General features: G+C 44.6%; 1 long non-coding RNA gene and 5 other non-coding genes across 6 annotated transcripts; 2 read left to right on the top strand and 4 right to left on the bottom strand.

The window, feature by feature from the left end:
- Positions 1-6,002: 6,002 nt before the first annotated feature.
- Positions 6,003-51,645, bottom strand: LOC137350442 (uncharacterized). The gene is made up of 3 exons (XR_010969420.1): positions 51,582-51,645; positions 32,742-32,882; positions 6,003-7,828 (listed from the first exon to the last, which is right to left on the bottom strand). It is a non-coding gene; the product is annotated as an uncharacterized lncRNA (long non-coding RNA).
- trnam-cau (transfer RNA methionine (anticodon CAU)) lies at positions 51,379-51,450 on the bottom strand. Its single transcript has one exon. It is a non-coding gene; the product is annotated as a tRNA-Met (tRNA).
- Positions 51,646-62,004: 10,359 nt separating the features above from the next.
- Positions 62,005-62,093, bottom strand: trnar-ucg (transfer RNA arginine (anticodon UCG)). The gene is given in 2 exon segments: positions 62,005-62,040; positions 62,057-62,093. It is a non-coding gene; the product is annotated as a tRNA-Arg (tRNA).
- Positions 62,094-91,738: 29,645 nt separating this feature from the next.
- trnat-cgu (transfer RNA threonine (anticodon CGU)) lies at positions 91,739-91,810 on the bottom strand. Its single transcript has one exon. It is a non-coding gene; the product is annotated as a tRNA-Thr (tRNA).
- Positions 91,811-108,879: 17,069 nt separating this feature from the next.
- On the top strand, positions 108,880-108,952 carry trnaf-gaa (transfer RNA phenylalanine (anticodon GAA)). Its single transcript has one exon. It is a non-coding gene; the product is annotated as a tRNA-Phe (tRNA).
- A 4,526-nt stretch (positions 108,953-113,478) lies between these two features.
- trnaf-gaa (transfer RNA phenylalanine (anticodon GAA)) lies at positions 113,479-113,551 on the top strand. The gene has a single exon. It is a non-coding gene; the product is annotated as a tRNA-Phe (tRNA).
- The last annotated feature ends 30,628 nt before the right edge of the window (positions 113,552-144,179 follow it).

The raw sequence follows: 144,179 nt of genomic DNA on the forward strand, positions 1-144,179 counted from the left end.
ATTATCCTTTTTGTCCCGACTCAACCTCTTACTACCCACTTATCATTTACATGCTGCTCGAAGATTTTTGGGTTCCCTTTCATGTTGACTGCCAGTCCATTCTCATAGAAATAGAGAATAAGCAAATATAGAAGATGTAAGTATTTCCCATCCTTGATGAGGTGGAATGTTTTATGTTGTGGGTGGTAATGTCTTGGCCCACGAGTGTGGTGGAAGCAGAGACAATCAATGATTTGAAAAGGAAATTGGATGGATACTTGAAGGAAAGAAACTTGCAGGAGGAAAGGGATCGAGCTGGTGAGTGGAACTGACTAGATTGCTCCGGGGAGAGCCAGCATGGACGTGATAGGCCAAATGACCACATTCTATGTTGTAAATGATTCTGTGTTGTTTCTCAAATTCAATCCACTGGTGCTTGGTAAATAATCTCAAAGTAAATTGTGCAACTGGAAATTCAGAACCAAGGCAAGGGACACATAAGGAAGCAAAATTGCTGAAACCCGGGATTGAACCAGGAACCTTTAGATCTTCAATTTAACGCTCTCCCAACTGAGCTATTTAAGCCCTACGTTAACAGTGACTTGGTGTCCTTGTTTTGGAAGAAAATACATACATTCAAGTTTTCCAAAAAATTAAAGAACACAACATGTGAGTAATATTCCCCATTGCTTTCTCAGTACTGATGGATTGTGAAGCGGGAGACAGCCAGAAGTGCCACTGAGCCACACAGACCCCGAGCTGAGAATGAAATGAGATCAAATTCAATCTTTCATAGTGAGATGCTGCAGAGAGGTCAGAGTCCTGAATCAAAGCGAGACTCGCTCATTTCAAACACTCCCTGTACTCTCTGCTCATGAAGCCTTAAAAAAGGGAAAAACAGAATGGCACTCAAACTCACAACCCTGCCATTAAAAGTCTCATGTTCGACTGACAGAACTGTCACTTCTACTCGCTCTCTTATTGGATGGATGCAACTCCAACGCAGGGGTGGCATTCAAATCCTCCCATGGGTCCACATGTCAGACTGAGTTCCATGTTGTAGACTCAAGCAAAGGAAATCTGCTCAGTTCCAAAACTAACAGCGAATTGAAGCTGATTACGATCAACATCATCAGAGGTCAGAATTACCTGGTGAAAGAAGACACTCTGAAGAAGGATCCACAATTATTCAAAGGCATCGACAAAGTGAAAAACAAGAAAAACAAGAAAATCAATAAGCAAGATGCTGGAGAGAGTTAAGAATCACAGAATGATAGAAAGTGTAGCGCACAGAAAGAGGCCACTTGGCCCATTATGTCTGTGGCGGCTGAAAAATGATCCACCTGTTCTAATCCCACCTTCCAGCATTTGGTCCGTAGCCCTGCAGATTACAGCACTTGAGGTGATTATCCAGACTCCTTTTGGATGAGTTGAGGGTTTCTGTCTCAACCACCCTTTCAGGCAGTGAGTTCCACACCCACACCATCCTCTGGGTGAAAAGGCTTTTCCTCGTCTCCCCTCTAATTTTTCTACCAATCACTTTAAATCTATGCCCCCTCGTCACTTACCTCTCTGCTAAGGTGAATAGACCTTGCACTTCCACTCTATTTAGGCCGCTCAAAATTTTGTACATTTCAATCAGATCTCCTCTCAGCCTTCTCTGTTCCAAGGAGAACAGCCCCAGCCTATCCAGTCTTTCCTCATAGCTGCATTTTTCCAGTCCTGGCAACATCCTTGTAAATCTCCTCTGTATCTTCTCTGGTGCAATTGCATCCTTTCTGTAATGAGGTGTCCAGAACTGCACACAGAACTCAAGTTGTAGCCTAACCCATGAGTTATACAGTTGCAGCATAAGCTCGCTGCTCTTGTATTCTATACCTCGGCTAACAAAGGAAAGGATTCCATCTGCCTTCTTAACCACCTTATCGACCTGTCCTGCCATCTTCAGAGATCTGTGGACATTCAATCCAAGGTCTCTCACTTCCTCTATACCTCTCAGTATCGTGTATTCTGTTGCCTTGTTTGACCTCCCCAAATGCATCACCTCACACTTCTCCAGGTTGAATTCCATTTGCCACTTTTCTGCCCACTTGACCAAACCATCAATATCTTCCTGCAGCCTACAGCTATCCTCCTCATTATCTACCTCATGGCCAATCTTTGTGTCGTCTGCAAAGGTCTTGACCATGCCCCCTACTTCCAAATCGCTAATATGTACCACAAAAAGCAGGGGACCTGGTACTGAGCCCTGCAGAACACCACTGGAAACAGCCCTTCGGTCGCTAAAACACCCGTCAACAATTACCCTTTGTTTCCTGCCACTGAGCTAATTTTGTATCCACCTTACTGCATTTCCCTGTATCCCATAGGTTTTTATTTTTTTAACCAGTCTGCCATGTGGGACCTTGTCAAATGCCTTGCTAACATCCATGTGGGACACGTCAGTTGCACTACCCTCATTTATCTTCCTTGTTACTTCTTCAAAAAATTCCATCAAGTTGGTCAAACAAGATCTTCGCTTAAAAATCCATGCTGACTATCCTTGATTAACCTGTGCTTTTCGAACTGACAGTTTATTCTGTCTCTCAGAATAGGTTCCAGTTATTGGGCCATGACTGAGGTTAGTCTGACTGGCCTGTAATTACTCGGTCTTTCCTTCGCTCCCTTTTTCAACAGAGGTTCAACCTCTTTTGTAGCAGACTACTGTAAATTTCACAATTCGCATGGGAAAAAGTATTAAATACTTCACTTCCAAGTTCTAATGTTACTGGCGAAATGAGGGCTTATGTATGATTTGAACCCAGGACCTCACACAAATACACAGCAGGAATTCTGCTCCTTTACCAAAAAGCCATCTCCTTTATAGAGATGTAAATATGTAATATTGGAAGAGTGGAGGACTTGGGACCAGGACAGTGACTTTGACTTTTCTGCCTCTCTTCCAAATTCTGCAAGGTTCCATACAGACAATTAATGAACTGTCAGGGTGTTACTTTATTCCATTCTTCTTCTTCTTCTTCTTCTTCTGAGGCAGTCCCTCGGGAACGAGAATGATTTTCTTCCACTTCAGGGTTCTGGGTCCAGTGACTAGATGTCTACTTAAATCGCAGAGAAATTAAACACTTTTCAATTTGTCTCACGACATAAATAGCAACATTTGCAGATATTTCACAGCTGTATGATTGGATGCTGCTAACGTTGTTACACTCAGTACACATGGTACCTTAATGTTGCAATAAATATTATAATATCTATTCAGGTAACTGTCATCCCACAGCTGCAAAATTTCACTGGTTCAACATTCTCATCAAATACTAAAGCATTCCACAAAGCAAGGCTCACAAATTCAACACCAGTTTCTCTTTTGGAGTCTCTCTGGTGTAATCTGATCTCTGATAGATTACTGGTGATCATCCTCCACATGAGCAGTCGTCCTAATCCCATGTACCTGTCCTGTTCCCACCTCCCTTTCCTGTATACACTGCAGAATTCCATACTGCTGATATATGCTGGTAAACACTTTCCTTGTTGTATGAAACTGTGATTACAGTGGAAATCCGCAAGAGAGGAAGCTATTGTTGGCACCTTTAACTCTGCAGCCAGTGACCAGAAGAATTCTCACTCCTGAACGAGGACTGTTTCAATTTCCTTTTGGAAGATCACATCATCACATGAAAGAAGTGAAGTGTTTTTGTATCACAGTGACCACAGAGGAGTTTTAAAACAAACTATTAAATTATGAATTCATATTTTATTTTGAATGCTACATTGGAGGTTAATTTCACAGACAGTCCTGCAGTTTATGATTTGTGTGAAATCAGTGAGATTGTGAGTTGGGTCGACCCCTCCCTATCAGAGTCACCAGGACAAAGGGAGTGTTTAGTCATCGACATCTTGCTCAGTTCAGCATTTTGGTGGCTGGCTCTTGAACTCACACCGTCTCCTGACAGAGACAGGAGTAAACATGTCATCGCTGAGGATTTCAAGTGCTATTTAAAGATTAATCACCTTTTACTGTTCACTTACTGCTGGAGGTTTGAAGAGGACATTTGAAACACGTTGGGAGACTTTCTGGGAAACTTTGTCAAGACTTCACCAACACTCTGTCAGCATTTACTCGGGAAATACTCTGAGGATTTCACCTATAAAGAGTAAGTGCTGTGTTACTCCACCTTATTGGAAACTTTATAGGAATCAGCAGGAGAAAGGGAGCGTTTGGTCATTGACATCTTGCTCGGTCTGCAGGAGGAATGGGAGGAGGACACGAGGCCAGGCTGAGCAGCACCAGCCGCGGCAGGAGAGAAGGACAGGAGAGACAGGAGAGGGAGGTGGACTCCTTCTCCTCTAAGTACAGGACATTCCTCCTCCTTTGGACCTCCTCCATCAAGACCTCCAGTACTGTATCTGTGAACCTGTGCCTTCGTTCCCTCAGTCCCTGAGTGATCCTGAAACATGCTGCTGTGTGTCAGACAGCACACTTCACACCTTCAGTGGAAATGTGTGTGTGGAACCCACTTATACTGCACCAAGAACATTGCTTCAAATCAGCACTCGAATGATGAACTGCAGCTTTCTGTTTTCATGCCTCCAGGCAATTTCAAATTATGGTCATCAGAATGTTGTGTGAAAACCAGATTTCAAACAGGCGAGTCTTATTATCACAGCACCCGTATCCCAAAATCACCAGCTGGAATTTCCTTCTGAAAACCACCCACTTCTGGGAGCTGGTCTGGCAAGTGAAGTGGGACACGGCCCCCCAGCAAAACTCCACACCAGAAGTGACCACTGGGATTTCTGCCATGATTTCCCTCTCTGAGCCTCTGTAACTCTGATCATTTTGTGACAGTGCACCCACCAGAATCAAATGACTGGAGCGACGGGAGAGAAATGGCTAAATGTGAACACACAGTGGGCTAATTCTGGATCAGGGATTTACCAGGAGTTATGGCAATGATGATGAAACAGCAGTTTCTGAGCAGTCAAGGCTACGTTGTCAGAATGCCAGCTATGGAAGCAGTAACTGTTGTCACTGTAGAAGTGACCAGAGCTCTTCTACCCTCCTCCTAATGTCTGGTTGGCAGCTACATTGATCTCCCGGACGGCCAGTGCCCAGGGTCTTCCTCACTTCATGTGTTGCCTCCCTCATTGTGTTGTCGGTGTGAGTTCTGGACTCCTCCAATTGTCCCGTCATCTGCACCAGGAGAGAAGAGACTGTCTCCACAGCCTGTGTGTGAGACCAATGCTCATCAATCATTGATCTTTACCAGCCGAGGCCTCGGAGATCTTGCTCTTGGAATCCTCAGCTGAGACCTCCTGCTTCTGTCACTCCCGGGGGAGAGACAGATTTCTCCTCAATGTTATCCCCAGTTCCTCCTGCTCACTGCTGCTCTGTGTCAGGAATACTGCCTCCCTGAATGGGTTTGAAGATTCACCAATAGTTACAATAACACAACAGAATATTTATTTAATTACAATGCATACATTTACAAATGTGTAGGTCATGTTGAAAGAATGATCAGTTTGTTGTTCTGAAGAGGAGGAGGTGGAGGAGGATCGAGGTCTGTGTCTTTAGGTTTCATTCTGGTGGGGGACAGCAGCAGTTCATTACACAGCTCGTCCACCAGGTAACCCACCGGGCGGGTCAGACACGTTCCAGCTGCTGCAGGAGTAAAGTTGAAAAGGTCACGCGTGTTCTCGGAGCTGCTCCTGCTCATTATTGAAGAATAACTCACAATCCATGGTATAGGAATTGATCTTTCTCTGATCAATGGTTTTGTTTCTGAGAGTGAATCACAGCAGAGAGAATTCACAGCTAAATTTCAAACATCTATAAGTAGGGATTTGTGTGTCAATAGTGTGGAGACACTAAAGATCCCTTTGAATCAGACAATTATAGAGACGGAGCTGAATACATGGAAAGAAATGGAGGATGGGAACAGATGATGAACCTCTGCAAATTCAACAAGGGGGTTGTTCTGCTGCCAGAGCAATGGTGGAATATGCTGGTCCCAGTCTGCCTGGTATTGTGGAGCAGCTGGCTTCTCACATCCTTAAGATCCAACACTGTCAGGCAGTCACTGTGACTGTCTTCCTTGGAGAAGTGATAAAAGCTCCACAGGTTTCGAAGCATCTTAAACTAACTGCTGTGATAGGTATCTGAGGAAGTCCATGTAACTCCCATTGGGCTCCTCTAGATATCTATGAGGAAGCCTCGGCAGATCCAGTAAGTGGCAAGATCATCCACAGTGTTGACCTACAAGATCTGATGATCTCCTCACTCTTTCCATCCAAGTGCAACAATAAGTGAACCAGTTTGGAATGGACCTGTTGGTAGAAGAAAGATCTTCACCCTCAGATTCCACTTGGTCAAGTTTCCCAACACATTGGAACATTTCCACCTGTACTTTCTCACACCTTCCCTCAAAGAGTGACTGAATTCTGCTGAGGATTGTATCGACAAAGGGTGGATTAGTATTTTCTCTCAACTGAATCATGTATGACAGCACCTCAAGCATTAGCATCTCTTTGTTCTGCTTATTCCTCAACAGGTTAATGATTGAGTCCAGCACCCTCCAAAACCATCCAACATCTCCAAAGGTCATGTTCTCCAGGCCCCTGACACACTGCAATGAGAGAAGCAAACAGCAAATACCTCAACAATCTGCTCACCAGAGTGATTGTGAGTGGTTGCGAAGAGGATGGAAGGACAGCAAGTGACAATATTAGCTTGCCCAGCGGAGACAGAAATTGATGAAACCTGGTGGTGTTTGGTGGATCTCCCAGCTCCAAAACTTGAACAGAGACAGGGAATGAGGCCACCGTTCCCTTCTGCACCCCCTTTATCATCTCCGACTTCGGAGCACCAAACCTACATGGCTCAAGTGGTGACTAAGGTAACTGCAGCAGCCCCGACAGCGTCTCTAGTTGAAATTAGCTAACTCAATCAAGAGTGGGAATCAAGCCTGAGATCCTCTGGTTCATATGGTTGAATGTCAGGTGAACGGCAGTGCCTTTACCACTAGACCATTGGGAGAACTTGACAAAATGCATTTCTAAATTAAAACGTGCAATTTGTTTTCAGCAGCTTAAAAAACACAGATTTAGTTTATTTTCACAATTCCCTGTCTGGTTTTTACACAAATGCACTGAGTTCCCATTGAGCCTTGAGGATAGAGTGTAATTAGTCTACAAAAGCAGACAGGTCAAATGGCTACTGATTGGGACAATCCGATTAATGTCATTTGAGAATTATAATAACTTAAATCTCTGGGAAGGAGAGGAACTTATTACACTGGGTTTTTAAAAATCCACAATATATGTGATTATGTTTGTAAACAGTTTCAAAGCAGCTGTTTACAGAAGTTAAAGGAACTCGGTTATGAATTATAGTCATCTTTTTGATGAGGCATTATTAGAGGTCATGCTAGATTAACGCTGGTGTTTTGTAGAACCAATGCTTCTCTGGTCTCAAAATTCCTCGCGTTCGACCACAATGTTGCTCATCAACACATTTAGCCTTTAGATCCTTAACTATTTACAAACATCTCCCACTCCCCAAAAAATCTTATTCCCCGTGCTTGAATGGATCAGATTGTCGGACGGCTCTAATCTTGATTATCTCATGTTTTTTCATGCTTGTAGAGAAAGTGAATACATTTACAAAAGGTCAGGGATGAGTTCTGTTTGACTTGTGGGTTGTGGATTTCTTCGGTAAGTTGTATGGTCTGTTTAGTAGTGCAGTCTTCGGAAGGCAAGCCTGCTCTTGCTGCAGAGCCTCTGCTGGAAGCACAGCAGCTCAGTGAAGTGCTTGAAGACTCAATATCATCTGTCAAGCTGCTGTCTTCTAGATCTGGGGAGTAAAAAGCACAATCACATGAATAAAAAGTTACTGTGCTGAGAATGTTTCAGGTTATTGAAGTGTTCTGGCTCAGTCTGGGTTCAACAAAATCCATAAGACAAACAAGCAGTTTCTCAATTGTATAAAATCCGTCATTCTTCAACTCAACCTAAATCGAAACAAATGTTACATTCTGTAGAAAAAAATTATTCCCTTATTGCTCAGGCTGTCAACACAGGCCAAACCCATGCATACGAGGTAGTCAATGTGACTGCATGGTGTCACAAGTGTTTCTGCCCCGACCTTTGAGGCCAGACTCCTTTTCTTAAAGATGGCCTTTTTGCACCTTCCCCATGCCCCGCACCATAATTCACTCCTCGCCAAGTGCACAAGTGACCTTACACACTACAAATTAGCAGCACTAGAACAGAACCGTGTGGGGCACTGCTCCCCACTTCCATCCCCTCGGAGAAACTGCCCTTAACTCCTACTCTCCCCTCCCTCAGAACCAGTTTTTAATCCCATTTCATCCCCTTCCCCTAATTCCAAAAGTGTTAATCTTCTCCAATGGTCTCCTCTCTACTAACTTTTCCAAGGCATTCCGAATGTCCCTGTACACACGGCCACCATTATCTGTCACTTCGAAAGAACTCTATTGGGTTTTGTCGAGCACGATTTTCCTTTATGAAACCAGTGTTTCTGCTTCTAATTATTTTCTCACTTGGATATTTAGTAATTTTATCTTTAAAGATTCTAAACATTGACCTAGAAAATAAGAAATAGGAGCGGGTGTAGATTGTACGGCCCCTCGAGCCTCTCCACCATCCAATAAGATCATGGTTGATCTTCTACCTCAATCCATTTCCCACCCTATCCCCATTTCCCTTGTTTCCATTCGTGTCCAACACTCTACCAATCTCAGTCTTGAACAAACTCACTCAACTAACATAGATGTTAAATTAACTGGGCTGCAATTATTCGGCTTAGTTCTGTCACCCTTTTCGAAGATGGATCTTACATTACCTCTGAATGAACACAATAAAAGTGTCAGTGCAAAGCTGAAACCACTTCACACTGATCGAAAATGCAGTCTAAATACACCCAAAATGGAAGAGGGAACTTCAGGATTTTGACCACAAGGACTTCATAATGGCTCCAGTTGATGTGAGGATTAGTGAAATAGATTCAGCAACACATTTGTGAATAAGATCTAGGGTTTTACAAAGAGGTGATGTAAAATACATACAGGTTTGACAAATCTATTTTGGAGATCTGTTAGCTGTACCTTGAGCTCACAGTTCTGTGTCCTCACCGTGCTTATCGTAACCTTGTCACTCTGCATGAGAGGGAGTCTCATGTAGGTGAGTTATCTCTTTTCCATTGGTTGTTTTGCCAATGCAAGCCACTTCACTCAGACTACAAAGCAAACAGATAACATATCCCCAGACATGTAGCTATTCAGCCTTACAGGTTATAAACATTGGGATTCTGAGGAATGCCATCTGGCCTATTCACAGGAACAAAGAACAAAGAACAGTACAGCACAGGAACAGGCCATTCGGCCCTCCAAGCCTGCGCCGATCTTGATGCCTGGCTAAACTAAAACCTTCTGCACTTCCGGGGCCCATATCCCTCTATTCCCATCCTATTCATGTATTTGTCAAGATGCCTCTTAAACGTCTCGATGGTACCTGCTTCCACCACCTCCCCTGGCAGCAAGTTCCAGGCACTCACCACCCTCGCACATCCCCTCTAAACTTTGCCCATCTCATCTTAAACCTATGTCCCCTAGTAACTGACTCTTCCACCCTGGGAAAAAGCTTCTGACTATCCACTCTGTCCATGCCGTTTATAACTTTGTAAACCTCTATCATGTCGCCCCTCCACCTCCGTCGTTCCAGTGAAAACAATCCGAGTTTATCCAACCTCTCCTCATAGCTAATGCCCTCCAGACCAGGCAACATCCTGATAAACCTCTTCTGTACCCTCTCCAAAGCCTCCACATCCTTCTGGTAGTGTGGTGACCAGAATTGCATGCAATATTCTGTGGCCTAACTAAAGTTCTGTACAGCTGCAGCATGACTTGCCTATTTTTGTACTCTATGCCCCAACCGATGAAGGCAAGCATGCCATATGCCTTCTTGACTACCTTATCCACTTGCGTTGCCACTTTCAGTGACCTGTTGACCTGTACGCCCAGATCTCTCTGCCTGTCAATACTCCTAAGGGTTCTGCCATTTACTGTATACTTCCCACCTGCATTAGACCTTCCAAAATGCATTACCTCACATTTGTCTGAATTAAACTCCATCTGCATTTTCTCCGCCCAAGTCTCCAACCGATCTATATCCTGCTGTATCCTCTGACAATCCTCATCACTGTCCGCAGCTCCACCAATCTTTGTGTCGTCCGCAAACTTACTAATCAGACCAGCTACATTTTCCTCCAAATCATTTATATATACTGCAAACAGCAAAGGTCCCAGCACTGATCCCTGCGGAACACCACTAGTCACAGCCCTTCATTCAGAAAAGCACCCTTCCACTGCTACCGTCTGTCTTCTATGACCGAGCCAGTTCTGTATCCATCTTGCCAGCTCCCCTCTGATCCCGTGTGACTTCACCTGTTGTATCTGTCTGCCATGAGGGACCTTGTCAAAGGCTTTACTGAAGTCCATATAAATAACATCCACTGCCCTTCCTTCATCAATCATCTTTGTCACTTCCTCAAAAAACTCAATCAAATTAGTGAGACACGGCCTCCCCTTCACAAAACCATGCTGCCTCTCGCTAATAAGTTCGTTTGTTTCAAAATGGGAATAAATCTGTCCCGAAGAATCCTCTCTAATAATTTCCCTACCACTGACATAAGGCTCACCGGCCTATAATTTCCTGGATTATCCTTGCTACCCTTCTTAAACAAAGGAACAACATTGGCTATTCTCCAGTCCTCTGGGACCTCACCTGTAGCCAATGAGGATGCAAAGATTTCTGTCAAGGCCCCAGCAATTTCTTCCCTTGCCTCCCTCAGTATTCTGGGATAGATCCCATCAGGCCCTGGGGATTTATCTACCTTAATGCTTTGCAAGACACCCAACACCTCCTCCTTTTTGATAATGAGATGACTGAGACTATCTACACTCCCTTTCCTAGGCTCATCATCCACCAAGTCCTTCTCCTTGGTGAATACTGATGCAAAGTACCCATTTAGTACCTCGCCCATTTCCTCTGGCTCCACACATAGATTCCCTTCTCTGTCCTTGAATGGGCCAACCCTTTCCCTGGTTACCCTCTTGCTCTTTATATACGTGTAAAAAGCCTTGGGATTTTCCTTAATCCTGTTTGCCAATGACTTCTCATAACCCCTTTTAGCCCTCCTGACTCCTTGCTTAAGTTCCTTCCTACTGCATTTATATTCCTCAAGGGATTCGTCTGTTCCTTGCCTTCCAGCCCTTACAAATGCTTCCTTTTTCTTTTTGACGAGGCTCACAATATCCCGTGTTATCCAAGGTTCCCGAAACTTGCCAAACTTATCCTTCTTCCTCACAGGAACATGCTGGTCCTGGATTCTAATCAACTGACATTTGAAAGACTCCCACATGTCAGATGTTGATTTACCCTCAAACAGCCGCCCCCAATCTAAATTCTTCAGTTCTTGCCTAATATTGTTATAATTAGCCTTCCCTCAATTTAGCACCTTCACCCGAGGACTACTCTTATTCTTATCCATAAGTACCTTAAAACTTATGGAATTATGGTCACTGTTCCCGAAATGCGCCCCTACTGAAACTTTGATCACCTGGCCGGGCTCATTCCCCAATACCAGGTCCAGTACGGTCCCATCCCTAGTTGGACTATCTACATATTGTTTCAAGAAGCCCTCCTGGATGCTCCTTACAAATTCTGCCCCATCCAAACCCCTAGCACTAAGTGAGTCCCAGTCAATATAGGGGAAGTTAAAATCACCCACCACGACAACCCTGTTACCTTTACATCTTTCCAAAATCTGTCTACATATCTGCTGGCTGTTGGGAGGCCTGTCGTAAACCCCCAACATCGTGACTGCACCCTTCCTATTCCTGAGCTCCACCCATATTGCCTCGCTGCATGACCCCTCCGAGGTGTCCTCCCGCAGTACAGCTGTGATATTCTCCTTAATGTAATGCAACTCCCCCACCCCTTTTACATCCCCCTCTATCCCGCCTGAAGCTTCTAAATCCTGGAACATTTAGCTGCCAATCCTGTCCTTCCCTCAACCAAGTCTCTGTAAAAGCAACAACATCATCGTTCCAAGTACTAATCCAAGCTCTAAGTTCATCTGCCTTCTGTTATACTTCTGGCATTGAAACAAATGCACTTCAGACCACCAGTCCCGCTGTTCTCCGCAACATCTCCCTGCCTGCTCTTCCTCTTAGCCTTCCTGGCCTTATATACTAGTTCCTCTTCATTTATTTCACTTGCTGTCCTACTGCTCTGGTTCCCACCCCCATGCCACACTAGTGTAAACCCTCCCGAGTGACACTAGCAAACCTCGCAGCCAGCTCATTGATGCAGAAAGAACTGCATCCCTCACTCCCACACTCTCCAACTGTTTCTTCAATGTTGCCAAGCTTTTTTATCTTCACTGCCCTATCTGGAAGTCTTTTCCACATGGCGATCACTATTTGTGTACGGAACACCTGACATCAGTCCTAATTTTGCTTTCTACCAGTTGAACCTGTGTGTCTTGGTTTGCTAAAATAACTGGCACTAGCCTTCATGTCCTAGGCTGACACTCCAATTTCACTTTCACTGAGGAGCCTCCTAGTCTGTAGATGGAGAATATTACTGCTGGGCACTTACGGGTTCAAACCCACATCATGTTGTTTTGTTGCAGCATGAACTATTGCATTATATATAACTTTACAAATAGCATTTCAATTATTTTATCCAATCATTGTTTTTTTTAACTTTTTCTCCTCCTCTGGTTGTTGAGTCCTCACTGGGATTATGATCCATGGGTTCGGTCAGCCCTCTAGAACATTCTTCATGTGTGAGCTGAGAGAGCCATTGTTGACAGGCTGCTTGGAGCACATCACAAGTTGAGCTTAATCTCTCCCTTGCCTCAGGTCCATCCCTGTGTAATTGACATCAAGTCACTGAATTGCTATTAGGAGGAGGAATCCTGGCTACGTTTTCCCATTCTTAAACTAAGGACACTGAGACTAAATGTGGTACATCAGCTCAGCACAAATCTGGGCAAATCTACCTTGGGGTTTCCGAGTTTCCATCATTCCATTGCCACGCCACATACACCCATTAAATCTTTAGGGGAGGTGGAACAACAAACAGCGGCAAAGAATGTTGATCCAGTTTCTCCAGTTGAATGTGTCCAGTGCATTTCTTTCTTTGTTTTAAAGAACATTTTTTCCTCAAGCCCCAAGAGAGTGGGAAAAGGAACTGGATTGTTATCTCACAACATTCTGTGCAGTTCAGTTCAGTCAAAACTCCGAATGGATGTGTTCTTTGAGATTTATGTCTTCTGGGAAAGCCATTCCCCCTCCCTCCTACCCTAAATGAAGAGGGAGCCCCTCTTATCTGTGCAGGGATAGGCACTGACATGTTGATGTTGCACCATGGACATTTGACAAAATTATTGACTCAGCCACAGACATGGAGGCAATTAATCTGTATATAAATTGTATAGCCAATCTGATGCCTTCAAAACACAGTCTGATTTAAAACATATTTCTCCCTGTAAATAAAGTAGCATACAAACATCAATGGAGAGCAGCACAAATGCATTAGCTAGCAAGCAAGCAATATAGTATGTAATGCCAATGCGAATTACTTCCATTGACAGAATAGAGCCAGCTACACCATGTCACGAGGCAGTAGATGGACCTTATCGATGACTTCTGTGGATTCACACTGTGTCAGGACTGCAAATTCATTCAATAAACCATGAAACCCAAGGAGATGATTGTTATTGTTTTTATTGAGGTGAGGCAATAGAAATATCAGCAGGAAAATGGACCATTTCTCATACTGCTGATGTTCTTGTGTTCTTGTGTCTGTACAGAGTAGATAGGGAGAAACTGTTCCCATTGCTGGAAGGATCGACAACCAGAGGACACTGATTTAAGATGATTGACTAAAGAATCAATGGCAACATGAGGAAAAACTATTTTAAGCAGCGAGTAGTTAGGATCTGGAAGGCACTGCCTGAGAGTGCGGTGGAGGCAGGTTCAATCGAGGCCTTCAAAAGAGAATTGGATAATTACCTGAGGAGAAAAATTTGCAGGGCAATGGAGAAAAGGCAGGGGATTGAGACTAGGTGAGTTGCTCTTGCAGAGAGCTGGCATTGACACGATGGGCTGAATGGCCTCCTTCTGTGCTGTAACCAGTCACTGATTCGATGAGTTTATCATCTTAAAGCCCTGTTACATTTGCTCTTCCTTTTATCCATGTTAAAGACGAACATTTTTGATTTCTTTTGTTAAATACTGCTTACATGCTTACTTGCATGAATTTGTATTATTTATTCAGGTTGAATTGTCTTATTCAAAAAAATTATCTGTTTATTTATTTCTGTCTTATTTATTAATAACACCTAAGTACATTTATACACAATGATACACACAAATATATTCCAAAACCACACATACAGACACACACATTTATTCATAATGAGCCCATTGATGCACCCCCGGCTACAGTAAAATAGTGGTAATATTTACTGCACTAGTAATCCAGAGGCCTGGACTAATAATCTGGTGACAGTGATTTCAAATCCCAGTAATAATTTGGTGACAGTGATTTCAAGTCCTATCACCACATTTGCAGAATTTAAGTTCAGTTAATGAAATAAATCAGCAATAAATAGCTTGTATCAGTAATGGTGACAATGAAACAACTGGATTATTGGTTCACTGATGTTGTCAGGACAGGAAATCTGCTGTCCTCACCTGGTCTGGCCCATGTGTGACTTCAAACTCACAGCAATGTAGTTAACTCTTTACTGCTCTCTGAAATGCCTGAGCATACCGTTCATCTGTTTCAAATGAACAACAACAAGAAAAACTGCAAATCCACATGGGCTGCAGCTGTTCAGGAAGCCGGTTCAGCAACAGCAGCTCAAGGGCAAGTCGGGATGGGCAGTAAATGTTGGCCTTGTAAACGATGTCCATATCTAATGAATGATCAATAAAACTCATCATTTACAGGATCACAGTTTCAATCACAGACATGTATAACATGATGTAGATTAGAAACATAATGAAAATACATTTACAACTGATACCGTCATAACTTCAGCACTCATTTCGTATATAAATGTGATACCCACATACACACACTGACAGTTTATATTGTCACAAGGTACTATTTGCAGTTCTAGGAAAAGTCTACACACCAGAGCTTTCCAAAGCCAAATGCTGCAGTTGTAGAAAATGTGAAATTAGGAAGGGAAATGTTCATAGAATCATAGAATAGTGAACAAAGAGACCATTTGGCCCATCGTGCCAGTGCTGTATATTTGGCAGTGTTCTCCAATTAGTCTAAGTGCGCTGCTTTTTCCTAAAAACATCTCAAAATGATACTCCCCTGTCCTGGCAATATATCCACATGACATTCATTTTATGGAAACTTTGCATGTAAGTCAGCCAATGACCAGAAGAGGGCAGCATGAACCGCCATTGCAGCTGAACATATTGGGCTGAATTTTACCAGCCTCTCGATGTCATGGGTCACGGCAGGAGGGGGCCATAAAATTCTGCGGGAAGAGGCCCGCCTCGACCCCCGACTTCGGGAAAGGCCCGCCGCATATTACCAGCAGTGGGGGGACCTCGGTGCAGCCTCCCCCCTCCCCCCCTCCACCCACCCCCAGCCGCTTGGCAATGGGACCAAGTGTGAGATTCTGAAACCAGTTTTCAGGCTTCAAAATATGTTCAATGGGGAAGAAGAACAGTCAGAAGTCGTGGTCTATTTTGGAACCAATGACATGGGTAAGAAAAGGGTTGAGATCCTAGAATCAGAGTTTTAGGAGCTGGGAAGGAAGTTAAAGAGCAAGACCACAAAGGTTATAATATTTGGATTACTCCCATGTGTATTAGTGAGTATAGGAATAGTAGGATAATACAGGTTAATGCATGGCTGGAGAAATGGTGGATGAGGCAGGGCTACAGCTTCCAGGAACATTGTCACCACGTCTGGTGTTGATGTGACCTGCACAAGATGGACAGGACAAATGTCCTCGCAGTCACTTTAATTAATGCTTTGTGAAAGGATTTATACTAATTTGGCTGGGGGAGGGGCACAAGGATGAAGCATTAAAGAATAGATACAAGGTGCACCGAGGACTGAGAGAAACAAACAGCATTAGAATAAAGAATAGTTCAGAAACACAAGCCTCAAACAAGAGACAAATGCAAGTCAGACTGAGATAGGTTTAGAGTGCATGTTTGTAAATACTTGCAGCATGGTAAATAGGATTGGTGAGCTGCAGGTACAAGCAGTCACATGGGATTGTGATCCAGTGGCAATAACGGAGACATGGATCAAACAAGGGGAGGAATGGGAACTTAATATTCCTCACTGCGATGTATTCAAGAAAGATAGAGAAGAAAAATAGGCAGAGGATTGTGTGGGTGCAGCTGTATTGATCAAAGATACTGTTACAGCACTAGGAAGAGAAAATGTACTTGAGGGTTGAAAGGTAGAATCTATTTGTTTAGAATAATGCATCAACAGGGGAGTTATTCCACTGCTCAGTGTATATCCAGGCCACTAAATAGTAGGAAGTGGATAGAGGAGCAAATTTGTAGGCAAATTGTCGAAAGATGCAAGAACCTCTGAGTAATGCTAATGGGGATTTCAATTATCCGAATACAGGCTGGGAAAATAACTGTGTGAAGGGCAAAGAGGGAGAAGAATTCCTGGAATGTGTGTAAGAGAACTTTCTGAATCAGTATATTTCCATCCAATGGGGAAGGAGATGGTACTGGATCTAGATTTGGAGAATGAAGTCAGGTGAATGAAGTATGTTTCAGTCGGAGAGGATTGTGTGCAAGAATCATTAAAATATCATTCGTTTTAGAGTAGCTGTGAAAAAGGACTGTCTGTGTGGGTATAAGAACATAAGAAGTAGGAACAGCAGTAGGCCATTCAGCCCCTTGATCCTACTCCGCCATTCAATAAAATCATGGCTGATCTGATCGTGGTCTTAACTTCACTTTCCTGCCCCCTCATAACCCTTGGCTCCCTTGTCAATCAAAAATCTGTCGAACTCAGCCTTGAATATATTTATTGACCCAGCCTCCACTGCTCGCTGGGAAAGAGAATTCCAAACGCTAATGACCTACTGAGAGAAGAAATTCCTCCTCATCACCATCTTCAATTGGAATCACCTTAATTTGAAACTGTGTGCCCTATTTCTACATTCCCCCATGAGAGGAAACATCCTCTCAGCATCTAGCCTGTCGAGCCCCCTCAGGATCTGATATGTTTCAATAAGATCACCTCTCATTCTTCTAAACTCCAATGAGTACAGGCCCAACCTGCTCAACCTTTCCTCATAAGACAAACCCCTCATCCGAGGAATCAGCCTAGTGAACCTTTTCTGAACTTTTTCTCCCCCCAAAAATATGCTTTATTCATAAAAATCTGTAAAAAAAAATGCATGACAAAACAGTTCAAAACAGCACCAAGTTGACATTCCAGAGATGTAGAGGAAAGGATAGCGAAGATGATTCTCGACAGGGGCGAGAGTAACAGGGTAGTTGTTATGGGGGACTTTAACTTTCCAAATATTGACTGGAAATACTATAGTTCGAGTACTTTAGATGGGTCTGTTTTTGTCCAGTGTGTGCAGGAGGGTTTTCTGACACAGTATGTAGACAGGCCAACCAGGGGCGATGCCACATTGGATTTGGTACTGGGTAATGAACCCGGCCAGGTGTTAGATTTAAATGTAGGTGAGCACTTTGGTGATAGTGATCACAATTCGGTTAGGTTTACCTTAGCGATGGGCAGGGACAGGTATATACCGCAGGGCAAGAATTATAGCTGGGGGAAAGGAAATTATGATGCGATTAGGCAAGATTTAGGATGCGTAGGATGGGGAAGGAAACTGCAGGGGATGGGAACAATCGAAATGTGGAGCTTATTCAAGGAGCAGCTACTGAGTGTCCTTGATAAGTATGTACCTGTCAGGGAAGGAGGAAGTTGTCGAGCGAGGGAGCCGTGGTTTACTAAAGAAGTTGAAGCGCTTGTCAAAAGGAAGAAGAAGGCTTATGTTAGGATGAGACGTGAAGGCTCAGTTAGGGCGCTTGAGAGTTACAAGCTAGCCAGGAAGGATCTAAAGGGAGAGCTAAGAGGAGCAAGGAGAGGACACGAGAAGTCATTGGCGGATAGGATCAAGGAAAACCCTAAGGCTTTCTATAGGTATATCAGGAATAAAAGAATGACTAGAGTTAGATTAGTTTAGAGATACAGCACTGAAACAGGCCCTTCAGCCCACCGAGTCTGTGCCGACCATCAACCGCCCATTTATACTAATCCTACACTAATCCCATATTCCCACCTGTCCCTATATTTTCCCTACCACCTACCTATACTAGGGGCAATTTCTAATGGCCAATTTACCTATCAACCTGCAAGTCTTTGGCATGTGGGAGGAAACCCACGCAGACACAGGGAGAACTTGCAAACTCCACACAGGCAGTACCCGGAATTGAACCCAGGTCGCTGGAGTTGTGAGACTGCGGTGCTAACCACTGCGCCACTATTCCGCCCCAGATGAGGGACAATCAAGGATAGTAGTGGGAAGTTGTGTGTGGAATCAGAGGAGATAGGGGAAGTGTTAAATGAATATTTTTCGTCAGTATTTACAGTAGAGAAAGAAAATGTTGTCGAGGAGAATACTGAGATTCAGACGACTAGGCTAGATGGGATTGAGGTTCACAAGGAGGAGGTGTTATTTTGGAATTTTGGAAAGTGTGAAAATAGATAAGTCCCCTGGGCCAGATGGGATTTATCCTAGGATTCTCTGGGAAGCTAGGGAGGAGATTGCAGAGCCTTTGTCCTTGATCTTTATGTCATCATTGTCGACAGGAATAGTGCTGGAAGACTGGAGGATAGCAAATGTTGTCCCCTTGTTCAAGAAGGGGAGTAGAGACAGCCCTGGTAATTATAGACCTGTGAGCCTTACTTCGGTTGTGGGTAAAATGTTGGAAAAGGTTATAAGAGACAGGATTTATAATCATCTTGAAAAGAATAAGTTCATTAGCGATAGTCAGCACGGTTTTGTGAAGGTTAGGTCGTGCCTCACAAACCTTATTGAGTTTTTCGAGAAGGTGACCAAACAGGTAGATAAGGGTAAAGCAGTGGATGTGGTGTATATGGATTTCAGTAAGGCGTTTGATAAGGTTCCCCACGGTAGGCTATTGCAGAAAATACGGAAGTATGGGGTTGAAGGTGATTTAGAGCTTTGGATCAGAAATTGGCTAGCTGAAAGAAGACAGAGGGTGGTGGTTGATGGCAAATGTTCATCCTGGAGTTCAGTTACTAGTGGTGTACCGCAAGGATCTGTTTTGGGGCCACTGCTGTTTGTCATTTTTATAAATGACCTGGAAGAGGGTGTAGAAGGGTGGGTTAGTAAATTTGCGAGTGACACGAAGGTCGGTGGAGTTGTGGATAGTGCCGAAGGATGTTGTAGGGTACAGAGGGACATAGATAGGCTGCAGAGCTGGGCTGAGAGATGGCAAATGGAGTTTAATGTGGAAAAGTGTGAGGTGATTCACTTTGGAAGGAGTAACAGGAATGCAGAGTACTGGGCTAATGGGAAGATTCTTGGTAGTGTAGATGAACAGAGAGATCTTGGTGTCCAGGTACATAAATCCCTGAAAATTGCTACCCAGGTTAATAGGGCTGTTAAGAAGGCATATGGTGTGTTAGCTTTTATTAGTCGGGGGATCGGGTTTCGGAGCCACGAGGTCATGCTGCAGCTGTACAAAACTCTGGTGAGACTGCACCTGGAGTATTGCGTGCAGTTCTGGTCACCGCATTATAGGAAGGATGTGGAAGCTTTGGAAAGGGTGCAGAGGAGATTTACTAGGATGTTGCCTGGTATGGAGGGAAGGTCTTACGAGGAAAGGCTGAGGGACTTGAGGTTGTTTTCGTTGGAGAGAAGGAGGAGGAGAGGTGACTTAATAGAGACATATAAGATAATCAGAGGGTTAGATAGGGTGGATAGTGAGAGTCCTTTTCCTCGGATGGTGATGGCAAACACGAGGGGACATAGCTTTAAGTTGAGGGGTGATAGATATAGGACAGATGTTAGAGGTAGTTTCTTTACTCAGAGAGTAGTAGGGGCGTGGAACGCCCTGCCTGCAACAGTAGTAGACTCGCCAACTTTAAGGGCATTTAAGTGGTCATTGGATAGACATATGGATGAAAATGGAATAGTGTAGGTCAGATGGTTTCACAGGTCGGCGCAACATCGAGGGCCGAAGGGCCTGTACTGCGCTGTAATGTTCTAATTCTAATTCTAAAAAAAAGGTGCAAAAGAAATCAGTTTTCTTCAAAGCAGGAGTGAGTTGCCACACAACCCTTCCATTCCTTTTTTCATGTCGTGTACATTTTACAGCAAACCCACATTTGGTGTATACAGCCTGAGGGGTTTCCCATGGGTCCAGCCCCTCAGTTCACTATGGTGGGAGGACTTTACACTGTGGTCTTTCCCCATTGAGCCTTTGTGACGGCAGCCCCAAGCTTGAGTGCATCCCTCAGCCTGTAGTCCTGGACCTTGGAATGTGCCAGTTTGCAACACTCGGTGGTGGACAACTCTTTGCGCTGGAAGACCAGCAAGTTTCGTACAGACCAAAGAGCGTCTTTCACCAGATTGATAGTCCTCCAGCAGCAGTTGATGTTTATCTCAGTGTGTGTCCCTGGGATCAGCCCACAGAGCACAGACTCCTGTGTTACAGAGCTGCTTGGGATGAACCTCGACAAATGCTTTTCCACACATGCTTTGCAAATACACATTCCAGAAGGAGTCTCTTCCCCACTGCAGCCACCTCAAGGGCAGCGTGTGGAGGGGGATAGACTCCGGGTGTGCAAGAGGGATCTGACGGGGAGGGCCCTTCTCACCAGCAGCCAAGCTACATCCTGGTGCTTGTTTGATAGTTCTGGTGATGAGGCATTCCGTCAAAGGACTTTGACGGTCTGCTTGGGGAACCATCCGACCGGATCCACCATCTCCTTTTCCCAAAGGGCCTTGAGGACATTCTGTGCAGACCACTGCCTGATGGATTGGTGGTCAAAGGTGTTTTCCCGCAGAAACATTCCCACATAGGATAGTTGGTACGACATGGTCCAACTGGATGGAGCGTTCCGCGGCAATGTGACCAGGCCCATCCTTCACAACAACGGGGACAGATAGAACCTCAGCACGTAGTGACACTTGGAGTTTGCATACTGGGGGTCTACACACAGCTTGATGCAGCCGCACAAGAAGGTGGTCATCAGGATGAGGGCGATGTTGGATACATTCTTCTCGCCCTTATCCAGAGGTTAGAACATCGTGTCCCTCCGGACCTGGTCCATTTTAGACCTCCAGATAAAGCGGAAAATGGCTCGGGTGACCACCACAGCGCAGGAGTGGAGAATGGGCGACTTGCGCCACGTACAGCAACAACGTGAGCACCTCGCACCTGATGACCAGGTTCTTACCCACAATGGAGAGATTGTTGCTCCCACATGCTCAGTTTATGGTGGACCCTGGCTTCCCTGAACTTTTTTTTAATTTCCAAAATATACTTTATTCATAAAAATCTGTAAAAAAATTACATGACAAAACAGTTCTAAACAGCACCAAGTCAAAAATTACAAATAGTGCAAAGGAGGTCAGTTTCCTTCAATACAGGAGTGAGTTGTCTCACAACCCTTCCATTTCATTTTTCATGCCATGTACATTTTACAGCAAACGGAAATTTCCCAAAACAGTTCGAGGGGTTTTCCATGGAGCCAGCCCCTCAGTTCAGCTTGGTGGGGGGACCTTACACTGTGGTCTTTCCCCATTGAGCCTTTGCTGCAGCTGCCCCAAGCTTTAATGCGTCCCTCAGCACGTAGTGCTGGACCTTGGAATGTACCAGTCTGCAACATTCGGTCGTGGACAACTCTTTGCGCTGCAAGACCAGCAGGTTTCGGGCAGACCAAAGGGCGTCTTTCACCGAATTGATAGTCCTCCAGCAGCAGTTGATGTTTGTCTCGGTGTGCGTCCCTGGGAACAGCCCGCAGAGCACAGACTCCTGTGTTACGGAGCTGCTAGGGATGAACCTCAACAAAAACCACTTCATCTCTTCCACACCTGCTTTGCAAAGACACATTCCAGGAGGAGGTGGGCAATCATCTCTTCCCCACCACAGCCACCGCGGGGGGAATTGCGCGGAGGGGACGAGACTTCGGGCGTGCAGGAAGGATCTGACGGGGAGGGCCCTTCTCACCACCAGCCAAGCTACATCTTGGTGCTTGCTTGAAAGTTCTGGTGATGAGGCCTTCCACCAAATGACTTTGACGGTCTGCTCAGGGAACCATCCGACAGGATCCCCCGTCTCCTTTTCCCGTAGGGCCTTGGGGACATTCCGTGCAGACCACTGCCTGATGGATCGGCGGTCAAAGGTGTTTTCCCGCAGAAACTGCTCCACGAAGGATAGGCAGTACGGCACGGTCCAACTGCATGGAGCGTTCCGCGGCAATGTGACCAGGCCCATCCTTTGCAACACCGGGGACAGATAGAACCTCAGCACGTAGTGACACTTGGAGTTTGCGTACTGGAGATCTACACACAGCTTGATGCAGCCGCACACGAAGGTGGTCATCAGGATGAGGGCCACGTTGGGTACATTTTTCCCACCGTTGTCCAGAGATTTGAACATCGTGTCCCTCCGGATCCGGTCCATTTTAGATCTCCAGATGAAGCGGAAAATGGCTCGGGTGACCGCCACAGCGCAGGAGTGGGGTATGGGCCAGACCTGCACCACATACAGCAACAAAGTGAGCGCCTCGCACCTGATGACCAGGTTCTTACCCACAATGGAGAGAGATCGCTGCCCCTCCCTTCCGAACCATATCCCCAGCACCTTCAGGTAGTCTGACCTGACGGTGAAGGGGACAAAGGATCGGTCAGCCCAGTTCCCAAAGAACATGGCCTTGCTCTTGCCATGGTTAACTTTGGCTCCCGAGGCCAGTTCAAACTGGTCGCAGATACTCATCAGTCTGCGCACGGACAGTGGATCCGAGCAGAAGACGGCGACGTCATCCATGTACAGGGAGGTTTTCACCTGAGTGCCTCCACTGCCTGGGATTGTCACCCCTCTTACGCTCGCATCCTTCCTAATAGACTCAGCAAAGGGTGCAATACAGCAAACAAACAAGACCGGGGAGAGAGGACAGCCCTGTCTGACTCCAGATTTGATCGGGAAACTTTCCGATTCCCACCCGTTGATTGAGACTGCGCTACTGATGTTTGTGTAGAGCAGTTGGATCCAATTGCAGATTCCCTCCCCAAACCCCATTTTGGAAAGCACGTCCATCATGTCGGTGTGCGATATCCTGTCAAAAGCCTTCTCCTGGTCCAGGCTGATGAGGCAGGTGTCCACCCTCCTGTCCATACATAGGCGATCGTATCCCTGGGTAGTGCGAGACTATCAGAGTTCTTCCTGTCGGGTACAGTACAGGTCTGATCAGGGTGAATCACCAACTCCAGAGCAGACTTGACTCGACTGGTGATGACTTTGGACAGAATCTTGTAATCAACATTAAGCAGTGAGATGGGCCGCCAATTTCTGATTTTTGCCCTCTCCCCCTTCCGCTTGTAAATGAGGGTGATGATGCCTTTCCTCATGGATTCTGACATGCTGCCGGCCAGGAGCATACTCTCGTATACTTCCAGCAGGTCCGGGCCGACCCAGTTCCACAGGGCCGAGTACAACTCAACCGGTAAGCCGTCGCTCCCGGGAGTTTTACTCGTCTCGAAGGACTCAACGGCCTTTGTCAGCGTGTCCAGAGTTAGTGGCTTGTCCAGTCTCTCCCTCCTGCTGTTATCTAAGACCTTTGTGATAGATGACAGGAAGGACTGGGAGGCTCTGCTGTCTGTGGGCTTCGCGTCATACAGCCCAGCATTAAAGTATTTGCTAATCCTTAGTATGTCGGACTGTGAAGACGTGACTGAGCCATCCTCTTCCTTCAGGCTGCTGATAACAGAGCTCTCTGTGTGTACCTTTTGGAAGAAGTAATGCGAGCACATCTCATCCTGCTCAATGGAGCGAAATCTGGACCGGAAGATGATCTTGGAGGCCTCCGCGGCAAAGAACGAGGCCTGCTGGCTCTTCACCTCTTGGAGATCCTCCTTGACCTCGACCCCCATTGATTGCAGCCGGAGCAGATTTTGCATACTTTTCTGGAGTCGGGACATTTCCCTCTGTCTCTCTCTCGCCCTCTGAACACCTTTGTGGATGAAGAACCTCTTGATGTTCTCCTTGATCGCTTCCCACCACTGAACTGGAGACTCAAAGAGAGGTTTCACGGTCCTCCAACCTTTGTTATCCCTTTTGAGTTCCTCAACGTTCTCTGGGGTCAGCAGTGTAGCATTGAGCTTCTACCTCCCTCTGCCAACCCGCTGGACGTCCTGTAAGTGACAGTCGGCCAGTAAGAGGCAGTGGTCGGAGAAGAACACCGGCTTGACATCGGTGGATCTGACCGTGACAGCACGGGACACAAACAGGAAGTCAATCCTGGAACGGGCAGACCCGTTCGATCTTGACCATGTGTATCTGCGCTGCGCTCCGTCTGCAGGTTTGCTGAAGACGTCGTGCAGTTTGGCATCTTTAACTGTTTCTATTAGGAATCTGGACGTAGCGTCCAGTTTGCTGTCGTCACTGCTGGATCGTCCAGCCGCATTGATGATGCAGTTGAAGTCACCGCCTAGGATGACCGGCCTGGATGTCGCCAGCAGCAGTGGGAGCTGCTGGAAGACGGTCAGCCGCTCGCTGCGTTGTACCGGGGCGTACACGTTGATCAACCGGAGCGGAGCGTTGTTGTCCATTACGTCTGCTACGAGGAGGCGACCGCCCACCACCTCCTTAACTTCGGAGATGGTGAAGTTACCTCCCCGCAGCAGAATACCCAGGCCGGAGGAATGGCAGTCATTACCCCCCGACCAGATCGATGGCCCATGGGACCACCATCGTGACCACTGCCTGTAGGTGCTGAGATGTGGTATTCCACACTCCTGCTGAAACAGGAGGTCGGCTTTGACCTTGGCAAGGTAATCCAAGGTTGAAACATATCGCGTAGTGGATTTAATGCTACGCACATTTATGGAAGCAATCCTTATACCCATTTTTTAAAAGTTGGTTGTTGCTTCCCATACCATTTGTCCTTGCTAGTCCCAGTCCTTCGGGATGTTCCTGCATACCCATAGTGTACGCAAGCTGTTTCACATTCGTTGGGCTCAGAAACCCCTCCTGGTTTTTCATGCAGGGTTTGTTCCGCTGGGTTGACATCGGGGGGGTCTTGTAGGCAGTAAGGATAGGGTTGTCCTCTGCTGTTCCCCTCTGTTCCTCCTCGAAAACATCACTGCTCCCTGCTTCCCGGAGCTGAGGTGCGCCAGACGTGTCTTTGCTCTCAGTGTCCCGGAGCTGGGATGCGCTGGCCATTTCGTTAGGTGTGGCGCTTTGGGGTTGGGGCTCGCCAGGCCCATCACATCTTCCTGTGTCCGGGGGCTGGGGGGCGTTATCTTCCAGCTCCTTGGAGTTCTGCCGCTTCTTTTGAAGGGGCCGTCGTTCCAGCACTTCCTCATCCAGTGAAGAGGAGCTGTTGTAGTCTGTCTCAGAAGGTAGTCTCCTCTTGCCACTGGTTTGGGTGGTGACCTGTTCTGCTTTTGGAGGTCTTTTCTTTGTGTTTTTCCTTTGTACCACTTTCCACTGACCGGTTTGTCCATCTGCTGCCTCCTCCTCCATTGATTCTGTCTGTGGAGGAGGGGTTTCCGGGTGCAGGGGAGGTGCTGGGTCGCTGGTTTCAGCTGCCTCCCCTTTGTTCTCCTTCTCAGGTAGAAGTTCCTCACTGCGGAGAAGGTTGCTTGTCTTCTTTCCAGCACCTGACGCCTTCGTCGAACCTTCTCCCGGCCTTTCCTTGGACCTTGCTGCCTGAGCATAACTGAGGCAGCGTTTGGGGCAGGTTTTGTAGAGATGGCCTGCCGCACCGCACAAGTTGCAACACTTAGTCTGCTTACAGTCCTTGGTCTGATGGCCTTCCTCCTTGCAGTTCTTGCAAACAACCATGCTGCAGCTAGCTGCCGCGTGACCAGATTTGCCACAGGTGCAGCAAAATCTGGGCTGCCCAGCGTAGACCAAGAAGCCTCGACTTCCCCCGATAGCGAAGCTGGAGGGAGGGTGGATAATGGTTCCACTGGCATCGACCTTCAAGGTCACCTTGACCTGCCGCTTGCTGGTCCAAATCTCAAAGGGGTTCTTGACATCAGTGCTGCTGCCGGCCACCTCGACGTACTTGGCGAGAAAGGTGAGTACATCCACCACCGGAACATGGGGGTTGTAGAGGTGAATCGTCACCACCTGGTCACGTTGTGAAGAGTGCCTTCACTGTGAGGATCGACAACGGCGCCTGGTCCCCTTTCTCCTTGAACGCCTTCAGGAACTTGATGCATCCTGCCACATTCTTGAACATCATGTCGAAATACCCACTGTTGGGGAAATCCTGCAGGCAGAAGATGTCCGAAGCTCGAAATCCACAGCAATTGATGAGGATTTTCTTGATGAAGAAGGTGCGATCGACCAGTGCATCTCCTTCCTTGTCCTTCACCACCACCCGAACGGTGTTCCGCACTCCCTGGCCTGAAGCGCGAAGATTGGTTATAGCCATTTTACTCAAAGCCTACCCAGGATCAAAAGCCAATGATCATGCTTTCTTCTCTTCCAAATAAGCACCGATAAGAACAGATACTACACTTGATCTTAGCCAAAAGGCCCTTATTTATGTTTAAAATACTAGTCTGGGACCCACTCTTCTCTCCCTCAAACTGAATGTAAAATTCAATCATATTATGATTGCTACTACCTAGGGGCACCTGAACTATGAGGTAATTAATTAATCCTATCTCGTTGCACAATGCCAGGTCTAGTATAGCCTGCTCTCTGGTTGGCTCCAGAATGTATTGTTCCAAGAAGTTATCCCAAAAACATTCTATGTATTCCTCATCTAGGCAACCTCTGCCCATCTGAATTTTCCAGTCTATATGTAGATTAAAACCCCCCATAATTATCGCTGTACCTTTCTGACAAGCTGCCATTATTTCTTCCTTTATACCCCATCCTACAGTGTGGTTAATGTTAGGTGGCCTATACACTGCTCCCACAAGTGACTTCTTGCCTTCATGATTTCTCATCTCTACCCAAACTGCTTCTACATCCTGATCTCCTAAACTTAGGTCATCCCTCTCTATTGTGCTAATACCATCATTAATTAACAGAGCTACCCCATCACCTTTTCCAAGCTTCCTGTCCTTCCTAAATGCCATGTCACCTCCAATATTCACATTCCAATCTATGTCGCCCTGCAGCCATGTCTCTGTAATGACTATCAGATCGAGATCGTACTTATTTATGCTATTTGTGCTCTCAGTTCATTTGTTTTGTTTCGAATGCTCCATGCATTCAGATACAGAGCATTTAGTTTTGTCCTTTTATTATTTTTGTCACCTCTAGCCTTATCTGTTGATTTACTCTTTGATTTGTATGCTTTGTCTCTTCCTGTCTCGGTCTCTTTATCATTTCCCCTATTTATACCTTTCTCTCTTGCCTTGTCTCTCCTCCTTGATTCACCATATCTTCCCAAATTTGATCCCTTGCCCCCACTATTCAGTTTAAAACCGTCTCTACTTCCCTAGTTATGTGGCTCGCTAGAACACCGGCCCCAGCATGGTTCAGGTGCAGACTGTCCCAACGGTACAGCCACCTCTTTCCCCAGTACTGGTGCCAATGCCCCACGAACCAGAACCCACTACTACCACACCAGACTTTGAGCTGTGCATATGTTTCTCTAATCTTATTTGTCCTATGCCAATTTGCACGTGGCTCAGGTAATAATCCAGAGATGATTACCTTTGAGGTTCTGCTTCTTAATTTGCTGCCTAGTTCCTCATTCTGACGATGCAGAACCTCTATCCTTGTCCTGCCTATGTCGTTGGTACCGACATGTACCACGACAACTGGATCCTCCCCCTCCCATTGTATGTTTCACTCCAGCCCTGAGCAGATGTCCTTAATCCGAACACCGGCAGGCAACACAGCCGTCTGGACTCTTGCTCTTTGCTGCAGAGAACAGAGTCAATCCACCTTACTATACTGTCTCCTACTACCACTACATTCCTTTTTTCTCACTCTTTGAGCCGCAAACACTTACTGCAGACGTGTTTGCCCTGGATCACACTGGCATCCAGGAGCTCCCACATGCTGCAGCTGTGACACATCACCTGTCCTGTCATCCTTAAAGTGTTCTAATTAACTACTTAATTATTTTATTCAATTATTTATTTTATTGTATATTTTATTAAGCTTACCACTAGTTTGTTTACTATTTTAAACGTTAGGACTAAAATGGACCTTAATCACTTACCAGATAGTCATCAAACATGCAGCTTCTTCCAAATCAATGAACTACCTGCTTGCCTGTGATGTCACAGCTTACCAGATCCTCACCAAACAGCTCCTTCCACTGCACCGAAGCAAGAACCAAATCCTGCAAACTCACCCCAGCGGCTCTCTGTTTCCCTGCTCTCACTCTCCATTGTGATGTCACTCCTGCCTTGCTCTGTCTCCAAGTCTGTGCTTTTGACGCACTTCTTATCTCTCTGTTCCGTCGTGCTCCTGTGTCTCTGGTCCAAAATTAGACTTTGATGAGACTCGAACCCACACCTTTGAACATTTTCTCTATCATTATTTATCAGGTCCAACACGCTATCCATTGCACCACAGAGCCACATATGGTTTAAGAAACATCACCAGGGCCTTTGATCTTGTCAGCAGAGATGGTCTCTTCTTCTTTCCACAAGAACATGCACAGTTCCATCAGTTACAATGGAGCAACATCAGACACTTTCAAGATCAGCAGTGGGGTAAAGCAGGGCTGCGCGCTGGCGCCAACTCTCTTAGGAACAGAGGAACATAGGACTAGGCCATTCAGCCCGTCGAGCCTGCTCGACCATTCAATTTGATCATGGCTGATTATCTCCCTCTATGCCCCTTTCCCCTGCTATCCCCATATCCCTTGATATCATGAGTATCAAGATTTCTATCAATTTCTGTCTTGAACATGCTCAATGATTGAGCTGCCACAGCCCTCTGGGGTACAGAATTCCAATGATTCACCACCATCTGAGTGAAGAAATTCAACCTTTTCTCAGTTTTAAATGGCCTACTCCTTATTCTGAGACTATGTCCCCTGGTTTTAGACTCACCAACCAGGGCAAACATCCTGTCGACACCCACACTATCACGCCCTGTAAGAATTTTGTCAGTTTCAATGAGATCACCTCTCATTCTTCGAAACTTTAAGGAATACAGGCCCAGTTTCCTCATCAGACAATCCCACCATCCCAGGGATTAGTCTGGTGACCCTCTGTTTCACTCCCTCTATGGCAAGTATATCCGTCCTTAGATGAGGAGACTAAACTGTACACAATACTCCAGTGCGGATTCACCAAGGCTCTATACAATTGCAGCAAGACATCTTTACTCCTGTACTCATGACCCCTCGTGTGAAGGCCAACATACCATTTGCCTTCCTAATTGATTGCTGCACCTGCACAAGAGCTTTTAGTGTCTCAGGAACAAGGACACCCAGGTCCCTTTGGACATCAACACTTCCCAGCCTCTCACCATTTAAGAAATACTCTGTCTTTCTGTTTATTCTACCAAAGTGAATAACTTCACACTTATTCACATTATATTCCATGTTCTTGCCCATTCACTTAGCCTCTCCAGGTCCCCTGGAAGCCTCTCTGCATCCTCCTCACAACTCACACTTCACCGAGCTTTGTGTCATCTGCAAACTTGGAAATATTACATTTAATCCCCACATCCAAATCATTTATATAGGTTGTTAACAGCTGTGGCTCCAACACTGATCCTTGCAGTACCCCAATAGTAACAGCCTGCCATCCTGAGGAGGACCCGTTATTCCTGCTCTCTGTTTTCGGTCTGTTAACCAATTCTCAATCCATATCAGTATATTATCCCCAATCCTATGTGCTCTAATATTGTTTACTCACCTCCTGTGTGGGATCTTACCAAAGGAAAATGCAAATACCACACATCCACTGGTTCTCCTTTATCTGTTCTATATGTAACAACCTCAAAAATCTCAACGGGTTTTTTCAAACCTGTTTTCCTTTTCATAAATCTATGTTGACTCTGCCCAATCATATCATTATTTTCTAACTGTCTAGTTATCACATCCTTTATAATTGGTGTATTCTTCTCCATGCTGCTATTGTACGCTTTCAGTGACTCAGATGGGGGTGTTCACCTGCACATCAGAGCTGACGACAAGCTGTTCAACTTGGCAAGACTGTGCGCCAAGACCAAAGTGGGTAAATTCCTAGTCTGTGAGTTGCTGTTTGCTGATGATGCTGCGCTGACATCCCATAATGAAGTTCACTGACAGCAGCTTGTAGATCGGTTCTCCCTGGCCTGCAAGGAATTTGGACTGACGATCAGCCTCAGGAAGATCAAAGTTATGGGCCAGGACGTAGAGACTCCACCTTCCATCAACATCGACAACCTCACTTTGGAGGTTGTCAACAGCTTCACATACCTTGGATCAACAATCACCAGCAATCTGTCCCTTGATACTGAAATCAGCACCAGGATTGTCAATGCTGCAGCTGTCATGTCAAAGTTGAGAAGATGAGTGTGAACCGACAGCAAACTGAACGATACAAAGCTCCACGTGTAACAGGCTTGTGATCTCAGCACCCTCCTTTGTAGTAGAGAAGCATCAACAACTTATATAAGCCAAGGAAAGCAGCTGAACAGCTTCCACCTCCGCTGTCTCAGATGGATATTGGACATCTCCTGGCAGGACAGAGTGCCGAATGCGGAAGTACACCAGCGTGCAGTGATCCGCAGCATGTTTGCCCTCTTGAGTCAGCGGTGACTCTGTTGACTGGGCCAAATGAATGACGGTCACATTGCCAAATACATGCTCTATGGTGAGCTTGCTATCAGCATGAGACCAACAGGTCAGGAAGAAAATTGAAGTCATTTGGGTGGCACAGTGGCGCAGTGGTTAGCACTGTAGCCTCACAGCTCCAGGGACCCAGGTTCGATTCTGGGTACTGCTTGTGTGGAGTTTGCAAGTTCTCCCTGTGTCTATGTGGGTTTCCTCCCACAAGCCAAAAGACTTGCAGGTTGATAGGTAAATTGGCCATTATAAATTGTCACTAGTATAGGTAGGTGGTCGGGAAATATAGGGACAGGTGGGGATGTTTGGTCGGAATATGGGATTAGTGTAAATGGGTGGTTGATGTTCGGCACAGACTCGGTGGGTCGAAGGGCCTGTTTTAGTGCTGTATCTCTAATCTAATCAAATTTGGAGAGGTTTGAGTGAACGGAGGTGAGTGGGCATGGATTTATAAATGGGAGTTCATGCTTGACAAATCTAACTGCATTTTTTGATAAACTATCTGAGAAAGTTGATGAAGGGAATGCAGTGGGTGTTGTTTATTTGATAAAGTACCACTTGCAAATTCCACACAAGCAGTACTCAGAACTAAACCTGGGTCATTGGAGTTGTGAGATTGCAGTGCTCACCACTGCACCACCTTCAGAATGTGGATAGAATAAAAAGTGAGATTGGATGGACAGAAGCAGTCTGAAAAGATGGTTCAAACAAAAGGTGAAAACCCTGAAATGTTAATTCTGATTCTCTCTCCACAGATGCTGCCCGAGGTGCTGAGTATTTCCAGCACTTTCTGTTTTTATTTCAGCTTTGCAGGATGTTGCTTTGATCAGAAAAAAATGGATGATCGGCTGTGGGCGCCAGTGAAATTCCACAGGAGCAAATAAAAAGTTCACCAATAGTGGCTCGTTGGTCTAGGGGTATGATTCTCGCTTTGGGTATGTAAGTGATTAATATGTGAGAGGTCCTGGGTTTAAATCCCAGACGAGCCCTTCTCTGTTGCTATTTTTAGTTTCAGGTCATCGATTGGTTTCAGCCTTCCAGAAAGCGGAATCGATTTCCAAACTGAGCCTGCTTGAGGACCGGGGAACTGGATTCAAAGAGCTTGTCGACAAAATTGAAATGAACAAAATATACAGATTGTCAAGTGGGAATATAAGGTTGCAACAGTAACTAAAGGCCTGCTCGGGTCAGCAAATGTAACCCGACCCAAGCCTGACAGCACCACATCCGACCTGGTCCGAGTCCTTTCATTTTTTCCCGTGCCCGAACTGACCACCAGAATGTTCAGTTAAACTTGCTTCCGTTTTTCACTTTTTAAGCTTGTGCAGGTAAGCAACAAAAACTGTAACTGGACTTGAAAGGTTGTTTAAATGTACATTAAGATTAGAGCTACGTACCGGAGGTGATGAGCTGAAGATTGTTATCATAGAAGTTAGTGATTGTTAGGTCACTAGTTAAAGAGAAAGTCATGGAGTTGTGCCCAGACAGGTTGTCCCACACTGTATTGATTAAAATATTGCCCGAAGGCTAGAAAATATCATTATACATTCCCTAGACTCCTGCTTTACAGGTTGAAATACTTGCTGCAAGTTTATCAAGAGAGCAGCTGAGATGCAGAGACCAGGAAGGTCTTGAGTGATTAATTATTATAAAATATACATTCTTATATTAAAGAGATTGTGCTCTACCTTCGATGGAATCGCTCACTGCAGACTAGTGCAGAGTGTTTCCCGCCTTAACGTCCTGGCTGTCACTGGATCTTGAGTCTAGGCCTCTGGATTACTGGTTCAGTAATCTTTGAAATGTCTCCCGTGATTTAATATTTTAATCTGGTAATCAGATTTTACAAAAAAAAAAATTAACTTATTTAAGACTGCTTCGTATTTAGCCGTGTCAAATGAATAAAGAAATTAAAATATATTCAAAATTATATATCAACTATTAAATACTAATGCCCAGCTTTGTATATAAAAAATGCCTCTTAATTTCATTAATTATCCATAAACACTGAGGCCACATTAAACTAAAAGCAGCGATTTATCAAGTCTGACACTTAATTAATTAAATATATTCCAAATTTAGAGCATAATTCATTGTCTTTCCCCTTTCAATCTCTTAATTTGCATTACAAGCCTCCTTTACTTTACAATCTTTATTCAATACAATATGTTTTGAGGCAGGCACAAGAAGTCTTGCCAACCCCTAACGGGATGCAGTCAATTCATTTGCAAACTGTGCAATTAAAGAAAAGGGTGAAGTTGCTATTCATGCAGATTGTAGCTGTTCAACTGCTTTTGTCACCAAGAATACAAAGCACGAAGGAAAACCAAGAGAGAAACCAAAACACAAAAAGGTTAAATTTGTGTCAATGAAAAATAGAACTCATTAAAAACATCATATTACACAACAGTGCAGCAACTGATTACATTGTAAATATTTCATTAAGATTAAAATGGCAAAGACCTTCAACACCCCTAGAATCAGGAAAGGGCAAGAAAGAGCTAACCGGATAATTATGTGCCTGGGGCTGAGTTCTGCTACAATGTACACAAAAACTGTTTATTGATTAGTACACAGCAAGTTGAAATACCAAGCAGAGTAGGCAGTACACTTCAAAAGATCTGCGGTTTCCAGTGTTTCACTAACACAATTATAACACAAGGTATTTAGAGTATTCGAGTGTGTCTGACCCAGCCCGCCCTGACCTGAGCCCGAATGCTGAACCCAAATGCTGAACCCGGAGGAGCGACCCAAACCCGACACATGTCATCGGGACCCGTCGGGTTAGGGTCAGGCAGGTAGCCATGTTCTAGCATTAACTGAGACCTGGCTCCAAAAGCAACAAAATTGTGTTCTGGTCTGGAATGGAATTCTTCAATTGTTTCTGTTTGGCTTGGATTGACTCATCGATTTTCTTGTTTTTCACTTTGTCAATGCCTTTGAATAATTGTGGCTCCTTCTTCAGGGTGTCTTCTTTCACCAGGTAGTTCTGACCTCTGATGATGTTGATCGTAATCAGCTTCAATTTGCTGATAATTTTGGAAGTGAGCAGATTTCCTTTGCTTGAGTCTACAACATGGAACTCAGTCTGACATGTGGACCCATGGGAGGATTTGAAAGCTGCCCTTGCATTGGAGCATACAGTTGCATCCATCCAAACAGAGGTAGAGTAGAAGTGACAGTTCAGTCTGTCAATCATGGGACGTTTAATCTCAGGGTTGTGAGTTTGAGCGCCATTTAGATTTTCCCTATTTTTCGGCTTCAGTAGCAGAGATGACAAGGAGTGTTTGAAATGAAATTCAACAACAGTATGAGAAAGTCTCACTTTCATTCGGGAATCTTAACTCTCTGCAGCATCTCGCTGTGAAAGATTGAACTTTATCTCATTTCTTTTTCAGCTGGGAGTCAGTGCAGCTCAGTGGGACTTCTGGCTGTCTCCCACCTCACAATCCATCAGTACTGAGAAAGCAATGGGAAATATTACGCATGGCTGAGTAAGCAGAGGACACCGATTTAAGGTGAATGGGAAAAGAACCAAAGGCAACATGAGGAAAAACCTTTTTTTACGCAGCGAGTGGTTAAGATCTGATATGTACTGCCTGAGAGTGTGACGGAGGAAGGTTCAACCATAGCTTTCAAAAGGATATATGATAATTATCTGAAGAGAAAAAAAAAATCAGGTTTTCATGGAATACATGAGGATGTGGCATGAGCTGAGTTGCTTGTGCAGAGAGGCAGCACAAGCACGATGAGCTGAAACCTCCTTTTGTGCTGTAAGTATTCTGTGATCTATGATTCTATACAAAGTGAAACCAACACTCACATCTGAGAAACTGACAGGTACAGTGTAAACCCCACACTAACAAACCAGCAAATGCCAGGGACAGATTAAAACAACAGGCCTAGACAGGAAACTGACAGATACTGTGTGAAACCCAAAAATCATTTCGCAGGATTTGGCAGGTAATGTGTAAAAACCGCTCTTCCATATCCATACTGCAAGGTACAAAGAAAATTAGGTACAAAACCAGGCTCATACTTGGAAGACTGAGAGATAAAAAGCAAAACACAGACTCACCTACAAGAGACTGACCATTACAGAGAATAAAACACACTCACCTAGAGGAGGTGCAGATTAAAAACACATGCATGTAACAGAAATTGATAGGGATAGAATCAAACCCTTTCTCACACATGACACGAAAATTGGTGGCGTCGTAAATATTAGATTACAGGACGATATAGATCATCTGAGGCATAGAATATAAGAGCAGGGCATTATGATGGAGCTGTATAAAATGCTAGTTAGGCCACAGATGGAGTACTGTGTACTGTTCTGGGCACCACATGATAGGAAGGATGTGATTGCCCTGGAGAGGGTGCAGAGGAGATTCACCAGGATGTTGCCTGGACTGGGGAATTTCAGCCATGAAGAGAGACTGAAAAGGCGAGGGTTGTTTTCCTTAGAGCAGAGAAGGCTGAGGGGAGAGCTATACAGAATTATGAAGGGCATTGATAGTTTAGATAGGAAGAAAGTATTTCCATTAGCAAAGGGGTTAATAACCAGGGGGCGTAGATTTAAGGTAAGGGGCAGGAGGTTTAGAGGGGATTTGAGGAAAAATTTTTACCCAGAGGGTGGTTGGAATCTGGAACGCACTGCCTGAAGGGGTGGTAGAGGCAGGAACCCTCACAACATTTCAGAAGTATTTAGATGAGCAATTGAAATGCCATAGCATACAAGGCTACAGGCCAAGTACTGGAAAATGGGAAATGGAATAGTTAGGTGCTTGATGGCCGGCACAGACACGATGGGCCGAAGGGCCTGTTTCTGTGCTGTATAACTCTATGACTCTATATCAGAAACTGATAGATCTGGACAAAAGCTGATGCTCACATACAAGTTGTTGAAAGATAGGTGGTGAAACTCACATCGCAATAGCAGAAACAAACAGTCACAGACCAAAAATTGAAACATACAGAGTAAAAACCCACATTCTCACACCCGAAATTCACGGTTACGAAGTGAAGCTGACTCTCTCCTCCCAGGCACTGACGGGTACAAAAGAAAACACGCACGAACATACCAGGAAATGAAAGGCTGCATTTGCTGACAACGCCACCACTAGGTGGCGCTGCATCAGCACATGTGCAAAAGCAGCCTGTTCAAATAAAACGTCCCAGTCAGCGACGTTCTGGCAGCTGCCAGGGCTAAAGATGGCGCTGCTCAAATAATCACACAAAGGCAATGTAAAGCAAAACAAAGGCCATGTGTTTACATGGCAGCAGGGAATGGCCGGAGAGATCAGGCGGGGGAGAATGTCCGGAGAGAGCGGGGAGGAGGAGGAGAGCACACCCACCGCCACCAAGGTCTTCGGCCGCTCCCTCCCCACTTCCCCCACGCTCTCTACTTGCTTCCCCCACACTCTCTCCCCGCTTCCCCCACGCTCTCTACTCGCTTCCCACCCCTCTCCCCGCCCTCTCCCCTCACTTCCCCCGCTATGTCCCCCCACCCTCTCCATCCCCCACTTCCCCCGCCCTCTCCTTCTGTTAAGCTATTCCGTGACCTTGTCCTATCAATACCTTCTCCTTTGTTATCTCTTGCCCCACCCCCACTTTACTTGCTTAAAATCTTTTACATTTCTTATATCTGCCAGTTCTGAAGAAGGGTCACTGACCTGAAATGTTAACTCTGTTTCTCTCTCCACAGATGCTGCCAGATCCGCTCTGTTTTTCCAGCACTTTCTGTTTTTATCATCGATTTTCTTCTTTTTTACTTTGCTGATGTCTTTGAATATATTGTGGATCCTTCTTCAGGGTGTCTTCTTTCACCAGGTCGTTCTGACCTCTGATGATGTTGATCGTAATCAGCTTCAATTTGCTGATAGTTTTGGAACTGAGCAGATTTCCTTTGCTTGAGTCTACAACATGGAACTCAGTCTGACATGTGGACCCATGGGAGGATTTAAAAGTAACTTGGATGATCCCTAGTGGATCCCTAGTGGAGGAGTATCTGATCCATGGGAACCCAGGTTCAATCCTGGGTTTCAGCAATTCTGCTTCCTTATGCGTCCCTTGCCTTGGTTCTGATTTTCCAGTTGCACAATTTACTTTGAAATTATTTACCAAGCACCAGTAGATTGAATTTGAGAAACAACACAGAGTCATTTACAGCATAGAAGGTGGTCGTTTGGCCCATCATGTCCATGCTGGCTCTCCCCATAGCAGTAGAGTCAGTTCCACTCACCAGCTCGATCCCTTTCCTCCTGCAAGTTTCTTTCCTTCAAGTATCCATCCAATTTCCTTTTCAAATCATTGATTGTCTCTGCTTCCACCTCACTCGTGGGCCGAGACATTACCACCCACAACATAAAAAAGTTCCACCTCATCAAGGATGGGAAATACTTACATCTTCTATATTTGCTTATTCTATATTTCTATGAGAATAGACTGACAGTCAACATGAAAGGGAACCCAAAAATCTTTGAGCAGCATGTAAATGATAAGTGGGTAGTAAGAGGTAGAGTGCGGCCTATTAGGGACAAAGAGGGTAATATATGCTTGGAAGTGCAGGGCAATGTTAATCTACTTAATGAGTACTTTGTATCAGTGATCACTAAGGAAGTGGAATTGGACAAAATATCAGTGGAAGTGAAGAGAGTAGAGTCAATGGAGAGGGTACAAATTGAGAGAGGGAGGTACTAAAAAGGCGGAGCAAAGCGGCACCGTAAAGTGCTTCGTGATAATATCCAGGGCATCACTAAACCAGCAATCCGCCGACAGGCTCGCCATGGCGGGGTCAAGCGGTTCTCGGATTTGATCTATGAGGGGACTCGCGGGGTGTTGAAGGTTTTCCTGGAGAATGTGATCAGGGATGCGGTCACCTACACTGAGCACGCCAAGCGCAAGACGGTCATTGCCGTGGATGTGGTGTACGTTCTGAAACGGCAGGGCCGCACTCCACGGATTTGGCGGCTGAACAACTCGACCCTTTCCAGCAAACACACAACAAAGGCTCTTCTAAGAGCCACCCACCGCCTCACACAGAGAGAGCAGTGACCTGGAAACGGGAGCTGGGATTGGCTGTTCAGAACTGACTGGAATAAATCTGTGCTGCATTCGGGAATAAAACTGGAATCCCCAAATTTGACATTTCACTTGCAGCAAGGATGTGCAGTGGATTTGATTTTCTAAACGGGCTGTGTAAACAGTGCCCGAGGTTCTACAGTTAGTTATTTCCCCAGTCGACACATGCCCTCAGTGAAAAGCCACACCTTCTTCTTTGGCCTCCTTGTCTCGAGAGACAATGGGTAAGCGCCTGGAGCTGGTCAGTGGTTTGTGGAGCTGTGCCTGGAGTGGCTATAAAGACCAATTCGAGAGTGACAGACTCTTCCACAGGTGCTGCAGATAAAATTGGTTGTCAGGGCTGTTACGCAGTTGGCTCTCCCCTTGCGCTTCTGTCTTTTTTCCTGCCAACTGCTAAGTCTCTTCGACTCGCCGCACTATAGCCCCGCCTTTATGGCTGCCCGCCAGCTCTGGCGATCACTGGCAACTGACTCCCATGACTTGTGATCAATGTCACAGAACTTCATGTCGCATTTGCAGACGTCTTTAAAGTGGAGACATGGATGGCCGGTGGGTCTGATACCAGTGGCGAGCTCACTGTACAATGTGTCCTTGGGGATCCTGCCATCTTCCATGCGGCTCACATGGCCAAGCCATCTCAGGCGCCACTGGCTCAGTAGGGTCTATAAGCTGGGGATGTTGGTCACCTCGAGGACTTCTGTGTTAGAGATACGGTCCTGCCACCTGATGCCAAGGATTCTCCGGAAGCAGCGAAAATGGAATGAATTGAGGCGTCGCTCTTGGCTGACGTATGTTGTCCAGGCCTCGCTGCTGTAGAGCAAGATACTGAGGACACAGGCTTGATACACTCGGACCTTTGTGTTCTGTGTCAGTGTGCCATTTTCCCACACTCACTTGGCCAGTCTGGACATAGCAGTGGAAGTCTTTCCCATGCGCTTGTTGATTTCTGCATCGAGAGACAGGTTACTGGTGATAGTTGAGCCTAGGTAGGTGAACTCTTGAACCACTTCCAGAGTGTGGTTGCTGATATTGATGGATGGAGCATTTCTGACGTCCTGTCCCATGATGTTCGTTTTCTTGAGGCTAATGGTTGGGCCACATTCGTTGCAGGCAGTCGCAAACCTGTCGATGAGACTCTGCAGACACTCTTCAGTGTGAGATGTTAATGCAGCATTGTCAGCAAAGAGGAGTTCCCTGATGAGGACTTTCCGTACTTTGGTCTTCGCTCTTAGACAGGCAAGGTTGATCAACCTGCCACCTGATCATGTGTGGAGGAAAATTCCTTCTTCTGAAGACTTGAATGCATATGAGAGCAGCAGGGAAAAGATGATCCCAAACAGTGTGGGTGCGAACAGTTCCGGATCCAAAACGTTAACTCTGCTTCTCGTTCCACAGATGCTGCCAGACCTGCTGAGTGGTTCCAGCATTTCTTGTTTTTATTACATTGGTTTAAATTGTCGACCTGGCAGAAAGTTTGAATTCGCAAAAGGCGCCAACTTCAGTGTCGGAACGAAGCGATTACTGGAAAATCTATTTAAAGTTGTTCGTAAAATATTTTCCACCAACCTTTAAAAACCTTTGTTTATTCCGCTATTTTCGCCACAAATTCCTGGCGCTATTTTACGCACAATTTTAACCTGTCATTTTTTTCCCACTTCTTATCTGTAACTGACGGTAAAAGACTCCATTCAGCAATCCTTAAGGGACCAATAACTCAAACTTGGTGTGGAAAGGAATAAATTAGACTATTGGTAATTCCCTTCACACAGGGATCAGGGGGACAGTGAGAAGCCACTGAAATAGTTGCTTAAACATTTTAAATAGTTCCTATTCTGTCCTGTTACTGACATGCTGGAATTAGACAGTAATCAGCCCTTTCACAGAGACTGTGGGTGGCTCTGAAAAGAGCCTTTGGGTTATTAGATGACATTTTGGCCGCTTTCCTTTTTCTGGAAGCTCTGAGCGCTGGTTTTCTTGGGCAGCAGCACGGCCTAGATATTAGGCAGCACCCCGCCCTGTGTGATGATCACTCCTCCCAGCAGCTTGTTGAGCTCCTCGTCGTTGCGGACGGCCAGCTGCAGGTGTCTGGGGATGATGCGGGTCTTCTTGTTGTCCCGGGCCGCGTTACCGGCCAGCTCTAGGATTTCAGCGGTCAGATACTCGAGCACAGCAGCCAGATAGACCGGGGCTCCCGCACCCACACGCTCTTCATAGTTACCCTTTCTCAGGAGCCTGTGAACACGGCCCACCGGGAACTGCAGTCCAGCCCGGGAGGAGTGAGACTTGGCCTTGGACCGAGCTTTTCCGCTGGTCTTTCCTCTTCCAGACATTTCCACAATCTCACAAATATTTTCACAAAGAATGGATAACTACCTCAGCATTAAGCATCCACATGGGGTAGACAGGATGGTCAAGCAGTCTGAAATGGTGCATTCAGATCACAACGCTCTCTGGAGGGGTGGGTTTAAATCCCACTTCTGACAAGTTGTGCTTTGACATGACTACAGGCATTTGGGAGCAGTGGTGAAAAACACAGAGCATGAAAGAATTTTGACAAGCAAAATCAAAACGAATTCAAAGATATTTCTTCAATACATGGGAGTAAGAGGCAACAGAGGAAAAAGTAAGGCCCATCAAAGAACTAAAAAGTAACCCATGTGTCAGGGTTGAAGATGTTGGTATGTTTGTTAATGAATACTTTACTGTCTTCACAAATGAGGGGGTGATGCAGACATTATAATTAAGGAGAAGGAGTGTGAAGCATTGGACATGATAAACTGAGGGGGAGAAGAAGTATAAATGGGATGAGCATCCTTGAAAGTGGATAAATCATCAGGGCCGGATGAAATGTACCCCAGGCTGTTAAAAGAAGCCAGTGAGGAAATAGTGGAAGGTCTGACCATCAGTTTCCAATCCCTCACTGGATACAGGTGTGATGTCAGAGGATTGGAGGTCTCTGCAATAAAAGCAAAATTCTGCAGATGCTGGAAATCTGAAATAAAAACTATTAGTGCTGGAAATACACAGCAGGTCTGGCAGCATCTGTGGAGAGAGAAGCAAAGTTAACATATCTGTTCTGATGAAAAGTCACTGACCTGAAATGTTAACTTTGCTTCTCTCTCCACAGATGCTGCCAGATCTGCTGTGTATTTGCAGTACATTTTGTTTTTATTGCTAACATTGCACCATTGTTGAAAAAGGAAGCAAGACCGAATAATTAAAGACCAGTCAGCCTAACCTCAATAGTGGGTGAATTATTGGAATTAATTCTGAGAGACAGGATAAACTGTCACTTAGAAAGGCTCAGATTAATCAAGTATCGTCAGCATGGATTTGTTCAGGGAAGCTCCTGTCTGACTATCTTGATTGAATTTTTTGAAGAAGTAACAATGAGGATAGTGCAGTTGATGTGGTCTACATGGATTTTAGCAAGGCTTTTGACAAGGTCCCACATGGCAAACTAGTTAAAAAAAATAAAAGCACATGGGATCCAGGGGAATGTAGCAAGCTGGACATAAAATAGACTCAGTGGCAGGAAGCAAAAAGGAATTGGGTACGGATGTTTGTGCAACTCGAGGTCTGTTTCAAGTGGTGTTCCACAGGGCTCAGAACTAGGTTCCCTGCTTTTTGTGGTATATATTAATGATTTGGACATGAATGTAGAGGGCACAATCAAGACGATTGCAGATGACATGAAAATTGTCCGTGTTGCTGATAGCGAGGAGGATAGCTGTACACTGCAGGAAGATATCAATAGACTGGTCAGGTGGGCAGAGTAGTGGTAAATGGAATTCAAATTGGACAAGGGTGAGGTGATGCATTTGGGAGGTCAAAAAAGGCAAAGGAATACACAATTAATGGGAGAACACTGAACGGTGTAGAGGAAGTGAGGGACGTTGGAGCGAATGTCCACAGATCCCTGAAGGTAGCAGGACAGGTCAATAAGGTGGTTCAGCAGGTATGTGGAATCCTTTCCTTTATTAGCTGAGGTATAGAATATAAGGGTGACCTGGGTGTCCATGTCAATAAGTCACTGACAGCTAACATGCAGGTGCAGCAAGCAATTAGGAAAGCTAATAGTATGTTAGCCTTTATCACAAGAGGATTTGAGTACGAGAGTCGTGAATTCTTGCTTCAATTGTATAGAAACTTGGTTAGACCGCACTTGGAATGCAGTTTTGGTCTCCTGACCTTAGGAAGGATATTATTGCCACAGAGGGAGTTCAACGAAGGTTCATCAGACTTGTTCCAGGGATGGTGGGACTGTTCTATGAAGAAAGGTTGGAGAAACTGGGGCAGTATTCTCTAGAGTTTCGAAGAATGGGAGGTGATCTCATTGAAACCTACAAAATACTTAAATGACAGTCAGGGTAGATGCAGCTAAGATGTTTCCCCTGATTGGGGAGTCAAGAACCAAGGGAAGGAATTTCAAAATAAGGGAGTAGCCGCTTAGGACAGAGATGAGGAGAAATGCTGTTCCTCAGAGGGTTGTGAATCTTTGGAATTCTCTACCCCAGAGGGCTGTGGAAGCTCAGTCATTGAGTATGTTTAAAGCAGAGATTGACAGATTTCTAAATACAAATGACAGAAGGGAATATGAGGAAAGTGTGGGGAAAAGGGCATTGAAGTGGATGATCAGCCATGATCATATTGAATGACGGGGCAGGCTCGATGGGCTGAATGGTCGACTCCTGTTCTTATGTTCCTAACTCCACATGATCGGCGAGGCACAGCCTCAGGCCGACTTGATGGGTGGTGCAAAAAGATATCACTGCTTCTGATCTTCACCAGAAAAGAGAGTGAGATGTAACATTGATCATCAAACAGAATGTGAGCAAATAGAACAGAATAAAACACATGGAGAGACACTGTGGAATAACAAATAGATTTGATTGGAATGTTGAATTTTAATTGGAATGGATAAAACACCAGAAACAGCAGATTAAATTGGGATTCTCATCATTATATTGATCTGGGACAGAAAAGAGAACCTGATGGAAAGAAGGGAAGAAGAAAGAAAAGAAAGGATGGAACTGTTCACTTTTTTCAGTTTTTTCACTCACCCATCAAAGCTGGATAAAAAAGTTTCAAATAACAGAGAATTTCACCAAAAAGGGAGATTAAATGCTGTCGAACCCTTGGATTGAAGGATGCCTCAACAGATCACCTGTTTAACTGGGGGATTTCAAGCAGTGAGTAATATTATTCTCTACTTTTGTTAAATGAACCCAGAACTGTCACTTGGAATTAATATCTGTGTTCCGACTCCTGAATTATAAAATTGTGACTTTATCAATATTTTCTGGACACATTTCCTGCTGAAAGAACTAAGACCTCTTTTCTAATTTACACAATACTATATACACACTCATCAAGCCTCCGAAACTAGCATCCTTGGTGCTGCTCTCTCTTCTCCCAAACCTCATCTCATGTGACTGTTTCATCATTACTCTGACAGTGGGAGGGGTTGATCCCACTGTTTTCAGCATTAACCCTTCACATCCTTATCCTACACTGTCAGAAAAAAATGGTTGGAGGGAACTTCCTTCATTTATCGAAAAACCAGCTGCTCCCAGTTGAAAATCAACTCAAACCCATCGGCAAGAGAGAGAGACTGTCAGAGAACTTCCTGCATCCAGTCCTGACCCTGTCACACTCAGCATCTGCTCACCCAGACCCCACTCTCCTCAACACTGAACATTGTTACCGAGACACTTCAAATACTGTTGAGAAAAGGCAGGAAAGGTCAAAGTTCACACAGCTGTTTTGAATAGAACAAAGTTTAATATCTCCTCACCGTTTCTCGGTAACCACATGAGACATAGGTTTTCTTATTTGGTTCCTTTGATTTTTCTTGTTCCTGACTGAGAAATATTCCAAACCTCAGATCAACCCTCCCACTTGCGTCGTGTCTCAGTCTCAGTTACAAGCAACACATAATGACACACACACTTTGAAACATACAACACGGTCACACTTTCCTTCAGTGAGATTAAGGTCGAGCTTTTTTTCCAGGTTGAATGCAACTGTGAACAAATTTGTATCAAAGAGGTTGCCTTTGAAATATCAGCACTGAATTTCTGTGCAAGGAGGAACAGCCATTCCAAACTCACATCCTTCACAAAGGCTGTTTTCTCCTGTGAATGAAATTCTTCATGTAATTTGAATTCTAAGTTAAAGTTCACAAGACACAGACATAAATGTTTACACCCAAACTTCTCAAGCATATTGCAAATATGAAATAAGGCTCCGCTGGGAATTGAACACAGAATTTCCTGTTCACAAGACAGGTGCTTTAACCAACTAAGCTACAGAGTCAGATCACAGGTGCTGTTGCAATTGAAATCTGAGGTGGTTACTATTTAGTCTCATCCCACTTCTCCACAGGTCACAACAAAAATTTTAAATTTTCCCACTTACTGATACAGTCAATCATATGCTCTATTTTTCCCAGAATAGAAGACACTTAATGAACAACAAACTTTAAATCTGTGCCCTCCCGTTCTCGATCCTTTCACAAGTGGGAACAGTTTCTCCCTATCCACTCTGTCCACACCCCTCATCATTTTGAATACCACTATGAAATCTCCTCTTAGCCTTCTTTTCTCCAAGGAAAACAGTCCTAACTTCTCCAATCTATCTTCATAACTGAAGTTCCTCATCCCTGGAACCATTCTCATGAATCTTTTCCATAATCTCTGCAATGCCTTCACATCTTTCCTAAAGTGTGGCACCCAGAACTGGACTCAGTACTTCAGCTGAGGCTAGTGTCTTATACAAGTTCAACATGACCTCCTTGTTCTTGTATTCTATGCCTCTATCACTAAAGCCGAGGATACTGTATGCTTTATTAACCACTCTCTCAACCAATGACTTATACCCCCAGGACCCTCTGCTCCTGCACCCCCTTTAGAATTGTACCCTTTATTCTATATTGTCACTCCATGTTCTTCCTACCAAAATGAATCAATTCACATTTCTCTGCATTGAACTTCACCTGTCATCTGTCCTCCCATTCCACCAACTTGTCTATGTCCTTTTGAAGTTCTACACGATCATCCTTACAGTTCACAATGCTTCCAATTTTCATATCATCCATAAACTTTGAAATTCTGCCCTGTACACCAAGGTCTAGGTCATTAATATATATCAGGAAAGGCAAGGGTCCCAACACTGACTTCTGGGGAACTCCACTACAAACCTTCCTCTAGCCCGAAGAACATCCATTGCTCACTACTCTTTGTTTCCTGTCACTCAGCCAATTCCATATCCATGTTACTACAGTCCCTTTTATTCCATGAGTTATAATTTTGCTCACAAGTCTGTTGTGTTGCATTGTATCAAACTCCTTTTGAAAGTCAATAAAAGCAAAATACTGCAGATGCTAGAAAGCTGAAATATAACTAAAAAGTGCTGGAAATACTCAGCAGGTCTGGCTGCATCTGTGGAGAGAGAAACAGAGTTAATGTTTCAGGTCAGTGACCATTCAGATGCTGCCAGACCTTTAGAAAGTCCATGTAGACCACATCAACAGCATTGCCCTCATCATCCCTCTCTGTTACCTCATCAAAAAACTCCAGCAGGACAGTTAAACATGAATTTCCCTTAAGAAATCCATGCTGTCTTTCCTGAATTAACCCACATTTGTCCATGGGACTATTAATTTTGTCCCGAATTATTCTTTCGAGAAGTTTTCCCACCACCGAAATTGAACTGACTGGGGAGTGAGACGAGGTGAGTTGCTTCAGCAGAGAGCCAGCATGGGTTCGTCAGGCCGAATGGCCTCCTTCTGTGCTTTAGCCATTCTATGATTGTATGATTCTAGCAGCAACTGTTGGTGGAGAGGCAGTGATGCAGGAATGGGTTGACAGAAAGGGAAAAGTCTGGGCTGGTGTGTGTTTGCAGCATTTGCAGCTTGTGTTCGGGTTTGTGAATAAAGGTGATTTGGAAGCTGTGTTCCAAATTGAAGTGTTTACTGGAAGGAAGAAGTTGATGTAAATAAAGAGTAAAACGTGTTAAGATGAAGCGTGGTGTGAATGTGGATAGCAGTAAATATTGTGCTGGTGAATTATTTGTGTTAATAAACTTCCACTGCACCCTCTGCTGCAGGCTGCTGTTTATATCCAGCTGTGTATTAGTGCTGTGTGTTAACTAGATAAATGTTTGTTTCAACGCTGTTTATAAAGCAATAGCATTGCACTCAAACAGTCCCAGACATAGCAACACACGTACAAAAGCAAAATACTGCGGATGCTGGAAATCTGAAACATAAACAGAAAATGCTTGAAATAGTCGGCAGGTCTGGCAGCATCTGTGGAGAGAGAAACAAAGTTAATGTGAGCTGAGGAAACAGATCTGAACTGTTAACTGTTTCTCTCTGCACAGATGCTGCCAGACCTACTGAGCATTTCCAGCATTTTCTGTTTTTATTACAGCAACACCTTTGATCAGCAGTAGCAGTGATAGTGCGAGCCAGGGGGCAGCTGGGAAGGTACGTTTCACTATAAAGTACTTACCTGGCGATTCGGCGGACGCGGACACGGGGACTGCTGGGTAAGTGAACTTATATATTCGGGCAGTGGCTAAACCCGAAACACTACACGTGTAGTGTCTCCCACCCATCCTCCTCCTCCAACCAAAAAAAAGGACTCTTGTGTGGAGGGTTTGGTAAGGTAAGGTTTTACTTTATATTTTTTTATTCTCTGTTGTCAATTTAGAGCAGAGGGGATGGAAGCTAGGGCAGTTGCATGCTCCTCTTGCAGGATGTGGGAGGTAAGGGTCACCACTTGTGTCCCTGCTGACTTCACCTGTGAGAAGTGCACCCAACTCCAGCTCCTCACAGACCGCGTTAGGGAACCGGAGCTGGAGCTGGATGAACTTCGGATCATGCGGGAGGCAGAGGGGATGATAGGGAGCAGTTATAGGGAAGTACTGACACCTCAGTCACAGGATAAAGGTAGCTGGGTGACCGTCAGGGGAGGGAAAGGGAATAGGCACACAGTGCAGGGATCCCCTGTGGCCGTTCCCCTCAATAATAAGTATACCGTTTTGGATACGGTTGTGGGGGGGGACCTACCAGGGGAAAGCCACAGCGGCCAGGTCTCTGGCACTGAGCCTGGCTCTGCGGCTCAGAAGGGAAGGGTGGAGAATAGGAGAGCGATAGTGATAGGAGATTCAATGGTTAGAGGAACAGACAGGAGATTCTGTGGTCGCGAATGAGACTCCCAGATGGTATGTTGCCTCCTGGGTGCCAGGATCAGGGATGTCTCAGATCGAGTCTACAGGATTCTTAAGGGGGAGGGGGAGCAGCCAGAAGTCGTGGTACATATCGGTACCAATGACATAGCTAGGAAAAGGGATGAGGACCTGAAAAGCGAATATAGGAGTTAGGTTGGAAGCTAAAAGGCAAGACGAGCAGAGTAGTAATCTCAGGATTGATACCGGTGCCACGTGCTAGTGAGGCTAGAAACAGAGAGCGAGTGCAGCTGAACACGTGGCTACAGAGCTGGTGTAGCAGGGAGGGCTTCAGTTATGTGGATCATTGGGATACCTTCTGGGGAAGGTGGGACCTGTACAAGAAGGACGGGTTGCATCTGAACTGGAGGGGCACCAATATCCTGGGCGGGAGGTTTGCTAGAGCTCTTCGGGAGGGTTTAAACTAGTTTGGCAGGGGGATGGGAACCGGAGCTATGGATCAGTGGATGGGGTAGCTGTTGAACAGGCAGATACCGAGTGCAGAGAGTCTGTGAGGAAGGTTAGACAGTTGACAGGGCAAAGTTTCAGCCAGTATGATGGGTTGAAGTGTGTCTATTTTAATGCAAGAAGTGTCAGGAATAAGGGTGATGAACTTAGAGCATGGATCAGTACTTCGAGCTACGATGTTGTGACCATTACGGACACTTGGAGATCACAGGGGCAGGAATGGATGTTGGATGTTCCGGGGTTTAGATGTTTCAAAAGGAATAGGGAGGGAGGTAAAAGAAGTGGGGGAGTTGCATTATTAATCAGGGATAGTATCACAGCTGCAGAAAGGGAGGTCATCGAGGAGGGTTTGTCTACTGAGTCATTATGGGTGGAAGTCAGAAACAGGAAAGGAGCAGTCACTTTATTGGGAGTTTTCTATAGACCCCCCAATAGCAACAGAGACACGGAGGAACAGATTGGGAGGCAGATTTTGGAAAGGTGCAGAAGTAACAGGGTTGTTGTCATGGGTGACTTCAACTTCCCTAATATTGATTGGAACCTCCTTAGTGCAAATAGTTTGGATGGAGCAGTTTTTGTCAGGTGTGTCCAGGAAGGTTTCCTGACTCAATATGTAGATAGGCCGACTAGAGGGGAGGCGATGTTGGATTTGATGCTTGGCAACGAACCAGGCCAGGTGGCAGATCTCTCGGTGGGAGAGCATTTCGATGATAGTGATCACAACTCCCTGACCTTTACTATCGTCATGGAGAGGGACAGGAGCGGACGGGATGGGAAAATATTTAATTGGGGGAGGGGGAATTACAATGCTATTAGGCAGGAACTGGGGTGCATAAATTAGGAACAGATGTTCTCAGGGAAATGCACGACAGAAATGTGGAGGTTGTTTAGGGAGCACTTGCTGCGACTGCTGGATAGGTTTGTCCCGATGAGGCAAGGAAGGGATGGTAGAGTGAAGGAACCTTGGATGACAAGAAATGTGGAACAGCTAGTCAAGAGGAAGAAGGAAGCTTACTTAAGGTTGAGGAAGCAAGGATCAGACAGGACTCTAGAGGGTTACAAGGTAGCCAGGAAGGAACTGAAGAATGGACTTAGGAGAGCTAGAAGGGGACATGAAAAAGTCTTGGCGGGTAGGATTAAGGAAAATCCCAATGCGTTCTACACTTATGTGAGGAACAAGAGGATGGCCAGAGTGAGGGTAGGGCCGATCAGGGATAGTGGAGGGAACTTGTGCCTGGAGTCGGAGGAGGTAGGGGGGTCCTAAATGAATACTTTGCTTCAGTATTCACTAGTGAGAGGGACCTGGTCGTTTGTGAGGACAGTGTGAAACAGGCTGATATGCTCAAACAGGTTGATGTTAAGAGGGAGGATGTGCTGGAAATTTTGAAAGACATGAGGACAGATAAGTCCCTGGGGCCAGACGGGATATACCCAAGGATATTACGGGAAGCGAGGGAAGAGATTGCCGCGCCTTTGGCGATGATCTTTGCGTCCTCACTGTCCACTGGAGTAGTACCAGATGATTGGAGGGTGGCAAATGTTATTCCCTTGTTCAAGAAAGGGAATAGGGATAACCCTGGGAATTACAGACCAGTCAGTCTTACGTAGGTAGTGGGCAAATTATTGGAGAGGATTCTGAGAGACAGGATTTATGATTAGTTGGAAAAGCAGAGTTTGATTAGAGACAGTCAGCATGGCTTTGTGAGGGGCAGGTCATGCCGCACAAGGCTTATTGAATTCTTTGAAGATGTGACAAAACACATTGATGAAGGAAGAGCAGTGGATGTGGTGTATATGGATTTCAGCAAGGAGTTTGATAAGGTTCCCCATGGTAGGCTCATTCAGAAAGTAAGGAGGCATGGGATACAGGGAAAGTTGGCTGTCTGGATACAGAATTGGCTGGCCCATAGAAGACAGAGGGTGGTAGTAGATGGAAAGTATTCAGCCTGGAGCTCGGTGACCAGTGGTGTTCCGCAGGGATCTGTTCTGGGACCTCTGCTCTTTGTGATTTTTATAAATGACTTGGATGAGGAAGTGGAAGTCTGGGTTAGCAAGTTTGCCGATGACACGAAGGTTGCTGGAGTTGTGGATAGTGTGGAAGGCTGTTGTAGGTTGCAACAGGACATTGACAGGATGCAGAGCTGGGCTGAGAAGTGGCAGATGGAGTTCAACCTGGAAAAGTGTGAAGTGATTCATTTTGGAAGGTCGAATTTGAATGCAGAATACAGGCGCAAAGACAGGATTCTTGGTCATGTGGAGGAACAGAGGGATCTTGGGGCCCATGTCCATAGATCGCTCAAAGTTGCCACCCAAGTTGATAGGGTTGTTAAGAAGGCGTATGGTGTGTTGGCTTTCATTAACAGGGGGATTGAGTTTAAGAGCCGCGAGGTTATGCTGCAGCTCTATAAAGCCCTGGTTAGACCACACTTGCAATATTGTGTTCAGTTCTGGTCGTCTCATTATAGGAAGGATGAGGTAGCTTTAGAGAGGGTGCAGAGGAGATTTACCAGGATGCTGCCTGGACTGGAGGGCATGTCTTACGAAGAAAGATTGAGGGAGCTGGGGCTTTTCTCATTGGAACGAAGAAGGATGAGAGGTGACTTGATAGAGGGGTACAAGATGATGAGAGGAATAGATAGAGTGGATAGCCAGAGACTTTTTCCCAGGGTGGAAAGAGCTATCACCAGGGGGCATAATTTTAAGGTGATGGAGGAAGGTTTCGGGGAGATGTCAGAGGTAGGTTCTTTACACAGAGAGTGGTGGGTGCGTGGAATGCACTGCCAGTGGTGGTAGTAGAAGCAGATACATTAGGGACATTTAAGCATCTCTTAGATAGGTACATGGATGATAGTAGAATGAAGGGTATGTAGGTAGTTTTGATCTTCGAGTAGATTAAAGGTTCGGCACAACATCGTGGTCCGAAGGGCCTGTACTGTGCTGTACTGTTCTATGTTCTATAACACAGGTGTTGGGAGGCTCAGCCTGGCTACGCAATGTTACAAGGACGCTGAGTGACACCATCGACAACGGGACAGAGAGAAAAACACACAGGAAACTAATAGACTGTGAGGAAGCAAAAGTGAGGAACGGAGAGAGAGAGACAGACAACGAAACTGAGATGGAGAAACAAGGCATTTGTATGATTGTGTTCTCCCTGTTGTGTAAAGGTATTTCCTGGTGTGTAAATATGTTTTCTGTTGTATAAAGATGTACCCTGTTGTTGTGTAAAGGTTTTCCCTGTTCTTGTTGTATTTTCTGTTCCTGACCGTCTCCTCACTGCGACCATTTGTCCTGGTTTTCTTGTGGCCAACATCACCATCTGGTGGTGGAGAGGAGACTCTGCAGGAAGGGGTTGACAAAGTGGGAGAGACTCGGCTGGTCCGTGTTTGCAGCTTGTGTTCGTGTGAGCAAAAGTGATTTGTTGCTGATTGATGTGTTCACTAGAAGGAAAAAGCTGATTGCAATCGAGCACATCTTGTTATGATGGGGAAACACTTGATATTTTGAAAGTGAACGGTTTGTGTCCCTACCAAACATAAATAGCAGAGAATGGTTTCGATCCATCGACCTCTGGGTTATGGGCCCAGCACGCTTCCGCTGCGCCACTCTGCTAACTGCTGGTTTAAATTTTAGCTGCCCGTTAGTGAAATATGTTCATTTCCCCAATGTTTTTATAAAAATAGGATTGCGGTCGGATTTCTCAAGAATCCCGGACTCAGCAACACACGTGCTGACGGACTCACCCTCACTGCACAATGACACAAGGACACAGAGTAACAGCACCGACAATGAGGCAGGCAGAGAAAGACACACAGAAAACCAGGAAGAGATTATAAGGACCCAGAAAGGAACAGACAGAGAAAGACACACAGAAAACCAGGAAGAGATTATCAGGACCCAGAAAAGGAACAGACAGAGAAAGACACACAGAAAACCAGGAAGAGATTATCAGGACTCAGAAAGGAACAGACAGAGAAAGACACAGAAAACCAGGAAGATATTATCAGGACCCAGAAAGGAACAGACAGAGAAAGGTACTGAGCAAACCAGCAAGAGACAGCGAAAGACTGATGATTTATGTAATTGTGTTCTCTGTTGTGTAAAGATGTTCCCTGTGTTCTTTTAAAGATATTTCCTGCTGTGTAATATGTTCTCTGTTGTGTAACTATATTCGCTGTTGTGTAAAGATGTTCTCTGTTATTGTGTAAAATGGTTCCCTGTTGGGTAAAGATCTTCTCAGTTGTGTAAATATGATCCGTCTTGTGTAAAAGTGTTCCCGGTTGTTTAAATATGTTCCCTGCTCTGTAATGTAGAGCTGAGTCTGCACTAATGGAATTGCTACAGTATCTTCCAGTCTGATACTGGATGAGGGCTGGAATGTGATCCAACGCACAGTCTATACAAATTAAATTGCTATTGTATCTTTTAGTTTCACAATCCGGGGGAGTTTTAAACTGAATTCTCAGTTTGTATCTCAGGTTATACTATCTTTCAGATTCTCTCAATCTGATATCGCACTTGAGATTTAGACTTAAGAAAGGATGTACTGGCATTGGAGGAGTTCAAAAGAGATTCACTCAGCTGATTCTTGGGATGAAGGGGTTGACTTATCAAGAACGGCTAAACAGGTTATTCATTCGTGTTTAGAAGAATGAGGGGTGATCTTTTTGAAACTTACAAGATTCTGAGGGGGCTTAACAGGGTGAAGAAGGGTCTCTGACCTGAAACATTAACTCTGCTTCTCTCTTCACAGATGCTGCCAGACCTGCTGAGTATTTCCAGCATTTCTTGTTTTTATTAACAGGGTAGATGTTGAGAAAATGTTTCCACTAGTGGGGGAATCTCAAACTAGGCGACATAGTTACAGAATAAGGGGACACTCATTTAAACTGAGATGCAAAGGAATTTCTTCTCTCAGAGGATAGTGAATGTCTGGAATTCTCTACCCCAGACAGTATTGGAGGCTAAATCACTGAAAGTATTTAAAGAGGATGTAAATAGATTTTTGAAATATTGTAGAGTTGAGGGCTATGAAGAGCTGGCATGAAAGAGGAGTTGAGGTCTGGGGCAGATCAGCCATGATCTTACTGAATGGCGAGGCAGGCTTGAGGGGCCGAATGGCCTACTCCTGCTCCTATTTCTTCTGTTCTTATGTTATGTTATATCTAATGTATATGTCAGGATGCACTAATGGGAATTAATACTGAAACTTATAAACTCATAATGTGTGTAAATATTGGGATGATATTTAACTTGAATCTCAGAGTACATTATTGTGGTTAATTCTGTAAGTTTGAAAAGGGAACTCTGTGCCATAATGAAAACAAGAAATGCTGGAAATACTCAGCAGGTCAGGCAACATCTGTACAGAGAGAAGCAAAGTTAACGTTTCAGGTCAGTGACCTTTCAGATGCTGCCAGACCTTTTGAAAGTCCATGTACACCACATCAACAGCATTGCCCTCATCAACCCTCTCTGTTACCTCATCAAAAAACTACAGCAGGACAGTTAAACATGATTTTCCGTTAAGAAATCCATGCTGGCTTTCTTGAATTAACCCACATTTGTCCATGGGACTATTAATTTTGTCCCAAATTATTCTTTCGAGAAGTTTTCCCACCTCCAAAATTGAACTGACTGGGGAGTGAAATGAGGTGAGTTGCTCTAACAGAGAGCCAGCACGGGTTCGACAGGCCGAATGGCCTCCTTCTGTGCTGCAGCCATTCTATGATTGCATGATGCTCGCAACAACTGTTGGTGGAGAGGCAGTGATGCAGGAATGGGTTGACAGAAAGGGGAAAGTCTGGGCTGATGTGTGTTCGGGTTTGTGAATAAAGGTGATTTGGAAGCTGTGTTCCAAATTGAAGTGTTTACTGGAAGGAAGAAGTTGATGTAAATAAAGAGTAAAACGTGTTAAGATGAAGCGTGGTGTGATTGTGGATAGCAGTAAATATAATGTTGGTGAATTATTTGTGTTAATAAACTTCCACTGCGCCCTCTGCTGCAGGCTGCTGTTTATATCCAGCTGTGTATTAGTGCTGTGTGTTAGCGAGATAAATGTTTGTTTCAACGCTGTTTATGAAGCAATAGCATTGCACTCAAACAGTCCCAGACATAGCAACACACGTACAAAAGCAAAATACTGCGGATGCTGGAAATCTGAAACATAAACAGAAAATGCTTGAAATAGTCAGCAGGTCTGGCAGCATCTGTGGAGAGAGAACAAAGTTAATGTGAACTAACGAAACAGACATGAACTGTTAACTGTTTCTCTCTGCACAGATGCTGCCAGACCTACTGAGCATTTCCAGCATTTTCTGTTTTTATTACAGCAACACAGGTGTTGGGAGGCTCAGCCTGGCTACACAATGTTACAAGGACGCTGAGTAACACCATCGACAATGGGACAGAGAGAAAAACACATAGAAAACGAAGAATAGACTGTGAGGAAGCAAAAGTGAGGGACAGAGAGAGAGACAACGAGACTGAGATGGAGAAACAAGGCATTTGTATGATTGTATTCTCCCTGTTGTCTAAAGGTATTTCGTGGTGTGTAAATATGTTTTCTGTTGTGTAAAGATGTACCCTGTTGTTGTGTAAAGGTTTTCCCTGTTATTGTTTTATTTTCTGTTACTGACCGTCTCCTCACTGTGACCATTTGTCCTGGTTTTATTGTGGCCAACATCACCATCTGGTGGTGGAAAGGAGGCTCTGCAGGAAGGGGTTGACAAAGTGGGAGAGACTCGGCTGGTCCGTGTTTGCAGCTTGTGTTCGTGTGAGCAAAAGTGATTTGTTACTGATTGATGTGTTCACGAGAAGGAAGAAGCTGATTACAATCGAGTGCCTTCGGAAGCATCTTGTTATTATGGGTAAATACTTGATGTTTTGAAAGTGAACTGTTCGTGTTATTTCCCCAATGTTTTTATAAAAATAGGATTGCAGTCGGATTTCTCAAGAATCCCGGACTCAGCAACACACGTGCTGACGGACTCACCCTCACTGCGCAATGACACAAGGACACGGAGTAACAGCACTGACAATGAGGCAGGCAGAGAAAGACACACAGAAAACCAGGAAGATATTATCAGGACTCAGAAAGGAACAGACAGAGAAAGGTACTGAGCAAACCAGCAAGAGACAGCGAGAGACTGATGAACACCACTTGGAAGGAGCACTGAGGGTGGCAAGGGCACAGAATGTAGTCTGGCTGGGGGATTTCAATGTCCATCACCATGAGTGGCTCGGTAGCACCGCTACTGACCATGCTGGCCAAGTCCCAATGGACACAGCTGCTCGATTGGGTCTGCAGTAGGTGGTGAGGGAACTAACAAGAGGGAAATACATACTTGACCTCATCCTCACCAATCTGCCTGCCGCAGATGCATCAGTCCATGACAGTATTGGTAGGAGTGACCACTGCACAGTCCTTGTGGAGATGATGTCCCGTCTTCACATTGAGGATACCCTCTATCGTGTTGTGTGCCACTACCACTGTGCTAAATGGGATAGATTTTGAACAGAACTAGCAATGTATAACTGGGCATCCATGAGGTGCTGTGGACCATTAGCAGCAGCAGAATTGCAGTCAACCATATTCTATAACCTCATGGCCCGGCATATTCCCCCACTCTAACATTACCAACAAGCTGGGGATCAACCCTAATTCAATGAAGAGTGCAGGAGGGCATGCCAGGAGCAGCACCAGGCATACCTTGAAATGAGGCGTCAGCCTGATGAAGCTACAGCCCAGGACTACTTTCATGCCAAACAGCAGAAGCAGCATGTAATAGACAGGGCTAAGTGATCCCACAACCAACGGATCAGATCTACACCCTGACACATCCAATGATGAATGGTGGTGGACAATTAAACAACCAACAGGAGGAGGTGGCTCCACAAATATCCCCAACCTCAATGATGGGGGAGCCCAGCACATCAGTGCAAAAGACAAGGATGGAGAATTTGCGACAATCTTCAACCAGAAGTGCCGGGTTGATGATCCATCTCGGCCTCCTTCTCAAGTCCCCAGCATCACAGACGCCAGTCTTCAGCTAATTCGATTCACTCAACGTGATATCAAGAAACGACTGAAGGCTCTGGATACAGCAAAGGCTACGGGCCCTGACAATATTCCAGCAATAGTACTGAAGACCTGTGCTCCAGAACTTGCCGCGCCCCTAGCCAAGCTGTTCCAGTACAGGTACAATACTGGCATCTACCCGGCAATGTGGAAAATTGCCCAGGTATGTCCTGTACACAAAAAGCAGGACAATTCCAACCCAGCCAATTACTGCCTCATCAGTCTACTCTCAATCATCAGTATAGTGATGGAAGATGTCATCGACGGGGCACTTGCTTTGCAATAACCTGATCAGTGACGCTCAGTTGGGTTCCGCCAGGGCCATTCAGCTCCTGACCTCATTACAGCCTTGGTTCGAACAAGGACAAAAGAGCTGAACTCAAGAGGTGAGGTGAGAGTGTCTGCCCTTGACATCAAGGTAGCAGTTGACTGAGTATGGCATCAAGGAGCCAGAGCAAAACTGGAGTCAATGGGAATCAAGAGGAAAACTCTCCACTGGTTGGAATCGTACCGAGCACAAAGGAAAATGGTTGTGATTGTTGGAGGTCAATCATCTCAGCTCCAGGACATTACTGCTGGAGTTCCTCAGGGTAGTATCCTCGGCCCAACCTTCTTCACTCCTTCATCAGTGACCTTCCTTCAATCATAAGGTCAGAAGTGGGGATGTTCACTGATGATTGCAAAATTTAGCACCATTCGCGACTCCTCAGATACTGAAGAGGTCCATGTAGAAATGCAGCAAGACCTGGACAATATCCAGGCTTGGGCTGATAAGTGGCAAGTAACATTTGCGCCACACAAGTGCCAGGCAATGACCATCTCGAACAAGAGAGAATCTAACGATCTCCCATTGACATTCAACGGCATTACGATCGCTGAATCCCCCACTATCAACTTCCTGGGGGTTCCCATTGACCAGAAACTGAACTGGAGTAGCCTTATAAATAGTGTGACTACATGAGCTGGTCAGAGGGTAGGAAGCATGCGGTGAGTAACTCACCTCCTGACTCCCCAAGCCTGTCCACCATTTACAAGGCACAAGTCTGGAGTGTGATGGAATGCTATCCACTTGCCTGGATGGGTGCAGCTCCAACAACATTCAAGAAGCTCGACACCATCCAGGACAAAGCAACATGCTTGATTGGCACCCCGTCCACAACATTCACTCCCTCCACCACTGACGTACAGTGGCAGCAGTGTGTACCATCTACAAGATGCACTGCAACAATGCACCAAGGCTACTCAGGCAGCACCTTCCAAACCTGCATCCTCTGCTGCCTAGAAGGACAAGGGCAGCAGATGCATGGGAACACCACCACCTGAAAGTTCTCCTCCAAGCTACACATCATCCTGGCTTGGAACTATATCGCCATTCCTTCACTGTCGCTGGGTAAAAATCCTGGAACTCCCTTCCTAATAGCACTGTGGGTGTACCTACCCCACATGGACTGCAGTGGTTCAAGAAGGAAGCTCACCACCACCTTCTCATGGGCAATTAGGGATGGACTATAAATGCTGGCCTGGCTGGCGACGTCCACATCCCATGAAACAAATAATTAAATACAATAACAGCTCATCTCAATTCCTAGTATTTCTAAATCCCACCAGTCCAACATAAGCTGAACAATTATTGCATGTTGTGATTGACGGTCTGGTCTGTAAACTGCACTGTATCACAGATTGCTGACATTTGCTAACTGGAAGTGAGAACTGCAAAATCGGGACAGTAGTTCACACAGTCTGTCAGTGTGAAAGAATCAGGCAATGTGAAGTAATAGAATTTGTCTGTAAATGTTACACTCATATTGCTTTATATTTTTATATTGAAAATAAAAGTAATCATTTCGTGAAAATAGTGACATGTTGTCCAAACTTTGGTAGCCAGTTGTTTTCGTCTTGCACTCAGCAGGGCAATCCGCAAGAATACCAATTTAAGGGAAAACAACAACTTTCTTCTGTATGAGAAGAGAGTGCTGATTGGTTGGCAAGTGAACTCTGATTGGTAGAGGCATTGCCATTCAGAATGCACCAGTTTATGGTAACTGACAGATAACTGCCCAGCTTTGTTTGTAATTTAAACCAGGCAGCTTGACTCTGATTGGTCAAGGCATTGCCCTGTGGAATGAGCCAGTGAATGGCTGTCACTTATTTTGTTCAGCTGAAACTGGCACAACATGTGTGCATGTTCTTTCTGTCTGCAAAGAACAGGGCCCTGTGTATTAATACATGTAGTTTACAGTACACACCAATGCACCACACTGCGAGCCCTACTGACAGTCTTAAATCGGTTGTCAACGTAATTCTTAGCACACTGAGAATTATTTAGCAAATGTTGTCCGATTGTGGAATCACATCTCATGTTGGATACTGTGTTTTGAGTTTTGCAAGCACGGGTTGGTTGGGTAGGGCCCATTGCGAACAGCGGAAGGGACATGTTATTTGATACAATCCGCCAGTTTTGGGATGTACGGTCTAGAAACCTAGCATCACACTGGTATTAAAATTCATATACCACGTTACTTATTTGTGTGATAGGCAGGACGTCTCTTTTGCTTGACAGCAGCATCCTGTTAGTGGTGAACACCACACTTGTTGCTCCTGCATAGTAACAGCAGGAAACAGCTCGCTTCACCTGTTACTCAAATACTGGGGATATATTACCCTTCCAGGGTAATTTGAGGGAGACTGGTCACTTTTCAGGGCTCAAAACGACGGCCTTCAGCCCGTTTATAAGTTTGTGTGATATACAGTGAGAAATGATCTGATCAGTGTAGCCATTGTAATGCAGGATGTCTTTGATTCGCCCTATTTCAGCATCAAGCTTGCATGGTGAGCAAATGGCTCAGCCCTATTTATGAGATTGTCGATAAGACCAATCTTATAGCGCGTGGAACTGTAAGAATCCCAACGCGTGTAATGACCAGTGAAGGTAGGTTTGCGGTAGACCGTTGTAGAAAACCACTTAGCAGATTTCTCAACTAGTACATCAAGGAAAGGGAACTCATTTGACTGCTCCATTCCAAAGGTGAATTTGAGTGTAGGATGGAGCCCATGAAGACGTGCAAGGAAATTATTTCATGCAGCTGCGGATTCAAATATAGCAAACGTATCATCTACATATTGGAAATAGTCAAGAGGTAGGCGGTTAGGTGTCATTCCCTTAAAAACAGGCTTGTCATGGAATCCAACAAAGATGTTTGTGAGAGCTGGGCCTAGAGGGGATCCCATGGCAACACCAGCGATACATGGTGTCAATAAAACTGAACTCAACTGTGCAAGTTGCCGAGTTCATAAGTTCAATGAATACGGATTCACACAATGGTGACGGGTCTAGATCGCCATGATATAGCACTGCAGTGCAAATATCTATGGCTTCCTGAAGTGGTACATTGGTGAATAGGCTAGCAATGTCAAATGAACACATGGACACGGCATTGCTATCGATATGCAAGTCCTGTATGGTCTTCACAAATGTGAAGGAATCCTTCACCGTGTATGTGGAGAACTTGCTCAAAAACTGGTTGTAACAATTTGCCCAATCATTTGGCAAATTCATTTCAGGATACTATTTACATTACTTCAAATAAAGAAAACACAACGACACAAAGAATTGAGCACAACGCTGAAAGTTTCACAGCAAATCGACAAATGGGAAATGGATGAAATACAGAAAGAAAAAGTCTAAAATACTGAAAACACTCAGCCAGTCCGGAAACAACTGTGGAGAAGAGAAGCTCGGGTTAGTGGTCCAGTTCTGTGACCCTTCTATAGACCTGAAACATTGCTCCTACCTTCCTCTCTCCACAGATACTGCTGGAACTGCTGAGTGTTTCCAGAATCTTCTGTTATTATTCAGGTTTCCAGTGTGTGCAGTATTTCTCTTTTTGAAAATTAAATATTCCCTGAGAGAATGGAACTTTACATAAAAAATAGGAGTAGGCCATTCGGCCCATCGAAATAGCTCTGCCATTCAATAAGATCACAGCTGATCTCCTACATCAACTCCATCTTACCACATGAGCACAGATCCCTTGATTCCCTTCGTATCCAAAAACCTATCGATCTCTCTCTTGGATATACCCAATGATTGAGCATCCACATCTCTAGAGTCACAGAGAGATACAGCACTGAAAAAGGCCCTTCGGCCCACCGAGTCTGTGCCGACCAACAACCACCCATTTATACTAATCCTCCATTCATCCCATATTCCCTACCACATTCCCACCATTCTCCTACGACCTATCTCCACTAGGGGCAATTTACAATGGTCAATTTACCTATCAACCTGCAAGTCTTTGGCTGTGGGAGGAAACTGGAGCACCCGGCGGAAACCCACGCGGTCACAGAGAAAACTTGCAAACTCCGCACAGGCAATACCCTGGACGGAACCGAGGTCACTGGAGCTGTGAGGCTGCGGTGCTAACCACTGCGCGTAGAGAATTCCAAAGATTCACAATACTTTGAGTGAAAAAAAATTCTCCTCTTCTCAGTCCTAAATGATGGAGCCATTTATACTGAGACTGTGATTCCTAGTTCTAGATTCCCCAGCCAGAGGAAACATCCTCCCAGCATTTACCCTGTTAAATCCCTTAAGATTTTTAGGTGCCAGTAAGATTACCTCTCACTCTTCTAAATTCTGAGGAATATCGGCCTCGTCTACTCAATCTCTTCTCATAGGACAATCCCCTCATCCCAGGAAGCAATCGAGTGACACTTTGATACACTTCCTTTAAGGCAAGTATATCCTTCCTTAGATAAGGGGAACCAAAACTGTACACACTGCTCCAGGTGTGATCTCACCAAGGCTCTGCCTAATTGTAGTCAAACTTCTTTCTTCTTATAAAAACTCTTCACAATGTTGAACACAACTATTAACTGCCCCATTAACATCTCTGCTCTAAGAAGAAGGACCCCAGCTTCACACACCCCAGACCCCTATTCTTTCCACATTAGCTGAATTCCTGCATCTCTGATACATTCTAGTAAATCTCCTCTGCACCCTCTCTAAGGCCTTGCCATTCCTGCTAAAGTGTGGAGCATGGAATTAGACACAATGCTCTAGCTGAGGCCTATAACCAGTGAGATTTAGAAAGGTTCAGCCTCAATTCCTTGTCTGTGTCCCGTACTCCCATTTCTGGTTTCTGACTCAATGTCGGCTCTGAGCTGTTGAAACTGCCTGAAGAAACATTTCCACCCAACAAAGCGCTCGGAATGTGAGAAGGGACAAAGTGAGTGACCAAGTACATCAACTCCAAGTAAAACTCCACCGTGTAGTGAAAACACTCGAAACACAACGGCTCTTTTAAGAGCCACCCACAATCTCTCTGAAAAAGCTGCACCAACATCTCTCTAGAATTGGTTTATTTCATTGGTTTTAATGCTCAGTAACTCTCTGGAACTTTCTCACTGTCTTTGTGTTTTCTGTTTCAATCTGGTATGGAGATTCTGGGAAGATGAGTTTCACTGCCTGGGAGGATCTTTGTGGTTTTCCTGCAGAAACACAAAACAAAGTCTCTTTTCAGAGTCACCCACCGCCTCATAGGGACAGCAGTGACATGGGAACGGGAGCTGGGGTGTGTTTTATGCCGGAAATATCAGTTAATGATTTATGTTGTGCTCTCGTTATAGTCCAATCTCTGAATTGAGCCTTTCCACCGCACCAGGGTTATGGGGAGAGTTTTCATCGTTTCTTTTCTAAACGTACAGACGATGTTATAAAGTTGCTGATTTACCCAGATGGTGGATTCTCCCCTCACAGTGAAAAGTAACATCACACCTTCACATCTGCCCATTGTTTTATAATTGAATAATTAGCAAAATGGAATTATTTGTGATGTTATTTCCCCCGAGACGGTGTTTCCTGCAGTGAAACTGATCAGTTTCAGCTCAGTCATTCAGGGACCTGGAATTCCTGCAGTTTGAGCCCGCTGTAACCCCAGCCCACTTCTGATTGGTCACCCTCTTCTCATAAAGTCAGTGACAGCACATGAGGAGGCCATTCGCCCTATCAAGTCCATGTCGGGTTTCCAATCTGTTCAGTCCCCGACTTGATCCCCAAAGCCCTGCATAATCCCTTTGGGTCAAAATGACCGTGGCAGGACTCGAACCTGCAATCTTCTGATAACATCATAGAATACACCGAAGTCAGACGCCTTATCCATTAGGCCACACAGCCATTAGTTCTCAGGAATGATTCAATCAGAGAACCTCGAAGCACAAAATACAAAAAATCATTGGTTGAACCTGTCAACCTGGCAGAATATTTGAATTTGTGAAAGCCGCCAATTTCACTTTGGAAAAGAAGTGATCGACTGGAAAAGTACATAAAAATCTATTTTCCCGTAGCGGTTTAAATAAACTTTTAAAACACAATTTTGCTTTTACCGACTCAAATTTCTGGTGCTATTTTATGAACAGCTTTATCTTGCCAATTTTTGTCAACTTCTCATCCGTAACTGACAGTAAAAGACTCCGTTCAGCAATCTTTCACACGACAAATAACTCAAACTTGGTGTGGAAGTAATAAATTACAGACTATTGGTAATTCCCCTTCACACAGGCTTCAGGGGGACAGTGAGAAGCCACTGAAATAGTTGCTTCATCCTTTTAAAAGGTTCCCATTCTGTCCTGTTACTGACATGTTGGAATCAGATTTGTATTTAACAAGTTATTTCTGTGAAAACAAAATCCTCAACAGACCAGCTGGGAATCTGGGAATCACTGAAGTAAAATAAAAGGCTTTTGATTGAGAAGACGGGACCTTCTCACCAGCAGCCGGGTTACATTCCCCTCACATCCTTATTCAGTGAGCAGCTCTTTCCCTCGAGAAATAGACAGCAGCAGTTGGAAGTTCAGTAAAAGGATCGGTTCATTGAGACAAGTTTCTGACTGACAGGTGGTGCTGAATATTAATACAAGAAGGTCCTGGAATGGGAAACAAGTGTCCAGAGTGGGGTCTGAAATCAGGACAGGGAAATGTCCAGCACTGACACAGATCATTTCATTATTACATTGATATCTGACTGTCAAAAAGGAGAAGCGAGTTAAACACATGATGGTGAAAGGAATGGAAGATGACGCTGGTTGTTCTAGATGAAGAGGGATAGACAGAGGTGTGGGTAGAGCAGACTTCAGACAGTAATCAGCCCTTTCAGATACTGTGGGTGGATCTGAAAAGAGCCTTTGGGATAGGGAAAAAAGCTCTTTGTTTAAAAACCCTCAAATAGCTACCTTGTAATTGGTCAGGTTACTAATGTTTTAGTTAGTGTAATTTATGAATAATTACTTATTAGAAAGTGCTGTTTGGACAGAGTGTAAAGCTGTGAGTTGATGTGTGAGGGACTTCACTGACTAGGGGAAGGAGGTGCTCTTTGGTCTCTTCTCTTCTGCCTTTTCAGCCTCCATGATACAGGGGAAGAAGCTGATCGGTGAGTAACTGGTAAATTATTCTACTTATTACACGAGCAATAATGAGTTTGTAAAGCTAAGTAATGGCAGGGCAGCTCGAAAAGTAAAAGTTCGAAATTGGGGGAAGGCAAATTTTACAAAACTGAGAGGTGATTTGGTGGATGTGGACTGGATACAACTACTTGAAGGAAACCCAAAGATGTTTTATCAGTCCATTAAGAGCGAGAGGATAACTAAGGAAAGGGTATGGCCTATCAGAGATGTACAAGGGAACTTCTGTGTGGATCCAGAAGATGTGGGCGGGGTTCTTAATGAGTTTTTTGTCTCTGCCTTCACAAAGGAGAGGGATGATGCAGACATTGTAGTAAAAGAAGAGGAGTGTGAAATATTAGATACGATAAGCATAATGAGAGTGGAAGTACTAGAGAGTCTGACATCCTTGAAAATGAATAAATCACCAGGGCCAGATGGTTTGCATCTGAGGTTGTTAAAGGAAGCCAGGGAGTAAATAGTGGATGCGCTGAGGATCATCTTCAAATCCTCACTGGATATGGGGGAGGTGCCGGAGGATTGGAGGTCTGCGAACGTTGTACTATTATTTTAAAAGGATGTGGTAAGTCTGACCTCAGTGGTGGGTAAATTATTCGAATCAATTCTGAGGGACAGGATAAACTACCACTTGGAAAGACATGGATTAATCAGGGATAGTCAGCATGGATTTGTTAAGGGAAGGTCATGTCTCACTAACTTGATCGAGTTTTTTGAGGAAGTAACAAGGAGCATTGATGAGGATAGTGCGGTGGATGTGGTTTACATGGATTTTAGTAAGGCATTTGATAAGGTCCCACATGGCAGTCTGGTCAATAAAATGAAAGCCCATGGGATACAGGGGAATGTGGCAGGTTGGATCCAAAATTGACTCAGTGGCAGGAAACAAAGGATAGTAGTCAACGGATGTTTTTGCAAATGGAAAGCGGTTTTCAGTGGCGTTCCACAGGGTTCAGTGTTGGGTCCCTTGCTGTTTGTGGTGTATATTACCACACGGGCAGCACAGTGGCGCAGCGGTTAGCACCGCAGCCTCACAGCTCCAGTGACCCGGGTTCAATTCTGGGTACTGCCTGTGTGGGTTTCCTCTGGGTGCTCCAGTTTCCTCTCACATGCCAAAGACTTGCTGGTTGATAGGTTAATTGGCCATTATAAATTGTCCCTAGGTAGGTGGTAGGGAAATATAGGGACAGGTGGGGATGTGGTAGGAATATGGAATTAGTGTAGGATTAGTATAACATGGATGGTTGATGGTCGGCACAAACTCGGTGGGCCGAAGGGCCTGTTTCAGTGCTGTATCTCTGAAAAAAAAAAATTAATTATTTGGAATTAAATGTGGGAGCTATGATTGGGAAATTGGCCGTGTAATTGATGGTGAGGAGGATAGCTGTGGACTTAAGAATGATATGAATGGATTAATTGAGTGGGCGGAAAAGTGGCAAATGGAATTCAATCTGGAGAAGTGTGAGGTAATGCATTTGGGGAGGGCAAACAAAGCAAGGGAATACACAATAAACGGGAAGATATTGAGATGGGGAGAAGAAGTGAGAGACTTTGGAGTGCATGTCCACAAGTCCCTGAAAGTGACAGGATAGGTAGATAGAGTGGTGAAGAAGGCATATGGAATGCTTTCCTTTCTTGGTTGACAAAAGCAGGGATGTAACGCGAGAACTGTTTAAAACGGTGGTTTGGCCACAGCTGGAGTATTGCGTACAGTTCTGGTCATCACATTACAGAAAGGACATAATTGTTGTGTAGAGAGTACAGAGGAGATTTACAAGAATGATACTGTGGGTGGCTCTGAAAAGAACCTTTGGGTATTTGATAAAATCCTGGCAGATTGCCTTGGTTTTGGTGCCCGGAGCGCTGGTTTTCTTGGGCAGCAGCATGGCCTAGATATTAGGCAGCACCCAGCCCTGAGTGATGGTCACCCCTCCCAGCAGCTTGGTGAGCTCCTCGTCATTCTGGACAGCCAGCTGTAGGTCTCTGAGGATGTTGCGGGTCTTCCTGTTGTCCTGGGCCGCGTTACTGGCCAACTCGAGGATTTCAGCGGTCAGATACTCGAGCACAGCAGCCAGATAGACCGGGGCTCCGGCACCCACACGCTCAGCATAGTTGCCCTTTCTCAGGAGCCTGTGAACACGGCCCACCGGGAACTGCAGTCCAGCCCGGGAGGAGCGAGACTTGGCCTTGGACCGCGCTTTCCCGCCGGTCTTTCCTCTTCCAGACTTTTCTTTTCCAAAAATATACTTGAGGACATTCCGTGCAGACCACTGCCTGATGGATTGGTGGTCAAAGGTGTTTTTCCACACAAACATTTCCACGAACGCACAGTCCAACTGGATGGAGCGTTCCGTGGCAATGTCACCAGATCCATCCTTCGCAACACCGGGGTCAGATAGAACCTCAGCACGTAGTGACACTTGGTGTTTGCATACTGGGGCTCTACGCACAGCTTGATGCAGCCACATACTAAGGCGGCCATCAGGTTGAGGGCGATGTTGAGTACATTTTTTCGCCTTTATCCAGAGGTTTGAACATCGTGTCCCTCTGGACCCTGTCCATTTTGCGTCTTCAGATAAAGCGGGAAATGGCTCGGGTGATCGCCACAGCACAGGAGTGGGGTATGGGCCAGACCTGTGCCACTTACAGCAACAACGTGAGCACCTTGCACCTGATGACCAGATTCTTACCCATAATAGAGAGAGATCGTTGCTCCCACTTGCTCAGTTTATGTTGTACCCTGGCTACTCGCTCCTCCCAGGTTTTGGTGCACGTCCCGGCCCTTACAAACCATATCCCCAGCACCTTCAGGTAGTCTGACCTGACGGTGAAGGGGACAAAGGATCGGTCAGCCCAGTTTCCAAGGAACATGGCCTCGCTCTTGCCATGGTTATCATTGGCTCCCGAATCCAGTTCGAACTGGTCGCAGATGCTCATCAGTCTGCGAATGGACAGCGGATCCGATCAGAATACAGCAACATCATCCATGTGCAGGGAGGCTTTGACCTGAGTGACTCCACTGCCTGGGATTGTCACCCCTCTTATGCCCGCATCCTTCCAAATAGACTCAGCAAAGGGTTCGATACAGCAAACACACAAGGCAGGGGAAAGAGGACAGCCCTGTCTGACTCCAGATTTGATTGGAAACTTTCTGATTCCCACCCAATTTTTTGGACTGTACGACTGATGTTTGTGTAGAGCAGTTTGATCCAATTGCAGATTCCCTCCCCAAACCCCATTTTGGAGAGCATATCCATCATGTATATGTGCGATATCCTGTCAAAAGCCTTCTCCTGGTCCAGGCTGATGAGGCAGGTGTCCACCCTCCTGACCCGTACATAGGCGATCGTATCCCTGAGTAGCACAACACTATCAAAGATCTTCCTGCTGGGTACAGTACAGGTCTGGTCAGGGTGAATCACCAACTCCAGAGCAGTCTTGACTCGACTGGCGATGACTTTGGACAGAATTTTGTAGTCTACATTAAGCAGTGAGATGGGCCGCCAATTTCTGATTTCTGCCCTCTCCCCCTTCTACTTGTAGATGAGGGTGATGATGCCTTTCCTCATGGATTCTGACATGCTGCCGGCCAGGAGCGTACTCTCGTACACTTCCAGCAGGTCTGGGCTGACCCAGTCCCACAGGGCCGAATACAACTCAACTGGTAAGCCGTCGCTTCCGGGAGTTTTCTTCGTCTCAAAAGACTTGATGGCCTTTGTCAGCTTGTCCAGAGTTAGCGGTTTGTCCAGATTCTCCTGCATGCTGTCATCTAAGACCTCTGTGATAGATGACAGGAAGGACTGGGAGGCCATGCTGTCCATAGACTTCACGTCTTGCAGCCCAGCATTCAAGGATTTGCTAATCCTTAGTATGTCGGAGTGTGAAGTTGTGACCGAGCCATCATCTTCCTTCAGGCTGCTGATCACAGAGCTCTCTCTGTGTACCTTTTGGAAGAAGAAACGCAAGCACGTCTCATCCTGCTCAATGGAGCAGACTCTGGACCGGAAGATGATCTTGGAGGCCTCCGTGGCAAAGAGCGAGGCCTGCTGGCTCTTCACCTCTTGGAGCACCTCCTTGACCTCGACACCCATCGACTGCAGCCGGAGCAGATTTTGCATTCTTTTCTGGAGTGCGGACATTTCCCTCTGTCTCTCTCACCCTCTGAACACCTTTGGAGATAAAGAACCTCTTGATGTTCTCCTTGATCGCTTCCCACCAGTGCACCAGATACTCAAAGAGGGTCTCACTGTTCTCCAACTTTTTCAATCTCTTTTGAGTTCCACAATGTTCTCTGGGGTTAGCAGTGTAGCATTGAGCTTCCATGTCCCCCTGCTAACCCGCTGGTCATCCTGTAAGTGACAGTCAACCAGTAAGAGGCAGTGGTCGGAGAAGAACACCGGCTTGACGTCGGTGGATCTGACCGTGAAAGCAGGGGACACATACAGGAAGTCAATCCTGGAACGGGCAGAACCGTCCGATCTTGACCAGGTGTATCTACGCTGCGCTCCGTCTGCAGGTTTGCTGAAGACATTGTGCAGTTTGGCATTTTTTAAGAATCTGTGCGGAGCGTCCAGTTTTCTGTCGTTACTGCCAGATTGTCCAGCTGCATCAATGATGCAGTTGAAGTCACCTCCAAGAATGACCGGCCTGGATGTCGCCAGCAGCAGTGTGAGTTGCTGGAGGATGGTCAGCCACTCACTGTATTGGACCGGGGCATATACGTTGCTTAACTGGAGCGGAGCATTGTTGTACATTACATCTGCTACGAGAAGGCGACCGCCCACCAGCATCTTAACTTCAGAGATGGTTAAGTTGCCTCCCCACAGCAGAATCCCCAGGCCGGAGGAACAGGAATCATTTCCCCTGGACCAGACCGATGGCCCGTGAGACAATTGCCTGTAAGTGCTGCGGTGCAGGATTCCACACTCCTGACAAAACAGTACGCCGGCTTTGACCTTTGCGAAGTCATCCAAGGTTGAAACACATCACGTGGTGGATTTAACACAATGCATGTTAATCGAAGCATTCTTTATATCCACTATAAAGTTGGGTGTTGCTTACCACACCAGGTGTCCTTGCTAGTCCCAGTCCTTGAGTATGTTCCTGCATACCCATCGTGTCCGCAAGCTGTTTCACATTCGTTGAGCCCAGAAACCCCTCATGGTTATTCATGAGGGTTTTGTTCCACTGGGGTGACATCGGCAGGTGGGGGACGGGTCTTGTAGGCAGCAAGGCTGGGGTTGTCCTCTGCTGTTGGTGACTTTCCCCTCGGTCCCTCCTCGAAGACATCACTGTTCCTGACTTCCTGGAGCTGGAGCTGGAATGCGCAGGACACTTCGCTGCTCTCGGTCTCCCGGAGCTGGGGTGCACTGAGCATCTCCTTTGGTTCCATGCTTTTGGTTTGGGGTGCGCTGGGCGTGTCACAGCTTCCACTGCCCCGGAGCTGGGGGGCTTTATCTTCCAGCTCCTTTGAGTTCTGCTGCTTCTTTTGGAGGTGCCATCGTTCCGGCCCTTCCTCGTGCAGTGAGGAGGAGCTGCTGTAGTCTGTCTCAGACGGTAGCCTCCTCTTGCCATTGGTTTGGGTGGTGACCTGTTCTTTTTTTGGAGCTTTTTTCTTTGTGTTCTTCCTTTGTACCACCTGCCACTGACCTGTTTGTCCATCTGCTGCCTCCTCCTCCATTAATTCTGTCTGTAGAGGAGGAGCTCCAGGCACGGAGTAGGTGTTGGGTCACTGGTTGCAGCTGCCTCCCCTTTCTTCTCTTTCTCAGATAGACTTTCATCGCTGTGGGGAGGATTGCTTGTTTTCCTCCCAGCACCAGACGTGTTCATCGTTCCTTAACCCAGCCTTTCCTTGGTCCTTGCTGCCTGAGCATAACTGAGGCAGCGTTTGGGCAGGTTTTGTAGAGGTGGCCTGCCCCACCTCACAGGTTGCAGCACTTACTCTGTTTACAGTCCTTGGTGTGATGGCCTTCCTTCTTGCAGTTCTTGCAGACGACTGTGCTGCAGTTAGCTGCCACAAGACCAGATTTGCCGCAGGTACGACAAACTCTGGGCTGCTCCGCATCGACCATGAAGCCTCGACTTCCCCCGAAAGCGAAGCTGGAGGGAGGATGGATGATGGCTCCGTTGGCATTGACCTTCAAGGTCACCTTGACCTGACGCTAGCTGGTCCAATTCCCAAATGGGTCCTTGACATCAGTGCTGCTGCCGGCCACCTCGACATACCTGGTGAGGAAGGTGAGTACATCCACGACAGGAACATGGGGGTTGTAGAGGTGGCTTCTCACCACACGGTCACGTTGCGATGGCAGTGTGAAGAGCGGCTCCATTGTGAGGATCGACAGCGGCGCCTGGTTTCCCTTCTCCTTGAACACCTTCAGGAACTTGATGCATCCGCCATGTTCTTGGACGTCACGTCAAAATATCCACTGCTGGGGAAGTCCTGCAGGCAGAAGATGTTCGCAGCTTGGAATCCACAGAAATTAATAAGGATTTTCTTAATGAAGAAGGTACGATCAACCGGTGCATCTCCATCATTATCCTTCACTGCCACCCGAACGGTGTTACACACTCCCTGGCCTGAAGTTACAGAATTGGTTACAGCCATTTTACTCAAAAACTTACCTGAGACAGGATCATGGTCTCTCCCCTGCTCCTCTTCCAGACATTTCCACAATCTCACAAATACTTTCACAAAGAGTGAAGAATTCCTCCCGCACTTCCCTGCTTTACCTTCTGGAGGAATGCAGTCCGGCTACTTCTGATTGGTTACTGTCTGCTGAATCTCATTGGCTGGTTCATGTCACCAATCAGGTAGCTGCTATTTCGCCGATCATCAAAGGGCAATGAGAAAATGGGGTGGAGATTGACAGTGGCAAATTGTCAGAGCTGAAACCCATTCACAAATTTGAAAAGCCCGCCAAAATATTTGTGAAACAAGGAACAGCTGAAATATAATAAATAATATCGTCTGAAGAGTAAAATGTATTTCACTCTCTCCTGATATTGTGTTTCTCCTCATTGTCCGTCACAGATACCAGACTTACTTTCCTTCCAGGAGCGGAGCGGAGAGGAGTGGACCTGTGGGGAGAGCGCCGATAGCAGAACCAATAAATTGAGCCCAAGGATCGCGGACCAGTCACTCACCTTCCGGGAGAGGACTGGACCTGTGGGGAAAACACCGAGAGTGGAGCCGATAAATTGAGCCCGAGGATCGTGGCCCAGTCACTCACCCTCCGGGAGAGGAGCAGACCTGTGGGGAGAACACCGACAGTGGAGCCAATACATTGAGCCTGAGGATCGCGGCCCAGTCACTCACCTTCCGGGAGAGGAGCGGACCTGTGGGGAGAACACCGAGAGTGGAGCCGATAAATTGAGCCCGAGGATTGCGGCCCAGTCACTCACCTTCCGGGAGAGGAGCGGACCTGTGGGGAGAACACCGAGAGTGGAGCCGATAAATTGAGCCTGAGGATCGCGGCCCAGTCACTCACCTTCCGGGAGAGGAGCGGAGAGCAGTCCAGGCACGCCGGAGTTTGAAAACAAAGTGAGCAGTGATGTCACAGGAAGGCTGCAAGGTGATTGGTTGGTGAGTATCTGCTGTTAGGGAGTTACTCTAAATAGCTGGGTAAGTAACTAAAAGTAAAGGGAAAGGTCTACAGTTTTTTCAATAAAGGAGGTCGTGTTTTTTGGGGGAGAATCAAGGTCCCTAGTGTAAATAATTTAATTTTTGGGTAATTTAAGGGGATAAATTAAGGGTAAGTCATGGCAGGGCAGCTCAGCAATGTGGAGTGATCCTCCTGTGCAATGTGGGAAGTCAGGGAGACTTCAAGTATCCAGGGCGAACACGTGTGCAGGATGTGTCTCCAGCTGCAGCTACTCGAAATCCACGTTTCGGATCTGGAGCGGCGGCTGGTGATACTGTGGAGCATCTGCGAGGCTGAGATCATCATGGATAGCACGTATAGGGAGGTGGTCACACCGCAGGTAAAGACTGCTCAGGTAGAAAGGGAATGGGTCACCACCAGGCAGAGTAGAAGAACTAGGCAGGTAGTGAAGGAGTCCCCTGGATCCATCTCCCTTTCTAACAGATTTTCCACTTTGAATACTGTTGGGGGAGATAGCTTCTCAGGGGAATGCAGCAAGAACCAAGTCTGTGGCACCACAGGTGGATCAGCTGCACAGGAGGGGCGGAAAAGGAGTAGAAGAGCTATAGTGATAGGGGATTCTATCGTAAGAGGTACAGATAGGCATTTCTGTGGCTGCAAACGTGACTCCAGGATGATATGTTGCCTCCCTGGTGCTAGGGTCAAGGATGTCACAAAGAGTGGCTGCAGGACAAGGGGGAGGGTGAACAGTCAGAGGTCATGGTACACATTGGCACCAATGACATAGGTAGAAAGAGGGATGAGGTCCTGCAACCAGAATTTAGGGAGCTAGATAGCAGATTAAAAAGCAGGACCTCAAAGGTTGTAATCTCTGGATTACTCCCAATGCCACATGCTTATGAGTATAGGAGTAAGAGGGTAGAGCAGATGAATGCTTGGCTGAGGATATGGTGCAGGAGGGAGGGCCTTAATTTCCTCGACCACTGGGTCTGTTTCTTATTCCTATCACAGAGACATGGTTGAGGGAGGGGCTGGACTGGCAGCTCAGTATTCCAGGGTACAAAATCTACAGGCAAGACAGGTGAAGGGGTAAAAGAGGAGGTGGCATTGCACTGTTGATCAAGGAGTCAATTACTGCAGTAAGGAAGGATGATATCTTAGAAATTCCTCAAATGAGGCCATATGGGTAGAACTTAAAAACAAAAAGGGGACAATCACTTGGCTGGGAGTGTACTACAGGCCTCTAAACAGACAGGAAGAGATAGAGGAGAAAATATGTCGGCAAATCTCAGAGAGGTGTAAGAATCTTCTTCTTCTTTGGCCTCCTTGTCTCGAGAAACAATGGGTAAGCACCTGGAGGTGGTCAGTGGTTTGTGAAGCAGCGCCTGGAGTGGCTATAAAGGCCAATTCTAGAGTGATAGACTCTTCCACAGGTGCTGCAGATAAAATTGGTTGTCAGGGCTGTTACACAGTTGGCTCTACCCTTGCGCTTCTGTCTTTTTTCCTGCCAACTGCGAAGTCTCTTCGACTCGCCACACTTTAGCCCCACCTTTATGGCTGCCCGCCAGCTCTGGCGATCACTGGCAACTGACTCCCACGACTTGTGATCAATGTCACAGGACTTCATATTGCGTTTGCAGACGTCTTTTAAGCGGAGACATGGACGGCCGGTGGGTCTGATACCAGTGATGAGCTCGCTGTACAATGTGTCCTTGGGGATCCTGCCATCTTCCATGCGGCTCACATGGCCAAGCCATCTCAAGTGCCACTGGCTCAGTAGGGTGTATATGCTGGGGTTGTGTTGGAGATATGGTTCTGCCACCTGATGCCAAGGATTCTCCGGAGGCTGCTAAGATGGAATGAATTGAGACGTCGCTCTTGGCTGACATACGTTGTCCAGGCCTCGCTGCCGTAGAGCAAGGTACTTAGTCACAGGCTTGATACACTTGGACTTTTGTGTTCCGTGTCAGTGCGCCATTTTCCCACACTCTCTTGGCCAGTCTGGACATAGCAGTGGAAGCCTTTCCCATGCACCTGTTGATTTCTGCATCGAGAGACAGGTTACTGGTGATAGTTGAGCCTAGGTCGGTGAACTCTTGAACCAATTCAGAGCGTGGTCACCGATATTAATGGATGGAGCATTTCTGACATCCTGTCCCATGATGTTCTTTTTCTTGAGGCTGATGGTTAGGCCATATTCGTTGCAGGCAGCCGCAAACCTGTCGATGAGACTCTGCAGCCACTCTTCAGTGTGAGGTATTAATGCAGCATCGTCAGCAAAGAGGAGTTCCCTGATGAGGACTTTCCGTACTTTGGTCTTCGCTCTTAGACGGGCAACCTGCCACCTGATCTTGTGTGGAGGAAAATTCCTTCTTCTGAAGGGTTGAATGTATGTGAAAGCAGCAGGGAGAAGAAGATCCCAAACAATGTAGGTGCGAGAACACAGCCCTGTTTCATGCCACTCAGGATAGGAAAGGGGTCTGATGAGGTGCCGTTATGCTAAATTGTGCCTTTCATATTGTCATGGAATGAGGTGATGATACTTAGTAGCTTTGGTGGACATCCAATCTTTTCTAGTAGTCTGAAGAGACCATGTCTGCTGACGAGGTCAAAGGCTTTGGTGAGATCTATGAAAGCAACGTAGAGGGGCATCTGTTGTTCACGGCATTTCTCCTGTAGCTGGTAAAGGGAGAACAGCATGTCAATGTTGGATCTCTCTGCTCGAAAGCTACACTGTGCCTCAGGGTAGACACGCTCAGCCAGCTTCTGGAGCCTGTTTAAAGCGACTCGAGTGAAGACTTTCCCCACTATCCTGAACAGGGAGATTCCACGGTAATTGTTGCAGTCACCACGGTCACCCTTGTTCTTATAGACGGTGATGATATTGCCATCGCGCATGTCCTGTGGTACTGCTCCCTCGTCCCAGCACAGGCAAAGCAATCCGTAGAGTGCTGGAAGTATAGCAGGCTTGGTACTCTTGATTATTTCAGGGTAATGCTGTGCTTCCCAGGTGCTTTTCTGCTGGCCAGAGAATGAATGGCATCACTGAGTTCCGATTTTGTTGGCTGTACGTCCAGCTCATCCATGACTGGCAGAGACTGGGCTGCATTGAGGGCGGTCTCAGTGACAACATTTTCCCTGGAGTACAGTTCTAGGTAGTGCTCCACCCAGCAGTCCATTGACTTCCGTTGGTCAGTGATTATGTCCCCTGATTTAGATTTGAGGGGGGCGATCTTCTTGATGGTTGGCCCAAAAGCTCTCTTAATGCCATCATACATTCCTCTGATGTTTCCAGTGTCAGAGGCCAGCTGAATATGACTGCATAGGTGTTGCCAGTAGTCATTTGCACAGTGCCTGGCTGTTCTTTGTGCAGCGCTTCTGGCTGCTTTAAGAGCTACGGATGTTAACTCGCTGGGGGCTTTCTTGTAGTTCAACAGTGCAATGCGCTTAGCGGCTATGACAGGTTCCAGCTCTTCAAAGTTTGATTGAAACCAGTCTGCATTCTGCTTCACATGTTTGCCATAGGTGATCATAGCTGAGTCATAGATGGCATCTCTGATGTGGGCCCACTTGGTCTCTGCATCCCCTGTCGGAGTGTTTTGAAGGGATTTATCAAGTGAATTTAGAAACTTACGTAACAGCTGTGGATAAGAAATTCTGCTAGTGTTGATGCGCAGGCGGCCCTTCCGCTTGGAGTGATGCAGCTTCTTTGGTTTGAGTCCAAGCTTGCTGCATACCACACACTGCACACCACACACATCCTTGTCCACTCAACACAGTATTCGACTGGCAGTAAAGCAGCTTGTCTGCAGCTTGCTGTGAAATGGCATGAGACTGACATCTCTTGGTGTGAAATAGAACTGCAAGAGGGAAATTGATTGATCATAAAAAGCTCGGTGGGAATGTAAACTGTGAGGGGGATACAAAGGGCCGGATTTTATTTGGTTCACTCCCCCCGAGATTCCGGCCCTGCTCCAATTCTGGTCTTTTGAGCATCGCTGATTTTTATCGCTCCACCGCTGGCAGCTGTGACATCAGCTGTCCAGGCCCGAAGCCTGAGATTTCCCTCCCTGAACTCTCCGCCTCTCGACCTCTCTTCCCTCCTTTAAAACACTCATGGAAGCCTACTTCTGTGACCAAGCTTTTGGCCATCTGCTCTAATACGGTCTTGTGTGGCTTGGGGTCCAAATTTGCTTTCCGACACTCCTGTGAAGTGCCATGGGACGCTGTATTACGTTAAAGGTGCTCGATAAATTTACACACAAGTTGTTGTTGTTTTTGGTCTGGAATGTATTGCCTGAGAGAATGGTGGAAGGAGACTCAATCGTAAGGTTGAAAAGGGAATTTCGATAAATAGTTGAAAGGAAATGAAAGAGCTGCCACAGGCACGATGGGCCGCCCTGGTTGTAGATGTCGTCGTCGTCATCCTTCCTTCTATGTGAGATGATGGACTTGCAGCAAATCCATTGGTGATGGGATAGTTTCCCATGGTGCACTTTGTCTGATAGCTGAAGAGGTCAATCTGTGAGAGGCAGGTTCTTCCACAAGTGGCACATGTGAGGTGGGATTATCAGGTGTTGCTGTTTTCCATGTTGGCACCTGCTGTCAAGCTGCTGTAGTCACTGATCGTCATGGTGACGCACACACCAGTCCAGGGGTAATATCACCATTTCCCTCTGTTGTTGGCCAGTGTCTCCCATGTGTGAAAATCGATGTTTCGGGCCTTCATGTCCTGCTTGCAGGCTTCCTTGAAGTGGGGCTTTGGGCATCCAACTGGTCTTCTGTCTCCGGCTACCTCCCCATACAGAATACCCTTGGGAATGTGTCATCTTCCATCCTGCGAACGTGCCTGAGCCAGCAAAGTCACCTCTGCTTGACGAGTGTGAGCATACTCGGGAGATTTGCTTTTGAAAGCATTGTTACATTTGTGATGTTGTCCAGTGTTTATTTGCGCAGTGTCTCACTGTCTTTTGCACAACTGCCTTGGCTAATTTCAAGTCATATAATGTTCTGGCTGCTGGTTTCATGTTGTGCATCAGGTCGGTTCTGCTTTTTGCTTCAATAACAGATGTCATCTCTGCTGAGTAGGTGGGGAAGAGACAGTTGCCCACCTCCTTCTGGAATGTGTCTTTGCAAAGCAGGTGTGGAAAGAGATGCTGTGGTTTTTGTCGAGGTTCATCCCAAGCAGCTCTGTAATTCAGGAGTCTGTGCTCTACGGGCTGTTCCCAGGGACGCACACCGAGACAAACATCAACTGCTGCTGGAGGACCATCAATTCGGTGAAAGACACTCTTTGGTCTGCCCTAAACTTGCTGGTCTTCCAGCGCAAAAAGTTGTCCACGACCGAGTGTTGCAGACTGGCACATTCCAAGGTCCAGGACTACGTGCTGAGGGATGCACTAAAGCTTGGGGTAGCTGCTGCAAAGCCTTAATGTGGAAAGACCATTGTGTAAGGTCCTCCCGCCATAGTGAACTAAGGAACTGGACCCATGGGAAACCCCTCGGGCTGTATACACCAAATATGGTTTTGCTGTAAAATGTACATGGCAGGCAAAATGGAATGGAAGGGTTGTGAGGCAACTCACTCCTCTATTGAAGAAAACTGATTTCTTTCACACTTTTTGGAATGTCATAGAGTCATGGAGAGATACAGCACTAAAACAGGCCCTTTGGCCCACCGAGTCTGTGCTGACCACCAACCACCCATTTACACTAATCCTACATTAATCCCATATTCCCTACCACATCCCCACCATTCTCCTACCACCTACCTACACTCGGGGCAATTTACAATGGCCAATTTACCTATCAACTGGCAAGTCTTTGGCTGTGAGAGGAAACCAGAGCACCCGGCGGAAACCCACGCGGTCACAGGGAGAACTTGCAAACTCCACACAGGCAGTACCCAGAACCGAACCCGGGTTGCTGGAGCTGTGAGGCTGCAGTGATTTTTACCAGATTTTTATGAATAAAGTATATTTTGGAAAAACAAAATTCTTAATGAAGTAGGTGCAGTCCATGGGTGCACCTCCTTCACTATCTTTCACCGCCACCCTAACGGTGTTACGCACCCCCTGGCCTGGAGCTCTGGTGTTGGTTGCAGCCATTTTTACTTGACGTTTTCCTGGGACAAGTACTAAATCCTCAACTGACAGGGAAACCACCACCACGGTAGATCTCCAATCCCAAAGGACGGAATGCCCTAAATACGGCGCTGAAACCACCTCCCACCCCCAAAAAAACACAAAAACAGCACCTGCATTATCAAACGCCACTGATCACGGTCTATCCCCTGCCAGCTAAGTCCAAGCATTGAGGTGGAGAAGTGCGTACTTGGAGCTGCAAAGAAACGAGCACGAGTGTTTATAGCAAAAAATATTTGGGAGCAGAAACACTGTCCAGCAACAGCTAGTAAATTCTATTTTTGATTCATATAATCAGGGGTGAGCGTAAAAGCAGACCCCCAACTATCACAAATTCTGCAGTTGAGTATCCCACATTTGAAGACATCGCAGGCATCAGCAAACCCACAGTACAATAGGTTAGCCTCATCCTGGGAGAACTTTTTTCTTTATTTCCAAAATATACTTTATTCATAAAAATCTGTAAAAATTACATTCCCAAACAGTTTAAAACAGAATCAAGTCATAAAATACAAACAGTGCAAAGGTGATCAGTTTCCTTCTATACAATCATGAGTTGCCTCACAACTCTTCCATTTCATTGTCATGCCATATACATTTTTACATTTACAGCACACAGAATTTTCCCGATACAGTTCGAGGGGTTTCCCATGGATCCAGCCCCCCAGTTCAGCTTGGTGGGGGGACCTTACACTGTGGTCTTTCCCCATTGAGCCTTTGCTGCAGCTGCCCCAAGCTTAAGTGCGCCCCTCAGCACGTAGTCCTGGACCTTGAGCCAGTCTGCAACATTCTGCAACAAAAACAAGAAATGCTGGAATCACTCAGCAGGTCTGGCAGCATCTGTGGAAAGAGAAGCAGAGTTAACGTTTCGGGTCAGTGACCCTTCTTCGCAACATTCTGTCACAGACAACTCTTTGCACTGGAAGACCAGCAAGTGTCCAGCAGACCAAAGGGCATCTTTTGCTGAATTAATAGTCCTCTGGAAGCAGTTGATGTTTGTATCAGTATGCATCCCCAAGAACAGTCCATGGAGCATAGACTCCAGTGTTACTGAGCTGCTTGGAATGAACTAGAACCAAAACCACTACATTACTTGAAATTTTTTTTTTTAATCACAGTTTTTCCCCTACCAAGGAAATATGCTATAATCTGCCACACACTGACACCTGACATCACACACCACCTCTTACGGTTTCAATACACAGTTGTATAAATCATCTTGTCACGCTATTCAGAATCTGATGCTACGTTGACATGGTAATTCTTTGCAGCTATTGCACTGTATCATTTATTGGACCTTTCAAGAAAATACTGCATGTATCCAGGGTCTGCAATGCTCATGTGCATATTGCCCTTAAAAGGATATCAACACGCTCCACCCCACCGCTCAGTTGCCTTCCTTCAGGCCACCAGGAAGTCATTGTTTGCCTTCTCATCCTTTGAAACACCATTCCGAATCTGATACCTTGGAAAAAGCAATGGAGCAGCTCTGTAACACAGGAGTCTGTGCTCTACGGGCTGTTCCCAGGGACACATACCAGGATAAACATCAACTGCTGCTGGAGGACTATCAATTCGGTGAAAGACGCCCTTTGGTCTGCCCTAAACCTGCTGGTCTTCCAACGCAAAGAGTTGTCCACGACCGAATGTTGCAGACTGGCACATTCCAAGGTCCAGGACTACGTGCTGAGGGACGCACTAAAGCTTGGGGCAGCTGCAGCAAAGGCTCAATGGGGAAAGACCACTGTGTAAGGTCCCCCCACCGAGCTGAACGGAGGGGCTGGATCCATGGGAAATCCCTCGAACTGTATCGGGAAAATTTTCGTGTGCTGTAAAATGTACATGGCATGAAAAATGAAATGGAAGGGTTGTGAGGCAACTCACTCCTGTATTGAAGGAAACTGACCTCCTTTGCACTGTTTGTATATTTTGACTTGGTGCTGTTTGGAACTGTTTTGTCATGTATTTTTTCCAGATTTTTATGAATAAAGTATATTTTGGGAATAAAAAAAAAATCCTCTACACATTGAGCTAAAAAGTTCTCCTGTATACATTTTAAGAACTCCACTCCATCTGAGCCCTTAACACGATGACTATCCCAATTAATGTTGAACATTGAGTTCAATAATTTCAGAGCATGACCGGCCCCCCATTTTACTTTAATTTTTAGTTATTTTTTCTTTTTTACATTTTTTACATTTTTTTGTATGTTTATTTTTTTTCATCTTAGTTTGTTCAGTTTGCTTACCCACTGTTTTTTTTTCATGTTTATACTTGCTGCTGTTCAATTTTCAGTCCGTTAACACCCGATCTGTACTAATGCTTTGTCTTTCAACACACCGTTGACATATTGTTTGCCTTTGCTCCATGACCTTCTGGTCAGCTATTCTGTGACCTTGTCCTATCTACACCTTCTCCTTTGTTATCTCTTGCCCCACCCCACGCTTTACTTGCTTATAATCTTTTACATTTCTAATATTTGCCAGTTCTGAAGAAGGGTCACTGACCTGAAACGTTAACTCTGCTTCTCTCTCCACAGATACTGCCAGACCTGCTAAGTATTTCCAGCATTTCTTGTTTTTATTTCAGATTTCCAGCATCTGCAGTATTTTGCATTTATTTTATGTATAACCAGGGTGTACCTATAACCACGTGAAAGGTTTATTTGGAGCAGAATGATGTTTTTCATCAGAATAAATATTTGAAACCATGAAGTGTAGCCCTTTATCCCCACAATAAAAACATGGCTCTTATTTTCTAGACTTAACGATTTTTAGGTTGGCGACCACAATGAGATGTTGAAGAACCACATTCTGTTCCGGAGCTGAGGGTTGCAGACCCCTGGTCTAAGCAGAATGAAGCAGTTTGAGAACTGAACCTGACTTCACAATGGACCACAAGGGGACTAAAGAGATCACGATCAATATTCCCTCCAATCTATCAGACCATGAACGTTCCCATGCAGGCTGCACATTTTTATTAAGGTTATTAAGATAAAGGTTCTTTCTCTTCAAAGGTGTTCAGAGGGCGAGAGAGAGACAGAGGGAAATGTCCCTACTCCAGAAAAGAATGCAAAATCTGCTCTGGCTGCAGTCGATGGGGGTCGAGGTCAAGGAGGACTTCCAAGAGGTGAAGAACCAGCAGGCCTCGCTCTTTGCCACGGAGGCCTCCAAGATCATCTTCCAGTCCAGAGTCCTCTCCATTGAGCAGGATGAGACGTGCTCGCGTTTCTTCTTCCAAAAGAGAGAGCTCTGTTATCAGCAGCTTGAAGGAACAGGATGGCTCAGTAAGGTCGTCGCAGTCCAATATAGCAGCACAGTGGCGCAGTGGTTAGCACTGCAGCCTCCCAGCTCCAGTGACATGGGTTCAATTCTGGAGACTGCCTGTGTGGAGTTTGCAAGTTCTCCCTGTGTCTGCGTGGGTTTTCTCCGGGTGCTCCGGTTTCCTGCCAAAAGACTTGCAGGTTGGTAGGTAAATTGGCCATTATAAATTGCCCCTAGTAGAGGTAGGTGGTAGGGAAATATAGGAACAGGTGGTGATATGGTAGGAATATGGGATTAGTATAAATGGGTGGTTGATGGTCGGCACAGACTTGGTGGGACAAAGGGCCTGTTTCAGTGCTGTATCTCTAAAAAAAAATTAAAGATCAGCAAATCCTTTTTTGCTGGGCTGTAAGACGCGAAGCCCACAGACAGCACGGCTTCCCAGTTCTTCCTGTCATCTATCACAGAGGTCTTAGAAGACCGCATGAGGGAGAGACAGGACAAGCCGCTAACTCTGGACGAGCTGACAAAGGCCATCAGGTCCATCGAGACGAGTACATCTCCCGGAAGTGACGGCTTACCGGTTGAGTTGTATTCGGCCCTGTGGGACTGGGTCGGCCCAGACCTGCTGGAAGTATACGAGAGTATGTTCCTGGCCGGCAGCATGTCAGAATCCATGAGGAAAGGCATCATCACCCTCATCTACAAGCGGAAGGGGGTGAGGGCGTGTTGGAGAAATTTTTCTGAGCTTTGCTAATTATTTCTTAACTTTGTAGAAGCAGAAAAGCAGGACACAGCTTGTAGCTAACCTAACCAATGGTCAGGAAATGTAGACAGAGCAACTGACCACAATCATCTGGCTTAGGAAGGGACAGAGCTCATGATGGATTTTGGGGAAGTGGACGCAGACTGTTCGTTACTGACTCTTCCGCTTTTATCATGTTTGTGCAACCTAGCCAGAAGGAATGGCCAGATATAGTATCTGGAGTGGGCATTGAATTAAGGAACTAGCTTGTTATTGTTGAAACTGATGCTGTACTGACCTTGGACTCTGCATGGTGCACAGTCACGTAGGCGGTGTTGTGATCATCTTGTGGGCGTTTATCTGATTGTGAAACTGTTAGATCTGCCTCTGTTATACTACATAAATCCACAGCGATCTGTAGCTCTGGGGGAGTAGCACTGGACCGCATTTAGGTAAGGTGTGCTGCCCCATGATATCATGCAATAAAGTGTTTGTTCTCAACGTCTGAGTCTGGAGAATTTGTTCAGCAATTGGGCACAATCTGGATTTTCTCCAACAGATTTGGCGTAGTCAGCAGGATCCCTGAGTTCATGGGATCCAAGAGAACCTAGTGAAAAAAACTAATCGACAGGATCAGGGGTAAGTCAACTTTTCTGCGACCCTAGTGTCTCAATCACCCAGCCTGAGCCGGAATTAAGAGGGCGACTGTGCCCCACGTGAAAGCCAGATAACTGGGAGAGGGGGACTAGAGGGGTCAAGGAAGAATTGGCTGAAACCTGATCAGAAAAGTTCTAAAATTGAGTAAGTTAAATCTCACACATGGGAAGTGAGTAAAATACGGTGACAAGATATGGGACAGAGATGACTGGGGCTGTAACTAAATTACCAAATTGACCCAACAGGCACGTTTTCGGGGCTCCTGAGTACACCCGCTGATCTGGCCCTAGAGAAAGATGTGGGTGACAAGAGTTGGAGAACGAAAATACCGTTGACCTGAAGAGACAGGGAAGAGCCGGTTAGCTGACCTTGAGAATTTAACATTAACTGCGCCTGTTCGTCTCCATGTGTGTGGTTTTGTCTTTTGTTTGTGTTAATGTTGTTTACTCCATAGACAAGAACTCGTAAAATTAGAAGGTTTTGAGAAAGTAGAAGTAAGAATGGACTAAATGGCTTCCAAGAAGGAAGGGTTGCCCCCGAGGACAAGTAAACCATGTCCTCTGGAGAAAGGCGACCGACGTCCGTTTCCCCCCTCGAAGAAGACGCAGAAGCGCCACGGTAAAAATGTGTTTTAAAGATAGGTATGTTTTAGAGTAAAAACAAGTAACTGTGTCTTTGATTCGACTGTGAGAATGTCGTAAGCTTCCGCGAATGAATTGAATATCTGGATTTTACAGTTTGTGTTCTGTAGAACTGACTGTCGTTAACTCTTTGTTGTCTGGCTTTAATGTTAAAAGCATGAGTCTATTAAGTTGTTTGGAATTAAATGAGTGTGAAAAGTGATTGTTGAGTGTGTTCATTTCGATTTAAGATTGTGCACCCAGGAATGGGATATAAAATTGAATTATATTTTAAGTTAAAGTTTTATTTTTAGTTGGTTTTGCAACTGTGAAAAGGCAATGAACAATTTTCTGAGGGATAAGCTTCAGCCTTGAAGGTTTGAAGATGTCTGGCAGAAATCTAATTTGAAGTTTACAACTCCTGCTTTAATTGGAGTTCCCGTTTAAAATCTGTTCTAGTTTTTGGAGTCTAAATTTGAAGACATGTTTTACTGACTGTTCTATTGTTTTAAGGGAGAGATAAATAAACAAAGGAGATAATGGGAAAGATAAAGTTTGTGTAAGGACCTGGTGTTAAATCTTTTGTTGTAAGAATGTTAAATAACTTTTTCTTTAGTTTTTGGTTTTATTACAGTCATTTGAAAAGGCGCCTGAAGAAAGAGCAAGAAATGACGTAATTTACCTATCTTTTAAAATAAGCACGTGCTATTCTGTTCTGTTGTGTGTAGTTAATAAGTATTATAAGTTAATAAGTCTGAATTGAATTAATACTGTTAAGGTTAATTGACCTGTTTAAGTTGAAGAACTGGAAATTTCATTTGTTGCAACAATGAACTTTCAAGTTTATGATGTCATGTTTTGGAGGAGTCTTAAGTTCCGGACGTGGGACTCACTCATATAACATCGGCAGTTTTGATTTTTAAAAAAATATTATTGCAATGAATTGGAATTGGAATCATCTTTGTTATAAAAATCCTTGGATTAGGAACCTCTTACAAGAGATACAAAAAGTTTGGAAACAATTGGAGTTTAATCTAAAATGCTGTCTTTCCTGATGGAGATGCTTTCCTTTGAAATTGAAAATGTTGCACATGATTTTGTTGTTTTTAAACACTAAGGATACCAAAAGGATTGAAAAAATTTTAAATGGATAGTTCTTTTCGATCAGAAAAGGTTTCGTAAAGTGACGTAGCTGAGAATGTTTTGCTCCGCCCCCTTGGATACAAACAAAGAACTTAACCCGCTGCAGTTTTTTGCATTGCTGAGAGTCAAATTTATACATATTTGACATTGCCAAATTTTACATTTCTAAGTTAACAGATAGAATTGGACAAATTAACCCATTGGGTTCAGGGGCAGAAGCACAATGGATTCTTTTTAAGCAGGTGACGGCAGGTTCCAAGGCCACATGAGAACTGATGCCACAACAAGAGATCCAGCAGCTTTGAGAATTGAAAACTTAATTGCAGACATCAAATATCACAGCATCTTTATCAATAAGACAAAATTCTTAAGAAGGAAAGATAGTTGCAAGCATTTCTGTCCTTAACGTACAAAATGTACAACCAAGTCTGGGCATAAGAAATTGGAATCAATAAACAAAATTTAACTGATATGAGTGGTTATTTAAAGCACTAAAAGGGAAATTTATCTGATATTTAAGAGGACAATCAAAGTTTTAGAAAATAACAAATCAGTGGTTTACTGTGTTGGACATTAGCAATGGATTCTGGTCCATACAGTTGGCACAAGAGTCAATATAAATTTGCATTTACGTTCAAGGGACAACAGTACATCTGGACGTGTCTCTCCCAGGGATTTTATAATAATCCATCGATATTCCACCTTCCTTCAGAAGGTTAGAGTGAAAGTTAAGCTTAAAATGGCACCGATAATGAAGGAAAAGGTTTCTTATTTGGGAATAATAATAACACAGGGAAAGCATGAGACAGAGCAAAAGTGATTGCAGACAATCCTCGAACTCCCCTAGCGCAAGATATTAAAGCTCTGAAAAAAAAAGGACTGTTCCTATTTCTGGTTATGAGATTAAACAGACAAGAAGCAACAACCCCCACGGTTAACCCCACATCCGAATTACTGACGAGTAAGGTTACGACCCAACAGCCACAAGTGACTGGTCTCCTTTGCCCGGTCTTGACTACAGGACTCGAAAATAGACTTGCGATAATAAAACCTAATAAAATTGTATATGATAATGTAAAGCTTGAGTTGGTACCGGTAATATTGCTTTTCTCAGATATCCAGCTACCTGACTGGTGCCCTGAGAAGACCCGAGAGTTGTACAAGATATTACTGTAACAATTGTTGAGACAGGAATTTGGTAATGAGAAAATGATAAAAAGATTACATAAAATACAATGATGTGTTACCCTATGTTATGGAAATTAGAAAAGAGGTAATTGGAACAACATTGTCCATTGCCTGAGTGTAGTCTGGAAAACCAGGTGATCATATGTCCTCATCCTAAATATAAAACGGCAGAATCAAAATGTGGATTTAATGCCACTGTAAATTGCACCAGGGAGGCTAGGAAAGCATTGTCAGGACTAACCCATGTAGCCTATATGGGAAAGGGGAGATATTGCTTAACCACCACAGCGAAGGAGTACCAGTATGGACATAAACGGACTTGTCCGGTGAGCAACAGTACATTTTGGTTCAACCCACAAATACCAACCCGAGTAGGGAAGATGGAGTTGGTACAGATACATGAACAAAAAGACAGAAACGATAACTGTGACAGAAAGTATTAAGGAGGATTTGACAAATTACCTCCGGAACTATGAATATACTATTCAGCCATTGCCCACACGCTTGGGTAAAGAGAGACAGCAGCTAGAAGTCATTGCTGTAGTGTACTACAATTTGGAACAACAGTCGAAGATGCTGCAAGATGAGATTGACGAGATAAATTATTCTACCTGGCAGGAGGACTTATGGAACTGGGGGTCAGACGTGCAGATACACCCCTGGTTTAGAATTATCTCCCATGTCCTGATAGTGGTTTTGGGTATCATGGTGTTAGATGTGACATACTTAATTTGGCAATTTAAGAAATTAATTAGGCAATGCAAGAGGATGTATGAACACAGGTTGGACAGCTACCCGAAAAGCAATTAGTGTTCGAACTTACTCTGTCAAAGGAGGGACAATTAGTTATGCCATAAAAAGGGTAATTGTATAACCTTTTCATATATACTTAAAGTGAGCTAATGAATGATCAATGTGCGATATGAAATTGTATTATGTTTGTACAATCGATAATGTAACAGTGATGTTTAAATGAATTTATAATTGTACAAGTGTACCACCTTTTATGTTGTAAGCAAGTATTTGAAGCCCCTGCAAAACTTATGCCTTTACATAGTTCCCGCTGCCCCCTTGTGATATAAGCAGGCGACGTATTGAGTGCGACCCCTCCGGGTGTTGAAGACTGTTTCTAGACAAATAGAGACCATTAAAGGCACCTAGGTGGGATCAAGGGAAGGATTCTTAAAAGGGTTGTTGAAGAGTCAAGAGGGGACTGTGAGAACGGAATTTTAGAATTTTAAGAACAGAATTTTATGGGGACATTTAAGCTGAGATTAATCAATCATGTATTGCTAGCTTGGCCTTGCGGCTGCTACAGCGCGATGGCAGGAAAGATATTATGCTTAAATGACTACTTTAAATACCTCTCCCCTCTACATACGATGATATTGTGTTATCATGGTATGATAAAAGGAGGGATTGTTGGAGAAATTTTTCTGAGCTTTGCTAATTATTACTTAACTTTGTAGAAGCAGAAAAGCAGGACACAGCTTGTAGCTAACCTAACCAATGGTCAGGAAATGTAGACAGAGCAACTGATCACAATCATCTGGCTTAGGAAGGGACAGAGCTCATGATGGATTTTGGGGAAGTGGACGTAGACTGTTCGTTACTGACTCTTCCGCTTTTATCATGTTTGTGCAACCTAACCAGAAGTAACGGCCAGATATAGTATCTGGAATGGGCATTGAATTAAGGAACTAGCTTGTTATTGTTGAAACTGATGCTCTACTGACCTCGAACTCTGCATGGTGCACAGTCACGTAGGCGGTGTTGTGATCATCTTGTGGGTGTTTATCTGATTGTGAAACTGTTAGCTCTGCCTCTGTTATACGACATAAATCCACGGCGATCTGTAGCTCTGGGGGAGTAGCACTGGACCGCATTTAGGTAAGGTGTGCTACCCCATGATATCATGCAATAAAGTGTTTGTTCTCAACGTCTGAGTCTGGAGAATTTGTTCAGCAATTGGGCACAATCTGGATTTTCTCCAACAGGGCGGAAATCAGAAATTGGCGGCCCATCTCACTGTTTAATGTAGATTACAAGATTCTGTCCAAAGTCATCGCCAGTCGAGTCAAGTCTGGTCTGCAGTTGGTGATTCACCCTGATCAGACCTGTACTGTACTCAGCAGGAAGATCTCTGATAGTCTCACACTACTCAGGGATATGGACATCTGCCTCATCAGCTTGGACCAGGAGAAGGTTTTTGACGGGATATTGCACACATTCATGATGGACGTGCTCTCCAAAATGGGGTTTGGGGAGGGAATCTGCAATTGGTTCAAACTGCTTTACACAAACATCAGTAGTGCAGTCTCAATCAATAGGTGGGAATCATAAAGTTTCCTGATCCAATATGGAGTCAGACAGGGCTGTCCTCTCTCCCCTGTCTTGTATGATTGCTGTATCAAACCTTTTGCTGAGTCCATTAGGAAGGATGCAGGCAGAAGAGAGGTGACAATCCCAGTCAGTGGACGCACTCAGGTAAAAGCCTCCCTGTACATGGACAATGTTGCTGTCTTCTGCTCGGATCTACCATCCCCTCGCAGACAGATGAGCATCTGCGACCAGCTCGAACCAAAGTCAACTATGGCAAGAGTGAGGCCATGTTCTTTGGGAACCGGGCCGACCGATCCTTTGTCCCCTTCACCATCAGGTCAGACTACCTGAAGGTGCTGGGGATACGGTTCGGAAGGGCCGGGGCCTGCTCCAAAACCTGGAAGGAGCGAGTGGCCAGGGTACACAATAAACTGAGTGTGTGCGAGCAGCGATTTCTCTCCATTGTGGGTAAGAAAATGGTCATCAGGTGCGAGGCACTCTCGTTGTTGCTGTACGTGGCGCAGGTCTGGCCCGTTCCCCACTCCTGCACTGTGGCAGTCACCCGAGCCATTTTCCGCTTTATCTGGAGATCTAAAATGGACCAGGGCGGGAGGGACACGATGTTCAAACCTCTGGACAAGGGCAGGAAAAATGTACCCAATGTCGCCCTCATCCTGATGACCACCTCCGTGTGCAGCTGCATCAAGCTGTGTGTAGAGCCCCAGTACACAAACACCAAGTGTCACTATGTGCTGAGGTTTTATCTGTCCCCGGTCTTGCGAAGGATGGGTCTGGTCACATTGCCGCGGATCGCTTCATCCAGTTGGACCGTGCCGTACCTGCTATCCTTCGTGGGAATGTTTCTGCGGGAAAACAGCTTTGACCACCAATCCATCAGGCACTGGTCTGCACGGAATGTCCTCAAGGCCCTACGGGAAAAGGAGATGGCGGATCCGGTCGGATGGTTCCCCGAGCAGACTGCCAAAGTCATTTGGCAAAATGCCTCATCACCAGAACTTTCAAACAAGCACCAAGACGTAGCTTGGCTGGTGGTGAGAAGAGCCCTTCCTGTCAGATCCTTCCTGCATGCCCGAAGTCTCGCCCCCTCCACACACGGCCCTCGAGGTGGCTGTGGTGGGGAAGAGACAGTTGCCCACCTCCTTCTGGAATGTGTCTTTGCAAAGTAGGTGTGGAAAGAGATGCAGTGGTTTTTGTTGAGGTTCATCCCAAGCAGCTCTGTAACACAGGAGTCTGTGCTCTATGGGCTGTTCCCAGGGATGCACACCGAGATAAACATTAACTGCTGCTGGAGGACCATCAATTTGGTGATAGACACTCTTTGGTCTGCCCGAAACCTGCTGGTCTTGCAGCGCAAAGAGTTGTCCACGACCGAGTTTTGCAGACTGGCACATTCCAAGATCCAGGACAACGTGCTGAGGGACACACTAAAGCTTGGGGTAGCCACTGCAAAGGCTCAATGGGGAAAGACCACTGTGTAAGGTCCCCCCGCCATAGTGAACTGAGCAGCTGGACCCATGGGAAACCCCTCGTGCTGTATACACCAGATATGGGTTTGCTGTAAAATGTCCATGTCAGGTAAAACGGAGTGGAAGGGTTGTGAGGCAACTCACTCCTGTATTGAAGAAAACTGATTTCCTTTGCACTTTTTGGAATGTCAACTTGGTGCTGTTTTGAACTGTTGTATAATGCATTTTTTGCAGATTTATATGAATAAAGCATATTTTTAGGAATAAAAACCTGGGGATTCATATGCATAGTTCTTTGAAGGTGGCAGGACACATTGAGAAAGTAGTTAGCAAAGCATATCGGATCTTGGCCTTCATAAATAGAGGTATTGAGGACAAAAGTAGGGAAGTTATGCTGAACCTGTATAAATTTCTAGTTGGGCCACAACCAGAGAATTGCAGCCAGTTCTAGTCAACACACGTTTGGAGGGATGTGAGTGTCCTTGAGAGGGTGGAGGAGATTTATCAGAATGGTTCCAGACATGAGGGATTTTAGCTGTAAGGTTAGGTTGGAGAAGCTGGGGTTGTTCTCCCTGCAGCAAAGGAGATTGAGGGGAGATTTGATAGACATGTACAAGACTATAATAAATATGACAGGTTTAGATAACTTACAGGGCTATGGGGATAGAGCGGGGGAATGGGACTGAATGGATTGATTTACATGGGCTTGATGGGCAAAATGACTTCCTGTACTGTAGTGACTCCATGACTCAATGACTCTCTCTCCTTCTCTCTCTCTCTCTCTGTCTATCGCTTTACCTCTCTCTGCCTCTCTCTCTCTATCTGTCTTTAGCTGGTCCTCTAACTTTCTATCGCACTCTCTCTCTCTTTTTTTTTTCACTCTCTCTCTCTCTCCATTACACACATATTTGTCAATCACATGTCAAAGAAGGAAGCGTAATGAAGGAATGGCTGCGCTCTTGAAAATGTTTCCAGCAGAATAGTTAAATGTTTAAAGTTTCTGCAGGGAGTTTGACCTGAGATGGTGAGACACAAGGATGTGAGGTTATTAAAGTCTTCACCAAATGTAATAGGGAATAATTTTCTTCACTGGTGAACCCAAAGGAACAAATATGGCACAAGAATGAGAAAAGTCAGAGGATTGAGAAACATCCAATGGTTCTTCACATATACAAGTCAGCAGACCCACAGAAATACAGTAGGTTGAGAGTTCAGATCCAGTGATCGACTGAACAAATATCGAGCCAGTGCTTTTTTCTTTATAAACTTGACATCTGTCCACTTGGCTATTGCACCTCGTCTCGATGTATCTGATAATACTGATACTATTTGTATTCCACAGTTGCTTTGAAATCACAGGCAATATAAATGGATTGGGAATGTTAATGGTCAGGAACCATTAATGGATTGGGAAAGTCAATGGACTGGAAAATATCAGTGGATTGGGAAATTCTATAGACTGAGTTATATCAATGGATTGGGACAGTTCAGTACATTGTGAAACATCAATGGATTAGGAAACAGGAATTAAAGGGACAGATGGAGTTCAACCTGGAAAAGTGTGAAGTGATTCATTTTGGAAGGTCGAATTTGAATGCAGAATACAGGCTAAAAAACAGGATTCTTGGTAGTGTGGAAGAACAGAGGGATCTTGGGGTCCATGTCCATAGATCGCTCAAAGTTGCCACCCAAGTTGATAGGGTTGTTAAGAAGGCATATGGTGTGTTAGCTTTCATTAACAGGGGGATTGAGTTTAAGAGCCGCGAGGTTATGCTGCAGCTCTATAAAGCCCTGGTTAGACCACACTTGGAATATTGTGTTCAGTTCTGGTCGCCTCATTATAGGAAGGATGTGGAAGCTTTCGAGAGGGTGCAGAGGAGATTTACCAGGATGCTGCCTGGACTGGAGGGTATGTTTTACGAAGAAAGGTTGAGGGTGCTAGGGCTTTTCTCATTGGAACGAAGAAGGATGAGAGGTGACTTGATAGAGGGGTACAAGATGATGAGAGGCATAGATAGAGTGGATAGCCAGAGACTTTTTCCCAGGGCAGAAAGGGCTATCACCAGGGGGCATAATTTTAAGGTGATGGAGGAAGGTTTCGGGGAGATGTCAGAGGTAGGTTCTTTACACAGAGAGTGGTGGGTGCGTGGAATGCACTGCCAGCGGTGGTAGTAGAAGCAGATACATTAGGGACATTTAAGCGACTCTTGGATAGGTACATGGATGATAGTAGAATGAAGGGTATGTAGGTAGTTTGATCTTAGAGTAGGTTAAAGGTTCGGCACAACATCGTGGGCCGACGGGCCTGTACTGTGCTGTACTGTTCTATGTTCCAGATGAAAGGATTGCATTAATCAATGGATTAGAATGTGGAGAGGCAGGAGAAAATGATGCCATTTTAAGTAGGGGGCCGGGGGTTAGTAGAAACAGACCAGGGCTATTTTACTCTCTATCTCACTCCTTTCTTCTATCTGGCTCATTATCACATCCTCTCTCTCTCAGAGCGGTGGGAATCACTGGAACCCACACTTGTTGCTCAGGTTGTTTGGTTCCGGGAAAATACAAGATCCACATCAGATTGACAGGAAGGATAAATGTGATTCAGAGCCAATCATATTCCTTTTGGTGATGTGTGCTCAGCCTTGTTATATCAGCAAAGGCAGCAGGAAATGCAAATCCTGAAGAGTTTTGATAGAGTGAAGAAGGAGAAAGTGTTGCCAGTGACAGAAGCATCAGTAACCAGAGGAAACACATTTAAAGTAATTGACAGAAGAATTCGAGTTGTGATGAGGAGATTGTTTTTTCAGCAGTGTGTTGTTCTGGTCTGGAATGCAATCCTGAAAGGTCAGTGGAAGCAGATTCAATGTAAACTCTGAATGGAATTGGATATATACCTGACATGGAAAATCTAACAGGGCAATGGGGGAAAGGACAGGAGTGCGGGATGTGGGATTAATAGAATAGCTCTGTTAAATATCAAGCAAATGCACAGTAATAAGGTTCAGTGCTTGGACCTCAGTTATTTTCACTCTATCAATGGCAGAGAAGGCTCACGGGACCATGTGGCTACTCCTCATGTTCTTCCCCGCATCCAGGATAAAGTATAACATGACACTGATTTCCAGATGGCCGAAACAAATGCAACAGACATCTTTTGTGGAAACATCACATTTAAAGTGAGAAACTAATCACAAGGAACGGACAGGGATTGAACCTGTAATCTTCAGTTTACGAGACTGACGCCTTACCACTTGGCCACCATGCCTTTTCTTATTTGGATACCTGAGGCTCCAGAGGAGGATTTGTGATTCTTTTTCAATTTGGTTGAAACAGCATCGAGAAACATGCACAGAAATAAAGGGATTGTGGAATGGGGAACAGATCAGCCTCATTTCCATCATCAGCATCATGAAATCTTCATTCAGACGTTCCATTCCCATCCTCAGCTTTTCTCACATCTGTACAATAATATAAGAGTGGACATTGGGTTGTTACTGGGCAGATTATATAAATAGACTATGTGCATCATCACAGGAAGTGATGTAATATAATCTGTACGGCACCTCATGGAGAGTTGTAGATGAAACCTTCAATGCAAGATGTGTAGAGTAAACTCAGGTTATTTTAAACGTCAGATTCTTATAAATTCTGTACTAAGCCTTGACAGATATCAGAATATTATATGGGGGCCACAGTAAACCAAAGCGAAGATGGAGAAATCTTTGCCTGTACCTTTGAAAAGGTCACTGGACTGAACCAAGCCGAGGAGTGGCCGAGATGGTTCCAGAGGTTTGCAAGGTATCGGGTCTCGTGCAGAAGCCAGACATGGAACAGGACAGTACGCTATTGTCTGCAATGAAGGGAGTGTGCAGGCAACATCCTCATGAAGAACAGAAGGCTACATGTGAAGAAGTTATTAAGGCACTCAAGACCTATTTTAATTGAGGAAAAAAATGTCATCGTGGAGCCAAAGTTAAAACGCTGCATTTGCTGACAACGCAACCACCAGGTGACGCTGTACTAGCACATGCGCAAATGCAGCCTCTTCCACTGAAACGTCACTGTCTGTGACATTCAGGCAGCTGCCAGGATTAAAGATGGAGCTACTCAATTTATCACAGAAAACAACTTCGACCCAAAAATCCCCTCAAAGGTTGCGATCGCCGCCTCCGTCCCACCCCCAACAGTCCCCCGCTCCTTCTTGTGCATTCGCCAGTTATATAGTACCAAGTCATCTTAATTCACCTAAAGTGAATTACTTTCGGAGCAGTGACTGTCATTTCATAAGCAAATATGGCACATATCTACACAATGGACATGTTTTGGTTGATACTCGGAGAACGTTGCGCTGTTTGAAGTCTCATCAGAAGGACAGCACCTCTGACAGTGCTGCACACCCTCTGTAATTCAGTGAGGTTTCATAGAGCAGAGAGTTATACAGCACAGAAACAGGCCCTTCGGCCATCATGTCCGTGCCGGCCATCAAGTACCTATCTATTCTAATTCCATTTTCCAGCACGTGGCCCGCAGCCTTGTATTCTGTGGCGTTTTGAGCGCTCATCTAGATACTTCTTAAATGTTGTGAGGGTTCCTGCCTCTACCACCCCTTCAGGCAGTGTGTTCCAGATTCCAACCACCCTCGAGGTGAAACATTTTTTCCTCAAATCCCCTCTAAACAGTGCCATCCCATTCTCCGGACGATCATTCCCCGCTTCCCCCCATCCCACTCTCTGACTGCTCACTCCCCGCTTCCCCCACCACCAGCCCCATCCTGCTCTCTAGCCGCTCACACTCCAGGCCATGGGCTCTGCCGCTTCCCTCCTCTCGGCCACTCGCTCCAACATTGCCCCATCACCCCTCGAGGCTCGCCTTGCTTTATCGGGTGGTGCGGTGAAGAATGATCGAATGTTGGAGCGAGAGGCCGAGAGGAGGGAAGCAGCATGGCTTAGAGCTAGTGTCTGGAGGGACGTGGGGGGGAAGCGGGGCGTGAGTGGACGGAGAGAGGGCAGTGCGGGGGTGGGGGGGTAGCAAGCGGCCGGAGGGCGGGGGAGCGGGGTAGTGAGGAGCGGGCAGTGAGCGGCCTGGAGTGAGTGGCTGAGAGGAGGTAGAGAGTTTTCCCGCGCATGCGCCACTTCGTCCTGGAAGACGTAGGCTGAGCATGCGCAGCATCTCAGAGCGCAGGAGACTGTTTGTGCATGTGCGAGCTTGGAGCGCTCTGATGACGTCGGCTGGCAGCTGCATTGTCAGGAATCACTTTGAATTTAATAAGCGTACAAAACAGAAAGAGGAGAGTATTCATTCATTTATCAATGACTTGTACAATCTCACGGAGGATTGTGAATACAGCAACTTAAGAGAAGAGCTGAATGGAGACAGGATTGTGTTCGGGGTATTAGACAACACCCTTTCAGATCATCTACAGTCCAGGGCTGATCTCACATTAACGAAAGAGTTTCAATTGAGCAGACAAACAGAGGTTAGAAAGTTTAACCAATCCGTTGTCCAAGGGGACAGGGAGAGTCTGATCTCCAGAGTTGCAGACTCAATTGAATTTGTTAAGAAAACAAAAGGAAAAATTAGTGGTAAAAGACAAGAAAGACGGGAAGAGCATCTAGTGGTAGCTGCAACCAATTGCAGTAGGTGTGGCCGAGAGAGACACAAGTGGGAAAACTGCCTCGCCAAAGAAGCTGAGTGTTTTTCCTGCAGAAAGATGGGACACTTTCAGTCAGTGTGTCTCAGTAAAATACCAGCACTGAATATAATTAAAGGGAAATCCCCAGAGAGCAAAAACATTAATGAAGTACAGGATATCCAAAGTGTGGAAATACATTTTTTAGGTGAAATCCAGGAAATAAAGTGAGAGTTGCTGGACGACAGAAATTCTGAAATATTTTAAGATAGAGGTAGATAGATTCTTGATAAACAAGGGGATGAAAGGTTATCGGGGGCAGGTGGGAATGTGGAGTTGAGGTTACAATCAGATCAGCCATGATCTTATTGAATGGTGGAGCAGGCTCGAGGGGCCGAGTGGTCTACTCCTGCTCCTAATTGGTATGTTTGTATGTCAGAAAACATGTTCTAGATACAATGAGAACTATCATTTGTTTGGAAATGGATTTGAACCCCCTTTTATCAAAAGGTTATTGAGCTTTAATTTTTCTACAATTAACAGACAAATCCTTGTGGAGTTGAGATTGACAGAAACAATGGGCTGGATTCTCTAGATCCCTCGACGTCGAGATCTGTGGTGGGGGTGGGGTGGGGGCCGCCTGAAGATGGCCCCGGATGAGGCCCGCCACGGACCTCAACGCTGGCAGGGCCTGGCTCGATATTGCCGGCGACGGCGAGGCCTTGTGGGGGACACCCACCGCTCGGCAACGGGACCACAAACCTGCATTAATTATTATCCCATCACTTCCTGATATCCCGCTGCGATCTTCAGCCCAGTGGCTGGCACTGCCGTGCCTTCGGAGCCCCATCCGGGCAAATGAGGTGCAACACTGGTGGGGAGGGGAGAGAAGGTAAGTTTCTCAGTGTGGGGGTGGGGGGACGGAGTCAAATTAATGTCATGGGTGTAGGGGATGGTGGGAAGGGTTATAGTTTACAGTTTGTGCAGTTTTGGGCGGAAGGTCAGATTGTAAAGGTAGGTTTTGGGAGGGAAGGGCAAATAATTAATTTAACTGTTATTGGGGGGATGGGAGAGAGGCAAAAGCAATGTATTTATTTCATTTCATTTAATCTTCCTTTAAATATTTTCCAGTAGGACTAACAGCCCTTTAAAAATGGCTGACACTCCAGTACAGTACTAAGGCAGTGCTGCACTATCAGAAATGCTGTTTTTCAGGTGAGACAGAAAACTGAGGATCCCTCTGCCCTCTCAGGTGGATGTTAAAGGTACCATGGCACTATTTCAGAGAATAGAAGGGGAATTATTTCTGGGGTGCTGGTCATTGTTTAACCCTGAATCAACATCACTTAAAAACAGATTATCTGGTTTTTATCACATTGTTGTTTCTGGGAGCTTGCTGTGCGCACATTGGCCACCATGTTTCCTACATGACTACAGTGACTACATTTGGAAAGTCCTTCATTGGCTGTAAAAGGCTTTGCAACGTCCTGTGGTCGTGAAATGCAAGTCTTGCTTTTTCCATTGTTATCAGTGTCATTGTGATCAAAAGATAGGATTCGTGAACACAAAGTTTAAATCAATTTCGATTAAAATAATGTAAAAGCATCTATATTCTTGCACTGTACTTAATAATCTCCATCTTCCTATCCTTACAGAGTGCAATGTCATCGACCCTGAAATTGATTCCACAATCTCATGGAATCACAGAGTCAGAGAAAGTTTAAGGCACAGAAAGAGGCCACTTGGCCCATCGTGTCTGTTCCACAAACAATTTCAGCCGAGTTCTGATGAAAGGTCACAGACCAGAAACGTTAACTCTGTTTCTCTCTCCACAGATGCTGCCAGACCTGCTGAGTATTTCCAGCATTTTCTGTTTTTTTTTCAGATTTCCAGTATCTGCAGTATTTTGCTTCTGTGTTACTTTGAAAGTTAAAACTGACCCACCTGTCTACAATTCACACTGGGGTCTCCCATGAAATGATTCTGTGTAATGTTGTTAGAATGAATGCAGACTCCGAGCACAGAGCTTCCTGTGGGGAATTGGGGATCTGAAAACCAGCAGACTGCAGGAATTTCCACTGGGAGCACAAATTCACAAAATCTACCTTTTATATATTGATTCATTTTAATTGTCCTTCTGGAAAATTATTTTGAAGCAATTTAAACATCAACCCACAGCTCCATGACTGGGTCAATTATGAGGTCATCGTCTGACAGGTCATGTGACAGCTGGAGCCACAAGACATCAGAACCAGATTTGTGACTGGATTAAAACCCGGAATCCTGTCCCAATGGCTTTTCAAATAAAGCTGTTGCTGTTTGAAAACACAGCAGTTAAACTTTCTGCCTGACCATGAGGGGAGCTAGGGAGAAATTTACAAAACTCAATCCTTCAACAAAATAGTTCAAAAATCATTAATATCGAAATCATGTGAGGATTTATATGCAGTAGAGAAACAAGCAGGATACAGAAAGTACAGAGGAGAGCTGAAAAAGGAAATGAGATCAGCAAGAGAGTGTATGAGAAAAGATTAGCAGGTCACATAACTGGGAACACTGAAGTCTTTTACCAACATATGGACAGTCAATGAAAGGGTGGGTCAATTAGGAGATCCTGTGGAGGCAGAGGGTGTTTTTGAGGTACTAATTAAGTACATTTCATCTGTCATCACAAAATGAGCGGATGTTGCCAATGTCACAGTAAAGGAGGAGGAAGTGAGAAAATTGGACGGAATGAAAATAAAGAGGAGACAATTATAAGGTTGGCAGCTCTCACAGTAGAAAAGTCACCCAGTTTGAATGGGCTGCATCCTGGGTTGCTGAGGGAGGTAAGGTTGGAAATAGCGGAGACTCGAACCACAATCTTTCAATCCTCCTTGAATATGGGAATGTTGCCAGAGGACTGGAGGAATCTCCTCAAGATTCCACATGAATCAGTGTCCATAATTCAACTTTACATATTTAAAACATGTTTACAAAAACAGTAGAAGTACTCTCATAACATAAAAGCAAAATACTGCAGATGCTGGAAATCTGAAACAAAAACAAAAATTGCTGGAAGTACTCAGCAGGTCTGGCAGCATCTGTGGAGAGAGAAACAGAATTAACGTTTCAGGTCAGTGATTAGGCACACTACAACCTGCCGGACTGAACATTAAATTGAATCATTTCAGAGCATGACGACGCCCCCCCCCCCCCCCCCCACACCCCCCCCCAACACACTTTTTTATGTTTAGTTTTTTTTCTTTTTTATTTGGTTATTTTATTTCAGTTTTTTTTTTAGTTTGGTTAGTTTGTTTCTACTGTGTCTACCCATTGTTTCTGTTTTTAAAAAATGTTTAATGTTTGTGATCGGAGTGCTTTGTGCATTCCAGTCAATTCACACCTTCTCTGTACTAACGCTTTGTCTTTCAGCACACCATTGAGCACTGTTCAGCACTGTTCGCCTTTGTTCCATGCCCTTCTGGTCAGTTATTCTCTGTGACCTTGTCCAATCAACACCTCTTTTGTTATCTCTTGCCCCACCCCCAGCTTTACTTGCTTAAAACCTTTTCATTTATAATATTTGTCAGCTGTGATGAAGGGTAACTGACTTGAAATGTTACCTCTGCTTCTCTCTCTACACAGATGCTGCCAAAACCTGCTGAGTATTTCCAGCATTTCCTGCTTTTACTCTCATAGCACAGTTAACCTGTTTTTTCTCTCTCTGTTCATATTCTGTCTCAGTGTTTGGATCTCTCACTGTTTGGATTGAGAATTGAGCTTGTATCAGTCCTGTGATGGACAGATCTGCTGAGTATTACCAGCATTTTCTGTTTTTTCTTCATTTCAGATCAGAATTTCTTATTGAAACACGGGGAATGCTGTTTCAACTGCTCCGGGGATACCTTCATGAGTTGCTGAAACATTCTAATTCCCATTCCCACACGGAACGAAGCCAGGCAGGAGGAGATACCTGTGACTCAATGATCAGACATTGCAGCTCATGAAGTGTGTTTTCTGATGGTCGATGGGTTCCTGTGTGAAGTTGACACGGGTTTGGTTTTTCTCCCTTACACTTTGACCCTTCAGTTAGTTCTTTGTGTTCAGCTGTTTCAGGTGATGTTACTGAGTCAGGAATGTTGGTCAGGACAGTGCGAGAATTCCCTGTGATTCTTTCAATAGCGCTGGGGAATCTTTAACATCCACCAACAGGGCCTCATTTAATTGTCACTTCAAAAACCTGCTGGCAATTATTGCTCAGGATTACACTGAGCTGGGACACTAAGGATATTCAATTAATGAAATCAGTACTTTAAACTGAGAGCAATAGTCCCTCCCACATCCTGATACCTTAGGATTTCTGAACTTTAATTACTGCTTCATTCCTTGGTTTGTGGGCTGGTTCACCACCTGCAGACATTTGAGGCACTCACAGGCACTGGTAATCTCTAGGCTTAGAGTCATAGAATCATAGACAGGTTACAGCACAGAAGGAGGCCATTCAGCCCTTTGTGTCCATGCCAGCTCTCTGCAAGAACAAGCCAGCTAGTCACACTCCCCCGCCTTTGCCTGTAACCCTGCATTTTCTTTTCTTCAGATAATTATTAAATTCTCTTTCAAAAGTCATGATTGAATCTGCCTCCACCACACTGTCAGGCAGTGCAATCCAGATCCTAACCAGTCGCTGCATAAAAAAGTTTTTCCTCATGTTGCCTCTGGTTCTTTGGCCTTTCACCTTAAATCTGTGCCCTCTGGTTCTTGACACTTCTGCCAATGGGAATAGTTTCTCCCTATCTACTCTGTCCAAACCCTTCATGATTTTGAACACCTCTATCAAATCTCATCTCAACCTTCTCTTCCCAAAGAAGAACAACTCCAGATTCTCCAAAATAGTAGAAGGCTTTCTATTTCTACTGGAAAATGGGCAGAGAGAAAGAGTATGAGACAGAGTTCACAAGAGAGAGAAAAAATTGGGTATGTGTCTGTGAGAGAGAGCAAGACAGAGGGAGGGAGAGTAACTGTCTGTGTGTGAGAGAGAACACAACCCAGTCCCAATATAATTGCTCTTTCTTGATACTATTCGATAAACTCAGACCCTGCCCAGATACCGACAGCTTCTCTCCCTCACTGCTGTTCCCCGCCCTGACTGTACAGAAATCCCCTCTCATAGCTGCACATTAACACTGGTCTCACTGCTTTTCCCTGCCCTGATGGTGCAGAAATCCCCTCTCATAGCTGCACATTAACACTGGTCTCACTGCTGTTTCATTCCCTGACTGTACAGAAATCCCCTCTCATAGCTGCACATTAACACTGGTCTCACTGCTGTTCCATTCCCTGACTGTACAGAAATCCCCTCTCATAGCTGCACATTAACACTGGTCTCACTGCTGTTTCATTCCCTGACTGTACAGAAATCCCCTCTCATAGCTGCACATTAACACTGGTCTCACTGCTGTTCCATTCCCTGACTGTACAGAAATCCCCTCTCATAGCTGCACATTAACACTGGTCTCACTGCTGTTCCCTGCTCTGACTGTACAGAAATCCCCTCTCATAGCTGCACATTAACACTGGTCTCACTGCTGTTCCCTGCCCTGACGGTACAGAAATCCCCTCTCATAGCTGCACATTAACGCTGGTCTCACTGCTGTTCCCTGCTCTGACTGCACAGAAATCCCCTCTCATAGCTGCACATTAACACTGGTCTCACTGCTGTTCCCTGCTCTGACTGTACAGAAATCCCCTCTCATAGCTGCACATTAACACTGGTCTCACTGCTGTTCCCTGCTCTGACTGTACAGAAGTCCCCTCTCATAGCTGCACATTAACACTGGTCTCACTGCTGTTCCCTGCTCTGACTGTACAGAAATCCCCTCTCATAGCTGCACATTAACACTGGTCTCACTGCTGTTCCCTGCCCTGACTGTACAGAAATCCCCTCTCATAGCTGCACATTAACACTGGTCTCACTGCTGTTCCCTATTCTGACTGTACAGAAATCCCCTCTCATAGCTGCACATTAACACTGGTCTCACTGCTGTTCCCTGCCCTGACTGTACAGAAATCCCCTCTCATAGCTGCACATTAACACTGGTCTCACTGCTGTTCCCTGCTCTGACTGTACAGAAATCCCCTCTCATAGCTGCACATTAACACTGGTCTCACTGCTGTTCCCTATTCTGACTGTACAGAAATCCCCTCTCATAGCTGCACATTAACACTGGTCTCACTGCTGTTCCCTGCCCTGACTGTACAGAAATCCCCTCTCATAGCTGCACATTAACACTGGTCTCACTGCTGTTCCCTATTCTGACTGTACAGAAATCCCCTCTCATAGCTGCACATTAACACTGGTCTCACTGCTGTTCCCTGCCCTGACTGTACAGAAATCCCCTCTCATAGCTGCACACTAACACTGGTCTCAGGTGAATTTTGAGTGGTCATTAAATGATCCGACAATGGCGTGGCCTCGGTTAATAGCAGTTTGAAGCCGGATATCTGTTTTAAATTCCATCGGCTCATCCCAAAAACCGACCTTTAAACAAGTCAAAACACTGGAAACACACGATGGCTCATTCAACGTCTATGGAGAGAACAAAGACGTTTACTGTTGGGGTTTGGACAATGAAGAGAAACATAGGAACTTGATGAGGACATTCAGCCTTTCGAGTCTGTTCCACCATTCAATTCGATATTTGCTGACCTGTATATTAACACCATTTGTCTGCTTGTTTCTGTAACCCTTGGTACCTTACCTAACTCAAATCTATCATTTGTCAGAAATAAATAAGGAAACTGATTCATCGAATTTCTTAAAAGCAAAATACTGCGGATGCTGGAAATCTGAAATAAAAACTGAAAGTGCTGACAAGACTCAGCAGGTCTGGCAGCATCTGTGGAGAGAGAAGCAGAGTTAACGTTTCAGGTCACTGACCCTTCTTCAGAACTGGCAAATATTAGAAATGTAAAAGATTATAAGCAAGTAAAGCGGGGGTGGGGCAAGAGATGACAAAGGAGAAGGTGTAGATAGGACAAGGCCACAGAATAGTTGACCAGAAAAAGGCAAACAATATGTTAATGGTGTGCTGAAAGACAAAGCATTAGTGCAGATAGGGTGTTAATGGACTGAAAAACTAAACAGCCACAATCACAAACATGAAAAAAACAGTGGGTAGGCACAGTAGAAACAAACTGAACAAACTAAAATAAAGTTTTCTTTTTTACTTTGCCGATGTCTTTGTATATATTGTGGATCCTTCTTCAGACTGTCTTCTTTCACAATGTAGTTCTGACCTCTGGTGATGTTGATCGTAATCAGCTTCAACTTGCTGATAGTTTTGGAACTGAGCACATTTTCTTTGCTTGATTCTACAGCATGGAACTGAGTCTGACATGTGGACCCCTGGGAGGACTTAAAAGTAACTTGGATGATCCCTAGGACTGGTGGAGGAGTATCTGATCCATGGGAGAAGAATTTAGATATCAGCTTGTTCAATTACAGTTTCTGTTTTCTCTGTTACTTGTGGAATGTCGGAGCATCCATTATGTTGATCATTGCTCCGAGTCAATTACTGCAGATATTGTCTAATTGCCTCTGAACACATCACACATGGGCATGTGTCGGGACTTGTGGTCGCGAGCAACAAAAATCTTCTCTCGTGCTGCAAATATGTAATCTTCCTTCTGGCATTTAAATCTATGAATGTTTCCTGCAGGCTTCGATCAGCATACTGTAGTGAAATGTCCCATTTTTCTGCAGACTTGACACTTCTTCCCTCTCGAAGGACAAGCTTTGTAATAAGGATCCTCACCACTGCAATGATTGGATGTTTGAATGTGATTGTGACTTCTGTCTTGGTCTTCCTTGACCTTTCTCTGGGTTTCCTCTGTGTCTTTGTGTTTTGTGTGTTTCTCAGGGGAATCTCGTCGTCACGTTATTTGCCTCTTTCTCAGACTTCTGAGTCTCATCGTGTAGTGGTCAAGAGTCTCGCACCATATTGTTTTGCTTGCCTGAAACATAAATTTCAGAGTGAGGATTTGCCCTTGCTTGAAAATATCTTGTTAGAAAATGCATCGCAACATCATAATCATTATCGGTTCCAGTGTCGCTGAGTGTATTGAAGGTATTGTCAACTTTTGGTCCAGCAGAGTGTAGGAGTAACGCTCTCTTTCTTCGGGGTGTATTGATAGCGAGTGCCATCATTAGGAGTTCAAGTCTTGTGAGCCATTTCCTCCAGTGTGGCCCTGGGTTGCTGTCTATCTCTGTAAAGGCTGGAAAGACTGGCTGTTGTTGTGTACACATGATGATTGTTATTTATTTAAATCTGGAATTGTCAATGTAAGTCTTCTGTATGTCCCTGGTTGTCTGTGTGATTACTTCTTTTTAATCCTCAATGTCAGAAAAATATAGTGTTGTGCTGTGTTCTTACGTCTACATTAAATGATGACCCCAGGCTTTATATTCAGATTCAATACAAACAGTATTTATTGTCTTTCTTATCTACATTGCATGATCACAGGTCCCAGGTCTTTTTCTCATTGGTGTGTGTGCGCTCTCTACAAGCCATGTGTAGAATGTGTCTCTCAACATGGTGTCTCCTTATATATGTATGATGATGTCATCTGTTGCATCAGTGGCTTGGTCTCTTAAAGGTACAGTTTCTTAAAGGTGAAGTCACCATTACACAACATTGCAAACAATGAGTCAGCCACGGTCGATAGAGTGTCAGGAATGAAGGTCAGAGGAGCAGACCAGGCTGGAAACACATAAAGAACGAGGGGCAGCCAACGTGAAAAACAGAGAATAAACAACATGGCATGGGTGGTGTTTACAATACCTCGAATCGGTTTGATTCTCTTCCAGGTCAGAGGGAATTCTAGCAACATGATGTCTATGGAATCACAGAATGACGAACAAAGAGACCATTTGGTCCATCATGCCAGTGTTGTCTCTTTGGTAGAGACAAATTACAATTAGTCCTGCTGCGTGGCTTTTTCCTGTAATCCTGTACATTTTCCCTTCCAGCATCTATCCATATCCCTTTTGAAAGTTACGATTGAATCTGCTTTCATCTCCCAATCAGGCAGTGCATTCCAGATCACAACACATTACTGTGTAACAAATGGTTCTTCATGTCACCTCTAGTTCTTTTGCCAATCACCTGATATCTGTGTCCTCTGCTTACTGACCCTTTTGCCACAGGAAACAGTTTCTCCTGATTTAAAGTGTTGAGAACCATCATGATTTTGAACACCTTGGACAAATCTCTTCTGAACGTTCTCTGCTCCAAGAAGAACAACCTCAGCTTCTCCAATCTCTCCACATAACTGAAATCCTTCACCCCTGGTATCATTGCAGCAAATCTCTTCTGTTCATTTCTTGCCCCAGAAATAATTGAAATGAAATGTTTCTAAGAAAATGCATGAACTAAATAAAAAGGAGAGAGAAATAAATGCTGAGCAAAATGGATATCAATGTTTGGAAGGTAAAAAGAGCAAAGAGATCGAAATTTTATTGTCGAGGAGTGAGAGGAACAAATAACACTTTGGAGATTTTGTCAGTGGATTTACTGATAAATTTGGGAACTGAGAGGAAGCTGGTTCACAGAGAAAAAACTGCCAACCCTGGGGAGGAGCCTACAACTGCATCCGTCCAATAAGAGACAGAGTAGAAGTGACAGTTCAGTCAGTGGAACAGGACACTTTTAATCTCAGGATTATGGGTTGGATGATCCACTGTGGGTGCCCGTGAAATTCCACAGGAGCTAATACAACACCTTGCTGTCAGTGGCTCCTTGGTCAACGGGTGTGATTCTTGTTTAAGGAGTGTGATTAATGAAAGTGTGAGCGACCCCAGGTTCAAATCACCAATGAGCTCTTGGCATTTTTAGTTTAATGTTACTGATTGGTGTCAGCCTTACGGAGCTGGCTTCAGGACCAGAGAACTGGATTCAAAGAGCTTGTCGACAAAATTGAAATTTACAAAATGTACAGATAGCCAAGTGAGAATATAAAGTTGTCGCAGTAATTGAGACCTGACTCCAAAAACAACAGGACTGGGTTCTGGAATGGAATGGAATGGAATTCTTCAGTGTTTCTGTTGTTTGGCTTGCATTGACTCATCGATTTTCTTGTTTTTCACTTTGTCGATGCCTTTGAATAATTGTGGATCCTTCTTCAGAGTGTCTTCTTTCACCAGGTAGTTCTGACCTCTGATGATGTTGATTGTAATCAGCTTCAATTCGCTGATAGTTTTGGAATTGAGCAGATTTCCTTTGCTTGAGTCTACAACATGGAACTCAGTCTGACATGTGGACCCATGGGAGGATTTGAATGCCACCCCTGCGTTGGAGTTGCATCCATCCAATAAGAGACCGAGTAGAAGTGACAGTTCTGTCAGTCGAATATGAGATTTTTAATGGCAGGGTTGTGAGTTTGAGTCAAATACAAGAAATGCTGGAATCACTCAGCAGGTCTGGCAGCATCTGTGGAAAGAGAAGCAGAGTTAACGTTTCGGGTCAGTGACCCTTCTTCGGAACTGACAAATATTAGAAAAGTCACAGATTATAAGCAAGTGAGGTGGGGGTGGGGCAAGAGATAACAAAGGAGAAGGTGCAGATTGGACCAGGCCACATAGCTGACCAAAAGGTCACGGAGCAAAGGCAAACAATATGTTATTGGTGTGTTGAAAGACAAAGCATTAGTACATATTAGGTGTGAATACACTGAATATTGAACAGCAGCAAGTGCAAACCTGAAAAAAAACAGTGGGTCAGCAAACTGAACAAACTAAGATGAAATGAAATAAATGCAAAAAAAGATTGTAAAAAATGTAAAAAAGAATGTAAAAAAAAAGGAAGAAAAAATAACTAAAAATGAAAGTAAAATGGGGGGCTGTCATGCTCTGAAATTATTGAACTCAATGTTCAGTCCGGTAGGCTGTAGTGTGCCTAATCGGTAGATGAGATGCTGTTCCTCGAGCTTGCGTTGATGTTCACTGGAACACTGCAGCAATCCCAGGACAGAGATGTGAGCATGAGAGCAGGGGGGAGTGTTGAAATGGCAAGCAACCGGAAGCTCAGGGTCCTGCTTGCGGACTGAGCGGAGATGTTCCGCAAAGCGGTCACCCAGTCTGCGCTTGGTCTCCCCAATGTAGAGGAGACCACACTGTGAGCAGCGAATACAGTTTACTACATTGAAAGAAGTACAAGTAAATCGCTGCTTCACCTGAAAGGAGTGTTTGGGGCCTGGGATAGTGAGGAGAGAGGAGGTAAATGGGCAGGTATTACACCTCCTGCGATTGCAGGGGAAGGTGCCCTGGGACGGGGACGAGGTGGTGGGGGCAATGGAGGAGTGGACCAGGGTGTCGCGGAGGGAACGATCCCTTCGGAATGCTGACAGGGGAAGGGAGGGGAAGATGCGACTGGTAGTGGCATCACGCTGGAGGTGGCGAAAATGGCGGAGGATGATCCTTTGGATATGGAGGCTGGTGGGATGAAAAGTGAGGACAAGGGGAACCCTGTCACGGTTCTGGGAGGGAGGGGAAGGGTTGAGGGTAGAGGCGCGGGGAATGGGTCGGACACGGTTGAGGGCCCTGGCAACCACAGTGGGGGGAAAGCCTCGGTTGAGGAAAAAGGAGGTCATATCAGAAGCACCGTCATGGAAGGTAGCATCATCAGAGCAGATGCGTCGGAGACGGAGAAACTGGGAGAATGGAATGGAGTCCTTACAGGAGGTAGGGTGTGAAGAAGTGTAGTCGAGGTAGCTGTGGGAGTCGGTGGGCTTATAATGGATATTGGTAGACAACCTATTCCCAGAGATGGAGACAGAGAAGTCGAGGAAGGGAAGGGAAGTGTCAGTGATGAACCATGTGAAGGTGAGAGAAGGGTGGAAATTGGAAGCAAAGTTGATAAAGTTTTCTAGTTCGGGGCGGGAGCAGGAAACGGCACCGATACAGTCATCAATGTACCGGAAAAAGAGTTGGGGGAGGGGGCCTGAGTAGGACTGGAACAAAGAATGCTCGACATATCCCACAAAAAGACAGGCATAACTAGGACCCATGCGGGTACCCATAGCGACACCTTTTACTTGAAGGAAGTGCGTGGAGTTGAAGGAGAAGTTGTTCAATGTGAGAACATTGTCCCCCTCTGAACTTGAGGCACTCCGTTCTCTCAGGTCTAACCCCGACATGGTCATCAAACCTGCAGACAAGGGTGGTGCTGTTGTGGTATGGCGTACCGACCTCTACCTTGCAGAAGCTCAACGCCAACTCACAGACACCTCTTCCTACCTCCCTCTGGACCATGACCCCACCACCGAACATCAAGCCACCGTCCAAAGGACTGTCACTGACCTCATCTCCTCTGGAGATCTTCCCTCTACAGCTTCCAACCTCATAGTCCCACAACCCCGGACAGCCCGCTTCTACCTCCTTCCCAAAATCCGTGACTCTTCTGACGCCCTACGTCATTTTGACAATTTCCACTTTCCTGGTCCCAACCGCCTCCTCTTCACTATGGACGTCCAATCGCTCTACACCTCCATCCCCCACCAGGATGGTTTGAGGGCTCCCCGCTTCTTCCTGGAACAGAAGCCCAACCAGTCCCCATCCACCACCACCCTCCTCCGCCTGGCTGAACTTGTTCTCACATTGAACAACTTCTCCTTCAACTCCACGCACTTCCTTCAAGTAAAAGGTGTCGCTATGGGTACCCGCATGGGTCCTAGTTATGCCTGTCTTTTTGTGGGATATGTCGAGCATTCTTTGTTCCAGTCCTACTCAGGCCCCCTCCCCCAACTCTTTTTCCGGTACATTGATGACTGTATCGGTGCCGTTTCCTGCTCCCGCCCCGAACCAGAAAACTTTATCAACTTTGCTTCCAATTTCCACCCTTCTCTCACCTTCACATGGTCCATCTCTGACACTTCCCTTCCCTTCCTCGACTTCACTGTCTCCATCTCTGGGAATAGGTTGTCTACCAATATCCATTATAAGCCCACCGACTCCCACAGCTACCTCGACTACACTTCTTCACACCCTACCTCCTGTAAGGACTCCATTCCATTCTCCCAGATTCTACGTCTCCGACGCATCTGCTCTGATGATGCTACCTTCCATGACGGTGCTTCTGATATGACCTCCTTTTTCCTCAACCGAGGATTTCCCCCCACTGTTGTTGACAGGGCCCTCAACCGTGTCCGACCCATTCCCCGCACCTCTACCCTCACCCCTTCCCCTCCCTCCCAGAACCGTGACAGGGTTCCCCTTGTCCTCACTTTTCATCCCACCAGCCTCCATATCCAAAGGATCATCCTCCGCCATTTTCGCCACCTCCAGCGTGATGCCACTACCAGTCGCATCTTCCCCTCCCTTCCCCTGTCAGCATTCCGAAGGGATCGTTCCATCCGCGACACCCTGGCCCACTCCTCCATTACCCCCACCACCTCGTCCCCGTCTCAGGGCACCTTCCCCTGCAATCGCAGGAGGTGTAATACCTGCCCATTTACCTCCTCTCTCCTCACTATCCCAGGCCCAAAACACTCCTTTCAGGTGAAGCAGCGATTTACTTGTACTTCTTTCAATGTAGCATACTGTATTCGCTGCTCACAGTGTGGTCTCCTCTACATTGGGGAGACCAAGCGCAGACTGGGTGACCGCTTTGCGGAACATCTCCGCTCAGTCCGCAAGCAGGACCCTGAGCTTCCGGTTGCTTGCCATTTCAACACTCCCCCCTGCTCTCATGCTCACATCTCTGTCCTGGGATTGCTGCAGTGTTCCAGTGAACATCAACGCAAGCTCGAGGAACAGCATCTCATCTACCGATTAGGCACACTACAGCCTGCCGGACTGAACATTGAGTTCAATAATTTCAGAGCATGACAGCCCCCCATTTTACTTTCATTTTTAGTTATTTTTTCTAACTTTTTTTTTACATTCTTTTTTACATTTTTTACAATCTTTTTTTGCATTTATTTCATTTCATCTTAGTTTGTTCAGTTTGCTTACCCACTGTTTTTTTTCAGGTTTTTTTTCAGGTTTGCACTTGCTGCTGTTCAACATTCAGTGTATTCACACCTAATCTGTACTAATGCTTTGTCTTTCAACACACCATCAACATATTGTTTGCCTTTGCTCCGTGACCTTTTGGTCAGCTATGTGGCCTGGTCCAATCTGCACCTTCTCCTTTGTTATCTCTTGCCCCACCCCCACCTCACTTGCTTATAATCTGTGACTTTTCTAATATTTGTCAGTTCCGAAGAAGGGTCACTGACCCGAAACGTTAACTCTGCTTCTCTTTCCACAGATGCTGCCAGACCTGCTGAGTGGTTGCAGTATTTCTTGTTTTTGTTTCAGATTTCCAGCATCCGCAGTATTTTGCTTTTATTTTTGTGAGTTTGAGTGCCATTTTGTTTTTCCCTTTTTTAAGGCTTCATGAGCAGAGTGCAGGGAGTGTTTGAAATGAGCAAGTCTCGCTTTGATTCAGGACTCTTACCTCTCCGCAGCATCTCTCTATGAAAGATTGAATTTGATCTCATTTCATTCTCAGCTCGGGGTCTGTGCGGCTCAGTGGCACTTCTGGCTGTCTCCCGCTTCACAATCCATCAGTACTGAGAAAGCAATGGGGAATATTACTCACATGTTGTGTTCTTTAATTTTTTGGAAAACTTGAATGTATGTATTTTCTTCCAAAACACGGACACCAAAACACTGTTAATGTAGAGCTGAAATAGCTCAGTTGGGAGAGCATTAGACTGAAGATCTAAATGTCCCTGGTTCAATCCTGGGTTTCAGCAATTTCGCTTCCTTATGTGTCCCTTGCCTTGGTTCTGATTTTCCAGTTGCACAATTTCCTTTGAAATTATTTACCAAGCACCAGTGGATTGAATTTGAGAAACAACACAGAGTCATTTACAGCATAGAAGGTGGTCGTTTGGCCTATCACGTCCATGCTGGCTCTCCCCGGAGCAATCTAGTCAGTTCCACTCACCAGCTCGATCCCTTTCCTCCTGCAAGTTTCTTTCCTTCAAGTATCCATCCAATTTCCTTTTCAAATCATTGATTGTCTCTGCTTCCACCACACTCATGGGCCAAGTCATTACCACCCACAACATAAAACATTTCCACCTCATCAAGGATGGGAAATACTTATATCTTCTATATTTGCTTATTCTCTATTTCTATGAGAATAGACTGGCAGTCAACATGAAAGGAAACCCAAAAATCTTCGAGCAGCATGTAAATGATAAGTGGGTAGTAAGAGGTTGAGTCGGGCCTATTAGGGACAAAAAGGATAATATAAGCTTAGAGGTGCAGGGCAATGTTAATCTACTTAATGAGTACTTTGTATCAGTGATCACTAAGGAAGTGGAATTTGACAAAATATCAGTCGAAGTGAAGAGAGTAGAGGCAATGGAGAGAGTACAAATTAGGAGAGGGAGGTACAAAAAGGCTGGCTGTGCTTAGGGAAGATAAATCACCTGGTCCGGATGGCTCACATCCCAGGTTGCGAAAGGAAATGCGGATGCAGATAACGGAAGGGCTTGCTATAATCTTCCAATCTTCCCTGGATACGGGGGAGGTGCCAGAGGATTAAACAGTGGCAAATGTGACACCCTTATTCCAGAAACGGTGTAAGGACAGTCCGGGTAACTACAGGCTAGTTAGATTAACAGCAGCGGTGGGTAAGGTTTTAGAAAGAATAATCAGGGTAAAAATTCAACAGTCACTTGGAGAGGTTTGACTTAATTAAGTAGAGTGAGCATGGATTTATAAATGGGAGTTCATGCTTGACTAATCTAACTGCATTTTTTGATGAACTAACAGAGCAGGTTGATGAAGGGAATGCAGTGGATGTTGTTTATATGGATTTTAAGGAAGCGTTTGACAAGGTACCACATAAAAGGGCGGTTAACAAAATTGAGGTTCGTGGTATAGGAGGGTCAGTGTCCAATTGGATAGAAAATTGGTTTAAGGACAGAAAACAGCAAGTCTTATTAAATGGTTCTTTGTCAGACTGGAGGATAGTCGACAGTGGTGTTCCCCAAGGGTCAGTGCTAGAACCACTGCTTTTTTTGCTAAAGGTAAGTGACTTGGATCTTGGAATACAGAGTAGAATCTCAAAATATGCCGATGACACCAAACTTGGAGGAGTGGCAAACAGTGAGGATGATATGAACTGCCTGCAACAGGACAGTGATAGGCTAGCAGAATGGGCAGACAGGTGGCAGATGGAATTTAATAATGACAAGTGTGAGGTGATGTATTTTGGCATAAGGAATAGGGAGAGGCAATATATACTTAATGGCACAGTTCTAAAGAGTGTTCTGGAATAGAGGGACTTGGGGTTCATGTGCATCAATCTTTGAAGGTGGCAAGTCATATTGCGAGAGTGGTTCGCAAAGCATATGGGATCTTGGGCTTTATAAATAGAGGCATTGAGTACAAAAGCAGGGAAGTTATGCTGAACCATTATAAAACTCTGGTTAGGCCCCAATTGGAGTGTTGCTTTCAGTTCTGCTCAGCAGACTTTAGAAAGAATGTGAGGGTCCTTGAGAGGACGCAGAGGCGATTTACCAGAATGGATCCAGGGATGGGGGATTTTAGTTACAAGGTTAGGTTGGAAAAGCTAGGATTATTCTGCCTATATCAAAGGAGATTGAGTGGAGAATTGATAGAGGTGTATAACACCTCTAGAGAACAGGCCATCCTGGACTGGGTATTGTGTAATGAGAAAGGATTAGTTAACAATCTTGTTGTGTGGAGTCCCTTGGGGAAGTGCGCCCATAATATGATAAACTTCTTCATTAAGATGGAGAGTGAGAGAGTTGATTCCGAGACTCGGGTCTTGAATCTAAACAAAGGAAACTATGAAGGTATGAGGCGGGAGTTGGCTATGTTAGATTGGGGAACGTTACTTAAAGGGTTGACAGTGGATAGGCAATGGCTAGAATTTAAAGAGCGCATGGATGAATTACAACAATTGTTCATTCCTGTCTGTGCAAAAGTAAAACAGGAATAGTGGCTCAACTGTGGCTTACAAAAGAAATTAAGGGAAGTATTAGATCCAAGGAGGAGAAATATAAAATGGCCAGAACAAGCAGCAAACCTGAAGATTGTGAGCAGTTTGGAATTTAGCAGAGGAGGACAAAGGGATTGATTAACAAGTGGAAATAAGCTTGCAGAGAACATCAAAATTGACTGTAAAAGCTTCTATAGATATGTGAAGAGTAAAAGATTAGTGAAGACAAATGTGGGTCCCTTCCAGTCAGAAACGGGGGAATTTATAATGGGGAACCAAGAAATGACAGACCAATTAAATACATACTTTGGATCTGTCTTCACAAAGGAGGATACACATTATCTCCCAGAAATGTTGGGGAACATAGGGTCTAGTGAGAAGGAGGAACTGTATGAAATCAGTATTAGTTGGGAATGTTTGGGAAATTGATGGGATTGAAGGCCGATAAATCCCCAGGGCCTGATAATCTACATCCCAGAGTACTTAAGGAAGTGGCCCTTGAAATAGCAGATGCATTTCTGGTCTTTTTTCAAAATTCTATAGACTCTGGAACAGTTCCAATGGATTGGACAGTAGTTAGTGTAACTCCACTATTTAAAAAAAGAGGCAGAAAGAAAACAGCGAATTATATACCGGTTAGCCTGACATCAGTCGTGGGGAAAATGCTGGAGTCCATTATAAAAGATGTAATAGCAGAGTGCAATAATAACTCGTCTCCACTCCTAGTATTTCTAAATCCCACACATTCACTAGGATGTGAACAATTATTTCCTGTTGTGTCTCTCTCAGATTTGTAAACTTCCCTGTATTGGAGTGAGGTGACATCTACTGGCGGGAAGCAAGAACTGCAATTAAGCAGCAGAAACTCCACAGTCTGTCAGGGTGAAAGAAACATTGCAATGTGAGGATGCAGCGAAGTGGTTTGATTGGGTAGATGGAGACATGATTCCACTTGTGGTGGTGTCTGAAGCAAAGGCCAGAAATACAAAATTGTCATTAATAAAAGAAATGAGGAATTCATGAAAAATGTAGTAACGTAGTGAATGGTTAGAATGTGGATAGAATAGAAAGTGAGATTGGATGGACAGAAGCAGTCTGAAAGGATGGCTGAAACAAAAGGTGAGTGCCCAGAAATGTTAACTGTGTTTCTCACAGCACAGATGCTGCCGGAGCTGCTGAACATTTCCAGCACTTTCTGTTTTTATTTCAGCATTTGCAGGATGTTGCTTTGATCTGAAAAAAAATGGATGATTGGCTGGGGGGTTCCAGTGAAATTCCACAGCAGCTAATAAAGCCTGACCTGTCAGTGGTTCGTTGGTCTAGGGGTATGATTCTCGCTTAGGGAGTATGGTTAATTAACATGCGAGAGATCCCGGGTTCAAGTCCCGGACGAGCCCTGGTCTGCTGGCATTTTTAGATTAAGGTTATCTATTGGTTTCAGCCTTGCAGAAGGTGGAATTGACTTCCATACGGAGCTGGCTTGAGGACCAGACAACTGGATTCAAAGAGCTTGTCGACAAAATTGTAATTAACTAAATGTACAGATAGCCAAGTGGGAATATAAAGTTGTTGCTGCAATTGTGACCTGACTCCAAAAACAACAGGACTGGAATGGAATGGAATTCTTCAGTGTTTCTGTTGTTTGGCTTGCATTGACTCATCGATTTTCTTGTTTTTCACTTTGTCGATGCCTTTGAATAATTGTGGATCCTTCTTCAGGGTGTCTCCTTTCACCAGGTAGTTCTGACCTCCGATGATGTTGATTGTAATCAGCTTCAATTCGCTGATAGTTTTGGAAGTGAGCAGATTTCCTTTGCTTGAGTCTACAACATGGAACTCAGTCTGACATGTGGACCCATGGGAGGATTTGAATGCCATCCCTGCGTTGGAGTTGCATCCATCCAATAAGAGACCGAGTAGAAGTGACAGTTCTGTCAGTCGAATATGAGACTTTTAATGGCAGGGTTGTGAGTTTGAGTGCCATTCTGTTTTTCCCTTTTTTAAGGCTTCATGAGCAGAGAGTACAGGGAGTGTTTGAAATGAGCAAGTCTCGCTTTGATTCAGGACTCTTACCTCTCAGCAGCATCTCACGATGAAAGATTGAATTTGATCTCATTTCATTCTCAGCTCGGGGTCTGCGCGGCTCAGTGGCACTTCTGGCTGTCTCCCGCTTCACAATCCATCAGTACTGAGAAAGCAATGGGGAATATTACTCACATGTTGTGTTCTTTAATTTTTTGGAAAACTTGAATGTATGTATTTTCTTCCAAAACAAGGACACCAAGCTACTGTTAATGTAGGGCTGAAATAGCTCAGTTGGGAGAGCGTTAGACTGAAGATCAAAAGGTCCCTGGTTCAATCCCGGGTTTCAGCAATTTCGCTTCCTTATGTGTCCCTTGCCTTGGTTCTGATTTTCCAGTTGCACAATTTACTTTGAAATTATTTACCAAGCACCAGTGGATTGAATTTGAGAAACAACACAGAATCATTTACAACATAGAAGGTGGTCATTTGGCCTATCACGTCCATGCTGGCTCTCCCCGGAGCAATCTAGTCAGTTCCACTCACCAGCTCGATCCCTTTCCTCCTGCAAGTTTCTTTCCTTCAAGTATCCATCCAATTTCCTTTTCAAATCATTGATTGTCTCTGCTTCCACCACACTCGTGGGCCAAGACATTACCACCCACAACATAAAAAATTCCACCTCATCAAGGATGGGAAATACTTATATCTTCTATATTTGCTTATTCTCTATTTCTATGAGAATAGACTGGCAGTCAACATGAAAGGAAACCCAAAAATCTTTGAGCAGCATGTAAATGATAAGTGGGTAGTAAGAGGTTGAGTCGGGCCTATTAGGGACAAAAAGGATAATACAAGCTTAGAGGTGCAGGGCAATGTTAATCTACTTAATGAGTACTTTGCATCAGTGATCACTAAGGAAGTGGAATTTGACAAAATATCAGTTGAAGTGAAGAGAGTAGAGTCAATGGAGAGGGTACAAATTGAGAGAGGGAGGTACTAAAAAGGCTGGCTGTGCTTAGGGAAGATAAATCACCTGGTCCGGATGGCTCACATCCCAGGTTGCGAAAGGAAATGCGGATGCAGATAACGGAAGGGCTTGCTATAATCTTCCAATCTTCCCTGGATACGGGGGAGGTGCCAGAGGATTAAACAGTGGCAAATGCGACACCCTTATTCAAGAAAGGGTGTAAGGACAGTCTGGGTAACTACAGGCTAGTTAGATTAACAGCAGCGGTGGGTAAGGTTTTAGAAAGAATAATCAGGGTAAAAAATCAACAGTCACTTGGAGAGGTTCGAGTTAATTAAGGAGTGAGCATGGATTTATAAATGGGAGTTCATGCTTGACGAATCTAACTGCATTTTTTGATGAACTAACAGAGCAGGTTGATGAAGGGAATGCAGTGGATGTTGTTTATATGGATTTTAAGGAAGCGTTTGACAAGGTACCACATAAAAGGGCGGTTAACAAAATTGAGGTTCGTGGTATAGGAGGGTCAGTGTCCAATTGGATAGAAAATTGGTTTAAGGACAGAAAACAGCGAGTCTTATTAAATGGTTCTTTGTCAGACTGGAGGATAGTCGACAGTGGTGTTCCCCAAGGGTCAGTGCTAGAACCACTGCTTTTTTTGCTCAAGATAAATGACTTTGATCTTGGAATACAGAGTAGAATCTCAAAATATCGCGATGACAACAAACTTGGAGGAGCGGCAAACAGTGAGGATGATATGAACTGCCTGCAACAGGACAATGATAGGCTAGCAGAATGGGCAGACAGGTGGCAGATGGAATTTAATAGTGACAAGTGTGAGGTGATGTATTTTGGCAGAAGGAATAGGGAGAGGCAATATATACTTAATGGCACAGTTCTAAAGAGTGTGCTGGAATAGAGGGACTTGGGGTTCATGTGCATCAATCTTTGAAGGTGACAAGACATATTGCGAGAGTGGTTAGCAAAGTATATGGGATCTTGGGCTTTATAAATAGAGGCATTGAGTACAAAGCCGGGAAGTTATGCTGAACCATTATAGAGCTCTGATTAGGCCCCACTTGGAGTGTTGCTTCCAGTTTTGCTTACCAGACTTAAGAAAGAATGTGAGGGTCCTTGAGAGGATGCAGAGGAAATTCACCAGAATGGATCCAGGGATGGAGGATTTTAGTTACAAGGTTAGGTTGGAAAAGCTAGGGTTGTTCTGACTGTATCAAACGAGAGTGAGGGAAGAATTGATAGATGTGTTTTCGGCTGTGACAGTTTTATATAAGTTGGCAAGGAAACATTGTTCCCGTTAACTATTAGTACAAGGACTAGGGGACACAGATTGAAGGTTTTGGACTGGAGGTACAGGGGGAATGTGCGCAAGAACTTTCTTACACTGATTGGTGATGATCTGTAACTCGCTGCCCACGAGGGCGGTGGAAATGGAGACAATCGAGGATTACAAAAGGAATTTGAATGGGCATTTGAAGGAAATAATTTTACAGGGCTATGGGGATCGAGCAGACAAGTAATAACTCGTCTCCACTCCTAGTATTTCTAAATCCCACACATTCACTATAATGTGAACAATTATTTCCTGTTGTGTCTCTCTCAGATTTGGAAACTTCACTGTGTTGGAGTGAAGTGACATCTACTGGCAAGAAACAAGAACTGCCGTGATGAGATCAGCCATGATTGTATTGAATGGCAGAGCAGGCTCGAGGGGCTGAATTGCCGACTCCTGCTCCTCGTTCTTATGTTCATAGAATCACACAGCACAGAAGGAGGCCATTCGGCCCCATTGTGCCTCTGCTGACTCTCTAACAAAAAGATGCAATTAGTCCAACCCCCTGCCTATTTCCCCATAATCCTGGAGAATTTCACTTTGAAATATTTGTCCAATTCCTTTATGAAAGTTATAATTGAATCTGTTTCCACCACCCTGTCAGACAATTCATTCCAAATCCGAATCAGTTACTGGGTTAAAAGATCTCTCCTCACCTCCCCTTGACATTTTTGGCCAATTATTTTAAATCTGTGTCCTCTGGTTACTGACCCCCAGGACATTGGAAACAGTTTCTCCCTCTCTACCGTATGAAAATCCTTCATGATTCTGAACACCTCTATTAAATCTTGCCTTAACCTTCTCTACTCTGAAGAGAACAATCCCAGCTTCACCAGCCTGTCCAGAGAACTGACACCCCTCATCTCTGGGATCATTCTAGCAAATCTCCTCTGAACTGTCTCAGAAGATTTGATGTCCTTTCTAAAGCCTGGTGCCCAGAACTGGACACATTACTCGAGCTGAGATCGAGCCAGCGACGCCCACATCCCACGAATGCATAAAAAAACGCTCCCTAACCAGTCCCCAATTCTTAAGCATTTATAGACGCTCCCTGCCCAGTCCCCAAATCTTATTCATTTAGAAACGCTCCCTGCCCAGTCTCCAATTCTTATCGATTTACAGACGCTTCCTGACCAGTACCCAATTCTTATCGATTTACAGACGCTTCCTGACCAGTACCCAAATCTTATTCATTTAGAGACGCTCCCTGCCCAGTCCCCAATTCTTATCCATTTACAGACGCTCCCTGACCAGTACCCAAATTTTATTCATTTAGAGACGCTCCCTGCCCAGTCCCTAATTCTTATCCATCGACAGACGCTCCCTGACCAGTACCCAAATCATATTCATTTAGAGACACTCCCTGACCAGTATCCAAATGTTATTCATTTCGAGACGCTCCCTGCCCAGTTCCCAATTCTTATCCATTTACAGACGCTCCCTGACCAGTACCCAAATTTTATTCATTTAGAGACGCTCCCTGCCCAGTCTCGAATTCTTCTCCATCTCCAGACGCTCCCTGCCCAGACCCCAATTCTTATCCATTTATAGACGCTCCCTGACCAGCACCCAAATTTTATTCATTTAGAGACGCTCCCTGCCCAGTCTCCAATTCTTATCCATTTACAGACGCTCCCTGACCAGTACCCAAATTTTATTCATTTAGAGACGCTCCCTGCCCAGACCCCAATTCTTATCCATTTGTAGACGCGGTTTCGGGAAGCCTCACCGGGAAAAGCTTCACCGTCGCCATCCGCAGGGATACAGATGGGATTGTTCCATGTTATTGTGGCCCTGAGGCCCTGCTCCAGCTGTGTGAGCCCGCAAAGGGCGCGGTCTTCTCGCACTTTGTGAATATCCCGCTCCAACTCCGAACCCGCAGCTCCATCTCCTGACAGAGCTGTCTCTACTGTGCCTGCGCGCGCCGCTCCTGTCACAGATGGGGCGGATTCTAGGCCGCTGAGCATTCTGGGTACCACACCTGTCATTAATGCTATTCTTTCAGCTGATAGGTTTTATTACGTACATTTCATGTCCTGGTATCGTCGTGAGTGTTTTCTTTTGTACCTGTCAATGCCTGGGAGGATAGAGTCAGCTTCACTTTGTAGCCATGAGTTTCTGGTGTGAGAAAGTGGTGTTTAACTCAGTATATTTCAGTTTTTGGTCTGTGACTGTGGGTATTATTCAGTACCTGTTTGTTTCTGCTATTGCTCTGTGAGTTTCACCACATATCTTTCAACAACTTGTATGTGAGCATCAGCTTTTGTCTATATCTATCAGTTTCTGAGAAGTGAGAAAGGGTTTGATTCTATCCCTATCAGTTTCTGTTACATGCATGTGTCTTTAATCTGCACCTCCTCTGAGTGTGTCTTCTTCTCTGTACTTGTAGGTGAGTATGTGTTTTGCTTTGTATCTCTCAGTCTTTGAAGTGTGAGCCTGGGTTTGTACCTAATTTCCTTTTTACCTTGCAGTTGGGATATGAAAGAAAGATTTTTACACGTTACCTGCCAACTGCTGCTAAGTGACTGTGGGTTTCACACTGTAACTGTCAATTTCTTGTCTGGTAATGCGAGGTTTACAGTGCACCTGTCAGTTTCTAGTCTAGGACTGAGTTGGTTTTACTCTGTCCCTAGCATTCGCTGGTATGTTAGTGTGGGGTTTACATTGTACCTGTCAGTTTCTTGTATGTGAGTGTTGATTTCACTCTGAAAAGAATCATAGATCATAGAATAGTTACAGAACAAAAGGAAGCCATTCAGTTCATTGTGCTTGTGCTGCTTCTCTGCACGAGCAACTCAGCTCATGCCACAGACTCATGTATTCCATGAAAACATGCACTTTTTTTCACTTCAGATAATTATCTTATACCATTTTGAAAGTCATGGTTGAATCAGCCTCCATCACACTCTCAAACAGTGCATATCAGATCTTAACCACTCGCTGTGCAAAATAAGTTTTTCCTCATGTTGCCTTTGGTTCTTTTGCCATTCACCTTAAATCGGTGTCCTCTGGTTACAGAGCCTTGAATAATATTCCCCATTGCTTTCTCAGCACTGATGGATTGTGAAGCAGGAGACAGCCAGAAGTCCCACTGAGCCGCACTGATCCCGAGCTGGGAATGAAATGAGATGAAGTTCAATCGTTCACAGCGAGATGCTGCAGAGAGATAAGAGTCCCGAATCAAAGTGAGACTTTCTCATAGTTTTGCTGAATTTCATTTCAAACACTCCTTGTACTCTCTGCTCATGAAGCCTTAAAAAAGGGAAAAACAAAATGGCACACCAACTCACCACCCTGAAATCAAAAGTTTAATGTTCGACTGACTGAACTGTCACTTCTACTCGGTCTCTTATTGGATGGATGCAACTGTATTCTTCAACGCAGGGGTGGCATTCAAATCCTCCCATGGGTCCACATGTCAGACTGAGTTCCATGTTGTAGACTCAAGCAAAGGAAATCTGCTCAGTTCCAAAACTATCAGTGAGTTGAAGCTCATTACGATCATCATCATCAGAGGTCAGAACTACCTGGTGAAAGAAAACACCCTGAAGAAGGATCCACAATTATTCAAAGGCATCAACAAAGTGAAAAATAAGAAAATCAATGAGCCAATGCAAGCCAAACAACAGAAATAGGAAAGGTTTCCTTTCCATACCAGAACCCAGTTCTGTTGTTTTTTGGAGCCAGGCTTCAGTTAAAGTTACAACTTTATATTCCTACTTGGCTCTCTAAACATTTCATTCATTCCAATTTTGTCGACAAGCTCTTTGAATCCAGCCCTCTGGTCCTCAAGCAGGCTCCATATGGAAATCAATTCCGCCTTCTGTAAGGCTGAAACCAATCGACGACCTTAAACTAAAAACACCAACAAAGAAGGGCTTGTCCAGGATTTGAACCCAGGATCTCTCACACATTAATTAATCACTTACCCTAAGCAAGAATCATATCCCGAGATCAACATGCCACTGATATCAGAACTTCCTTTTAGCTCCTGTGGAATTTCACTGGCAGCCAAAGCCAATCATCCATTTTATTTAAGATCAAAGCAACATCCTGCAAATTCTGAAATAAAAACAGAAAGAGCTGGAAATGTTCAGAAACTCTGGCAGCATCTGTGGAGAGAGAAACAGAGTTAACCTTTCAGGGCATTTCCCTTTTGTTTGAGCCATCCTTTCACACTGCTTCTGTCCACCCAATCTCACTTTCTATTCTATCTAGATTCCACCCACTCACCACCTAAATACATTTGTCATGAATTCCTCATATCTTTTAATAATGACAATTTTATATTTCTGGCCTTTGCTTTGGACTCCACCACAAGTGGTATCATGTCTCCATCAACCCAATCAAACCCATTCACTATTTCCTCACATTGCAATGTTTCTTTCACCCTGACAGACTATGGAGTATCTGCTGCTTGGTTGCAGTTCTTGCTTCCTGCCAGTAGATGTCACCTCACACCAGTACAGTGAAGTTTACAAATCTGAGAGCCACACAAGAAGAACAATTGTTCACATTATAGTGAACAAGTCCCTCTATTCCTGCACACTCTTTAGAACTGTGCCATTAAGTATATATTGCCTCTCCCTATTTCTTCTGCCAAAATGCATCACCTCACACTAGTCACTAATAAATTCCATCTGCCACCTGTCTGCCCATTCTGCTAGCCTATCATTGTCTTGTTGCAGGCGGTTCATTTCATCCTCACTGTTTGCCACTTCTCCAAGTTTGGTTTTATCGGCATATTTTGAGATTCTGCTCTATATTCCAAGATCCAAGTCATTTATCTGTAGCAAAAAAAAGCAGTGGTTCCAACAGTGACCCTTGGGGTCGAGCACTGTATTCTGTACAATTTTGGTTTCCTTATTTTATATTTATTTAGAGATACAGCACTGAAACAGGCCCTTCAGCCTACCGAGTCTGTGCTGACCATAAACCACCCATTTATACTCGCCCTGCAGTAATCCCATATTCCCTACCACCTACCTGCACTAGGAGCAATTTACAACAGCCAATTTACCTATCACCTGCAAGTCTCTGGCTGCGGGAGGAAACCAAAGCACCCAGCAAAAACCCACATGGTCACAGGGAGAACTTGCAAACTCTGCACAGGCAGTAGCCAGAATCAAACCTCGGTTTTTGGAGCTGTGAGGTTGCGGTGCTAACCACTGTGCCGCCCATGACAATGCCACTACGCCATCACCTCCCCTTATCTAAGGAAGGATAGACTTGTCACAGAGGGAATGCAATGGAGATTCACCAGACTAATCCCCTTATGATGAGAGACTGCAGAAACTGGGCCCAAATTCTCTAGAGTTTCAAAGAATGAGAGGTGATCTCATTGAAACTTCCAAAATTCTTACAGGGTGTGACAGGGTAGATATGGATAGGATGTTTCCTCTGTCTAGTGAGTCTGGAAGAAGGGGACACAGTCTCAGAATAAGGACAGGCCATTTGAGACTGAGATGAGCAGGAATTTCTTTACTCAGAGGGTGGGTAATCTGTGGAATTCTTTATCCCAGAGGGCTGTGGAGGCTCAATTACTGAACATATTCAAGACAGAAATCAATAGATTTCTAAATACTACCGGGATCAAGGGATATGGAGATAGCAGGGAAAAATGGCAAAGAGGGATATGATCAGCCACGATCTGTTTGAATGGCAGAGCAGGCTCAATGGGCTGATTGGCCTCATGCCCCTATTTCCTATGATCCTATGAATCCCAATAATGTACATCAGACGTTCGACCGAGCTATGCATTACATACCAGTTCAAAAATCCCACAGAGATTAAGACTGAAAGATACAGTATCAATTCCATTACTACAAAGTGAAGGACTTGGAGCTTGCAGACCAGCCCATGTATAAGATTGAAAGTTATGTTTTCATTCACAATCATTTTCACAGAGCTAAATATTGAATACCAATCCACAACTTGTACAGGACTACCAAATAAAACCGACAACTGTGAAATACAGTTAATCCATATTTTAAATTAAACACAACGCAAACAAATATTGATGCATCAAGAGAGCAGGAAACAGTGAGATCAGAGTGGAGCATAAAGAGCCCGGGGTGGGGAGAGAGAGAGAGTAAGCAAGAGTTCACTCAGAGAGCAGGAAACGGTGAAAGCGGAGTGGACAGGAGTCCAAGCAAGCTGGAGTTTGGAAACAAAGTGAATAGTGACATCACAGGAAAGCTGCAAGGTGACTGGTTGTGATTAACGGCTGTTAGGGAGTAACTGTAAATAGTTAGTACACCACTGTTAGGGTGGGTGTGGAAATGGCTGGGTTATAGCATTTCAACAATAGGCAGAATAAAAAGAGTATAAATTAAGTATTAATGATAAGGGACAAGTGAATCGTTGGTGAGTTTTTTGGAGTAAGGTTTATCTTAACTAGTGAACTGTATTGATTTTTAGTGGGATTTATCAGTACTAGGAAAGTTTTATTTATAATTCTAAGGTGTTGTAGTACTGTTAAGGTTTTTTTTAGCAGTAGCAAATGGTCAACTAATGGCAGGGGTGTTTCAACCTTGAGAGTGCACCTCCTGTGATATGTGGGAGCTCCAGGATGCTTCCACTATAGAACATACAGCACAGCACAGAACAGGCCCTTCGGCCCACAATGTTGTGCCGATCCTTTGTCCTCTGTCAAGGACAATTTAATCTATACCCCATCATTCTCCTTTATCCATATACCTATCCAAAAGCCTTTTGAAAGTCCCTAAAGTTTCTGACTCAACAACTTCCCCGGGCAAGGCATTCCATGCCTCGACCACTCTCTGGGTAAAGAACCTTCCCCTGACATCCCCCTTATATCTCCCACCCTTCACCTTAAATTTATGACCCCTTGTAACGCTTTGCTCCACCCGGGGAAAAAGTTTCTGACTGTCTACCCTATCTATTCCCCTGATCATCTTATAAACCTCTATCATGTCACCCCTCATCCTTCTCCTTTCTAATGAGAAGAGGCCTAGAATGTTCAGCCTTTCCTCGTAAGACTTATTCTCCATTCCAGGCAACATCCTGGTAAATCTCCTCTGCACCCTCTCCAAGGCTTCCACATCCTTCCTAAAATGAGGCGACCAGAACTGCACACAGTACTCCAAATGAGGCCTTACCAAGGTCCTGTACAGCTGCATCATCACCTCACGGCTCTTAAATTCAATCCCTCTGCTAATGAACGCTAACACCCCATATGCCTTCTTCACAGCCCTATCCACTTGAGTTGCAACTTTCAATGATCTATGCACATAGACCCCAAGGTCTCTCTGCTCCTCCACATGCCCAAGAACCCTACCGTTAACCCAGTATTTTGCATTCATGTTTGTCCTTCCAAAATGGACGACCTCACACTTTTCAGGGTTAAACTCCATCTGCCACTTTTCAGCCCAGCACTGCAACCTATCCAAGTCCCTTTGCAGACGACAATAGCCCTCCTCGGTATCCACAACTCCACCAACCTTTGTATCATCTGCAAATTTACTGACCCACCCTTCGACTTCCTCATCCAAGTCGTTAATAAAAATCACAAACAGGAGAGGACCCAGAACTGATCCCTGCGGCACGCCACTGGTAACTGGGCTCCAGGCTGAGTATTTACCATCTAAGACCACTATCTTAGAGAACATTTGTGCCAGGAAGTGCTCTCAATTGTGGCAGCTTGAGCTCTGGGTTTTGGAACTTGAGTGGCAGCTGGTGACACTGCAGTGCATTCGTGAGAAGAGAGCTACATCGATAGCACGTTTATAGATGTGGTCACCCCACAGCTTAAGAGTATGCAGGGAGAGAGGGAATGGGTGATCAACAGGCAGTCAAAAAGAATCGAGTAGGTAGTGCAGGACACCCTGGCTGCATGACGCTCTCCAACGGGTATTCAGTTCTGAATATGGAGGACAGTGATGCTTCCCTGGGGAGTGCAGCCAGAGCCAAGTCCATGGCACCATGGGTGACTCAGCTGCAAAGGGAGGTACAAGGAAGACTGGAAAAGCCATAGTGATAGGTGATTCAATAGTCAAGGGAACAATCAGGCATTTCTGTAGCCGCAGACATGAATCCAGGAATGGTATGTTGCCTCCCTGGTGCCAGGATCAAGGATGTCATTGAGCAGTTACAGAGCATCCTGAAAGGGGAGGGTGAACAGCCAGCAGTTGTGGTCCACATCGGAACAAACAACATAGGTAGAAATAAGGATGTTGTCCTGCAGTCAGAATTTGGGGAGTGAGGTAAGAAATTTGCAAATGGGACATCAAAAGTAATAATCTCCGGATTACTCCCAGTGCCAAGCGCAAGTGAGTACAGGAATAGAAGAAGACAGATGAATGTGTGGCTGGAAAGATGGTGCAGGAGGCATGGCTTTAGATTCTTGGGACCGGTCGGACGGGTTGCACCTGAACAGAGCTGGGACGGAGTTCCTTGCGGGGCATTTTGCTCGAGCTGTTGGGGAGGGTTTAAATTAGTTTGGCAGGGGGATGGGGACTGGAAGGTAGAGTCAGATGGGACAAAATCAGAAATGAAAATGGAAGGCAGAGAATTAATGGATGAGTCTGGAAGACTGAGGAAACAAAGTTTAGAAAATTAAAAAAGTGTTTGGCAGTGCTCAAGTGTATCTATTTCAATGCAAGGAGTATAGCAAATAAAGCAGATGAGCTGAGGACAGATAGACAGGTGGCAGTATGATATCATAGCTCTGAGAGAAACATGGCTTAAGGAGGGACAGGAATGGCAGCTCAACAGTCTTGGTTACAGGGTTTTCAGACACGATAGGGAGGGAGATAAGAAAGGAGGGAGAGTGGCAATTTTTGTCAAAGCAACAGTACGGCAGCAATAGAAAGGGATTTTAACCACCCAAACATTAACTGAGATAGTTTTAGTGTAAAAGGAATTGAGGGAGCAGAATTCTTGTGATGCATTCAGGAGAAATATTTTAGCGAATATGTAGCAAGTCCAACAAGAGAGGACGCAGTTTTAGGAAATGAAGATGGGCAGGTGGAAGGAGTGGCAGTGAGAGAGCATTTTGGTGGTAGTGATCATAATTCAGTCAGTTTTAACATAATTATGGAAAGGACAAGGATACAACAAGAGTTAGAGTTCTCAATTGGGGCAAGGCCAACTTTACTAAGCTGAGGAGTGATTTAGCGAAAGTGGACTGGAAACAGGTACTTGAAGGTAAATCAGTGTCAGAGCAATGGGAAGAATTCAAGGGGAGATTCCAGGGGTTCAGAGTCAACATGTTCCCTCAAAGAAAAAGGGTGGGAAGGCCAAATCAAGAGCCCCATGGATGTCAAGGAGCTTATGGGTATGATATGGCAGTGAAGGAAAAATTATGCCCGACACAGAGAACTCAATACGACAGAAAGCTAAGAGGTCTATAGAATGTGGAGGGGGGAAATCAACATTGAAATTAGGAAAACTAAGAGAGGCATGAAAGAATATTGGCAATCAAAATCAAGGTAAACACAAAGATGTTTTATCAATACATTAAGAGTAAAAGGATAACTAAGGAAAGAGGAGGGCACAGAAAAGACCATAAAGGTAACCTATATGTAGGGGCAGAAGATGTTGGCATTGTTCTTAATAAATACTTTGCATCTGTCTGCACAAAAGAGGGGGACGATGCAGATATTGTAGATAAGGAAGAGGGGTGTGAAGTATTGGATATGATCAACAGAGGGAGAGAGGACATACTAATGGAATTAGCTTATTTGTAAGTTGATAAATCACTAGGGATGGATGAAATGTACCCCAGGCTGTTAAAAGAAGCAAGAGAGGAAATAGCGGAAGGTCTGACCATCGTTTTCCAGACCTCATTGGATACAGGTGTTGTGCTGGAGGATTGGAGGACTGCTAACATTGTACCTCTGTTTAAAAAGGGAGTGAGGGCTAGACCGAATAATTACAGGCCAGTCGGTCTAACCTCAATAGTGGGAAAATTATTGGAATCTATTCAGAGAGACAGGATAAAATGTCACTTAGAAAGGCACAGATTAATCAAGGATAGTCAGCATGGATTTGTTAAGGGAAGATCTTGTCTGAATAACTTGATCGAAATTTTGAAGAATTAACAAGGAAAATAGATGAGGGTAGTGCAGTTTATGATGTAGTCTACATGGATGTAAATGTAGGGGGCATGATCAAGAAGTTTGCAAATGACACAAAGATTGGCCATGTGGTAAATAGCAAGGAGGATAACTGTAGGCTGCAGGAAGATCTTGATGGTCTGGTCAGATGGGCAGAAAAATGGCAAATTGAATTCAATCCAGAGAAGTGTGAGGTGATGCATTTGGGGAGGTCAAACAAGGCAAAGGAATACACGATTAATAGGAAAATGCTGAGAGGTGTAGAGGAAGTGAGGGACCTTGGAGTAAATGTCCACAGATCCTTGAAGGTAACAGGACAAGTTGATAAGGTGGTTAAAAAGGCATATGGAATCCTTTTTTTTTCGACGAGGTATAGAATATAAGAGCAGGGAGGTTGTACTGTAACTGTATAAATCATTAGTCAGGCCACAACTTGAGTACTGTGTACAGTTCTGATCACCTCATTACAGAAAGGATGTAATTGCCCTGGAGAGGGTACAGAGGAGATTTACGAGGATGTTGCCGGGACTGGAAAAATGCAGCTATGGGGAAAGATTGGATAGGATGGAGCTGTTCTCCTTGGAACAGAGGAGGCTGAGGGGAGATCAGACTGAAATGTACAACATTTTGCGGGGCCTGTATAGAGTTGAAGTGAAGGGCCTGTTCACCTTAGCAGAGAGGTCAGTGACTAGGGGAATAGATTTAAAGTGATTGGTATAAAGATTACAGAGGAGATGAGGAAAAGTTTTATTTCAGCCAGAGGGTGGAGGGGGTCTGGAACTCACTGCCTGATAGGGGAGTTGAGACAGAAACCCTCAACTCATTCAAAATGAGTCTGGATATACACCTCAAATGACGTAATCTGCAGGGTTATGCACCAAATGCTGGAAGGTGGGATTAGAATGGGTGGACAGTTTTCATCTGGCACAGACACAATGGGCCAACTGGCCTCTTCCTGTGCCATAAACTTACTTTGATTCTATAAATTACCCAGCTGCTGCAGTGGAATTTGAACTCATGTCTCTGGTCCATTAGTGGAGACTTTTGGATTACTCGTCCTGTAAAGTAACCACAAAATCACCATACCCCTGGATGAGAGTTTTTACAGGTTTGTAATTTTATTTTCAGATACGGCACTGAAACAGGCCCTTCAACCCACCGAGTCTGTGCCAACCAACAACCACCCATATACACTAATCCTACATCAATCCCATATTCCCTCCCACATCTTCACACGAGGGGCAATTTACCTAACAACCTGCAATTCTTGGGCTGTAAGAGGAAACTGGAGCACACAGCAGAAATCCACGCGGTCACAGGGAGAACTTGCAAACTCTGCAGAACTGAACCCAGGTCAGTGGAGCTTTGAATCTGCAATGCTAACCACTGCGCCACTGTGCCGCCATAATGTGGAGTTCAGTCTACACAAATGGAATTGATAATCTATTTCACTCTGATCATGTATGAGATGTTTTTGGCTGGAAAATAATGCGTATCATAGACAACTGTATTTTTTATTTCCGCAGTCTGGGTGAGTTCTGTCCAGGCATCTAATTTACATCACAGTTTACACTTCATATCAGCATTGCTCAATCTGATACTGTATGTGATTTTTGGACTGGCAATGATTAGATCAATCTACACTAATGGAATTGATACTGTATGAGTTTTTGGAATAGTATGTAATGTTTAGGTCAATGTGCACTAATAGAATTGATACTGTATTTCAATTTGATATTGTATGAGTTTTTAGAATGGTATATAATATTTAGATCAATCTACACTAATGGAATTAATACTGTATTTCAGTTTGATATTGTATGAGTTTTTAGAATGGTATATAATGTTTAGATCAATCTACACTAATGGAATTAATACTGTATTTCAGTTTGATATTGTATGAGGTTTTAGAATGGTATATAATGTTTAGATCAATCTACACTAATGGAATTAATACTGTATTTCAGTTTGATATTGTATGAGTTTTTAGAATGGTATATAATGTTTAGATCAATCTACACTAATGGAATTAATACTGTATTTCAGTTTGATATTGTATGAGTTTTTAGAATGGTATATAATGTTTAGATCAATCTACACTAATGGAATTAATACTGTATTTCAGTTTGATATTGTATGAGTTTTTAGAATGGTATATAATGTTTAGATCAATCTACACTAATGGAATTAATACTGTATTTCAGTTTGATATTGTATGAGTTTTTAGAATGGTATATAATGTTTAGATCAATCTACACTAATGGAATTAATACTGTATTTCAGTTTGATATTGTATGAGTTTTTAGAATGGTATATAATGTTTAGATCAATCTACACTAATGGAATTAATACTGTATTTCAGTTTGATATTGTATGAGTTTTTAGAATGGTATATAATGTTTAGATCAATCTACACTAATGGAATTAATACTGTATTTCAGTTTGATATTGTATGAGTTTTTAGAATGGTATATAATGTTTAGATCAATCTACACTAATGGAATTGATACTGTATTTCAATTTGATATTGTATGAGTTTTTAGAATGGTATATAATGTTTAGATCAATCTACACTAATGGAATTAATACTGTATTTCAGTTTGATATTGTATGAGTTTTTAGAATGGTATATAATGTTTAGATCAATCTACACTAATGGAATTAATACTGTATTTCAGTTTGATATTGTATGAGTTTTTAGAATGGTATATAATGTTTAGATCAATCTACACTAATGGAATTGATACTGTATTTCAATTTGATATTGTATGAGTTTTTAGAATGGTATATAATGTTTAGATCAATCTACACTAATGGAATTAATACTGTAGTTCAGTTTGATATTGTATGAGTTTTTAGAATGGTATATAATGTTTAGATCAATCTACACTAATGGAATTAATACTGTATTTCAGTTTGATATTGTATGAGTTTTTAGAATGGTATATAATGTTTAGATCAATCTACACTAATGGAATTGATACTGTATTTCAATTTGATATTGTATGAGTTTTTAGAATGGTATATAATGTTTAGATCAATCTACACTAATGGAATTAATACTGTAGTTCAGTTTGATATTGTATGAGTTTTTAGAATGGTATATAATGTTTAGATCAATCTACACTAATGGAATTAATACTGTATTTCAGTTTGATATTGTATGAGTTTTTAGAATGGTATATAATGTTTAGATCAATCTACACTAATGGAATTGATACTGTATTTCAATTTGATATTGTATGAGTTTTTAGAATGGTATATAATGTTTAGATCAATCTACACTAATAGAATTGATTCTGTATCTTTCAATTTCATAGCGTGCGTGAGTTCTGAACTGGTATCTAATTTGTGTCTCAGCTTACAATAGCTTTCAGCACCTTTGAAACTTTCACTGCAATGAATGTTGGACTTGTATGTAACTTGTATCTCAGGGTACACTATGGGGATGTTTAAACATCCTTCATAATGAATGGGTGTGAGCTTTGGGTATGATATTTAATTTAAATCTCAGGGTACATCATTAGCTTAGATTCTTTGCCATTCAATCAGTAGCGTGTGCCAATTCTATCTGATATTTAATTGCTCGCTGAGTCTGCATTATATTTAGATTGACACATTGTATTTCAATCTGCTAGTGGGTGTGATTTTGACCTGGGATTGATGTATCTGACTGTCAGTGGGACTGAATTGGGGCGAAATGGAAACAACTTCTTTTTCTCCTGCTTTGTTTGATTGAAAATGTGTCTCTGGAACTTGGAATCAATGTGGGCCTGACTACTTCTACAGTCTGAGACTAGGGAACTGATGAACTGTCTATCCCTCTGTACTCTGAGTGATAATGTACCTACTGTGTGTGAGAGGAGCTGGCTGCACTGTTCCTTGTGCCTCGAGTGCAGCAACCATCACATTCATCACGATTCCTTCAAGTATTTGCCTGCATGAAGAAAAAATATGTCTTAACTCAAGAACAGGTGCGGGGCAAAATATCAAAGAGGTGAATTTAATTTCTCAATTAATAATCATTAAGAACATCCACAAATGAAAACCGGTGTCAGTATCAGCCTCCACTGAAGTACTGAAGCTCCCAGCTCCTGCATCACAAGTGTTCTGGGCAGATCCATCCAGACAAAACACTGCACTGGGATCATCCCAACTGCTCTATGCTCTACACATATTTCCAGCCATCCTGCTTCATATGCACAAATTTTAAAAAATGAAGCCCGATATGTATATCCCTCAATTCATTTCTCCCCATACACTTGTTCATTTGTTCCACCTCCCCTTAAGTGCATCAATACTATTCACCCCAACCTCTCCCTGTGATAGCAAATTCCAGATTCTATCCATTCACTGCATAAATACATTTTTCATGAATTCCTCATTGGTTTTATGAATGTTGATTTTATATTTTTGGCTCTTATTTCAGAAACCACCACAAGTGGAAACATGTCTCTGTGTATTCTATAAAAGCCCTTCACTATTTCCTCACTTTTTTTCATTTGTTCCTGGGACATAGGCATCGCTGGCTATGCCAGCATTTATTGCCCATTACAAATTGCCCTTGGCAAAGTGGTGGTGAGCTGCCTTCTTGAGCCGCTGCAAACCTTGAGATGCAGGAATACCAACAGTGCTGTTTGGAAGGGAGTTCCAGGATTTTTACCCAACGACAATGAAGGAATGGCGATACAGTTCCAAGTCAGGATGGTGTGTGGCTTGGAGAGGGACTTGCTGGTGGTAGTGCTCCCTTGCATCTGCTGCCCTTGTCCTTCTCAGTAGTAGAGGTTCAGAGTTTGGAAGGTACTGTTGAAAGAGCCTTAGTGTGTTGCTGTAGTGCATCATGTAGATTGTACACACTGCTGCCACTGTGCATTAGTGGTGAATGGAGTGAATGTTGAAGCTGCTGGATGGGGGCAATCAAGCAGGCTACTTGAGTGTTGTTGGAGCTGCACTCATCCAGGCAAGTGGAGAGTATTCCATCAAACTCCTGACTGGTGCCTCGTAAATGGTGGAAAGATGTAAAGATGTGGGGAGACAGGAGGTAAGTTGCTCACTGCAGAATTCCTAGCCTCTGACCTGCTTTTGTAGCAAATGCATTTATGTGGCTGGTCCAGTTCAGTTTATGGTCAATGGTAACTCCCCCAATGTTGGTGGTGGGGGTTTCAGTGATGGTAATGCCATTGAACATCAAGGGGAAATGATTAGATTCTCTCTTGTTTGAGATGGTCATTGCCTGGCATTTATGTGACGCAAATGTTATTAACCACTTATCAGCCCAAGCCTGGATGTTGTCCAGGTCTTGCTACATCTGGACACGGGCTGCTTCAGTATCTGAGGAGTCATGAATGGTGCTGAACATTGTGCAATCATCAGTGAACATCCCCACTTTCGGCCTTGTGATCCCACTTCTGATAAGTTGTCTTTTGACTTAACTAGAGGCATTTGGGAGCAGCGACGAAGAGCAAACAGAGAGCATGAAAGAATATTGACAAGCAAAATCAAAATGGATCCAAAGATGTTTCATCAATACATTGGAGTAAGAGGCAACTGAGGAAAGAGTAGGGCCCATCAGGGTGGAAGATGTGGGTATGTTTGTTAATGAATACTTTACTGTCTTCACAAATGAGGGGGTGATGCAGATATTGTAATTAAGGAGAAGGAGTGTGAAGTATTGGACATGATAAACTGAGGGAGAGAAGAAGTATAAATGGGATTAGCATCCTTGAAAGTGGATAAATCATCAGGGCCGGATGAAATGTACCCCAGGAGGTTAAAAGAAGCCAGGAAGGAAATAGTGGAAGGTCTGACCATCAGTTTCCAATCCCTCACTGGAAACAGGTGTGATGCCAGAAGATGGGAGGTCTCGTAACGTTGCAATAAAAGCAAAATTCTGCAGATGCTGGAAATCTGAAATAAAAACTATTAGCGCTGGAAATACACAGCAGATCTGGCAGCAACTGTGGAGAGAGAAGCAAAGTTAATGTTTCTGTTCTGATGAAAGGTCACTGACCTGAAATGTTAACTTTGCTTCTCTCTCCACAGATGCTGCCAGACCTGCTGTGTATGTCCAGCACTTTTTGTTTTTATTGCTAACATTGCACCATTCTTGAAAAAGGAAGCGAGGGAACAATTAAAGGCCAGTCAGCCTAACCTCAATAGTGGGCGAATTATTGGAATTAATTCTGAGAGACAGGATAAACTGTCACTTAGAAAGGCACAGATTAATCAAGTATCATCAGCATGGATTTGTTCAGGGAAGCTCCTGTCTGACGAACTTGATTGAACTTTTTGAAGAAGTAACAATGAGGATTGTGAGGATAGTGCAGTTGATGTGGTCTACATGGATTTTAGCAAGGCTTTTGACAAGGTCCCACATGGCAAACTGGTTAAAAAAACATAAAAGCGCATGCGATCCAGGGGAATGTAGCAAGCTGGACACAAAATTGGCTCAGTGGCAGGAAACAAGAAGGAATTGGTTACAGGTGTTTTTGCAACTGGAGGACTGTTTCCAGTGGTGTTCCACAGGGCTCACAACTAGGTCCCCTGCTTTTTGTGGTATATATTAATGATATGGACATAAATGTAGAGGGCACAATCAAGATGTTTGCAGAAGACACAAAAATTGTCCGTGTTGTTGATAGGGAGGAGGATAGCTGTACACTGCAGGAAGATATCAATAGACTGGTCAGGTGGGCAGAAAAGTGGTAAATGGAATTCAAATTGGACAAGGGTGAGGTGATGCATTTGGGAGGTCAAAAAAGGCAAAGGAATACACAATTAATCGGAGAACACTGAACGGTGCAGAGGAAGTGAGGGACGTTGGAGTGAATGTCCACAGATCCCTGAAGTAGCAGTACAGGTCAATAAGGTGGTTCAGCAGGTATATGGAATCCTTTCCTTTATTAACTGAGGTATAGAGTATAAGGGTGACCTGGTATCCATGTCAATAAGTCACTGACAGCTAATATGCAGGTGCAGCAAGCAATTAGAAAGGCTAATAGTATGTTAGCCTTTATCACAAGAGGATTTGAGTACAGGATTAGTGAATTCTTGCTTCAATTGTATAGAACCTTGGTTAGACCGTACTTGGAGTACTGTGTGCAGTTTTGGTCTCCTTACCTTAGGAAGGATATTATTGCCATGGAGGAAGTTCAACGAAGGTTCATCAGACTTGTTCCTGGGATGGTGGGAATGTTTTATGAAGAGAGATTGGGAAACTGGGACTGTATTCTCTAGAGTTTCGAAGAATGAGAGGTGATCTCATTGAAACCTACAAAATACTTAAAGGACAGTCAGGGTAGTTGCAGCTAACATGTTTCCCCTGGTTGGGGAGTCGAGAACCAGGGGACGCATTTTCAAAATAAGGGGGAAGCCACTTAGGACAGAGATGAGGAGAAATGTTGTTCCTCAGAGGGTTGTAAATCTTTGGAATTCTGTACCCCAGAGGGCTGTGGAAGCTCAGTCATTGACTATGTTTAAAGCAGAGATTGACAGATTTCTAAATACAAATGACATAAGGGAATATGACGAAAGTGTGGGGAAAAGGACATTGAAGTGGATGATCAGCCATGATCATATTGAATGGCGGGGCAGACTCGATGGGCTGAATGGCCGACTCCTGTTCCTATGTTCCGAACCCCACATGATCAGCGAGGCACAGCCTCAGACCGACTTGTCGGGTGGTGTAAACAGATATCACTGCTTCTGATCTTCACCAGAACAGAGAGTGAGATGTAACATTGATCATCAAACAGACTGTGAGAGAATGCAACAGAATAAAACACATGGAGAGACACTGTGGAATAACAAATAGATTAGATTGGAATGTTGAATTCTGATTGGAATGGATAAAACACCAGAAACAACAGATTAAATTGGGATTCTCATCACTATATTGATCTGAGACAGAAAAGCGAAACTGATGGAAAGAAGGGAAGAAGGAAGAAAAGAAAGAATGGAACTGTTCAATTTTTTTCAGTTTTTTCACTCGCCCATCAAAGCTGGATTAAAAAAAGTTGCAAATAACAGAGAATTTCACCAAAAAGGGAGATTAAACGCTGCAGAAAGCTTGGCTCGAAGGATGTCCCAACAGATCACCTGTTTAACTGTCTCCTCACTGGGGGATTTCAATCAGTCAGCAATATTATTCGCTACCTTTTTTTTGTTAATGAACCCAGAACGGTCACTTGGTGTTAATATCTGTGTTCCGACTCCTGAATAATAAAGTTGTGAGTTTCTCGATATTTTCTGGACACATTTCCTGCTGAAAGAACTAAGAACTCTTTTCTAATTTACACAATACTATATACACACTCATCAAGCCTCCGAAGCTAGCATCCTTGGTGCTGCTCTCTCTTCTCCCAAACCTCATCTCATGTGACTGTTACATCATCACTCTGACAGTGGGAGGGGTTGATCCCACTGTCATCAGCATTAACCCTTTACATCCTTATACTGCACTGTCTGTCCAAAAAAATCAGTGGAGGGAACTTGATTTATCGAAACACCAACAGCTGCCAGTTGAAAATCAACTCAACCCATCAGAGAGAGAGAGAGAGAGAGAGAGACTGTCAGAGAACTTCCTGCATCCAGTCCTGACCCTGTCACACTCAGCAGATGCTCACCCAGACCCCACTCTCATCAACACTGAACATTTTTACTGAGACACTTCAAATACTGTTTATAAAAGGCAGGAAAGGTCAAAGTTCACACAGTTGTATTGAAGAGAACAAAGTTTAATATATTCTGAACTTTTCTCGGTAACCACGAGACATAGGTTTTCTTATTTGGTTACTTTGATTTTTCTTGTTCCTGACTGACAAATATTCCAAACCTCAGATAAACCCAGTTGTGGGCGGCACAGTGGCGCAGTGGTTCGCACCGCAGCCTCACAGCTCCAGGAACCCGGGTTCGATTCCGGGTACTGCCTGTGTGGAGTTTGCAAGTTTTCCCTGTGTCTGCGTGGGTTTTCTCCGGGTGCTCCGGTTTCCTCCCACAAGCCAAAAGACTTGCAGGTTGATAGGTAAATTGGCCATTATAAATTGTCACTAGTATAGGTAGGTGGTAGGGGAAATATAGGGACAGGTGGGGATGTTTGGTGGGAATGTAGGATTAGTCTAAATGGGTGGTTGATGTTCGGCACAGACTCGGTGGGCCGAAGGGCCTGTTTCAGTGCTGCATCTCGAATCAAAGTGACCGAAAATACAAAGCTCCCCGTGTAACAGGCTTGTGTTCTCAGCACCCTCCTTTATCGTAGAGAAGCATCAACAACTTACACAAACCAAAAAAAGAAGCTGAACAGCTTCCACCTCCACTGCCTCAGATGGATACTGGGCATCTCCTGGCAGGACAGAGTGACAAATGCGGAAGTACACCAGCGTGCAGGGATCCGCAGCATGTTTGCCCTCTTGAGTCAGCGGTGACTCTGTTGACTGGGCCAAATGGATGACGGTCAGATTGCCAAATACATGCTCTATGGTGAGCTTGCTATCAGCACGAGACCAACAGGTCAGGGAAAGAAATCAAGTCCTTTGGAGAGTGGGCATGGATTTATAAATGGGAGTTCATGTTTGACGAATCTAACTGCATTTGTTGATAAACTATCTGAGAATGCTGATGAAGGGAATGCAGTGGATGTTGTTTATATGGATGTTACGAAAGCATTTTATAAAGTACCACATAAAAGGGTGGTTAACAAAATTGAGGTTCATGGATTAGGAGGGTCAGTGTCCATTTGGATAGTAAATTGTTTTAAAGACTGAGAACAGCGAGTCTTATTAAATGGTTCTCGGTCAGACTGGAGGATAGTCGACAGTGGTGTTCCCCAAGGGTCAGTGCGAGAACCACTGCTTTTTTTGCTAAAGGTAAGTGACTTGGATCTTGGAATACAGAGTAGAATCTCAAAATATGCCAATGACACCAAACTTGGAGGAGCGGCAAACAGTGAGGATGATATGAACTGCCTGCAACATCTAATCTCCCACTTGCGTCATGTCCCAGTCTCGGTTAAAAGCAACACATAATGACACAAACACTCTGCAACACAGAACGCGGTCACACGTTCCTTCAGTGAGATTAATGTCAAGCTGTTTTCCAGGTTGAATGGAACGGTGAACAAATTTCTATCAAAGAAGTTACCTTTGAAATATCAGGACTGAATTTCTGGACAAGGAGGAACAGCCATTCCAAACTCACATCCTTCACAAAGGTTGTTTTCTCCTGTGACTGAAATTCATCATGTAATTTGAATTATGAGTTCAAGCTCACAAGACACAGATGTGAACTTCTAAAGCATGTTGCTAATAATGACATAAGGCTCTGCTGGGAGTTGAACCCAGGATCTTCTATTTAATAGGCAGGTGTTTTAGCCAACTAAGCTACAGAGCCAAATAACAAATGTTTCTGCAGTTGAAATCAGAAGAGGGCACTATATTCTCATCCCATTTCTCCACTGGTCACAACATATTTTAAACATTTCTCACTTCCTGATACAGTCAATCATATACTCTATTTTTCTCTGTACTGAGAATGAATGTTTTGGAAGAAAATACATACATTCAATTGTTTCTGAAAGGTTACAGAACACAACACATGAGTAATATTCCCCATTGCTTTCTCAGCACTGATGGATTGTGAAGCGGGAGACAGCCAGAAGTCCCACTGAGCCACACTAACCCCGAGCTGAGAAAGAAATGAGATAAAGTTCAATCTTTCACAGCGAGATGCTACAGAGAGAGGAGTCCCGAATCAAAGTGAGACTTTCTCATACTGTTGTTGAATTTCATTTCAAACACTCCTTGTACTCTCTGCTAATGAAGCCCCAAAAAAAGGGAAAAACAGAATGGCACTCAAACTCACAACCCTGAGATTAAAAGTCTCATGTTCGACTGACTGAACTATCACTTCTACTCAGTCTCTTATTGGATGGATGCAACTGTATGCTCCAATGCAGGGGCAGCTTTCAAATCCTCCCATGGATCCACATGTCAGTCTGAGTTACATGTTGTAGACTTAAGCAAAGGAAATCTGCTCACTTCCAAAACTATCAGTGAGTTGAAGCTGATTACAATCAACATCATCAGAGGTCAGAACTACCTGGTGAAAGAAAACACCCTGAAGAAGGATCCACAATTCTTCAAACGCATCAAAAAAGTGAAAAACCAATAAATCCATGAGTTAATCCAAGACAAACAACAGAAACACAGAAGAATTCCATTCCATACCAGATACTAGTCGTATTGTTTCTGTATCCAGCTCTCAGTTACTGCTCCACCTTCATACACCCCCTTGGTGATCTGTACATTTTGTTCATTTCAATTTTGTCGACAGGCTCTTTGAATCCAGTTCTCTGGTCCTCAAACAGGCTCCGCATGAAAGTCAATTCCGCCTGCTGTCAGGCTGCAACCGATCGATGACCTTCAACTAAAAACACAAAAGCGAATGGGCTCGTCCGGGAGTTGAACCTGGGACCTCTCGCATATTAACCAATTATACACCCAAAGCGAGAATCATACCTCTAAACCAACAAGCCACTTACAATACATGTATTTTTAGCTCCTTTGGAAAAGCTGTTCATCCATTTTTTTTCAGATCAAAGCAACATCCTGTAAATGCTGAAATCATAACAGAAAGTGTTGGAAATGTTCAGCAGCTCTGGCAGCATCTGTGGAGAGAGAAACACAGTTAACGTTTCAGGGTGTTCACCTTTTGTCTCAGCCATCCTTTCAGACTGCTTCTGTCCATCCAATCTCACTTTCTATTCTATCCACATTCTAACCATTCACTACGTAATTACATTTTTCATGAATTCCTCATTTCTTTTATGAATGACAATTTCATATTTCCGGCCCTTGCTCCGGACACCACCACAAGTGGAATCATGTCTCCATCTACCCAATCAAACCACTTCGCTGTATCCTCATATTGCAATGTTTCTTCAACCCTGACAGACTGTGGAGTTTCTGCTGCTTGATTGCAGTTCTTGCTTCCTGCCAGTAGATGTCACCTCACTCCAATACAGTGAAGTTTACAAATCTGAGAGAGACACAACAGGAAATAATTGTTCACATGATAGTGAATGTGTGGGATTTAGAAATACTAGGAGTGGAGACGAGTTATTATTGCATTTTGTCAAAACAAACATAACTTATAATGTTGTGTTAAATCCATCACTCTGTTTTCTTGACTCTGCGAGTGACCTGGAGTCATTGAGTCACTGAGTCATTTGTGGGATAAAAGGAGGCCATTCGCCCCATCGAGTCCATGGCGGCTCTCCAGGGAACGATCCAGTCAGTCCCACTCGAATGCTCGATCCCCGTAGCCCTGTAAATTTATTTCCTTCAAGGGCCCATCCAAATTCCTTTTGTAATCATCGACTGTTTCCACTTCCACCACCCTCATGGGCAGCGAGTTACAGATCATCACCAATCACTGTGTAAAAAAGGTTCTTCCGCACATTCCCCCTGCATCTCTTGCCCAAAACATTCAATCTGTGCCCTAGTCCTTGTACCAATAGTTAATGGGAACAATTTTTCCTTGCCAACTTATCTAAAACTGTCATAGCCTTATACACCTCTATCAATTCTCCCCTCAATCTCCTTTGATACAGGCAGAACAACCCTAGCTTTTCCAGCCTCACCTTGAAACTATAATCCTCCATCCCTGGAACCATTCCGGTAAATCTCCTCTGCATCCTCTCAAGGATCCGCACATTCTTTCTAAAGTGTGGTGAGCAGAACTGGACACAACACTCCAATTGGGGCCAAACCAGAGTTTTATAATGGTTCAGCATAATTCCCCTGCTTTTGTACTCAATGCCTCTATTTATAAAGCCCAAGATCCCATCTACTTTGCTAAGCACTCTCGCAATATGTCTTGCCAACTTCAAAGATTGATGGACATGCACCCAAGTCCCTCTACTCCTGCACATTCTTCACCACTGGAGCATTGAGTATATATTGTCTCTCCCTATTCCTTCTGCTAAAATACTTCACCTCACATCAATCACTATTAAATTCCAGCTGCCACCAGTCTGCCCATTCTGCTAGCCTATCACTGTCCTGTTGCAAACAATTCATATCATCCTCACTGTTTGCCACTCATCCAGGTTTGGTGTTATCGGCATATTTTGAGATTCTACTCTATATTTCAAGATCCAAGTCATTTATCTGTAGCAAAAAAAGCAGTGGTTCTAGCACTTACCCCTGGGGAACACCACTGTCGACTATCCTCCAGTCTGACAAAGAACCATTTAATATGACTCACTGTTTTCTGTCCTTTAGCCACTTTTCTATCAAATTGGACACTGATCCTCCTATTCCATGAACCTCAATTTTGTTAACCACCCTTTTATGTGGTACCTTATCAAATACTTTCATAAAATCCAGATAAACAACATCCACTGCATTCCCTTCATCAACCTGCTCTGTTAGTTCATCACAAAATGCTGTTAGATTAGTCAAGCATGAACTCCCATTTATAAATCCATGCTCACTATCCTTAATTAACTCAAACCTCTCCAAGTGACTGTTGATTTTTCCCTGTTTATTGTTTCTGAAACCTTACCCACCACTGCTGTTAATCTAACAGGCCTGTAGTTAGCCGGACTGTCCTTACACCCTTTCTTGAATAAGGGTGTCACATTTGCCTCTGTTCAATCCTCTGGCACCTCCCCCGTATCCAGGGAAGATTGGAAGATTATAACAAGCCCTTCCGTTATCTGCATCCGCATTTCCTTTTGCAATCTGGGATGTAAGCCAACTGGACCAGGTGATTTATCTACCCGAAGCACAGCCAGCCTTTTTAGTAGCTCCCTCTCTCAATTTGTACCCTATCCATTGCCTCTACTCTCTCCGCTTCTACTGATATTTTGTCAGATTCCAATTCCTTAGTGATCACTGATACAAAGTACTCATTAAATATATTAACATTGCCCAGCACCTCTGAGCATATACTATCCTCTTTGTCCTTAATAAGGCCCACTCCACCTCTTGCTACCCACTGATTACTTATCTACTGCTCAAAGATCTTTGGGTGCCCTTTCATGTTGACTGCCATTCTCTTCTCATAGAAATAAAGAATAAGCTAAATATAGAAGATATAAATATTTCCCATCCTTGGGTGAAGTGGAATTTTTTTATGTTGTGGGTGGTAATGTCCTGACCCACGAGTGTGGTGGAAGCAGAGAGAATCAATGATTTGAAAAGGAAATTGGATGGATACTTGAAGGAAAGAAACTTGCAGGAGGAAAGGGATTGAGCTGGTGAGTGGAACTGACTCGATTGCTCCGGGGAGAGCCAGCATGGACATGATGGGCCAAACGACCACCTTCTATGCTGTAAATGACTCTGTGTTGTTTCTCAAATCCAATCCACTGGTGTTTGGTAAATAATTTCAAAGTAAATTGTACAACTGGAAAATCAGAACAAAAGCATGGGACGCATAAAGAATTGAAATTGCCTTTAGATCTTCAATCTAACACTCCCCCAACTGAGCTATTTCAGCCCCACATTGTTAATGTCTTTGTGTCCTTGTTTTGGAAGAAAATACATACATTCAATTGTTTCTGAAAGGTTACAGAACACAACATGGGAGTAATATTCCCCATTGCTTTCTCAGCACTGATGGATTGTGAAGTGGGAGACAGCCAGAAGTCCCACTGAGACGCACAGACCCCCAGCTGAGAATTAAATGAGATAAAATTCAATCTTTCATCGCAAGATGCTGCAGAGAGATGAGTCCTGAATCAAAGCAAGACTTGCGCATACTGTTGTTGAATTTCATTTCAAACACTCCTTGTACTCTCTGCTAATGAAGCCTAAAAAAAGGGAAAAATAGAATGGCACTCAAACTCACAACCCTGAGATTAAAAGTCTCATATTCGACTGACTGAACTGTCACTTCTACTCAGTCTCTTATTGGATGGATACAACTGTATGCTCCAATGCAGGGGTGGCTTTCAAATCCTCCCATGTCAGACTGAGTTACATCTTGCAGACTCAAGCAAAGCAAATTTGCTCAGTTCCAAAACTATCAGAAGCTTATTACAATCAACATCATCAGAGGTCAGAACTTCCTGGTGAATTGAAACACCCTGAAGAAGGATCCACAATTATTCAAACGCATCAAAAAAGAGAAAAACAAGAAAATCGATGAGTTATTATTATTAGAGATACAGCACTGAAACAGGCCCTTCGGCCCACCAAGTCTGTGGCGACCAACAACCACCCATTTATACTAACCCTACAGGAATCCGATATTCCCTACCACCTACCGACAGTAGGGGCAATTTACAATGGCCAATTTACCTATCATCTGCAAGTCTTTGGAGGGGAGAGGAAACCAGAGCACCCAGCAAAAACCCACACAGACACAGGGAGAACTTGCAAACTCCACACAGGCAGTACTCAGAATTAAACCCAGGCCCCTGAGACTGTGAGGTTGTGGGGCTAACCACTGCGTCACTGTGCTGCCCTAATCCGAACCAAACAACAGAAACACAGAAGAATTCCATTCCATACTATATACTAGTCGTGTTGTTTTTGTATCCAGCTCTCAGTTACTGCTCCACCTTCAGACACCCACTTGGCGACCTGCGCATTTTGTTCATTTCAATTTTGTCGACAGGCTCTTTGAATCCAGTTCTCTGGTCCTCAAACAGGATCTGTATGAACGTCAATTTCGCTTTCTGTAAGGCTGCAACCAATTGATGACCTTCAACTAAAAACACAAATGAAGAAGGGCTAGTCTGTTAACCTCTCGCATATTAACCAATCAGACACCCAAAGCGGGAATCATACCCCTGGACCAACAAGCCACTTACAAGGTGCATTATTTTTAGTTCTCTTTAGAACTGTGCCATTAAGTATATATTGTCTCTCCCAATTCCTTCTGCTATAGTGCATCACCTCACACTAGTCGCTATTAAATTCTATTTGCCACCTGTCTGCCCATTCTGCTAGCCTTTCACTGTCCTGTTGCAGGCAGGTCATATCATCCTCACTGTTTACCACTCCTCCAGGTTTGGTGTTATCGGTATATTTTGATATTCTACTCGATATTCCAAGATCCAAGTCATTTCCATATAGCAGAAAAAGCTGTGGTTCTCGCAGTGACCACTGGAGAACACCCACTGTCGACTATCCTCCAGTCTGACAAAGAACCATTTACTACGATACGCTATTTTCTGTCCATAAGGCAATTTTCTATCCAATTGGACAGTGACTCTCCTATTCCATGAACCTCAATTTTGTTAACCGCCCTTTTATGTGGTACCTCATAATCCATTCTTAATCCATCCATCCATCCTTTCTTAAAATCCATATCAACAACATTCGCTGCATCATCTTCCTGTTAGTTCATCAGAAAATGCAGTTAGTCAAGCATGAACTCCCATTTATAAATCCATGCTCACTCTCCTCAATTAACTCAAATCTCTCCAAGTGACTGTTGATTTTTTCCCTAATATTGTTTCTAAAACCTTACTCACCACTGCTGTTAATCACACTGGCCTGTAGTTACCCGGACGATCCTTACACCCTTTGTTGAAATAGGAAGTCACATTTGCCACTGTTCAGTCCTCTGGCACCTCCACAGTGCTTTTTGGGAGGGTGTTCCTGGTTTTTGACCCTGCAACAGTAAAGGAATGGCAGTATAATGCCGAGTCAGGATGGTGTGTGACTTGGAGGGGAACTTGAAGGTGGTGATGTTCCCATGCGTCTGCTACCTTTGTCCTTCTAGGTGGTAGAGTTTGTGGGTTGGAAGGTGCTGTTGAAGGAGGCTTGGTAAGTTGCTGCAGTACGTATTGTAAATGTTACACACTGCTGCCACTCTGCACTGGTGCTCGAGGGAATGAATGTGTAAGGTGGTGGATGGGGTGCCAATCAAGTGGGCTGCTTTGACCTGATGGTGTCAATCTCTTGAGTGTTGTTGGAGCTGCAAGCATCCAGGCATGAGTATTCAATCACATTCCTGACTTGTGCCTTGTAGATGGTGGGCAGGCTTTGGCGAGTCAAGAGGTGAGTTAGTTGCCGCAGAGTTCCCAGCCTCCGACCCGCTCTTGTAGTTGTAGCTGTAGCTGTAATAGTAATAGGCAACCGTCCGTCTCGGAAGACGATGGGCTACGCCCGGGGTGTACGTCACTTCTGTATTAAACATCGTTTGTTGTGGCTGTAGAGGACGACACGTGAGTGACAATCCCTTACACAGCTGGTACAGATGAATATCATTGGTCCGATGTCGACTGACAATTTTTCCTTCCTCTGAGCTCTCTTTCCCCCCAACTGGTCATTTCTTTTGTCCTCTGCTTTTCCCATGGTCTTCCTGAATGCCTTTCTCCAGGAATTCCAGTCAGCAGGAAGGAATTCCCATGCATCGACTACACTCCCAGTCTGCTGGATATCTCGCTTGCAGATGTCCTTGTATCACAGACGTGGGTGACCTGTTGGTCTCATGCTGATAGCAAGCTCACCAAAGAGCGTGTCTTTGGCAAAGCAACCGTCATCCATTCAGCACACATCACTCAGTCAACAGAGTCACCGCTGACTCAAGAGGACAAACATGCTGCAGATCCCTGCACGCTGGTGTACTACCGCATTCGGCACTCTGTCCTGCCAGGAGATGCCCAATATCCATCTGAGGCAGCGGAGGTGGAAGCTGTTCAGCTGCTTTTCTTGGCTTGTATAAGTTGTTGATGCTTCTCTACTATAAAGGAGGGTGCTGAGAACACAAGCCTGGTACATGTGGAGCTTTGTATTTTTGGTCAGTTTGCTGTTGGTTCACATTGGTCTTCTCAACTTTGACATGACAGCTGCAGCATTGACAATCCTGGTGCTGATTTCAGTATCAAGGGACAGATTGCTGGTGATTGTTGATCCTCCAAAGTGAGGTTGTCGATGTTGATGGAAGGTGGAGTCTCTATGTCCTGGCCCAAAACTTTGATCTTCTTGATGCTGGTCATCAGTGCAAACTCCTTGCAGGCCAGGGAGAACCGATATACAAGCTGCTGCTAATGAACTTCATTATGGGATGTCAGCACAGCGTCATCAGCAAACAGCAACTCACAGACCAAGAACTGACTCATTTTGGTCTTGGCGCGCAGTCTTGCCAAGATGAACAGCTTGTCATCAGCTCTGGTATGCAGGTGGACACCCCCATCTGAGTCACTGAAAGTTTAAAATAGCAGCATGGAGAAGGATATGCCAATTGTAAAGGATGTGAGCTGTGAGGAACTTACAAGGAGGCTTCCAGGGGACTTGGACAGGATAAGTGAATGAAATGACAGATGGAATATAATATGAAGAAGTGTGAAGTTATCCACTTTGGTAGAATAAACAGAAAGACAGAGTATTTCTTAAATGGTGAGAGGTTGGGAAGTGTTGATGTCCAAAGGGACCTGAGTGTCCTTGTTCATGAGACACTAAAAGCTCGCATGCAGGTGCAGCAATCAATTAGGAAGGCAAATGGTATGTTGGCCTTAACACGAGGGGTCATGAGTACAGGAATAAAGATGTCTTGCTGCAATTGTATAGAGCCTTGGTGAGACCGCGCTGGAGTATTGTGTCCAGTTTTGGCTTCCTTATCT

The sequence above is a fragment of the Heterodontus francisci genome, chromosome 35, assembly GCF_036365525.1.
Source record: "Heterodontus francisci isolate sHetFra1 chromosome 35, sHetFra1.hap1, whole genome shotgun sequence".
NCBI lineage: Eukaryota > Metazoa > Chordata > Chondrichthyes > Heterodontiformes > Heterodontidae > Heterodontus > Heterodontus francisci.